At 45.6% G+C, this 137813-nt stretch overlaps 12 protein-coding genes and 3 long non-coding RNA genes across 23 annotated transcripts in view; 4 read left to right on the plus strand and 11 right to left on the minus strand.

The window, feature by feature from the left end:
- The first annotated feature begins 3921 nt into the window (after positions 1–3921).
- Positions 3922–5047, plus strand: LOC117774935 (leucine-rich repeat-containing protein 3-like). Its single transcript, XM_034607669.1, has one exon. The coding sequence runs from the start codon at positions 3940–3942 to the stop codon at positions 4723–4725; it is 786 nt and encodes a 261-aa protein (XP_034463560.1). The 5' UTR covers positions 3922–3939; the 3' UTR covers positions 4726–5047.
- A 4588-nt stretch (positions 5048–9635) lies between these two features.
- Positions 9636–19126, minus strand: atp7b (ATPase copper transporting beta). Its single transcript, XM_034605930.1, has 21 exons — positions 18847–19126; positions 16103–16874; positions 15038–15274; positions 14788–14951; positions 14556–14717; positions 14406–14479; positions 14111–14294; positions 13589–13822; positions 13411–13502; positions 13205–13332; positions 12980–13134; positions 12757–12891; positions 12472–12666; positions 11910–12092; positions 11628–11811; positions 11396–11536; positions 11172–11314; positions 10881–11084; positions 10672–10789; positions 10420–10522; positions 9636–10338 (listed from the first exon to the last, which is right to left on the minus strand). The coding sequence occupies exons 1-21, from the start codon at positions 19009–19011 to the stop codon at positions 10071–10073; spliced, it is 4041 nt and encodes a 1346-aa protein (XP_034461821.1). The 5' UTR covers positions 19012–19126; the 3' UTR covers positions 9636–10070.
- Positions 19127–19824: 698 nt separating this feature from the next.
- Positions 19825–24764, minus strand: eed (embryonic ectoderm development). The gene is made up of 12 exons (XM_034607275.1): positions 24610–24764; positions 23604–23756; positions 23323–23415; positions 23169–23234; positions 22853–22978; positions 22654–22735; positions 22217–22308; positions 21943–22076; positions 21746–21851; positions 21442–21600; positions 21246–21319; positions 19825–20659 (listed from the first exon to the last, which is right to left on the minus strand). Exons 1-12 carry the CDS (start codon positions 24727–24729, stop codon positions 20533–20535), a joined length of 1332 nt encoding a protein of 443 aa, XP_034463166.1. The 5' UTR covers positions 24730–24764; the 3' UTR covers positions 19825–20532.
- A 549-nt stretch (positions 24765–25313) lies between these two features.
- On the minus strand, positions 25314–31024 carry pwp2h (PWP2 small subunit processome component). The gene is made up of 21 exons (XM_034606419.1): positions 30848–31024; positions 30425–30537; positions 30212–30306; positions 30023–30122; positions 29775–29918; positions 29557–29692; positions 29241–29473; positions 28995–29138; positions 28670–28740; positions 28444–28580; positions 28206–28354; positions 27959–28106; positions 27719–27869; positions 27278–27458; positions 27032–27179; positions 26792–26900; positions 26603–26668; positions 26299–26517; positions 26064–26214; positions 25823–25897; positions 25314–25561 (listed from the first exon to the last, which is right to left on the minus strand). The coding sequence occupies exons 1-21, from the start codon at positions 30863–30865 to the stop codon at positions 25396–25398; spliced, it is 2754 nt and encodes a 917-aa protein (XP_034462310.1). The 5' UTR covers positions 30866–31024; the 3' UTR covers positions 25314–25395.
- Positions 31025–31289: 265 nt separating this feature from the next.
- Positions 31290–34717, minus strand: pjvk (pejvakin). Its single transcript, XM_034607454.1, has 6 exons — positions 34095–34717; positions 33273–33468; positions 32793–32934; positions 32601–32718; positions 32121–32264; positions 31290–32048 (listed from the first exon to the last, which is right to left on the minus strand). The coding sequence occupies exons 1-6, from the start codon at positions 34303–34305 to the stop codon at positions 31747–31749; spliced, it is 1113 nt and encodes a 370-aa protein (XP_034463345.1). The 5' UTR covers positions 34306–34717; the 3' UTR covers positions 31290–31746.
- Positions 34718–36305: 1588 nt separating this feature from the next.
- LOC117773891 (collagen alpha-2(V) chain-like) lies at positions 36306–53183 on the plus strand. 2 transcript variants are annotated; one of them, XM_034605732.1, is made up of 56 exons: positions 36307–36640; positions 42463–42681; positions 42758–42976; positions 43188–43204; positions 43306–43338; positions 43431–43463; positions 43845–43898; positions 44012–44104; positions 44197–44271; positions 44377–44421; positions 44532–44585; positions 44663–44716; positions 44811–44864; positions 45009–45062; positions 45144–45197; positions 45289–45333; positions 45410–45463; positions 45552–45596; positions 45771–45824; positions 46000–46098; positions 46190–46234; positions 46320–46418; positions 46502–46555; positions 46645–46752; positions 46843–46896; positions 46997–47095; positions 47196–47249; positions 47388–47486; positions 47651–47704; positions 47804–47857; positions 47934–47987; positions 48098–48151; positions 48244–48288; positions 48390–48488; positions 48584–48691; positions 48806–48859; positions 48965–49018; positions 49139–49192; positions 49295–49348; positions 49426–49533; positions 49617–49670; positions 49781–49834; positions 49916–50077; positions 50177–50284; positions 50372–50479; positions 50586–50639; positions 50728–50835; positions 50948–51001; positions 51119–51226; positions 51315–51368; positions 51471–51578; positions 51675–51792; positions 51826–52014; positions 52096–52286; positions 52375–52617; positions 52701–53183. In XM_034605732.1, exons 1-56 carry the CDS (start codon positions 36547–36549, stop codon positions 52845–52847), a joined length of 4713 nt encoding a protein of 1570 aa, XP_034461623.1. In that variant the 5' UTR covers positions 36307–36546; the 3' UTR covers positions 52848–53183. The 2 variants fall into 2 exon arrangements, with proteins under 2 accessions (XP_034461614.1, XP_034461623.1); XM_034605723.1 differs by having other exon boundaries at positions 36306–36640; positions 51675–52014.
- zswim2 (zinc finger, SWIM-type containing 2) lies at positions 50919–70915 on the plus strand. 5 transcript variants are annotated; one of them, XM_034607158.1, is made up of 10 exons: positions 50919–50922; positions 67153–67376; positions 67469–67545; positions 67685–67725; positions 67970–68204; positions 68523–68774; positions 69374–69458; positions 69550–69626; positions 69725–69893; positions 70030–70915. In XM_034607158.1, the coding sequence occupies exons 2-10, from the start codon at positions 67227–67229 to the stop codon at positions 70456–70458; spliced, it is 1515 nt and encodes a 504-aa protein (XP_034463049.1). In that variant the 5' UTR covers positions 50919–50922; positions 67153–67226; the 3' UTR covers positions 70459–70915. The 5 variants fall into 5 exon arrangements, with proteins under 5 accessions (XP_034463049.1, XP_034463014.1, XP_034463023.1 ...); XM_034607123.1 differs by lacking the exon at positions 50919–50922 and adding an exon at positions 66061–66409; XM_034607132.1 differs by lacking the exon at positions 50919–50922 and adding an exon at positions 66061–66286 and having other exon boundaries at positions 67113–67376.
- Positions 58905–65207, minus strand: calcrlb (calcitonin receptor-like b). Of its 2 annotated transcripts, none has more exons than XM_034607213.1 (13): positions 65041–65207; positions 62603–62653; positions 61915–62035; positions 61709–61825; positions 61497–61609; positions 61318–61409; positions 61108–61234; positions 60884–61037; positions 60739–60799; positions 60596–60659; positions 60272–60490; positions 60117–60158; positions 58905–59882 (listed from the first exon to the last, which is right to left on the minus strand). In XM_034607213.1, the coding sequence occupies exons 2-13, from the start codon at positions 62651–62653 to the stop codon at positions 59676–59678; spliced, it is 1368 nt and encodes a 455-aa protein (XP_034463104.1). In that variant the 5' UTR covers positions 65041–65207; the 3' UTR covers positions 58905–59675. The 2 variants fall into 2 exon arrangements, with proteins under 2 accessions (XP_034463104.1, XP_034463096.1); XM_034607205.1 differs by having other exon boundaries at positions 61709–61819; positions 61909–62035.
- A 1151-nt stretch (positions 70916–72066) lies between the features above and the next one.
- LOC117774276 (protein FAM171B) lies at positions 72067–79010 on the minus strand. The gene is made up of 8 exons (XM_034606569.1): positions 78629–79010; positions 77602–77835; positions 76214–76306; positions 74922–75080; positions 74654–74824; positions 74455–74571; positions 74248–74362; positions 72067–74165 (listed from the first exon to the last, which is right to left on the minus strand). Exons 1-8 carry the CDS (start codon positions 78840–78842, stop codon positions 72857–72859), a joined length of 2412 nt encoding a protein of 803 aa, XP_034462460.1. The 5' UTR covers positions 78843–79010; the 3' UTR covers positions 72067–72856.
- An 8990-nt stretch (positions 79011–88000) lies between these two features.
- On the minus strand, positions 88001–89623 carry LOC117775090. The gene is made up of 3 exons (XR_004616176.1): positions 89510–89623; positions 88412–88482; positions 88001–88274 (listed from the first exon to the last, which is right to left on the minus strand). It is a non-coding gene; the product is annotated as an uncharacterized LOC117775090 (long non-coding RNA).
- A 398-nt stretch (positions 89624–90021) lies between these two features.
- Positions 90022–98308, minus strand: LOC117774449 (SLAIN motif-containing protein 1-like). 2 transcript variants are annotated; one of them, XM_034606889.1, is made up of 10 exons: positions 97743–98308; positions 96374–96510; positions 94094–94222; positions 93864–93983; positions 92924–93064; positions 92207–92578; positions 92037–92048; positions 91532–91681; positions 91119–91440; positions 90022–91029 (listed from the first exon to the last, which is right to left on the minus strand). In XM_034606889.1, exons 1-10 carry the CDS (start codon positions 98138–98140, stop codon positions 90954–90956), a joined length of 1857 nt encoding a protein of 618 aa, XP_034462780.1. In that variant the 5' UTR covers positions 98141–98308; the 3' UTR covers positions 90022–90953. The 2 variants fall into 2 exon arrangements, with proteins under 2 accessions (XP_034462780.1, XP_034462789.1); XM_034606898.1 differs by lacking the exon at positions 92037–92048.
- A 775-nt stretch (positions 98309–99083) lies between these two features.
- On the minus strand, positions 99084–107460 carry mrps9 (mitochondrial ribosomal protein S9). Its single transcript, XM_034607410.1, has 11 exons — positions 107337–107460; positions 106434–106616; positions 103766–103828; positions 103616–103646; positions 103455–103534; positions 101357–101442; positions 101160–101235; positions 100913–101081; positions 100711–100819; positions 99807–99976; positions 99084–99465 (listed from the first exon to the last, which is right to left on the minus strand). The coding sequence occupies exons 1-11, from the start codon at positions 107424–107426 to the stop codon at positions 99374–99376; spliced, it is 1149 nt and encodes a 382-aa protein (XP_034463301.1). The 5' UTR covers positions 107427–107460; the 3' UTR covers positions 99084–99373.
- Positions 107461–116263: 8803 nt separating this feature from the next.
- LOC117775112 overlaps positions 116264–137813 on the minus strand; it is a 32240-nt gene continuing 10690 nt past the window's right edge. The window contains exons 2-4 of the long non-coding RNA XR_004616184.1: positions 136853–136949; positions 117283–117372; positions 116264–116590 (exon numbers count right to left, since the gene is read on the minus strand). This is a non-coding gene — a long non-coding RNA (uncharacterized LOC117775112). The remainder of the gene's footprint in view (positions 116591–117282; positions 117373–136852; positions 136950–137813) is intronic.
- On the minus strand, positions 121152–124617 carry pou3f3b (POU class 3 homeobox 3b). 2 transcript variants are annotated; one of them, XM_034607299.1, is made up of 2 exons: positions 122708–124617; positions 121152–122389 (listed from the first exon to the last, which is right to left on the minus strand). In XM_034607299.1, exons 1-2 carry the CDS (start codon positions 123908–123910, stop codon positions 122291–122293), a joined length of 1302 nt encoding a protein of 433 aa, XP_034463190.1. In that variant the 5' UTR covers positions 123911–124617; the 3' UTR covers positions 121152–122290. The 2 variants fall into 2 exon arrangements, with proteins under 2 accessions (XP_034463190.1, XP_034463181.1); XM_034607290.1 differs by having other exon boundaries at positions 122699–124615.
- Positions 125664–137813, plus strand: part of LOC117775071 — a 16808-nt gene continuing 4658 nt past the window's right edge. Inside the window, exons 1-2 of the long non-coding RNA XR_004616172.1 lie at positions 125664–126579; positions 136732–136780. This is a non-coding gene — a long non-coding RNA (uncharacterized LOC117775071). The remainder of the gene's footprint in view (positions 126580–136731; positions 136781–137813) is intronic.

Below are 137813 nucleotides of genomic sequence, written 5' to 3' on the forward strand. Positions count from 1 at the left end.
TAACAGGAATATTGTAAGTGATGGCAATGTGATTTCAATAACATCAATATTCATGTGTTACTCAGTGTTTGAAAACCGTATTTACATTTGTGTAGGCGAAACGCCTGAGTATACAAACCAACTGCAACTAATGCAATAATAGGGTGCAATGTGCAATTATTTATTCAGTTATTTAGTTATTAGCATAGATACATGAGAGCTGTGTAGCTTGCTGGGCTTTTATTTTATTTTATTTTTGTTTTATAACTTTCCATGTGGCAGCAACAGCAGGAAAAAAAGGAACGACTAGACATGTTTTTTTTGTTTTCTCAGCTTTTTTGTGTGTATTGCAGTTTGGGGAAAAAAAGTGATAGAACTTTGTAACTATTTTCAATTGATTTATTTGCTATGTGCAGATCTATATTAGTTGTGAGTAATTACATAGGTATTAATTTCAAAGTGTTGGTAAGTATAAAAACAAATAAAGTTTCATTTTTTCTTTCTGTGACTTGTTTTGCTCTGGTTTCTCTTTGCTGCTTCTCACGGAAAACGACCACTGTCTTTATCTCTGCTAATAAGACTTGAACTGAGCAAGTGTGAGCATCAAGGAGGTGAAAAGTTCAGAGACAACACAGGATTGTTAGAGTTCTTTGGGTAGAATATGTTGTTCTACTCCCAGGTTGGTTCTAAAGCTGAAAACATCCTCAAGGACAAAAGCTGGTGTATTTGAAGGCGTCTGGCGGAGCGGAGGAAGCCTGTGCGGTGTCCAGAACACCGATTTATCTAAAACAAAACATTGACGGCACAAGATGATGCCTGTAAATCTATAGGTTCATTCTGGTGAGAAGGGGAACGTCGCACTTTCAACAAGACAAATTCTTGGTTCAGGGCAAGATTCAAGGGGGAGTTTTTCCTACAGAGACAACGAGCTGATAAATGGTTAGCTGACTAGAATTCAGCGCAGAGCTTTGCAGTGTGTGTCAGAGTTTATTGGGCTGTCACTGCGAGCCTGACGGACGAGGCAGTGAAGTTAAAGGAGTTTGTAAAGTTGTAAACAAACAGTATCGCCACAGTCAAGTTCCCTATTATATCATGAATGTTCCTCAATCTTTAACAATAAAGAAACTTCCTCTTCAACGTAATTCTAAAGTACAACCCAGACGGCTCTGAGGCTCGACCTTAACAAAGAGGACGTCTACGCTGTGCATCAGCCGGTTCTCACCTCAATCAATTTACCCTCAATAACGGCTCAATGAGGATTTGTCCGACTGGGCTCGCACATAACATGAAGGCAAGGCTCTGCCCTTGTGCTGGCGTGGACTGAAAGTTGGAGTGGGTCCATGCTCTCACTCAGCATCGCCGCGAGCTGCAAACAGACAACCTTCTGTATAATGCAAAGGGATGATGTCCACGAGGGAGACGACGTGCAAATCCCAGAAGTTGCTGCAAGTGTCTCAAAAGTAGTGAGTCACAGATATTCTGACCTTCTTCCTTTTCCACTCAGAGCTTGTGAATGAAAGCATTCGGAAGCGAAGTGAGCTCCGGCTTCAGAGAGGTCGGTTTGTACTGTGGGGCGACTTTCAGAGGAAGACTTCACAAAGTCGTCTGAGGTGAAAACCAGGAAGAGGACGCAGAGGGGACAGAATCGCTGAGTGTGATCTTTGAAAACCATCACAATAAAGCAAATGGAAATGCTTGACTAGTCAATACAATCAATTTAAACGTTTAATATGCAACTTCGGCCACTAGGGGTCTCTCAATCAAAACAATAACAAAAGACCTAGTTGATGACATCGTGAAGCAGCGTGGGATCATGGGAGTTTACTGGACACCTTACACATTCTTTAACTTAAGTGCTTTTTGATGAAAAGTTTATGCGTTTGCAAGTCATAGTTTCATTTCCTTTCGTCTGCATCAAACGAACAGAGACAGGAATAAAGAGATGATTTAAATTAAATGTGCAAAGGTGGAGGAGTCGTCCTAAAACCTTCACAAGACGCTCAGATGTCATTTATGGATGCAAGTGAGCATGAAATTTAAATTTGATACATCAGTGGGTGCAGTTATATGAGCAGATGATAAGTAAACCACACAAAAGGTCAGTCGCAGAAATTAATTCAAATATATTTTTCTGAAGAAATCAGTCAATTATTTAGTCCAGTAAATATCAGAAACGTCCCAAGTTGGCAAAGGACCAAACTTTTCTCAAAAGGTTTCTCATTTAGTTCGATTAGTTACATTTCATTATTGACCGAGTATGAAAACGACGATAAAGTTTGTGCTGAATAAGAGTTTGAGTCGGAGGTGAAGCTTCTGGCAGGACTGGCAGTGATGAGAGCGAGCAATGGGACTGTCTGCACACGCACACGCACACACACACACACACACACACACACACACACACACACAGACACACACACACAGACACACACACACTCTGCTGCAGAGCTGCACTGACAGGAGCTCGTAAGCTGACGTTAAAGTGTTGGACGCCGGCTCCTGAACCGGCTGCTTTCTCTCCGTTTCACCGGAGACGTGCGTTTATTTATTTGCAGAAGAATGAAGGTTGAATTTCTTCTTCTTCTTCTTGTCTCTGCTCATTTTATTCCTGGATGTCAGGTGGAACAGAAGAATCTCCCCTGAGACTGTGGAAGCTTATCTGAGGCGGACGGAGTGAAGCTCGGAGGTAGGTGCCGACTCTAATAACAATATACTCTCACTTCTCTTATTCTTATTGTTTCCAGGAGGGAGTTGAGCCGCATGTGCACATTGATGATATGAATATATATGACTACAAAGATACTAATTCTTTTTTTGGTTAATTTCTCAACAACTGTACGTTATAATTTACACAATTCTTGATGTTCCACTGAGAATTTATACCGTAAGATATATTAAATAATTTTCCTCAGCATCTTTAGCTTGTTTATAGTGTTTCTAGGGCTGCAAATATTAATTTTCATCATCAATTAATCTGTTGATTCTTGCTGAGAATAATTATTCACTAACATTTGGGTTTTAGTCCAAAGTGACATCTTGCCAAAACAAGTCCTAGAAAATGTCACAGAAGAATAAGAAATTGTAATATAATTTTTGGTTTAAACACCAATGATTTTATCTCCTTGATTATAAAATTAGTAGATTTATGATTAAAATATCCTGTTTTCTTTATCGTGCCCCTATAATATTCTCAATAGGACTCATATTGTCTATAGTTCTGGGTCTTTTTGCACCTCCCATACTTTTTCTATCATATTCCTGCACTGATGAAGTTTTTATCTGATGAATATAAATATAATTCTCGGACTCTGACTTAAGGGGAAATCAATAAGTGATTCAGAGCAGCTCCTCTGACATTAATTGTCTTTATCAAAAGATGCTCATCAGCTGTTCTGTGCGTTATTATCTCGCAGAAAAACGCATCGTGTCCTGTACTCGTTTAAATGTACATCCTGACCTTCACCGCTCGCACACACATCACCGCTCGTCTGACTTTTCATTCTATTTAATCACAAATCGCTGTTTTCAAAGTTCATCTGCTGCATATTGATGAGCCCGCACCTTGTTTAACGCTCCGTCATTTTCTCTCAGGGGGGGGGATCTTCAGTGAACGGAGCCAAACCATAGAAACGTGCCATTGTTATGATAATGCTGAACTTCACTACCTTCCCCTCAGAGGAGGACGGAGTCTGAGGAGGAGAAATTTGTCTCAATAGGTGTTTTGTCCACGATGGCACCGGAAAACTGACGACATAAAAACGACAAGGTGAGAGGAATTATTCTTCAAAATCAAAAACAAAGAAATTGCTGAATATGAAAAACCTTTCGTGAACACTTGACATTTTTCTTTATCTCACCTTTTCTCTTTGCATCTTATTATCCATCACAGGTTTCTTTGAATCAACCAGGACGAGCTCTACAACCATGGAGACATTATGACTTCGGTGTGACCGCCCGCTAATGGGGGCCTCTCGATGGTGCAGTTCATCCGTAAAACCTCCTTCCTGTGCTTCTCTAGTGGGAACACTGTGCCTCCTGTCGTCCGTCATGCCTGCGTCTGCCTGCCCTAAGACCTGTCACTGCACGGAGAGAAACGGCGTGGTGGTGCAGTGCACCTCGCGCAACCTGGAGAGCATCCCGCCGAACTTGCCCCATGACACTGTTGTCCTCTTGCTTTCGTCCAACCGCATCAAACACGTCACAAAGGAGGCGTTCATAGACCTCCGCCGCCTCAGGGAGCTGGACTTATCTCACAACGCCATCGAGAGCGTGGAGGCCGGCGCCTTCCAGGGGATTTCAGAAGGCCTGCGGAGCTTGGATCTTTCAAACAACCACCTCAGCAGCCTCCCGAAGGACACGTTCGCCAAGCTCCACGCTCGTATCCGCCTCTCCCACAACCCCTGGCACTGCGAGTGCTCTTTGCAGGAGGTGCTGAGGGAGCTGAGGCTGGACCCCGAGACCATCAACGAGGTCAGCTGCTACACGTCGGTGCAGGAGGAGTACGTGGGACAACCGGTGATCCAGGTCCTGGACTCGGGGATCAACTTTTGCAACTTCCACCACAAGACGACAGACGTGGCCATGTTTGTGGCCATGTTCTGCTGGTTCTCTATGGTGACGGCGTACATCATTTACTACATCAAACACAACCAGGAGGACGCCAGGAGGCACATGGAGTATTTAAAGTCGCTGCCCAGCACCTCGCACGTCAGCAAGGACTACGACACGGCCAGCAGTGTGCTCTAGAGTGGGTTTGAAAGGACCAGCTGAACCGATGAATACAGATGAACGTGCACCGATGAATATGTTTACAGCATATAAGGAACAGTGATAACAGCTTTGCAGCAAGTGATAAAACCGCTGTGATATATGCAGCACAAGGCACAGAGACGCATCATCATCAAGCTGTGGATTAAAAGTAGCAGCAGAATCTTTAAAAGCTGCTAAATGAAACTTTTAAACTTGTTAAAAAGTTACTGAACAGGTGACGAGCAGGAAAAACAGCCTCAGCATCTCAATTAGTTTCACAGTTTTTATGTATAATGCAAAGACGCTCTGAGGTGAACGTTATCTCTAAGCTGAATCTTTAAGGTGTGAATTTATGCACAGAGTGAACAGAGTCTCTTCAGTGTCTGGTAGAGATCAGATAAGATTCAGTTTATCAGTCCCACAGGAAGAAGTTAGCAGCAGGAGAAAGACAAGGTTAGGTGTATTAATCATAGACTGTAAATAAAGAACCTCAGTATTTCTGATAAGTTTGGTTTCATTAGTTATTTGATGGTATAAAATGCAGTGAAACGTCAAGATTGACAGATGAGACCGACTCCCGATTGGTCGAGCACGTTATGTCATCGACTTCCTCCCTCCCTCCAGAAACCATCTACAGGAAACTTACAGAATCGCAGCTGGAGCAGAAGCAGCTGGCCGGCTGCTGTCAGGGCGCCAAGCAGGAGGGCGTGAGGCGTTCCCCCGTAAGGATAAAAGCTTGGCCGGCGTCCAGGCATCATCTCAGGACAGGGTCTGCCCTCTCGACCGGTTTATTTAGTCTCTTACTGCTGCCTCGACAGACAGAGGGACCTGGGGAATAAGCAGCACAGCGTAGTAGATTTATTAGCGTAAAGCTTTACGATGTAAGGAAAAGTAAATTTTAGATAAGTTATCTGTTAAATTCCCTGTGTCCTTCTTAATGTAAAGACTTTGTATGTTTTATAACCGATAAAGGATTTGATGTTCTGCTTCTCCTACATCTCACATTTAAGGTGGAATTGCCGCCAGGAATCAAATTCTTGACACTTTTAGTTTATTTACCAAGGATGGTAAATAAACTAAAAGTCTTATTCTGGTAATGTTAAATCTAAAACACGATGGAATATATGTTTGTTTCATGTATTTAATTGAGTAATATTAAAGCTTCCTCATCAGTCCAACAGGTCTGATGTCATTGCTGCTCTTTTCTGTCTCTTCATTGTTTCTTGAGCGATGTTTATGTCACACGCTTTTTCACCTCCACAATAATTAACTTTTATTTTAACCAAAAAACATCTGCATCAAGTCATCTGCTCCAGTTCTTCCTATTATTATAAATAACACCCACAGCTCCAGATATCGAAGTCATATATCTTCAGCTGCATAGATCTGGATGAGGCAGAATATTAATACGTGTCCTGCAGCCCAGAAATAGTTCCATCCTGCTTATACATAAATCTAAAGAGGCTCGTTCGATTTAGCGTCTCACACCGAGTCCATTTATAAAATCACGTGAATGACTCGATTCATGTCTTTTCTCTCTCAATGCTACAAAATCGCGTGTGACAAACCTGTGCTCGTCATATTTTTGTGTGTGATATCTGAAACTGACCTTGACGTCTCAAAAAAAAATCCACCTGCAGTTTCACTCCCGTCAAACGGTCACAACATCAATAACACTTTGTCTTACGAGTCCCGAGGCTCTGTAGCGTTCATCATAACGAGCCGAGTGTCATTAATTAGTCGGATACAGTTGAGGTCAGTGTGTCTCCCTGCGTCCGAGTCCAGAGCGCCACTTTCAGCTACATCTCGCCACCCGGGCGGCGCTCCAGCACGTCACTGTCATCATCACCTCTCAGCTTCTTCAGCTAAACGCTCAGCTGACTGATTCACGGTGCCACTGATCTCCTCCTCCGTCCAAGTCTGTACATTCTGCTCAAATGTGTTGGTTTATTAATGTTGTATTATTCAGTCTTCGTACTCCGATCCATCACCGTGTCAGTGATTTATGATCTGAATTTTCCTGCTACGAAAAGGTGGAATAAAACCTTGTTTGAGGAGATTTAGCATTTCTCTACCGATCAGCCCGAAGGCCGACGTCACTCAGTAACGACCTTCAGTGGAATAGAAAAGAGGAGAATGTGTTTGCATTGTGGTTTTATTTCCTCTCTAATCATTGTCGGGCAGGTTTAGGGCTCTTTCACAGCTAATGAATTAAATTTAAAAGTGTTGTGACCTGATACGGAGCCTGAACTTCTCCTGCAGCTGGATCTGAAAGGTGCGATCCACTGCTCATTGTGTGACCGTGTGGGCTGATGGACAAGAATCAGAAGATCGAGGGTTTCAGTCCCTTCATGGTTGGAAAATGAGATTATAAATCAAACTTCCTGTAACTGTAACATTAATACCTTGGAAATGACACTGGACCTTTCACCAAGAAACTACAACATAAAACCACTGATTAAATAACACACTTGGTCTAACAATACACACACACACACACACACACACACACACACACACACACAGACACACAAACACACTCACCTTTATCAGTCAGAGCTTCTTCCCGGTTCACTGATCAAGGTTCAGGCCTCGGCTGCAGAGACAGAGAATGAGAAGATGTTTGTTCCCTTCAGCCGTGACACAAACTCTTTCTTTCTTTAATCACAACTTCATTTAGCTCTTACTTATTTGTTTTACTACACAAAGTTACTGTGGTGATGATGTTTAATACTCTGCAATACAAGATGACAAACAATACATGGTTCGGGTTTTGTTTTACTGCACAGAAACAAATATAGTGCAGAATGCCACATGCACAGAAAACTCTCACCACAACATGCAAAATGAATAAAAACATCCAAAATGAAAAAGGTAAAAGTGTCGGTGGCCACTTTGTGACCATGAGGCCAAAAGGACAAGACGTCTGGCTGGTTTGTTGCATCCTGCACCTTCCCCTCAGTTTATAAAACATCGAATGTGACACACACACACACACACAGAGACAGACAGACACACACACAGACAGACACACACACCTCTTAGCGTTGTGTCAGAGCTGATGCATCACACTGCATCTTCACGGACGACTGCTCAAGGTTCAAGCTTCTGCAAAAGAGACTAAGAGGGATGTTCAAGGTCATGACCCGTCAGTCTAGTCCTCAAACTCCGTCAATTTAGGACAATAGCTTTACTTTGTGAAATGTGCAATAAAGTTACGGTTGTAATGTTTAATAATCTGCAGGAAAATGCACAGTGTGTTGTTTTATAATGTTAGCTAAACCATAGCAACAATATAATGTTAGCTAAACCAAACCATATTGGGTAGGCTAGAGGTTAGCTAAATAATTAGCCAAACAAAAATGTTAGCTAAAGAAAAGTCATTAGTTAAACACAAGAAAACAACAGAGATATTTAAATTATAAGCAAAGAACGAACTTTGAAAAGAGAATAAAACTGAAAAGGTGAAAGAAAAGATGCTAACTCACCTGTTGTGTGATTAGCTTAACAAAGGCAGGTTAGCAGGTTAGCTAATTAGCTAACCTGCTGGTTTGTGTTGAAGCCAGTGGCCCATACAGATGTTTTCATCTGTGGCTTTTATGAAACAACTCATAATGTGAACAATGTAAAGAGTTGAATGACCTTCATGTAGTTTTCTGCTCCAACACAGCTGATCAATCACGTCACACACACCTGTCACTGGGATAATCAGGATTCCCATGATGCTTCAGGGTCCAGATCTACGGTGGCTGAGAGAGCTCAACTCACTGCAAATGAAGAAAACACATGCAAATAGAAATAAACACGTGGAAATGAAGAAAACCACTTCTTCTACTTGCATGTGTTTTCTTCATTTGCAGTGAGTTGAGCTCTCGGCCTCCGTGCAGATCTTTGCAGGAAGCTTTCTCTGTGCACGTTTCAGCGTTTGAGGGAAAACGTCGAGGTTAAAGAAAAACGAGATACAAAGAAAAGTTGCAATAAAACGTGCAGAGATTCCTGCTGAGGGGTCTTTTCAATTTAAGATGCAGCGCCTGGTTTAGGAGATGAGGAGAATAATACACAGAGAGAGGGTCGCTGAGTTCAGGACGAATTCTTGGAAGATACGACGCGTCTGAAATGTGTTTTTGTGAGAGAGAGAGAGAGAAAGAGATGAGGCAGAGTCAGATAAAAAAACACTGAATAAATGAATACCACAGCTCTTGTGATGCAGGAGGCGTCCTGTGAGATGCAGGTTTTAAATCTGCGTGTGACAGGGAAATGCACGATTGCCAAAAGTGATGTTTTACTATGAAAGTGTTATTAACTCAAGAGTCGTCCCCCTGCTCTGATGCTTGAGGCTCCTCAGCCACACGTTGTGGGTTTGAGGCTCATCCAAGGTCATTTCCTGCAGGAGCGGACTGCGACCGTAACCCAGAAGTCCAGGGATCAAAACCATCCTCTGACTTCGTATGTTGGAATGTGTCCTAAGGAGATGGAAACTCGACTTCTCCTCCTCTTCTCTGGTTTCCTCAGGATTTGCCGGCTGCAGTGTTTCGGCCTCAAACATCCACGATACGATTAAAGGAAAGAGTTGATGCGGCACTTGTGTGTTTTAATGAAATCCCATTCAACAGGAGCTGGATATCACCTGTGTTTTAATCCCAGTGACGTCTGAGCTAAAAGCTAATTTCCTAACTCTGTTGGCACATCTGAGAAAGTTTCTCTTTTGTGACCGAGACTCATTTCTCCAATTTCTGACGCCGATATATCTCTTCACTTGTGATTAAGCTCAACACAATGTGAAATTGATTCTTTCTGGGTAACTATAGAATCCACGGATGAGATCATGTGATTAATCTGCTCCATTAATTTTCTCTGACACGGCTCGAAATACACGTGAGAGAGAATCGGATCTGCACTTCGTCTTCTTCGTCTCTATATTTAACACGAGAACTTCAAACATGACTTTCCTCTGTTTAACCTTTGTGTTTTTCACAACCTGAGACAAACACTCACCGACAAAGTTTTATCCAGAGAGACAAGGTGTCGCTTTACTTTGACAAATATCGTATAAGTGCATTCTTTAAGCAGTAACTTAGGATCTGTGTGACAACATTTGTTTACATGTGAAGTCTAATATGTGTCATACCTGTCATCAGATATGAAAACTGCTTCAGAGGTCAGAGTCATAAGTCTGTGAGATTCTCCAATTCTAAATGTGAATAAGCGCCAAAATAAAAGAGCACTTTTAAAGTATCCTTGTCTCTTTTTACATAAATACATAGAAATACAAAATCCACTGTTTTTTATAAACATGAGAACGAGACGGACACGGCCTCAGTCCTTCTTCCCTTTTCTCCTGACTACAGATTCAGGTCCTCTGCAGTGTTATGGTCCAGGAGCGAGTAGCGGTCCTGCTGCTCCAGGACGGGTTTAATGCTCAGTCCCTGGCTGGAGAAGTTGGGGGTCAACGCGCCGCTTTGATTCAGATGTTCCCGAGCTGCCGTGGGGAGATTGGGGCTCCGCCGGCGGCCGTCCCGTCCCAGGTGTGTGCTGATCTGAGACGAGCGGAGACTCTTCATTTGACCTCTCGCACGCGTCTCGTACAGCTCCACAGGGGTTTTCTTATACCTGGAGGAAACAGACTCTCATTATTCACTTCTGAATACAAAGCTGCATTCAGACTTGCACTGTGAATTTATCAGGACTCACATTCTCAGTAGCAAAGACGACAGAACCACGGAAACGGACGAGGCCGCCATCGCAGCCGAGCCCATCCAGGGTTGAAGCACGAGGCCAAGAGGCATAAAGACACCTACGACCAATGGAGGAGGAGAGTTTATCTGCAACCGCCCCTCAATGAACACTCATCCTGAGACGTTCTGTTGTGATGCTGATCCAGTATCTTGTCGCTCATGTATTTTCTATTCTCTCACAGTTTAGCAGTGTATAATCTGTCCTTACCCGCGGCGATTGGAATTCCCACGAGGTTGTAGATGAGAGCGAAGACAAAGTTGATCCTTATCCTCCGCACCGTCTTCCTCGACAGCTCGATGCTCGCCACCACGTCCATCAGATCGTTCTGAACACAGTGGAAAAACCCTGAGGTTCAGTGCGATAAGAACGTGGCGTGTACTTTAGATTTTTGGTTTCTGCAGACATGTCAGACGCACTCTGATCAGGACGATATCCGCCGCCTCGATGGCCACGTCTGTCCCGGTGCCGATGGCGATGCCGACATCAGCGCGGGCGAGGGCGGGTGAGTCATTAACGCCGTCTCCCACCATGGCCACTCGCAGGCCTTGTTCCTGCAGCTCTTGTACTTTGGCCACTTTATGTGACGGCAGCACCTCCGCAAACACCTTCCTGATGCCAACCTGAGGAAAAACCAACACCAGCGCTTTTAATTCAAGGTCATTCTCCATCCAGTATGTTTATGAATCCTTCGTCAACATGCGTTTCACCTGTGCAGCGATGGCTTTGGCCGTGCGTCTGTTGTCTCCTGTTATCATAACCACCTCAATGCCCTTGCTGTTGAGTGTGTGCACCGCTAACGCCGACTCAGCTTTCACTGTGTCTGCAATCGCCAACATGGCACACAGCACACCTGCAGAGAACACACACAACATGAGACCAGGTACCACTCAGGCTCTGCAGCAGCAAAGTCTGATAGTCTACAGGTCCTCACCGTCTATGGCCACCAGGATGGCGGTCTGTCCTTTCGTCTCATGGCTGCACATGGCGGCATCAACGTCTGCTCCGATGTGGTGACCGTTCCTCCTCATCCACTCCCTGTTCCCGATCAGGACGGAGAAGAACAATCCTTGACCTGCGAGAAAGGAAATTAAGAAACTACACTTTAACAATATCCTGTTACCTACTGGACACCTTGGATGGATGAGGTATGAAAAGCATCGGACCTGCCGACGGGGCCTCGGGCTCCGGCAGCAGGCTGCTCTCGTCTGTGGTGGCTCCTGGAAGCAGGAAACACTCCTCACTCTGCTGCAGGAGCAGATGCTCCACGTTGGACACTCGGCAGCTGATCCCACAGCCGGGCACCGCCTGGAAGTCCTGGCAGTAACCGAGCCCGTCACAGCCCAGCTCCTGTGGAGCGCACATAGAGAGAGAGCAGGTACATTTACCTGGATACACTTTAAAACACACAACTCTACGTCTCTGATCTAAGGGGCCTCCTCTCTCACCTCTTTGCAGTGTTTAGCGACCGCCATGCCCAGCGGGTGCTCGCTGCTGGCCTCCGCTGTGCCGACCACTGCCAGGATCTTTCTCAGGGGCATACGCGCCATATCCCACAGCACCAGCACCCGGGTCACCCGGGGAACGCCGTTTGTGATCGTACCGGTCTTATCGAACATCACCACTTGGATCTGAGGGAGCAGAGAAACACACAGAGTCACAGCTCCACCTCCATCCTTTGCTTTATTCCTTGTGTCATAAGTGGATTTAGTCCACAGGTATTTATTCAGACTGGTAGTAAGAGAAGGTTTAATGTTTGTGACCTCAACAGCTGATACAGGAGAGTTTCAGTGAGGACGCAGTAACATCTGCCGCCACAAGGTGGCACCAGTTCATAAGGATACACAGATCAGATATTAAAATACATTGAAAGCATTTATGTTCTTTACCAACATGTGATTATTATGTAAAGCTACAAACTGTTGCATCTCGTTCTCTTTGTAGTAAACTAACACAAAGTCAAACATCACAGTTATCAGACGTCAGGATCAGGGTGTGGGGGTGCATTGCCTTGTGGGCCATCTCCAGCGGCTCGCCTCCTTTGATGAGGATCCCGTTCTGAGCTCCAACACCCGTGCCCACCATGACAGCAGTCGGGGTTGCCAGGCCCAGAGAGCAGGGGCAGGCGATGGACAGAACCGTGATGGAGGCCTGGAAGGCGAAGCGCACGATGACCTCCGCATTGGAGATGTTCTGGTTGTAACCCTGGGAGGACGAGATACAAACGTGGGTTTATAAAAGTTATCAAAGCATCGTCTCAGCATGAAAACACGTGTGTGTGCAGTGTGCACCCACCGGGAAGTTTTCTTTCACTATTTCAAAATTGACAAACCCGATCGCCATCCAGGCCACGAGGGTCAGAAGAGACACGAGAACGATGAAGGGCACAAAGTATCCGCTGAGTCTGTCTGCGAACTGCTGGATGGGAGCCTGAGGAAACACCAGAGACACAACTGTTCAGGGGCCGTGCTTCTTTGTTGCATTTCAAGCAGAGGTTCAAGTTGAACGTGTGTCTCACCTTGGACGTTTGTGCTTCTTCCACCAGTTTGACTATTTGAGACAGAGTTGTGTCGTTGCCCACATGAGTCGCCTCCACCAGCAGAGCACCGTGAGCGTTGATGGAGCCGGCGATCACCGAACTACCGACCTTCTTACTAACAGGCATCGGCTCACCTGACAGAGCAGAAAGAAAAGGTTTGGAAAAGAAGTCTTTTTATTCCCTGCAGCAGTTTCACCCTCTCACCTGTGATCAAGGACTCGTCTGCCATGGAGCTTCCCTCAATCACTTTCCCATCCACGGGGAACTTCCCTCCCGGAGTGACCTTCACGACATCGCCACGCTGGACCAGCTCCACCAACACCTGCTCCTCACTGAGGTCACACAGCTTGTTAGTTCTCAAAGTAAGACACTCTAAGTCTTATCTTTACTTTCTGTATCGTGTGTCTGACCTGATGATGGAGAGGTTGGGTCCTAGAGTGACGACAGTGGCGTCGGTGGCTTGAAGTGACATCAGCTTGGCCAAAGCCTCCGAGGTCTTACTCTGCAGAAATGGCCACAGATCAAGTATTATAAAACTGCGTTGCTTTACGACTTCATTAAATTGAAATGTATCCGTCTATTTTCTACCTTTGCAACGTGCTCCAACCACCGACCCAGAGCGATGAACACGAACAGCATGGGCGGCGTGTCGAAGAAGGTGACGGGGCTCTGGCTGGCTCGCTCGCCCATGGCTACGACCAGCACCACGCAGGAGTAGATGTAGGCGATGGAGGTGGCCAACACGATCAGCACGTCCATGTTGGCTGTGCGGTGCTTCAACGAGCGATATGCCTGGATGTAGAAGTACCGGCCTCCGAAGATCTGCAGGGAAGGGAGGACAGAGAAAGTCTCACTGCAACATTTCTTCTAAACCAAATATGTCTGGACTAAATGTCCCTGATGGTAAAAGCTGAGCTAGATGAACCTGGTTTGTGTGGCAGGTGCCAGGAACTATCCAGTGTCGACTCACTCAGTTTTACAGTCACAGGAAACAAAAGGCCCCTTCATGTAAAAGCTACCAACCACCGTTACACTCTTACAGAAAGGAAACCGAACCATTTCTGAGCAAGTGATCTGGATTTAAAAGAGAAAGGTCAGCGGTTCTCTTACCTGCACAGGTGTACAGAGCAGGAAGAAGGCCAGGTTGAGGAGGGACAGGCCCGGCAGCAGGTTCTGCTCCTGGGGCATGGAGCCTCCGTGTTGGCTGTGCTGACTGTCCATCACCATCATGTAGATCATGAGGCCCATGACGGGGAGGCCGAAGACCAGGCTGAGCAGGAAGGAGCCTCTCCACCTGCGGACGTTCCACAAATAAGACCCCACAGAAACACGTCTTTCCAGCAACATGCAGCCTGAAAAGGATATTCACATCATTTATAACGTTTAAGTAGTTACAGATACTTGCTGTCTAATTTCTTCTGAGTGGTCGAGGTTGTCTTTGTATCCCGGCTTCTCCAGACTGGCCTCAAACCCGAGACTCTACAGGGAGAAACAACGACGCTGTCACAGAGTTACACAAAGATCAGGTGTGTGTGAAACAACAGGTGAGATTTACCTGGATGATCTTGATGATATCTCGAGCTCCGAGCACTTCAGGGTCAAACTGGATCTTTGCCTTTTTGGTGGCGAGAGCGACGGAGGCCCCGAGGATCCCTTTGGTCGTCTTGAGCTTGGACTCGATGTTGTGGACACACGATGCACAGGTCATACCTGTTATCTACACGTGAACCATGGTCAATAAACTTCAGGCTGTCTTTTACTGAATCACGTTGTGTTTGAAGACTTACTGAGAGGTCGAGCTTCCCGTGGGAAACTGCGTTGTCTTCTATCAATTTGGCCCCGAAGCCCAAGTCATCGATGAGCTGAGTTACAGTGATGGCATCGGTGACGTATGAGTCGTATTTCACCTCAGCCTTCCCCGCCATCAGAGACACCAACACTGAGATGATTCCTGGAAGACGGATTTCTATTAAATCTGCTTCTTTTCTGGATAGTGGGAGGAGGAGGAGTCAGTCGAGGCTGTGTGATCCAACCTACCCTTGTTTTTGAGCAGGTTCTTCTCTATGTTGGACACACAGGAGGCGCAGGTCATTCCCGTCACACAGATGAAGCACTTCTGCACTTTAACGTCGGGGGAGTGCGGCGGATTGTTCCTCTGGGATCCGCTGCCGTTGCTGACTCTGGCCTTGTGGTGCGTTTGTGAGTCAGGAAGGTGAGACGGTCCCGAGGTGACGGGTCTGGACTTTTCAAAACTCTGGATCCTCTTTACAGGCTCTGACGAGAAGAGAGGAGAGATGATTAAAGGTGGACGCACAGCGATGAACAACATGACAACATGCTAAATATAGTTTCTTCCTCAGTAAGATGCAATAAAGTGACCGTGCACACTGCAGAAATGAAAGAAATGAAAGATCGTTATCATTGTGGGATGTGAACCTGTGAGTAAAGAAACCACAGATTGAGCAGCAGCAGATATTTAGTTTGCCTGAATCCTTCACAACACATTGACAGAAATATAATAACTTCTGAGGTGAAACTTAAATATAAGCGTGTGAAACAAAAAGCTGCGGCTTCCTCCTTTAAAATCCAAAACCTTCCACTCGACCTTTAAAGCTGGAGATTAAATCATGAAAGTTAAGTTAATTCCACGTCTTGGCGAGAGCAGTTTTAGTCATTAGCCCCGGCCGCTGTTTGAGAGCCCTCCGACTCCGAGTGGAGAGCATACTTGTCTGGTTACCATGGGAACCAGTGGAAACCGTGGTGGCCTGTTGCCTTAGTGACCGGCAGCATTCTGCAGACTGTACATGAAAGAGCTTCAGCTGCTGCCTCTGGATTTTCTTGGTACACGGATTGATTCTTTGTTCATACGAATAAGTTTATAAATAACAAAGCTCTCCTGAATGTAAATGAATCATATAATTAGTGGAATTCACGAGTGGGTGGACAACAGTGGAATTGGTTTGAGGGCATCTAACAAGGAGTGAGCGCCGCGAGCTGAAAAACCAGTTCAACGCCTCTTCTGTTCCACGCGGCACAAAAAACTAATACAGTCAGACACTTTAGAAATGTTATTGTACGTAAACCTTTCTGATTGGTCGATACCTTGAAGCGATGCGTCAAACCCCATGTCCTCGACAGCGGCCCTGAGCTGCTCCGGCGCCGTCAGACAGGGGTCAAAGGTTATCGTTCCCTTTTCATCCTCCAGCGACACAGATATGGACAGTGTCCCGCTCATCTGAGAGATCCTCCCTTCTATGGACTGCACACAGGAGCTGCAGGTCATCCCTCCGATCCACACGCTCACGTGCTCAGTGGACGGCGTTGAGATGTCCGTCTGCCAGCAGCTGATGTCCTCTGCGGACAAGTCCCCGGTTAATAAAGTGGCATCGAACCCCATGTCCTCGATCTCGTCTCTCAGCTCCTCTTGTGTGACTAGAAGAGGCTGAAAGACGACCAGAGCCGCTTTGTCCTGAAGAGACACCTGAATGTATGAAACTCCTGGCAGCTCAGCGACGTGTCCCTCGATGGACTGAACACAGGAGCGGCAGTGCATCCCGTCCACCCTGATCTGCACCGCCGCCTCCACGCTGTGTCCCAGGCTCCCGAGCTCCAGGGCCAGCTCTTTGGCTGTGATGGCCGAGGTATCATAGTCCACTTTGGCTAATTTCCTGGGTAAAGACAAGCTGATACCGAGCACCCCCTTCAGCGCGGAGGTTCTGGATTCGATGGCCCAGGCCTGGTGCTCGGAGCTGAGTCCTCGGAGGTGCAGCGTCACCCTGGAGGCAGATGTGGGAGGAAGGTGGAGCTCAGTCTGGCTCCCATACTCGTAGGCCAAGTTGTCAAGGCCTTGTTTCTCAACATCAGTGCAATTCCCCTAAAAAAAAATCAAAGAAAAGTGGTGCAATCAGAAGTCAGGTCCATGATTTATGCATTCGCAGCTTATCTGTGTTGTAAACAGACTCTTGATCTTTGGCCCTGAAGAATCGTCACAAAACCAAACACAGTTGTTTTAAAGGTCGTCAACTTTCCCACAGTAAAACCACGTTGTTATGTACCTATTTTCCAGGTAATGGCTCAGGAACAAAGACAATAAAGACTTTTAATTTCCTGTTCACTAAGTTTGCTCTGCTTACACTTGCTCGGTTCATCCCGGGGACAAGAAATGCATCTGGAACTGATGTAAAAAGAAACGTTCATCAACTATTGTTTCAGCTCTGCAGCCTCGAATCTCTGTTGTGGATACGAAACCAGGAGCTCAATCAAATCACAAACATGTAAATCATTTTAGTTTTATGGTAAAAACCAGTGAGGAGTATAGTCTCCGTGGTCATATCACTGACAACAACTTCTATGTTGAAATTCAGGCACCAGATCCCATTGTGTGGTTTATATGGCCTCAAATAAAAAAGACACTGGTCTATATTTTAACTTATATTATCCGTCAGTCGATACACTTGCTTTCTTCTCGTCTACACTTGAATCTTACATGAAAAATAATGTTTCTGGACACTTCCCACACACACACTCACACACTCACACTCACACCACATGACTGAGCCTCCACATAAGCTCGACAACGTGACTCTGCTTAAGGTCAAGATCACTGGCACCTCACGGAGCGAAGGAGACAAGATGGCCACAACCCCAATCAGCTTCATATTCATAACGAGACCGACAGAACCAGAGCTGTGCACCTGGATCTCCGTGTCTCCATGTGAGCCTTCGCGCTACGGTACAGCAAACACTGCAATGTTGAAAGCTGAGTTCACGATCGCTGTTCAACTGTTCAAAGTGCAACACTTCTCCAAACAAAATGATTTCAGAGATAAGATTAAATTTAAAAAACCCTGGAAAACCTGAGTTTTGAAACTCGATAATTAAAGTTTATATAATGAACCTGAAGCAACACTTTTCTCCTTGTGCTGTTTGACCCTGACTCTTGCACTAACCTCACCTGTGTGATTACATGACCCTTATGAGGCTTTGGTCCAGACGAGCTCAAACAATAAGTTCATTCAGCCTCCGAGTCACTGGAGGACAGATGTTACACGAGTCAGTTTCTGACTCTTTAAAGCTTCAAACTCACCTTCATCTACCTGCTGCGTCGAATATTTTCATTTAGAATCAGATGTATTTTAGAGAAACGACCCAATGATTCATAAGAAGAGACAAGGTATTATAAATAAGAGTTATTTTGAATTCAGGATCATTTTAAACTAATCAGAACTTAACAAAGAGATAATTTGCTACGTGCATGTTTACATTTGTGTCGTCTGACCTTGAGCATGATGTCACAGAAAACTTTTATCATTATACATGTAATAAATATGGTTTACAACATACCATAATGTAGCTGGCAGCAGTTGGATGGTTTATGGGCAGTAAGGCTCAACAATAATAAACCACTTCTTTGCTTTGAGGTAATGTCGTCTCCTTCCTTTTGTTTTTATATTTACAGATTTTACACGACTTATTGTTTTTATCAGATTAAATCCATTATTTGCAATTGCCAGAGTTTTATATTTGTCTGTCAACCCCCGTTTGTAAAGGTGCTATAAGATTAAAGTTATCATTTTAACAGTTTCCACAGCAGCTTCCCTGTATGAGCGACTTAAATAAACTCTCGTATCTGCTTATAACTACATTAAAACTTATTATGGAGCATTAATTAATAACTTGGGGACTTAAGGTGTTCAAAGAAACAAGTGGCTCAACAGGTTCCCTTCAAAGTAGCTGCTGTGCCAAACTAAAGCAGATAAAGTACAAGAGACTTCAGAATAAGACTTTGGAGGACTCGGTCCGCTGGGACACGAGGTGCGGACTGTCCCCTGGAGGCCCCTCTGTACCTGAAGGTCCGGAGCGCATCGTCCCCTCGCGCAGGCCGTGTGGAGTCCCCGGGTGCAGTCCGGCCCGCAGCCACATTCAACCATACGGATCTGCTCCCGTGCGCCATGCGTCGACGCGGACTCAAACCGGGACCCGCTGTTTTTGGGCGACTTCGGCGAAAACATGTTGGAGCCGCAGCTGCTCTGACGCTCGGTTTGTCTTCACCTGTCAGACGTCGCAGGGGCCAAAGTCCGCAGCGCGCGGGACACATGTACGAGGGGAGCGCGGAGCCGTGCGCAATGGCACAATGCGCAATGGCGCGGCGCAGAGCGAGTGCGCACTCCGGCGTGTCAAGTGCGGGGTGTGAGGTGCTGGATGAGGAGGGGGTCACCGTGACAGCGAGGGAACAGCTTTTAATCACATGATTCAAGTTTCACTGTATTGTTGTTCAGACCATAAACAGGTCAAGTGCACAGGAGAAGGAAGTGAAACTGGATCCAGCTCAGAAATCCAGAATGTTGTGGCTTCCTTCATTAGTAGTCTTTAAAAACTTTAGACATGAGGATAGTCCACAGGGAAACATCACAAAAATCCTATTTAACTTCACAAATTATTGTCGTTAAAATAGTCAAATCTATTGTAGTTTAAAAGGAAACTTCACACCAGTTACAATAGATTAATAAACTTGTATTATTAAACTCGTATGATGGAGAACTCCTGTGTCTCCGTCCAAGAAAATGAAATTAGACTCACACTCGTGGGGGAAAAGAATTAAAACGTAGTATGTGTAGAAAAATAAGTTTTATTTTAGGTAAGTTCAAATACAAGATCTCCACAAAGATAAAAACAACTCACTCTCCGTCCTTCAGTAGGCTTTTCTTTTTGTGGTACTTTCCAAACTAAAAGCCTGATTGCTACTGTAATAAAAAGCTAAGACCCCCCCCCCGTCTTAGCCGAGCTAAAGTGGAATTTTTCCACACAAAGTGACTCTGGAGTGAATATTTACAAAAATCACTTTTATTGACTGAACCTAATAAAGCTTCAAATGTCACTATAATACAAACACTGTAAACGATGCAACAACAGTCAGAGAGAGTGTGTGTGTTATTGTGTGTGTGTGTGTGTGCGCGCGTTCAAAAAAGACAAAGAAACACAGGAAATATCAGAATAAGTCAAATAAAACCAGAAAAAATATCTTCATTTTGTTTTGTGTACTAATTGATGTTAAATGAGGAACACTGCAAAACATAAAACGCAGCTTTTCAGCCAAACAGGTGAGAAACTGTTTGATACCCAGTGAAAGTGTTATTGATTAATTATTGATAATAGAAATAAGAAGGCACACAGAGGAGGTGGAGCTCTGCTGTTATAATCACTGTTCCTCTAAATTCAATATATGAAATTATAACATTTATTCATTGCAGGGAACAGAATTCACTTGTCACTGATGTTTTGTTCCTCGTTCTGACGTCAAACCTGGTCCTGAAAACTTCGTAGAAATCTGGAAACGTAACCGATCTCTTTTCGGGTAAAGCAGGTTCTTTTTTTATAACAGGAAGAAGAAAAAAAAAAACGCAGAAAACACCCGAGACCAAACGTTCATTTTCCTTTTTTTTGCGGCGTCGACCTGTACAACATGTCGGGGGGAAAGTTAAAAGCAACAGGAACAAAGATTTCTCTTTTTCTCTCGTTCTGATCCACGAGTCTCAGCGCTGTCGATCCCAGCGCCAGATCGAAGCGTCGTCGCACACCGCGATCAAAATGCTGCTGTCGCGGCTGAAGCTGGTTTGCCGGATGGCCGACATGCATTTGGGGAGGGTCAGCGTGATGCACCTGGAGACCAGAAAGAAGACGCCGTCACGCTTGTGTTTTATTATAACTAGTGTGAATCTTGAGCTCTGAGCGGAATCATCGTGGTTGGATTATTGTAACGCTCTGTTCTGCTCCCTGTCAAGTACAGGATTCAATATAAGATGTTTTAATTAGTTTTTAAAGCTCACTCTCAGTCGAGGCCGAGGGGTTAAAGCGTTCGTCTGTTTGCTGTCGCAGCTTCAAAGCTTTGGAACTGTTTATATCGAGTTTCCTTAAGTGGTTTTTATTCACGTCTAAGACTTAAACTACATCCGCCAAAGGGACATGGGCCAAAGAGAACTCGTTAAATGTTGAGGGGAGATCAAGACATTTCTTTAATCACTTTCTTTAACATTGTGAGTTTGTGTCTTTAACATTTTCACAGATGTCTCGGGGAATAATGATTTTGTGTGTGTGATTTGCTCCACACTGTTTTAAATGTTCTAAGTAAAGTGGATGTTTGTTTTGCACCATTGATCACACTCAGCTGAATCAATGAAGTGTTGTGTAGCGTTTCACAACACATGTACGAGTGTCCTTGATTAAAACAGAGAAGTTGTGAACTTACTTTGCTTTGTGCGGATCTTCCACCTCAAGGTCCCACACATAAAGTTTCCCCACCTGGTTTCCCAAAGCCAGCATCTGTCAATCAGCATCACAGCAACATCAGTAAACAACAAGTGAAACATTCAAGGTTCCTCACAGGTCAAAAAGAAAGTGACGTGATCATAAATGCAAAGACAAATAAGACTGAGCTGTGTGACCTTCTGCCAGAAGTCCATGGAGAAGCGCATGTACCAGATGTCACACTGGCTGTAATCAAAGCGTCCCAGAATCGTCACATTGGACTCGTTGGGTTTGATGTGATCGATGTCGTCCTCCATCTTCCCTGGTTTCCAGCACACGATGGCGTTTTCACAGGACTGGAGAGAGGAAATAAGAACGATAAGGACTTGATAGACTTTAGTTTCTTTAAGAATCATAACTAAATACACAGCTGGATTTTGTTTCGTGTCATTGCGCTGAAATAAATCCAGAAATCTGTCTTTATTTATTAAACCCGCTTGCCTTTGAAAGAATAAGGTCGCCCAGCCACCGCACACAGTCCACGTAGTTTCTGTGGATGTCTCGTGTTGAGAAGTCGGGGAAGTGGATTTTCTGAGACACAAACGGCCTGAAGAAAACACAAATTAAATTTCAAATGATTAAAACATGACAAACGATGTAAAACAGGACAAGAAACCACCAAAAGAATGAATCTTTACCTGTTGGTCTTCGACGGGTTGTACTCATAAGATCCTCTGATGGCTTTCTGCATCCTCTCTGAATTGATCCGCCACAGTTTGAGGGAGTGGTCCATCCCACACGACATGATCTTCTCACCAAGGAGATCAAAATCCTAAAGTGGAGCGAATGCAGAGGTTAAAAACACTTTAATAAAAACTGTAACTCATCTTTGAGTTACGTTTGTTCTGTAAAATAAAGAATTACATATCAGCAAACACATGTTGATGCGAGTTGTGATCCAACGCCACTCACGGCGCTCAGGACTTCGTCTCGATGACCTTCCACGCCACCGAATATTGCCACTAAGGTGTCGGTCTGTATGTTCCATAGACGGAGGGCGTGATCTGAGGAAACAGGCAGGAAATCTAGTTGAACTACAGTCAAAAATCAATGAGTGAATTTTTTAATCAGCTGAGGAAATTAAAATGTGACCTGTCTACATTCACATCACGAATAAAAGATGAAACTTTGTGACCTTATCACAGAAGTGACCCACGATTAAAGAACCACCTGAGAATCACATGGTGATAAAACACTATCCTCCCCCTCACATGACAGAGAGTGACTCTCCTGCATCATAATGAAGAAGACAGAGGATTTATAGTTTTCAGAAGAGGTCACTAAAGCCACTAAAAATGTCATTTCACTTGAAATCATGTTGATTATGATTATTACTGTTACGTTTTTACCTTTGCTGACGGACAGGAGGAGATTTGGATCCCTCGGGTGAAACTTGAGCTCGTTGATGGCGTTTCCGTGACCTACATAATGCTGGATATGACAGAGAGAGAGACTGTTATTAAAGATATGCTCTTGATTGATATATTCTGTTGATGGTTTATAAATCACAAAACAATAAATCTGAGAGTTAGTTACAGGTGCAATTACCTTGATGCACTGCATAGTGATGTGGTTGATCACCCGGATGATACCACGGGACCCGGCTACAGCCAGCAGGGGATGACTCGTGCTGGTGTCGTAGGTCCAGGCACACGTATAGAAGTTCTCCTCTGCCTTGACGCGCATGAAGTCAAGGAAATCCACCAGAGACTTTGGAACTAGCATGCAAAACTTTCAAGTGTGTTTCCTATCTATGTTTATAGATGACAGCTGTTGAAAATGAAAACCAGGACTCGTGTGTACTGAAAACTGTGATGAAGGACAACGAGGAAGGAGTCGGTTAAAAGACGAGTAAAAAGGATACGTCTGCATCCACGTAAGACTGCAAGAGTCTTATTTCTCCCTGAGAGTGACATTCATACAAAGTTACCTGGAGAAGAAAAAGAAAACACTGGTTAGTTATGAACAACGAACAAAATGTATTGAAGAAACTCAACAGGAACAACGTCGTCACTTACCCGGTTACTCCCGACGGTGGCGAACACCAGGGGGTCTCCCTCCTTGCTGTGCCAGTTGAACTGGACTCCGAACAGCGGCTGGCCGTGGTCCTCCTGTGAAAACCAGTAAGTGATGATCAGCAACGTCTGAATGTTGAAGTGAGCCCAAGACACAAGTCTACGCTGCCAACTTTGCACTTTAATGAACACATGGTGAGTTTGTCCAGAAGTGAAGATGCATTTTGTGATGATCCAACATTTAAGTAAAGGTCTGAGTGGCTCGGCGTGGTGCGTGTACGTACCCTCAGGCTGTTGACACATTTAAACGAGTATCTGCACTTCTTGGACTTCCACTTGCCCTTGCCCCAGCTCTTCCTGCCCGGGGCGTTGGCGGTGTTGGTGGGCGTGTCCGGGCGCTCGGCGTTGGTGCCGCTCTCCACGCTGGCGGCATCATCCTGCAAAGATCGAGACAAGATGAGACTCCACCACCGTGATCCACATCGGCACCAGCTGGAAAGACTTAGAGGCAGGTTGTCTGTGTCACAGCTTTAAGAACAGTTTCACTTTGAAACAGCTGATTCTCACACATGTGTAATAACTACACACACACACAGTTATAGTTGTTACTTCATATGCAACGATTGTCACTCTGCTTCTTTGATTGTGTAGTTTTATATTTGACTTTCCTAGTGACCTCTTCACACCTTGTTGTTACTTTAGTTGTTTCTTCCTGTTTAACTTCCTTCCTTGTGCCCTTGACCCTGTGTTTACTTGCATGTGACACATTCACTACACATGTTAAACTGTGTGAACACAAACACTGAGTCACTTGTGTGTTTATCGCTGCTCGTGAACCTTCAGCAGCTCGTCTGAGCTCAGCAGCTGAGCAGTTCGAACTCAAACCGCAACAACACTTTCATTAACACAAAGTAAACTCGTGCTTCTGCATCTTCTTCCCTGAATGCAGCTGCTAACGGTGTCACAGCTGCACCAGGAAACACACTTCAGCTAGCCGCTAGCTGCTAGCACCAACTTCACTCTGCACGTGAACAGTTGCGGACTGAGTCCACGCAAAGTTTCTGTGTGTCTGTTCAAACGACGAGAACACGTCGACGTGTGCGCGTGAGGATGTTCAACCGGATTTAAAAGTCGTGACACTTGTGAGCAGCTGTGTGGAACCAGGGAAGACAAACAAAGCTGCTAGCTAGCTGCCTTAGCACCCCGGCTACTTCAGCCCAATGCTAACCGGCTAACGGCTAACAGCGGCTCGTCAGTCGTGTGAGAAACACCACAGGTTCGATTCCTCACGTTCTCGTCTCCGGACACATCGGGGTTACTGTTCTCGTCGCTGCTCAGCTTCTGTTTTTTCGCCGGTGTTTCTTTTCCCGCTTGAGAAGGAGACTCGGACATGTTCCTATTTTCCCTCATTTTGCCCCAAAGCTCCGCCTCTTCCGCTCCGGCGCCGCAAGTGCTGCTGGGTAACGTAGTTTGACTCGCTCTGGGGGGAATTCAGCTAAAGTTCATTCAAATTCTGATGGAAAACTACTAAATGTAAATGTTTACAACTGCTTTTCCCCCTTAAATATCATTACTTTCATTTTAAATTTATATTTAACGACATGTAAACACCAAATACTGCAATTATCATGAGATAAGCACCATTTGCAAAAGCATGAGATGCATTAAAAGTGCTAAACATTGAGGGAAATAGTTTATTAGGATTAAAACTCCCTCTGATAAATGACATTATAAGAAGAGGCATCAACCCGGTGCTTCTTTACGACTGGAGGACGCAGCAGAGGTTGTTTAGATGCACAAGGATGCTGGGTGCCGTCTTTTCAGCTGCATGTGCCACAAAGCAGTCCGGCAACATCTAATATTAATGTTGTCTGCTTTATTAAATGAAACAATCGATAACGATAATGATGAATGTGCAAGAAACTCCACACAGGCAGGTGTCACTAAAGAGGGTTTAATTACCTGTGTAAGTCAAATAAAACGTAAGAAAAATGTACATTTACATATGAATTTATTAAAAAACTGTTTACAATTACAATGTTTTCTCACAGTCCAACAATATTCTTCTCTCGCTGCCTAAAGAATCATCTCTGCCTCCTCAAACGAAGCTTCGCTCATCCCCTCTGACAGCCCTTCATCCTCCTCCTCCTCCTCCTCTTCCTCCTTCGCTGCTGCTCTCTTCACACCCCTCTGCTTCGACAGGGCCTCAGCGTAGCGGATGTTGTACATGTTGAAGTCACACCTGTACAGAGACAACACACAATGACAGTTACTGAGGGTTAAGTGTGTGAATAACATGTGTTAGTGTTGTGTGTTTCTGTTCACTGTCGTAACTCATCAAAGACAGTGTGTGAGGGAAGAAGTGCCACTCTGTGATGAAACTGTGCGACCACAAGTGTGTGTTTTTGTGTCTCATCTCTGTGTATATTCATTCTTCTGCTTGTGTTCGTTCGGTTCAAAGTGAGACAGTAGAGGTTAAAGTTGCTGGAATGTTGGGACTTACAGTTTCGACAGGTTGTCAAAGTGTATCTGGATGCTCTTCTGCAGCGCCTGGAGTGTGGGCAGTAATGCTCCTGACCTGCAAACCCAAGAAAACCAGTCAGAATCGTGTCAAAACAGAACAAAAGCAACCACTTCATCGCTCGTACAGCAGAATGGATCCCTGTGTGTGGCTGCAGAGGGCGCTGTTGCTCAGTAAATCTTACAGAGTGTTGCATTAAAATCATTCACAACATTCTTCAGACCTGTTTTTGAGTTTCTGTCCGTGCAGCATGAGCAGGTTCTGGGCCCAGGCCATGTAGAACTGCAGGTGACCCGACTTCTCCAAACACGTCGCCACGAACCCGAGAAGCTTCTCCACGTAAATGTCAGGAAGTGAACTGCAAACCACCGCGACTGAAGGACACAGACAAACACGAGCGATCAGGCATTTTTCAGCTTTAAAAATGAAGTGAACTGTCTGGAGAAGGGTTCACTCACTCTGCTCGTGTGGCACCGTTTCCAACACCTCCAGCTTGAGGGCCTTTTCATTGAGTCTGAACGCCAGGACGATGGCCGACGTCCACTCCTGGAGCCGCAGCTGCTTGCGTATGCTGGCCGGCGTCACATCCAGGTCGAGGTCGTAGGGGTCAAACACTATAGAACCATCAAGGGAGTAGACGAGCAGGCCCTCGGTGGTGGTGGCCGCCCAGCTGCGACCTGAGAGAAGACGGAGCCACTTTAGTAAAACACGTGAGAGCGGCGCTGGATCTTCTGCAGAGGAAGTTGTAATTCTGCCACCTACCAGTAGGAGAGAAGCGCAGCGAGCTGACTCTGATCTCTGGCTTGAAGTTGCGAGAACTCATGTCGCCTTAAAAAACACAGAGAGAAAAGATATACAAGTTTAACAGAGATTCCTCCACATCGGGTTGGAGTAATCAGTGAATCCTTTTCTTTATAAAACTGGTCTGAGTTGCTGAAGGAGGCGTCGTACCTTTCCTGACTCCCGGGAGGCTGATGTTGACGCCGTCTCCGTCCCCTGCTCCCTCGTCCACCAGAGCCAGGCTGCCGAACTCCGTCATCTTCCGCCTGTCCAGGAACTCCTGAAGGTAAAACAGGAAAGGTTTTAGTTTGAGCATCAACATCATAGACTCTTTTAAAATTACCAAACCATATTTTATTTATCCGACAGCATTGTGTGTGGTTACATTATCACTGAATGTTTGATTTTTACCTCCATGGCATCGAAGGACAAGTTGCAGGAGATTTCAAACTTCTTCATGAGCATCGTCTCCTTCACGTTGTAGATGCAGACAAACTTGGACTGACCTCCCGCTAAGACCGACTCCCCGTCCGCAGAGTAGCACACACACGTAAAGGACCTTCGTGCAAAATGAGAATAACACACAAACTGAATCAAAGACTAATCCAACAAAACAACCAAACCGGAACACAGCTGGAGACAGATGTTGTGACTCACTTGCCCTTGGCGGACTGTTTGGCTGTGATTTTATCCGTCTCTTTGCGGCCCATCTCCAGGTCGTGGCGTCCAGCGACGGAGCCGGTTTGCGTGGCGTTTTGGGAGTTCCAGAAAGAGATCTCCCCGTTCAGAGTGGTCACGGCCAACTCCTGACCGTCTGGGCGGTACGTCACCGACAAGCCTGAGGGGCAACATCCAAAACATACTTACTTTTAACATGTTAAAGAACTTAAAATGAATAAAATAGAATAAGTCATAGATGTTTGGTCCCTTAAAGCAGAGACATCACAGCACTTTGTTAAATTAACTCTCCCAGGAGCCAAAGGTGCAGGAGTAAAACATTTGCAGACTTTGGTGCCCTCTTGTGGCCAAATGATAGAAGTACAGCTCAGTCCAGTGAAAACTCTAAACATCAGGTTACTGAACCAGAGGGTTGTTTACCGTCAGAGGTGAGGTGAAGTGTCTCCTTGACCTGCCAGCTGTCCAACATGTCCCACAGCCGCACGGTGCGGTCCCACGAGGCACTGGCCAGGATCGACTGCACGGGACTGAAGCACAAGCAGCTGACTGGACCCTCGTGACCCCCGAGCACCTGACCCACCACAGGGAGGAAGGCGATGAGGCAGATGATACACACACATTATCTAAAGGTTATGAATACGTTTGTGAGTGTGTGAATACCTCCAGCAGTCGGCCGGTCTGCATGGACCACAGGAAGATCTCGAACGAGTCCTGGGCTCCTGCGCACACCAGCTCTCCGCTGCTGTCGACCGCGAGGGTGGAGAACTGCGCAGGCCGAGGCGAGGTGAACGTCCGGAAGTTTCTGTACCTGTAAATCACAAACGAGCAAAGTGCAGACGTCACACAAACACATTCTCCTTCCCCCGGTGTCCCTCTCTGTTAAACCCTGGAAGCAGCTTTAGTTCACCTGTGCAGGTCGAACGCTCGCACCGTCCCGTCCAGAGAAGCGCTGACGATGACGAAGCCGCTGGAGGTGAAGGTGACGTTGGTGACGCTGCTGCTGTGCTCGGTGAAGGTGACGAAGCAGAGGCCGCTGTTGGTGTTCCACACTTTGACCTGAGGAAAGGAAACCGCAGGCTGACGTCAGATACAAAAGACTTTTGACGAGAAACAAATGGTCAAACTGGAGGACGTGATGCACTCACTTTTCCATCGTCGCCTCCCGTCGCGACGTACTGTCCGTCCGGAGAGTAAGCCAGCGACGCCATGTTGTTGAAGTGTCCCTGCTGCTTGAAGACGTACGACTCGCTCTGCCACTCCCACACCAGCAGCTGACCCATCCCTGAAACAATCAGACGATCAGTCAGTTGCTGCAGCAGGAAACCAGGAGTCCCTGCAGCACAGACCCCGAGACACAGACCGACTTCTTACCTGAGCATCCAAAGCCGATCCAGTCCCCAGAGCTGTTTATGGCCACTGAAGCAATTCTCTGATCTGAAATACTGAAGAGAAAAAACATTCAAACAGTCAAAAGGCTGCGAGTCCAGTGACGTCTTTTTAAAACTCTGATGACTGACGACTAACTCGCTGCAGGAGATTGGTGTTCACATGATCCTGTTTGAATCGAGCTTAAATAAAAACTATAAGAGTCAAAATATTCATTCTTTTTGCAGCAGAAAGCCAAGATCTCTGTTTACAGCCGAGCTCAGAGGGTTATTTATTTTAACTCTGCAGCTAAACATAACGTTTCTCTCACCTGAGGGAGTGAATCAGGTTGAATTCTGGGAGTTCGTGCAGGTGGAAGATACCGGAGGCGAAACCAGTGACCAGGATGTGAGTGGGCTTGTGGTACGCGGCCGTGGTCAAGTTGTTAAAATCTCCCTCCTTGTTGAAGAAGTGTCTGCAGATGGAGAATAAAAGAAATAAGAGGAAAGAAGAACTGCAGCTGCTTTTTAATTCTTCCTCTAAACTCTACAGCCCAAATAAATCTGTGGCTTCTTACTTGCTCCTCTGCTTGTATCGGACGTTCTTCGTCTTCTCTTTGGGGGGTTCAGCTTTCCCTCTGATGACCTCTCCCTCTTCTCCTTCCAGCCTCTCCTCCTCCTCTTCCTCCTCTTCTTCCTCTCGTTGTTTCAGGGGCTCGGGTTTGTCCCGGCTCTTCGTCAGGACGAGGCCATCCAGCTCGGTGTCGCTCTCCCACACACACAGCGTCCCATCCTGGCTCACCGTGTACAACTGGAAACACAGATTAAAGTTTCTCTCTGTTTTCTTATCTACTATTTTATGTAAAGTAGTGGAGGGAAGAAAAAAAAACTCACATCCAGACTGTCCTTCTCGAAGAAACATCCCACGATCATGTCCTTGTGTCCTCCCAGCGAGTAGTAGATGAGGTTGGCCCAGCGCTCGGCACCGAACACCCACGTGGACATGTCTTTGCTGCCCACCACGAAACACCTGAGGGGAAAACCAACCATTTCCACATTTTAACTCAGCTCTTTGTTTGAATATCCGTCAACCCGCTTGTCCTCGTACTCACTTGGAGTCGTCCGTCCAGTCGATGCAGGTGGTTTCATCGTACGGGCCGTAGTAGGTCTTGTCCAACACGAAGGCGTTGAACTTGCGCTGCTTCCCGGGAGCGTGGTACATCATAGCTACATTGTCCTTCGTCACAACGAACTTCCTGAGACAGAAAAAGACAAAGTTCAGCATCATTTTGTTGACGAATGTCTCAGAAAACTGTCTTAAGCTAATTAGGAGCAGCCAAATGGAAAAGTTCCTCCTTACCTGCCGTCGGGTGAGAATCGGATGCTGTTCACGGGCTTGTGAAAGTGGAAATGATGGAGGACGGCGCGGGTGACGAGGCTGACCAACAGGGCTGCTCCATCTGGACACAAACACGTTTACATTCATGTAGGAATCAAACTCCTTCTTTTCATTAGACATCACATAACAAGTGTAACTCAGCTCTCTCACCTTCATCCACTACTATCGCCACGCTTCCATCCGGAGAGACCCCCACACACGTTATGTTCTTAGAGGTGGAGACGGGTAATGTCTCAGACGTGTTGCTAGGAGACAAAAAAGGAAATATGTCAGTGTTACTTTGGTTTTGTGAGTTCTTAAAGCACATATTCAAACATGACAGTGTTTCCCTTCCTCCATGTTTTATGTTATTCGGTGACTTACTTCTTCAGGTCGAAGACTGAGACTCTGTTTCCCACCGGACTGATCACAGCGTTGCCATCTTTGGAGAAACTCAAGTTTCCCTGACGATAAACTGCACCGAGCAGATTAGAAAACTACACAAACACACAGAGGATCATTCATTAAATCGCGCAGAACTTCCTGTTTGTGTAGGAAAATAAACCAGGAACACATTGAAACATTAAGGAAATCATGTAAACAAGTAGCCGAACTTTAGCGTGAAAGCTAACACCTCAGAGTTTAACTTTAAAATGTGATGAGGGGTTTAGTTTCAGTAGCGAGAAACAAGAACATCTGGAATTTGGCTAATTTTGAATGAGCTTTGGTTTAACGTTGCTTCCCATACATTCAATGCTGTGGAGTTAGCTCCCAGTGGCTAACAGCAGCTAGCAGTCAGGTACTCACCCTGTACGCGAACTTCATTTTGATAAATGTTCCTTAAACTCGCAGCGTTTCTCTTCTGTTTATCATTTAATCATTGAATCTTTGAATCATTGAATCATCAGAATAAAACTCCTGCTGTGACACATGCTTCTTCTTCTTCTGCCTCCACACGTGTTTGAGCTGTGTTGACACTTTACACTTCCGGCTTGAGCGGGGCGGAAATACATGAGACAGCGCCCTCAGGCGGCGGGGAGGAGAAACGAGTCAAATATGAAGCACCAGTCTTTTCTCATAAGAAAAATACTTTCTTAAATATATATATATACACTAAATGACAATGAAATTAAAGTATCATATAAACACAAAATAAAACGTTTTGTTTTATTATTAATACCCTTTAAAAATTGTAAAATACCATTAAGAACACACAGAATATCATAATAACACTTTGTTGTGAGAAAAGTAATGTTTTTATTTTCAATCACATGGAAAAAGAGGAATAATACCCATCTTAAATAAATGCACATTCATAATAGTAATAAACTGTGACGTCTATTCAGACACTGATTATCTATAACAAGGTTCATAAACCAGCCTCTTGAACCAGGTCGTTCTTTCTTCACACGATCCCTCGGGTCCATTTTTTAAAACCCTTACTGAATAATTAATCGTCCGGCAGCGACAGGAACTGGGCCGCTGCCAGAGGTCAAATGGAAAAGCGACACTGGATAAAAGTGAGAGACAAAATGGAGTTCAGATCTTTTACTGGGGAAGTTGGCTCGTGTTGAGGTGACGGTTCACGGATGTTTCAATGTCCAGTTTTCATGGCTTTTATTCAAACATCTGAAAAACAGCACGGTAAACAGTTACACTTGTAGAATCTTAACCAAGCTGCTCCCACGTGTCAGAAATCCTCTTCTTCACCGGAGCGTTTTGTGCCAAAGGTCAAAACAGGGCACCACGTGCAGGCGGACGTATTTTTGGCCTCCGGTCGAGCACTCCAAGCAGCCGTAGACCGTTTCCCGCCGCTGGTTCCCCATGCCGCACAGCGCGCAGGGGCCCTTTGGGATGTTGTGCTTGAGGAGGTTGACCCGTGTGTGGGTGCTTTCCCTCAGGTAGGTGGTGGACACGTCCGTCATGCTGGCGGCTTTCTCGTAGTAGTCCGTCACCATGTCGTCCATGTAGGTGTCGGAGTGGGTGAGCTCCTCAAACGTCCGGTCGTCTGCGCAGGAGATGGATCAGGAGAGAGCCATGCAAAAATAATTCATTGTGCAGTGGAGGTTTTTAATCGTACCTGCTCTGAAGGGGTTTCCGTAGATGATCCCGGACAGGAAGCGGCGCAGTCGACCCATAGAGAAGTGACCGATGTATCCTCCGAGCTGCTCCCGGATCTGCTCCCGCTCAAATCCGCCCTGAGACTCCGGAGCGACGCAAATATCTGACACAAGAAGAAAACCTCAGAAAACAGCTTTTCGTGCTGACTCTAACTTTAGAAAGTGTCTTTGTCTCTTAAAACCACGGCCGGTGTTCTCAGATGGTCAGAGCGTGGTGCTAATAACGCCAAGGTCATGGGTTCTACCCCCATACAGGCCAGATGTGTGTAGGTGGTGAGGAAATATCCACATCTGCATTTATAAAGTACAAAGAAGTGTAAAAATACAGACAAGACAAGTTCCTCCCCATCAGGCATCATTAGTTTTAATCATTAGCTCTGTTTCATGTGAGACACAGTTGTAACCATTGTGTATTTGTGTGTGTGTGTGTGTTGTTGTACCGAGCCGCCCGTCCAGTCGAACAAACAGCTGACAGATGCTGAAGGCGATGGTCGTGTGAGCCGGGATGACGATGGCCTTGTCTCGACCTCTGGGGTTCCTCCCGTCGTCGATCTGAAACTGTGGCGACACAAAATTAAACCCATCGACCTGAACACGAGCAGAGTTAGTCTCCTTGGATCTGAGGACTTTACCCTCATGGTGGTCCCTCTCATCCCGGCGTGGACGGTGAGGGAGCACTGCCGCGTGGTGCGGATGCTTTCCACGACCACGCAGAGGACACAGCGCCGGCTCTCCTTCGACTGCCGGACCAGGCAGTGATCCAGGTCCACTTTCCTGAGAGAAAACCCACCGTCAAACTCTGATCTCTGCTCTTTGGACGCATCTGACACCAATCATGTAAAACACCTTCAGTCTATTGTGTGTGTCAGTGTCGGGTAACACAATCATTTATTCATCCACACAGAGAAACCCCCCCCCCCCTCCTCTCATGTTCCCTCTGTCACGCAGAGGTCAGAGGTCACACGTCAACGTCACAGGAGTAAACATCAAAATCTGAAAAAGTCTAATCTACATGGAGGAAAATACGTTTTGTAAGATTGTTAAGATGCAGATGAATCCATATCTGAGGTGATGCCCTGATGATTTGACAGCCGCAGTGCATGCTGGGATACCTGGAGTTGAGCTCCCGCAGCAGCGTGGGCACCTCCAGCTCGTGTTTGGTCACGATGCCGAACGAGGCCTTGACGGCCACAGAGTCCGAGCCGCTGATGTTGAAGCCCACGTCGTTGATGATGTGGTTTCCCAGGCGACCGTTGAGGGCCACGTCCGATTTGTCCTCGTAGTTGAGGAGCTGATAAGACGAGACGCCTGAAAAATGATAATAAAATAAAAGTTAGGAATGTAGTGGAAGTATTTTACTAAAATTATTATTTACTCTACAAACTATGGTGCCTGGAAAGATGCTTTTTAAATCCAACTCATCAAAATCTAAATAAAATAAATATTATCAATATTATTATTGATGTAATTGCAAGTATTTCCATTTGTAGCTTCTTTATACTTTTATAAAAATATTATATTTTAATTCCACTTACTGAAACATTTATTTTAAATACTAAACAACAATGAATCAATAAATATAAAGGAGCAGTTACACGTTTAGTAAAAGATAAAGAAACTAATTTTGTTTAATCTTTGTCTTTTTATACAGATTTAATGTGAATATATTCCTCCCAACATTATTTATGAAAACACGAGGGATAAAATGAGCCTGAATTCCATCCTGACATTGTTCAACCTTCACATTATTTCACATCTAATTGAGTTTCTCCCACAAATAAAAGTCCAAACTATGAAATATTGTTGGAATATTTGAATTTGAAGGAGTCGTTCTTCAATTAAAAACATTTAAAAAAGCCTAAATTAATATGTGAAGCTGAACTTTGATCCAGATCCTCTAACAGACCCTGTTAACTGAGTCTTCATCACTGTACCTGCTGTGATCTCCTTCTCTCCCACCAGGATGTCCTTCAGGGAGAAGGCCGTGGAGGCGAACTTGTTCTTCTTCCACAGGTGCCTCTTCCTCTTCCTCGTGACCAGGCTGAGCGGCTGGTACCGGTCGGCCTCGCTCAGGCTCGGGACGGGGATCAACCTCCCGGTGTCTCCCACCTGCTTCACGAAGTTCTTAGTGGCTGCGGCAAACATTTCAGCGTTTAAAGCAGGAAAACACAGAAACAAACACTGGAGCTGGTGTTTGTCGAGCTCGTCTCAGTGAGGAGCTTCAGGAGTTTGCTTTCACACTCGTGTTGAATAATGCAGGTGGTGGGTAAGAGAATATGGCATGAGGTGTGTGTCTGTGTGTGTGTGTGTGTGTGTGTGTGTGTTTTCACCTGGTCATTGTGGGCCTGCTGCTTCCTGTCACGTGATAAATCAGCTAGAAAAACAAATGACACGTTTCAGCAGCTTTCTTCGTTGTGCGTTTAATTTGTGCTGCTTTAGAAAACACACACAAGTGACACAGGAGCACGATCACATTGAATTTCATGACTTTATAAACGAGGACCTGGATGCACAGCGTGTTCCCCTCGAGATACATGAAACATCTGGTTTCTGGTGAAAAAAAACGCCTGGATTGTGAGTTTTTTAGAGATGTCTCTGTGGTTTTTCTAACATCTCGTGTTTCTGTTCTGCAGCTTTTTAAAGTTTGGATAACGTCCACCTCTCTCAGTGTGTGTGTGTGTGTGTGTGTGTGTGTGTGTGTGTGTGTGTGTGTGTGTCTGTGTGTCTGTGTGTGTGTGTGTCTGTGTGTCTGTGTGTGTCCTGTGGTCACGCTGCTGTCTCGTCCACATGTCCACAAATAGCCTGTATGTTTTAAATCCCACATGTGAGACAGGTCAGTATTAGTTTCTGTACAACACACTCTCCCTGTAATTTCACTTCATGGACAGAAAAAGTTCACGTTCACTTAAAAGTTTGACTCGAGGATGAAAAAAGAAAGAATTTTCTGTAATTTACACTTGAGTCACGAAGTCGGATGTTTAAATTTATCTTTTTTGTGCTGAACCTTATTTTTAATTCCTGTCATTGTTGAGTAAAGTGGATTAAACATCTATATGTTGTATTATCATTATTATAATTTAAAGCAGCTATATGTCATGTTATGTCTTCTTATTACTTTCTATTGATGAAAGTATTTGCTGCCTGGATTATTTTATTATTTTATTATTATTTATGAGAGGAAAATACAGCTTTTGTATCGCGTTTGGTTGGATTAGCGTTGAGTTTATTAAAAATGTGAGATACTTCTTGTTTAACAGCAGCATCCTTGATGAATTCCTTGAAACTAAACATGTTTCTGTTTGCGTCTCTACCTGAAACTCTCCTCGCTGACCTACATCCTTCATCCTCATCTGTTTTCAATGTGCAGACTCATCTGATGTGTTTTCCAGGGCAGAGCTCGTCCCTGAGGCGACGTCCCGGAAGTGGACAACAAAACACAACACGAGTTCTGTGCCGATCCCTTCACAGAATACCATCATTTCACGTGATGTCCGCTCATCAGAGCCTCGTTACTGTGGCGACTCTGCAGAGTGAAGTGGTTCTCAGGTGTCTCCTCTGCAGAACAGGCCAGGAAGTGTCGAAGGTGCTGCAGGAACAGACTGATTTGTCATTAAGGAGTGGAGGAGCGGAGCCGAGCCTCTGGGGACGGAGGCTGAAGCACATGAAGAAGACGCTTCCTCTGTCAGCTTCTGCACATTCAAGCCTCTTTATGAACTGGATGTTTGAGAACATGGGTTTTTGCCAAAGGTCACGAGTGTCTGAAGAAGTCGTGTTGATCTGAGGGATTTTCTCTCGTTACTTCAGATTTAATCAAACTGGTTTAAAAAATCTAATGTTTCATGTTCTGTGTTTAATGTTTTCGTATTATTGTAGCTGGTGAATCTTAATAAACATAAAGCAGTTTGCTTTGAGTCGTCAAGACACATGAAAACATTTAAGGAGTCGAGATGAAAGTTTCCTGAATCCTACATTTAAATCTTGGACTCGAGGAAGCAGCAAAATCCTGAGACGAAAGAAAAGCTCAACTTCATCTTTCAAAGAAAAATGAAATATAGCATCATCCAGCCCTCCTTCTTTAACGCACCCTTTAATTTGCTTCATCTTCTTCAGCATCTGAGAGAGGAGGAGGAGGAGGAGGAGGAGGCTGGCCTTGAGCTGCAGCACGAAAGAAGTGATGAAGGAGGAGAGTGCGAGTGGGAGGGAGAGATGTGGGGGGCCCCTGCTGGTCTCAGTTGGCAGTAATCTCTCGTCCAGGAGCCTCTTCCTCTCAGGGATTTTTGGATTTCTCACTCTGGATGCTGTAGACCGGACTCGGGCTCGCTCTAACTTCCTCGTGTGTGTTTGCGGAGGCTGTGTGTGAGGACGCTGTACGTCTGGCATCCAGACATGGGCCCCTCGTTACGCTCTGGGATTACTGTGTGCCTGGCCCTCGCCTTGGCTCAGGTGCTCACTGTGACCTGCCAGGAAGATACCAAGAAAGGTGAGTGACGGCCGTCCCTCTGGGCTCTGATTGGCTTTCTGTGCTGACACCTGATACAGGTTCATACAAAACCGAACAGAAACAGGAATAAATAATGTTCTTTTTGTGTGTGTGTTGAAATAAAGACGCTCCACGATCATTTATAGAGTTTACGTTCATGAAATCAACCTGTCTGCTTTATATCCAAAGGTTTTTCCTTCTTTTCCATGTTGTGTGTGGATGATTCATGTTGGAGCGGACACGTCTTGTAAACACATTTACTTTGACACATGGTTTTTATGCCTCTGTTTGTTTTTCCCTTTATGATTTGTTTTCTTCCTCCTAAAAAAATATAGGACGTGGTTTCTCTTCCAGATTTTCCAGCAGCTGCAGGTTTTAGTTTGTAAGCTGCAGCTCGGTGTGGTTCAGGAAGGTTAAACTCACGACCTCCACCACGACCTCTGATTACACCTTAATGAGGAACCAGGTTCAAAAGATGATTAGCACCGTGGACACAAAACATCTGGCAAAACATCTGTAAACTCTTCAGGAAGTCTTACAGGTGCAAAGAGGTTTTGACGCTGCTCCTAAAAAAAGAAAAGTGACGTTCGTGCTAAAGTTGAGGCAAAATCTCTCAAAGATGAAGATGTGGTTGTTTCCTTTTCGAGCATCGTCTTCTAAAATAAAACATCCCAGTGTTTGTATGACTGGATCAGAAATACCTCCCCCCCCCCCCCCCCCCCCTGCATGCTGCAGTGCACGCTAAACGCCGTGCACGGGCTATTTCAGTGCGAGGCCGGGGCTGAATGACGGGGTGCTGAGCGCCACGGCTATAATGATGTGGCCTTGTGGAGGGGACGGACAAAAGCAGGCCACTAATTTTGGTCAGACTTTGGGCCAAAAGGCAGACGAGACACACCCATGCAGTGAGAGGAGAGGAGAGCGTCACTCAAGAGAAACTTCATCCAAGGTTGTTTACGACTCTGCAAGGTCGTGACACGAGCAGTCGTCTTCATGAGCAGCGTTAAACAGTCCAGCTGTGGTTCATGCAAAAACAAAATACAAATCCTACATTAATGAGGATTCACCCTAATGTCCAGTATTAGATTTTTAATGTCTGGAACAACAGAATCCAATTAGCTTAGCTTAGCATAAAGAGTGGAATCGAAGGGGGAAAGCTAGCCTGGTTTTGACAGGTTTATCAAAATAAATACTCTTTCCTTGCAGATTTGTTAGCTGCCAACATGTGAGTTAAAGAATGAAGTGAATTCTGAAATACGAGCACAAATCAGACGTGATCATTTGCAAACTGCTGCAGTGTAGTTGTTGGTGTAGTTGTTAGTGGTCACTGTTTAGTTAAACTTCTGTGGCCCTGATTGTTGTAATCACTTTAACCAGAGAGGAGACTTTCCTTCCTCGGACTGTTTCCTTTCGTTTGCAGCAAAAACAATCCAGCAGTTCACACAGAGAAGGAGAAAAACTATGTCTAACTGGAAGTTTTCAGTTCAACAAAAGTTAGAAAAATAAAGTCTTTATTCTTTTTAAGAGACCAAGCTGCAGAGTAAAGTAAAACAAGGATTATAAAAGTGGGAATATAGAAGAAATAAGATCAAAATTAACCTCTAACCAACAGATTTATTATAATAAAAAGCAGTTATTCAAGGAAATAAAGGGAGTGAAGGTTGGATATTGAGAGAGGAGGCCGCTGCACGGACGTTAAACCTCGGAGCGGGAGGCTTCCTCCGGGTGTGGCACCTCTGAGCTCTCCCAAATAAAATCAAACCACAAACTTCTGCCTGAGCCCAACGTATAATAGAGGCTCTGCGGTTTCCCCCTGAAATAACTTGCGTCTCTGAACTGCAGCTTCTCTCTCGGGGAGAGGCTCCACCACATAATTAGTACGTAGGGACGTCACGGAGCTAAAATACAGGGCCTGCAGCAGGTGGCCATTTTTACTTTTACTTTCTTTTCTTTTTTAGTTTTTTTAGTCTTTTTAAAACCAAATTGAATTATTGTCATTCTACTGGATGGGTTTTCTCTTGTGTTATCAAAAATATAAACTTAATTTGCTCCTTTTACAGTTTATTAACAACTAATTTAATCTAAACCTTCCCGATGGATGAGACATTTTCATTTTCTTACTTATTTAATTCCTGGATTTGCTACAAGAATAAAAAAGAACAAACCTTTGATTTATTCATGTGGTGGAAACTACAGGTCTGATCTCCTCTCACGTTCACAGTCAGAGACAGTGATGATGCATGAAGACACATTTATTGGTTAGTTCACAGCCAGAGGCTCCAGAGTTCAACCACAGTCTAGTCGCTGCCTTGCTCGAGTGCAGGTCAGAGATAATTTACCTGAAAGCGTCTGAACATCTAATTCTTAAAGTGTCTCAGTTTGAAACCACATCTGTGCCTTTACGTATAAATCACTTATGTCCTGAGGGGAAGTCACCTCATATATTTTAATTTTATTCTAAACTAAAAACTGAAATGCTGCATCTATAATCTTCTATATTTACATTTATGTGTGCACTTAAAATAAATATCACGTATGATAAATATAGTTCTTTTTAGTTGGAGGATGACGGAACAGACTTTAAATCCCTGTAGCTGGATACTACACTTCCCATGATGCAGCTCTGTCTGTACAGACTCAGCTTGTGTGGTCGATTCTCTTCCGTCTTCAAAGCTCCACACCCACAGTTTAACAGTTTCTCTTTTATAAATATGAGTAATTTCCATTCTCCAGAGGCTGAGGGACAAATCCACTGAATTCCCTTTTTAAATCAAACTGAAATTACACTGTTTTCAATTAGTCGATGAAAGAATTTAGTCATTTAACGATCAAACTGTGACAGACAGACTTTAACAGCTTTTAGGAGGCTTTTCTTCATACTTTTAAATTCTCCACAAGTCAAGAGGATAAGAAATGTACAATTAAAAGTTTGCTGCAGTGTCAAGGTGGATGTGTACAAGTTGTTTTATCATATAAAAGGCAGAAGGGGACATGTTGAGACTCCTCGAGGCCGGAGTTAAATCAGGTGCTGGTGTTTACATGGCTCATGGGTCAGGAAGGATCTGTGCTTCACCCATGAGGACATGAGCTCCACACAGAACCATGTTTACTGGTTCTCAGGCTTCTACCTGCTGATGTTTATTGTATTTATTCGTGATAAATGCTGCAGCCCACTGGTAAAAGGTGGAAATACACTGGGATGGATCGCATTAGTCTTTATTTTATCCTTACGTATGATCTTAATATAATAAATGATGATTTCCTCTGTGCAAATGAGCTCTGAAACAATAACTGAGGGTTTCAAAGTGAAGCGTACGTGCACAGAATCCTCCACATGTTCACCACTGCTCTGCTCGACTCAGACGATCAAATGGTTTCACACTGATTCATCTGTTTAATTCAGATTCCGAGGCCGAGCAGCTTCACTCAGCTTTGTCCTGATGTTTTCAGTGAATCCCGTTAGTTCACTGGTTAGTTTAGTTCCTCCAGAAGCAGAAAGTCTGACTGATTCCTGCTGTTTTGGTCTTGAAGTTGCACAAAGTACATGTTTATGTTCATAGTTTAATTTCTCTGAAGCTAAAAACCTGGTTTTAGTCTTTTTCTGAGCCACAAAGATCCTGTCTGCTCTCGACCTGCACATTTACTCTGTGAACAGGAAGCTGCAGGTGGAAACTGTTGATCTCTCTCGTGGGCTTCAGGCTTCTGTTGTTGTCACTGCAGCTGTTTGCCGTCACCGCTGCCTCCACAATTAAAGCTGAGGAAACCAGCTCACAGATTTATGAACAGTGCAGGGCCACAGGAATCGTAATTGTTTTAAACTTGTGGAGACGAGTGAGGATCAGATCCAGCAGACGTGAGGTTCAGACTTCTGAGCTGAAACAGATGATACAAGTCCAGACTTTGAATATACTTCAGAAATTTTTAAGAAGTCTTTTTTAGGGTATAGACACACATTTAAAAAACCTGCGTATATTTGCTTATTTTGGTGTAGAGGAAGTTGCAATCACAAGATGAAAAACATGAATGTGACCTTGACCTTTGACCTCTGACCACCAACCATCTAATCAGTGCATCTGTGAACCTGAAACAAAATGGCCACAGATAGAAGAAGCTGTTTTTTGTGAAACTTTCCTGCATCTCTCATGAAACAGAAAAGTCTGGAGCTCACGTTAGTGTTAATATAAACGTGGAAGTTGTTTGTCAGGTTTGATGGAAGCAGTAGATAGTGAAATGCAGCTGAGACACTTCAGACTGAAAACCCCATAATGATGCTCAGACTTCACCGGAGGGAACCAGCCTCGGGCGCTGACTGCTGCTCTGTCTCGTGAAGATACCTGCACAGAAAATGGCAGCACCTACTCCAACTATCAGATCTGGAGCCCAGAGCCGTGTCGGGTGTGCGTGTGCGACTCGGGGACGGTGGTGTGTGAGGACGTGGTGTGCGAGGAGCTCGGGGACTGTCCCACAACCGAGGCCCCCGAGGGCGAGTGTTGCCCCGTGTGCTCGACCGCTGCACCACCTCCTCCCAGCACGGCCCGTAAAACTGGTAATAAATATTTAAGAACCCATTTTAAACCTGATGTTTGAAGAAGGAGTTTTTAAACGTCTTCTTGTGGGAGCGTTTGTTTGCGCTGGAATGAAAATGACGTGCGGATCTTTTTCATTTGGGATTATTTAGTCACCGTCTTCTCTCGTTTGGTGAAAAGCAAAAAATCTACAGGTCATAACCCCCCCTCCTCCATGTCAGCATGAAACACTGACAGACTGATATCACCAGGCTACCGTAGCTTTTGACACCGACTGTATCAGATGTTCTCTTTCACAAAGATTCCTGCTCGGAGGACGGGAACCTCTACTCCAACAATCAGATATGGTCCCCAGAGCCGTGTCGGGTCTGTGTGTGCGACACGGGGACGGTGGTCTGTGAGGACGTGGTGTGCGAGGACGTAGGTGACTGCCACACCACAGGGATCCCGCAGGGCGAGTGCTGCCCCGTGTGCCTGGCTGCAGGCTCTGGTAAACTCAACGTCCTGGGGTGGTTTTGTCACCTGCAGATTTCCTGTGGCTGCATCTTGGTTTTTGTCGAGACCGAAATCAGCAGTCGGTCAACGTTCCCATCTGCTGCTGATGCTCTTCATCATCTGTGCCAGCCTGAAACCCTCGTCTTCAGGCTCCATCCTGTGCACACCTCCTCACAATGTTGTTTTTGAATCTGTGTCACTGTGCTCTGAGCTTCCCGTCACTTTGCAAAAGGAATACATCGAGTTTTTCTTCACTTCTCAATGAACTTTTGTGCAGCAGAAACTTTGGTAGCAGCTTCATCGGCAGTTTAAGTACGAATTGAAGCTGCTCCCGGTTTTACCGCCGCACAAAGGAAGTTGAGCAAGTAACCGGTTGACCTGATGAGGTGTATTCCTCCGGGAACTTGTTCCACCTTCGCCATGTTCTGTGTCGTACTGTTCATTCACTTTATTTGGTCTTAAATGACCAGTTCCTCTGTTTTTTAAGTTCACTGTTTTAAAACCCTTATGTGTAGGATTTTCAAAACGTGTGACTTTGGCGACCTCCTGTGGCCATGCTGAAAACTTCTACACATAGGGAGTTTGTAAAAACAGGACTACTTCTCTTGTTGTGTATAAATGTGACGCATGTCGGACTTTGCTATAAAGTTTAAGATTTTGTATTTGAAGGAAAAGTTTTACATTTTGTGAAAACGGGCTTTAACACCAGGCTCTTGCGAGTTATTTGCAAAATGTTGAACTTTTCCTTTAAATCCTGAAATGTTTCGTGACAGTTACTAATATATTTTCTGTTTCCTGCAGACACCTGCACAGAAAATGGAAAAGTCTACGCCAACAACGACATGTGGAACCCGGAGCCGTGTCGGATCTGCGTGTGCGACATGGGGAACGCCGTGTGCGAGGACGTGGTGTGCGAGGACCTCGGGCCCTGTGAGAAAACGGTGACCCCGGACGGCGAGTGCTGCCCCGTGTGTTTGTCTGCGGCCTCGACGTCGACTCCCAGCGCCGAACCCTCAGCAGGTAAACGTTAAGTCAATGTAAAGGTCCAGGCCTTTTGTTGTTTGGCTTCTAAAACGCTCCACGTGTTCGTGTCCAGTTGAGTCTCAAGGAGAAAGCTGCACCGTCGAGGGAGAAGTCCACCAACACAACGACATCTGGAAACCGGAGCCGTGTCGCGTGTGCGTCTGTGACGCCGGCGTCGCCGTGTGCGATGAGGTGAAGTGCGAAACTGTGTCCAACTGTCAGAAGGTCGTGACCCCCGAGGGACAGTGCTGCCCCGTGTGCGAGAACTTCGCCAGCGCGAGCAGGATGATCGGTGAGACCCATCATCCAATCATGTTCCTCCACATGTTCACAGTCACTTCCTGTGTCTGTAACCACACCCAACTGTGATGTCACAATGTACTGACACACCTTGAGTCGTTGATTGGTATTAATTGATAATTGGTATAATATTGTGAAGTTTAATTCATGTGAAAATGATGAGTGCAGTATTTTTAACTCCACTTTTTCTTCCTTCTCTTTAGAAATCATGGGCTTCAAGGTAAATCACAACTAACTCTATTAATTTAATTTAAAACAAATGTAAAAAACTATTATTTTTGTTGTCATTTAATAATAAATGTGATTTTATTTCCGTTCCAGGGACAGAAAGGTGAACCTGGTGATATTCCATATGTAAGTTATCAATCTCTGTACCTGGCTTGTTTTTATTACTTTTACTTCACAGCTTCCTTCTGTAATATGTATCTGTATCATATTTCCTATAGGTGGTCGGTCTGCCTGGACACGTGGGACCCTCGGTGGGTTTTTACTGCTTTTACTCTCACTACTTTATTCTGACATGTACAGTGTGTATAACTGGATAATATAATATACATAAAGTACACCAGTTTGGCCACTAGGGGGCACTAAAATCTCCAAACTAACTGTTTTTGCCTTTATTAGAGTCACAGTTTTTTTTATTGATTATAATTATTAGAAAACATCTGTCTGCACATGTTGATGAATATTAATGGAGGATGTCCACTTGCTACAGGATATTAATTATACACTTTGGTTGATGAACTCATTTTGCTTGTCAACATGTCTTCATGATTTTTATCTAAGAGCCATTTGAAATATCGTATAATATATAAAATATAATATATAACTATCATGTACTCTTTGTGTTTGGGTCTCAGGGTCCTCCTGGAGGTCAGGGCAACACTGGACCAAGAGGCTTTAAAGGCAGACGGGTGAGTTTCACTCGATTCCTGTGACGTCCTCAGTGGGCGACCATCACAACCACCAACAGACATGAACTGTGTGTTCCTCTCTCATCGCTGATACGTTTCCATTCAACCTGCAGGGCTTCGCGGGGCCTCCAGGTATTGACGGAGAGCCCGGCATTCCAGGAAATCCAGGACAATCAGGACCCCCGGGCCAAATCGCTCCCCCTGGGGTGAGTCTTTCCCTGAGTCAGGGCCACTTGACTTGTTTCACTGATGTGTAATATCTCTGAGCGTTTATTTATGAATAACTTCTTCTCAACAGGGAGCCCTGGCGTCTCAGATGGCCTTAGGGTTCGGTGAGAAGTCTAGTGTGGCTGGGATGGTGACAGGAACAAGGGTGAGTGCTGCTTAGCTGTACAGGACAAATATTAAATTACCTATATTAACATTTATATGATGCAAAGATCTTTTCTATCATCTAAAGAGTGAGTTGTGATTTCAGGGTGAAGCAGGACCACGAGGACCTCCAGGATCCAACGGAGCACAAGTAAGTTCTGATGATTCAACGGCGTAATTTATTTAGTCATTTTCTTTGACTGATTAACTCAGGTCTTTGAATAATATTTATGACATAATGTTATTATCTGCTGCTCTCAGGGGCCGAGTGGCGGTCAGGGAATCCCAGGAGACGCTGGAGATCCAGGACAGATGGTGAGGAAAACTTCTCCATCTTTATTAAACTCTAAACCTGAGATGTTGAGAGTTGATTTAAACGTGTTTGTCCGCAGGGTGAGTCGGGTCGTCGAGGACCAGACGGGCCTTCAGGAAAAGCCGGACCTGACGTGAGTCAAGCATTATTATTAATGCACTTAGTCTAATAATAATCATATTCTTCTGGCTGGTATCATCCTAACTATCTTTCAATGTTCTGCTCAGGGACAACCCGGAGCAGCCGGTGCTCCAGGAGAACCAGGATATCTAGGATCTGGGGTAACGTTGTCTCCCACAGTTCAAGTCGATAAATGAATTCTACTAATATTATTATTAAGTTGAAAAACTCAGTCTGTTATAATTGAGGCTGAACATAGACTGTGACTTGTAATTCAAGTTAATTAGATTGGTGGTTTTCTTCAGGGTGCACGAGGATTCCCAGGACTCCCAGGGCTCCCAGGACTGAAAGGTCCCCTGGTCAGTCACACGTCTTTAACATCATACGTTACACTTTTATCACTTCAGGCAGTTTTTCATGAATTTAAATCTCTTCTTCAGGGAAACTCGGGTCTTCTCGGGTCGAGAGGTGAGACCGGAACAGTTGGAACGAAGGTACGAACACGTCACAGGACATTTTTATGATATAAACCCAAAGAGTCTGATGGTTTGACGTCTCATTGTTTGTGTGTCTTTGTGTTTTTAGGGTTCGTCTGGTACTTCTGGTACGATGGGAGCTTCTGGTCCACTGGTAGGAACCACACAGTAAGAACCTCCGCTCAGTGTTTGTGATTCACAGCCTCATGTGCGACACTCGTCTGTTTCAGGGGCCAGCAGGTCTGCAGGGAGAGCGAGGCCGAGCCGGCCCAACTGGACCTGTGGTAAACAAACTCATCTGTTCTACGTGTGTTTGAAAAGATAAAAACCATGTTGCAGGGCTGAGAACTTTTCTTTCTCTTCTTCTTTAAGGGGAAACGTGGGACGTCCGGACATGTCGGCAAACCAGGTCCTCTGGTAAGAACCAATAAGCACAGTGGAAATGTGGTTTAGTGGTTCCTCGGTAAACCAGCAGTTATTAAACTATATATACAAGTTTGTTTTGCTCTACAGGTATTTGGGCCTTTGACACAAAATCATCACACAATCACTCTAATATTCGTTATATTATGTTATTAATGTTTCTTACAGGGTCCACTGGGAATCACCGGTGTACCAGGATTCCCCGGGAGCCCAGGAATGAAGGTGAGATCTTTTATAATCTATAATCTGTGACAGTTTTCATCCATATTTAGTTTATAAAACCTTTTGTTTTGGCCCCTGGAGACTCCAGTGTTCATTTCATGCATCAACATTGTGTATCTACGGCTGTTGGACGGTTTCTTGTGACATAAAACTTAAAATGTGTTGTGTGCTCCAGGGGGAAGCGGGACCGACCGGAGTGAGAGGGAGTCCAGGACAGCAGGGATCCAGAGGGGACGCCGGACATGTCGGACCCCAGGGACAAACAGGACTACAGGTGTGTTAGAATTCAATCAAATATCTCCGCTGTTTGCAGGTGTTTCTTTTAAAGTTTGGCAGTTATCAGTTAATATCTTGTTTTATCACAGGGAGCAGAAGGAGCTGATGGAGCTCCAGGTGCTCGAGGTCAAGCTGTAAGTGAAACTACGTGAATTATGAAGATTTAAAGAATCCTTCCCTGTTTAAGATTTTCTCAAATATCCTCCTCCTCTTCCTCAGGGTCTGGGAGGCGTTCAGGGTCCGGCGGGTTTGGCGGGGCCACCCGGTGCCCCTGGCTCCCAGGGGACGACAGGAGGAGACGGACCCAAGGGCCAATTGGTACGAGCACGAATATGATTTCCCCAGTTTTTAAATATGTGTTTGTAACTTTGCTCTGGGAGATTGACTTGTTTTATTTACAGGGTGACGTCGGAGTGGCTGGATTTAAAGGAGAAGCTGGATTCAAGGGAGAAAGAGTGAGTCAAATATAAATTAGACTGTTTGACGTCTTTGTTGGGAAACAACCCCGGTGATTCTCTGGTTTCTGTTTCCTACGTGATGTCAGGGCGACCACGGTGTTCAGGGACCGTTTGGCCCGATGGGAGAGGACGGCAAGCGCGGCCCCCGAGGAGACGGAGGATCCCTCGGACTTCCAGGACCTCAAGGAGAGATGGTGAGTCGACCGTTTTCAGGATCCTTTGAGCAGAGAGCAAAATGTATTGTAAACTCAAATCTCATCAGAACTTTCCTTCATTTGTTTTAGGGACTTCCAGGAAACAGAGGTTTCCCCGGCGGTGATGGTTTACCAGGCCCAAAGGCGAGTTGACATTAAAACACATTCAATTTAACTACTGTTCTCAGCCATGATTCTTCTTGTGCACTTTGAGTTTTAAATTTAAATATATTTGTGTCCACAGGGAGGTCCGGGTGAGAGAGGGCTGCCTGGATCAGGTGGTCCCAAAGGGTTAGAAGGAGACTTGGGACGCGGTGGAGAGCCGGGTCTAACAGGAGCTCGGGTAAACATGGAATATCGTCTTTTATCATTGAGAAGTGATTCAAACCCGACTGCAGTATTCAAATGTTGACATCTGTTTGATGACGTGTCTTGTTCCACAGGGTCTGACCGGACTCATCGGCGCTCAGGGGGCTGAGGGAAAACAAGGACCCATGGTGCGCACACAACTCGTCAACATCTCACTTCTCACCCTATCAGATAAAGAGGAATCCGGTCCTCCTCCGGGCCTCGAGCACAATGTGTGGTATCTGCTGCACCACGGCATGAATTTAATTTTCTCTCTGTGTTCACAGGGCTCAGCAGGAGACGACGGCAAACAAGGCCCAGCTGGTTCCACTGGAAACAGAGGAGCTGCAGGAGCGATGGGGCTGCCGGGCCCAAAGGGCTTCGCTGTCAGTATGAATGTTGCTCGGCAAATAGAACGATGTTACACAATGTTGTTGTGATGCACACATGAGGAGGAGAAGGCGATTGTCTGTTTTGCAGAAAATTTAAACAACTTAAGACGCTTCATAACAACTGATGACGACTTCTGTGTTTCCTGTTGTTTCTTTAGGGTGATGCTGGAAAGATCGGAGAGGCAGGAAGTGCAGGACCTCCGGGTCAAAGGGTAAACACCATCTTTATTCATATAACACAATGTGAACTTCTTACGACTCCACTCTCCTCATCAACGTACAGATGCTGATTCACTTTCACTGTCTTCTAGGGACTGAATGGAAAAGAGGGAGAAGAGGGCGCTGCTGGACCAGCAGGACCAGCTGTAAGCATCCCACCATGTTGACAAAACCACAGAGGATCAACAACGTGGAGATTAAATGTAATTTGTTGTTTTCCAGGGTTCTGCAGGAAAACGAGGAGAGCAGGGACCTCAGGGACTCCACGGTTTCCAGGTACACTTCTTCCTGTCATTATGAAATCAGACATTTATTTACACACTATCAGTTGATATTCTCTGTTATTCCCTTTAGCATTAATACAAAGTGGTTTGGTGTTTTTTCAGGGTTTGCCCGGACTGCCAGGCGCACCCGGAGAGTCAGGAAAACCCGGTGCTGAGGTACGATGAGAAAACTGTCATTCTTTTTTTGCACGAGCAGTAAAAGTCAGTTTAATTTAGACTTTAAATCACGTGTCATCATGTTTTCCCAGGGCCTTGCTGGAGAGGCTGGGACTGCCGGAGGTACTGGTTCACGGGTGAGTTCACCTGTAGCTCAGATTCAGTTCCTACAGTGAAATTCAATCCCAGGAGCAGTAAGACATCGGTGCATGTCTGTAACTGCTGTTTGTCCTTGTAGGGAGAAAGAGGCGCCCCCGGAGAAAGAGGTGAAATCGGCCCCAATGGGGTGTTGGGACCCAAAGGTAGTCCAGGTGGACCAGGACCAGACGGGCCAAAGGTATCGTAACCATACAACTGAAAAGGGAAGGTTAAAATCCTGCATAATTTTGATTTGCTGCATTAAAATCTGTGATATGTTCCTGGATGTTTTAGGGAAGCTCTGGTCCAGCGGGTGGTGTTGGGGAACCAGGGGGTCCAGGACTTCAGGGGATGCCAGGAGAGAGAGGCATACCCGGACCTTCAGGCCCTAAAGGAGATGGTGTAAGTTAAAGAATAGGATTAGATCGTCTGCAAAGAAACAGAGGAGATCCTCAGGGGAGCAAGATATCTGCTACTGGAGGAAAATGAACCTGAACCAATGATTTCTTCTCAAAGGGTTCTGTTGGAGACAAAGGTCTGGAGGGTAAAGCCGGATCTGATGGTGCACGGGTGAGTCGGGTCATCAAGATGTTCAGGACATGACAAAAATGTACTGAAGCCACAAACATTTCCACTTTCAAACCATCATCATATATTTATTCATTTGATTTCAAGGGACTTCCTGGTTCTGTTGGACCTGTCGGCTCCGGTGGACCCAACGGAGACAAGGTGAGTTTAAAAACACAACAAACACAGTTGTAGATCAGATCTAAATGAAGGGAAAGTCAAATATTCCAGTTTTAAATACACACATGAAGGAACATCTTTGCTTTGTTTCCTTTATTTCAGGGTGAACCCGGCTCCGCAGGACCTACAGGACGCCGAGGAACCAGGGGAATCGCCGTCAGTGCAACATCTTCCTTTTACATCTGACGTTTAATTGACTGGAAGTTTAATGTTTTTCTTATTGAAGACTGTATTTGTGTGTGGTGATGATATTAACAGGGTTCTACTGGTGACTCTGGTCCCACTGGTGCTGTTGGATTTCCTGGAACTTCTGTAAGTGGCCACGAACGACAGACACAGTTTCAGGCTTCAGGAATAAATACTGGACTAATGTCTGGCTTCTCTCCCAGGGCGTTGATGGTCAGCCCGGGGTCAAAGGTGAAACAGGTGAGCAAGGCCTGAAGGGAGAAGTGGGACCATTCGGACCTCAGGGGACGGCCGGGAAACCAGGAGCACAGGTACACACCCGAGAACATGGAGAAAACTGTACACTAAGAAACATTAAGTTGATCTCAGGTGATTATTGGTGTTTTTATTTTAGGGACCTGTTGGTGTAACTGGACTGAAAGGAGGCAGAGGAACACAGGGTCAAACAGTAAGACTTTTACTTTATAACTTTAATTTGGTTTCTCAACAGTTTGTATAAATGTTATAACTCAGCAAACATTAATATTATTATGATAATAAAGTGTTTTATTCCCACAGGGCTCTCCTGGTTTTCCCGGTTTGCCCGGAGGAGTTGGACCAGCTGGTTCTCTTGTGAGTTCATTCATTCCCTTAAATGAAAATATCACATAAAGAAAAATTCACACTGACCCAGAACCTGTTTGCATGTTTCAGGGAGCTGTGGGGGCAGATGGGCCCTTAGGTGCTCCAGGAAAGCAAGGCCCTGGTGGTCTTCAGGGAGAGAACGGAGCCGGAGGACGTCAAGGGGAGTCGGGACCCTCGGGCCCCTCGGGCGGCCCTGGAGAGAAGGGAGACTCTGGAGAGGACGGTCCTTCGGTGAGAAAGAGTTCAGACTGTGCTTGTCTTGAAGCAGCCGTTGATAAATAAGTCCAGAGATGATTCAACTGGATGTCTGCTCTTGTGTTTGTCTGTCAGGGGCCTGACGGACCTCCAGGACCTGCAGGAGCCACAGGACAGCGAGGCATCGTGGGTCAGCCTGGACTCAGAGGAGAGGCAGGCATGCTGGGACTTCCGGGTCCTGCTGTGAGTAATCCTGCTCACAAAGCCAGACTGCATCTCTCTAACAGGGATGAAATGATGATGTGAACAAGTTGCTTCTTCATTTCTCAGGGTCCACCAGGAAAATCTGGAACCCCTGGAACACAGGGCGGCAAAGGGCCCGCTGGTGGAGTTGGTTTACCAGGAGCCACCGGACCAAGAGGAGACGCCGGCCCAGAGGTTCGTCCTTGTACCGACATAATATTTGTTTTATTCTTTGTGGACGATTCAAAAATGTACATGTTTATTCTCCCATGTCTTCTAATGTTGTCATGTGTTTTTTCAGGGTATCGCCGGAGTAGAGGGGTCCCCTGGTAAAGACGGTCTTCTAGGAGACAGGGTGAGTTTGAATACATGGTGTTGGTGTGTTTTTATACAAGTAGTGGATTGTGGACTGTGTCATCACTGATGTGAATGTGTGTTTCCAGGGAGACAGAGGAAATCCTGGTCCAGAGGGTCTGGCTGGTGTCACCGGGTCTCCTGGAACCGAGGGCCCGGTGGGATTTACCGGCAGCCCGGGACAAGTTGGTGAAACTGTGAGTAAATAGAAATACAACAAACTGCATCCGTCAGCCACATATTCTCTGTCGATACTGTCACAAATACAAGCTCAGCTCCATCAAGTCTTTCTGCTTGTTTTGAGTTTAGGGCGCCAGAGGCTCCGCTGGACCCCAAGGACAACCTGGAGTACGGGGGAAAGTGGTAAACAAGCCAATACCAATTTCTCCACCTTATTTCAACTGTTTAAAATGTACAATAAAACTAATTGTTACTTATTTCCCACGACGTGCTGAAGTGTAATCCTTTGTCTGCTCTAAGGGCCCTCAAGGACCACAAGGAGAGAAGGGGACCGTTGGAGAGCAGGGAGAGCAGGGTCAGAAAGGACACAGAGGTTTCACCGGTCTCCACGGCCTCCCGGGAATAACTGTGAGCAAAATGTTTTCCAACTTCCTGCGGAGACAGATGCTCCAAACTTCAGACTAAACAAACTAAATGAAATGATCTTCTTCGTCAGGGGGCCACAGGAGAGACAGGACTTACAGGTATTGTTGGACCAGCTGGACATAGGGTGAGTGTGTGAATGCAGCATGCTGGGAAAATTAAAGTCAGACCAGTTAAAAATCTGCATTATTTCTCATTGTACACGTGTCACTGTTTAACAACCGTACAGGGCCCGCCAGGAGTGTTGGGTCCCGCAGGAAACGAAGGAAACATCGGTCAGCCTGGACCAATGGGAGCTCCCGGGAGCAGAGGATCCAGTGGAGACATCGGAGCTCAGGTGACACAAGATTACATTTTTTATCCCAGAGAGAAGATTTAAATGAATTAAATCCTCGTTCATGATGGAGAGCCTCATGTATCATTTCTTTGACAGGGTCCACCTGGTGATGAAGGACCTTCCGGCCCTCCTGGCCCCCCAGGACCTCCCTCTGCGCTGATGGAAGACTTCATGGTCGCCCCGATGGATTACTACGGGAACGACGACACTCCACATGCTATGGAATTCTTCGAGGCGGATGATCCACCCCCGGAGTTGAAAGATGAAGCCCTTCCCAATAAGAACGCAGCCGCCCTACGCGCAGACACCGGCGTCCACGCCACCCTGAAGACCCTCAGCGGACATCTGCAGAACCTACGCATTCCTGACGGCAGCAAGATGAACCCAGCGAAAACCTGCCAGGACATTAAGCTGTGCTACCCCCAGAAGAAGAGCGGTGAGGAACCTGTTTCTCTTATTTAGACGGCACATATGTACAGATATGACCAGGTGATCTAACTCCTTCCCTCTGATTCAGGTGAGTACTGGATTGATCCAAACCAGGGCAGCACCAAAGACGCCATCAGGGTCTTCTGTAATATGGAGAACGGTGAAACCTGCATCTCCGCCAATCCGGAAAACATTCCCCGCAAAGCCTGGTGGACGAAATCCAGTCCCAGCGCCAACAAACCCGTGTGGTTCGAAGCTACCATGAATGGTGGAATCAGAGTAAGATCCCAAAAGATTTGTTTGGACACGTGCATGTTGCAACAGCTTTAAAATCTTGAGTCTGACATGTTCTGACATCTATTTTCAGTTCGCCTACGGAAACAAGGAGGAGCTGCCCAATGCAGTGGCTGTTCAAATGAAGCTGCTGCAGCTGCTGTCCTCGGCGTCGCACCAGAACGTCACCTACCACTGCAGGAACAGCGTGGCTTATAAAGACGCCCAGAGCAGCAACCTGAAGAAAGCTCTGGTCCTCAAAGGCTCCAACGGCCAGGAGCTGAGAGCGCAGGGCAACAACCGCCTCCGCTACACCGTCATCGAGGACGGCTGCTCGGTACGGCTTCTACTGAACACTCAGATTTGACTTAAAGTGAATAGGACAGAAATGAAATGCTTTAACTTTCTGTTTCCCCTCAGGAATCAAATGGAAACTGGGGCAAGACAGTGATCGAGTACAGGACTCAAACCTCGGCCAGGCTGCCCATCATGGACTTGGCCCCCATGGACGTCGGAAAGCCGGATCAGGAGTTCGGCCTGGACATTGGCCCCGTGTGCTTCTCATAAATCCCCAGCACAACGTGCCACTATACATGGACTCCTCTCCCTGTGAGCGCAACGCTTCTTCACACATGGCGGCATTTCCCTCAGGTCCAGTGTGTTTTACTGTGTGTGCAGACGAGAGCTGTGCAACTGACTCTGACATAATTTATTCACCTCGTCGGTAAATGTACAATCTGGTGCTCTGCAGGGAAATGCATGAGGGCGGAGAGAAAGAAATGTCTGAGGTGTGAAATGAAAGGAGGAAGAAAGGAGGTGGGGTTAAGATTGACTGTAAACTTGTATAAACTGAAAAAACAGGCAATATTAAATCTTTAATGTCTCTATCAGGAGGACGAGAATGGAAAAATGTTCTTATTTTTTACTTGTGATGTTTCCTTCCAGTAAATACACGTCCAGATGTGTGGAGAGAAGAGTTTAAAAGCCAACAACTGTAATTTTAATGGAATAAAAAGTGAAAATCAAGCTTGAACCTAAATTATTCAGTTCTCTGCAGGAACTCATTTACTCTTTCAATAGAAAAACCTTTTTTATTTTATTTCCTTTTCAAACTACGTGTAAATGCAACATATGACTGTAAATTGCTAATGATTTGTTCATTGTTGATGTGGATGTGGAATAAACGTCTTTCTCTGGAATGGCTGAAGTGAGAAGAAAATGAATAAACACTCGGTTTCCCCTCGTGAGCAGCAACATTTTGACATTACTCGAAGTGAACCACTGGAGGGAGACAACTCTTTTGTTAAAACAGTAAATCCGAGTTGAGAGCTTTCACCTGAACTTCAGCAGACGACTGGAACCTGCAGGTTAGTCTGTGATCCACCATAAAATGTATTTCTTGGAACATAACCACACGCTGGTTTTCTGATTTACCAAAACCAAGTGAAACGTCGACTTCAACCTTGAACTCTCGTCCCCGTTGCTCGCTGTTGGCTCCACTTTCATGTGTCTGCGTGCTCATGGGCGTGTGAGCACAGCCGATGAGAAAGAGGAGAAAGAAAATAAAGAGGCAGAGAGAGGGAGCGAGAAGGCGCCCTGACAGGAAGAAAGAGAGCCAGAGTTCAGGCCGCACATGTTTCTGGGTCGACCCCTCCGCTCGCCGCTCGGTGAAAGACGTGACACTCTCGCCGTTTCCTGCCGCCCGGGCCTCGCTCCACATCTGTCGAGGTGGTCATTTTTAGCCGGGGCTGCTATTTTCATTACAGCACATGGAAAAAAAATGATCAGAGGTAAAAAGGAAACCGAGCCGATCCAAGTTTTTTTTTATTATAACGTACAAGCTGGTCAGTTTGTAGCAACAAGGAAAAGACAAAATTACTTAAGATGGAAAAACAGTCTCTTGGTTTCTTTCTTCATTAAGATTCTTGAATTATTCTCTGGAAAAACTGATGAAAATGTCAAATTAAACGTCCGATCTTACAATGTTAAGGATAGTGACAAGAAAAAGGGGCTGATGGAGTTTGAAATCAAAGTTATGACAGTGAATCCTGAAGGGAACATGAATATTTATACATTTCACATGATTCAACCTCTGGGAACCATGAAGACCTGAAATATCATCCATCTGATAATTATTCAGATATTTTAGTTTGGAGCAAAGTGTTCAACCGACACTAGAAGATTAAAACGTGCTTTAATCATATTGTTATTATTACAAAATTACATGTGGGGGCGCTGGTTCACAGAATCAGTGTGATCCAGCTGCTCAGGCTTTAATTGGCCTCGTGTCACGTCACAGAACCAGAAGTCCTCGCTCATTTCCTGAGGAAATAAACCAAATCCTCTTCGTTCTCTATCTTTCATCTCTTCTTTCTCTTTCTCCCTCTCTCTGCAAACCTGACGTACGTTCAGTCCACTTCTCAGAACAGTTCTGTTCCACTTTACGTGTTTGAGGCCGCTTCACCCAAACGGGGAGCGCTGCAGTCCACGACCCTGAGATGACTTGGCAGCGACGCCCAGATCCTGACTGGGGTGTCTCTTGTTCGCCGAGGAGCCTCGATGAGATTTCCCAGCTACTCCTTTTCCTTCCTGTGCCCCCTCCAACCCCACCTCACCGACGCCCTCCACAACACTTAAAGAACACAGGGAAAGATCATGAGAAAGGATCCGACTATATGAACCTGAGTTATTCTCACTGGCATGTAAACAATCGAGGGAAAGTCATAAAGTTGTTTAAAGTGGGAACGTGTTGGTTCAAAAGGAACATTTGCTCGTTTGTAGCATTGGAGCCGTTGATGGAGTCATTTAAACTTTCAGGCGAGGGTTAAATAAAAGTTAACGGTGCAACGTAGCTGGCTTCTTATCCACGTGGGGTGGAAATCTGTGGATCTCCATTTTCCAGACAGTTAACTCCTGGTGCAGACCATGAAATCCAGGGTCAAAGGTCACCGAACTTGACTTGAACAACTTGCACGGACTTACTTCCCCACAGGAAAGTTAACAGGCTACTAACTGTGTTAGTCTACAGAAGATCTTTGCAGAAAATGGAAATTTAGCTATTTTTATAGTGAAATATTCAATGTAGGGAAAGTGTCTCTAATGTCTAATTAGAAATCACTTCCCTTCAATCACACAAAAAAAGAACATGACAGTGGAGCTCTTCACAAGGGTGCTGCCTCTCTCTCCACGCACACACACACACACACACACACACACACACACACACACACACACACACACACACACACACACACACACACACACACACACACACACACACACACACACACACACACACACACAGTGGAGGTCGTAGCTGATCGAAGAGGAAATGGGCCGATTTAACATCCCACCTTTTCCCAGATCCTGGGCGGAGCCTGTGCCTGGTGGCAGCGATGGAGAACAATGGCAGGAAACTGGGAGAGGAGCGAGGGAGTTCCTGTTGGCAGGATGATGCCGAAGACAAGAGCAGCGACGCGCCTCTCACAAGTGGACACTGGCCCGCCGCCCCGGGCCGTAGGAACTGGGCTCTTTAAAACCGCAATAAGCTCATTGTTTGAGATGTTTTTGAAGAGCCTGACATCACAGGGGCGGCACAGGGGGTGCAGCGGGTCGTCTCCGGGTTTGAATGTTCTCCTCAAGTAGCTGTGAGGGTTTTGTCCAGGTTCTCCGGCCTCCTCCCACAGTCCGAAGACACGTAGCTCAGTTGAACTGATAAGTAATGAGGAGACCGGCTCCTGCGACACACTCAATGTTTCACGCTTGTTAGTTTGGTCCATGTCCCATCTGCTGACATGGAGGAGGGGGGGGGGGGGGGGGTCTGACCAGGGGGCTTCACTTTATAAGAGCCGTCATGGTGTCCATCTTTATTTACAGGCTATAGATGCACCGGCCCTTTAAAGGATGATTCTGGTTTATTAAAGTTTCTGCATCGTTTCTATCAGTGAAAATATCCATCACATCTGGAAACGTGGCTTTAACGTCAAAAATAAGTTTTCTAGATACATATGCATAGATAATATTCGATTAAAATAGTTTAACCGGTTGTTTTTTCTTTATATTTGTGTTAAAATAGCTTTTTATCAAATTACACCAAACAAGAAAGAAGATGCTTTGACTCTGCTTTTATGAGAAACTGCCACCTGAAATATAAATTAAACTCTATATAGAAACTTCATAGGGAATCAATATACACCATAAGACACCATCTAACAATTCATGCTGTGAGTTTTGTGTAATTTGATGTAAAGTAGTGTTTGTTATGACTTATTAGCACAGTTTGAAATAAAGTGCGACCATTTTTCTCTCCGATTAGACGATGTGTTGAAAGGTGATAGAGATTCATATCTGCAGACGACAAAAGAGGATTCATTTTTTAATTTGAAACGACCGGGTCCCAGATCCAGTTTCTTCCAGGGGTCTCCCTCGTCACGCCCCTGCCGAGCTCTCTAGAGATGACCTCTCCTCCTGATGCAGTTGCACGATGATCCGTGACGTCCGTCCATGAGACACCAAAGTGAGACGACCACGCGTTGACATCACCGCTGCTCAGATAATTCATGACCCTGCGGCGGGCTGACAGGGCCGTGCAGCGAGCGGCAGACTTCCTGCGGTCCCGCCCAGCCCGGGTCACGTCCATACACCCGGGCCACATCGCTCACCCCCAACCCCTCTTCTGTGCGCCCTCCACACCCTCGAGCGCGGCCAAGAACTCATTCCATTGTTCTCCAGAGTGAGACATCCCCACGCACAAGTGGCCAGATCACGCTATTGGCCAGATGTGCGCCTGGTATGTGCATCAAAGCATTGTTTGGAGAGCCCGTTGTAACCAGAGAGTTCTGTGAACAGCCAGTGGAGTTACTGGAAGTGGATGCAGCGTTTATTTTACATTTTCTTTTCAGCTTTTGTCTGCTTCTAATCAAATGAACCACAAAGATGCCCTTTGTTTTCTGGTGTGTTGTCGCTCGGAGCAGCGATTCAACGTAGAATCACCCGTCGGTCGAACAACGCCACAGGTCACATGACGCCATCTTCCTGCGAATTTCTGTTGTGTTAGTTTCTGGCTCGCCACGACTAAATTTGACCCCTGCTGCATTCCTTACATACCGGCCGTGCTGCTGCTGGGAAGCTGACGTGAATCATATCATGTGTAAAGGAGGGTTTTCCAGATTGTGGCTCAGGACAAATGGGAATCGTCCTTTTTCCAGGGAAGGAAAATCCATGTGAGCGGCGGAGAAACTCAGAGAGCGTCTCAACTCCATTGAATCAATTCACACTTCATTCTAGTGTATTTATCTTTAATTATAGTATCAAACTACTTTTAAATACTTAAGCAAAGCATCCAAAACAGTGACCCACCGATATGTGCGCTTCTGAGTCGAAGATCCAAACCAATGTCCACATGAGACAAGATGGCTTCTGCAGGAGAACAAGCTGCTAAGGTCCAGAAAAGCTGGATTAAAATGAAATGTGACGTCGGCGTGGAGCAGATTCTTCTTCTGCAGGGTCGTGCCAACCTGCAGCAGAGCACACGTGGCAGCAGGCCGTCTCTATTCTCAAAGCGCGTCCTGTGGAAACGTCCTTGAGCGGCTCTACCGCCGCGTCTGGACACATCGGCTGAAATGCTTTAAGTTTCGGTGCAAGCATGCGGAAGCGGAGGCCATAAACAAGTGTTAGTCACGATGCTGAGGAAGTGTTTGCTACCAGCACACAAGAGCCGACGGATCAAGAGTTCAATGGTAATGTATTCTTAGAAACAGGAAGCCTGCAATGCATCCACAGCTCTGATTTCCACTGAGGTAAATAAAGGGAGGCGTGCTGTTGTGAGAGGTAAACAACACAAACATCTTGGGCGAGGGCCCTGCTGCACGCCGCGCTTTCAGGATTTGAAGGAAGCGTGTGGCATCCCGACGCACACAGGATGCCCCGCCATCTCTCGTGTGCACGGAACAGGATGCGTGATGTTGGAAGTTGTGGCTTCTTTTCGGTGCCGTAACGATGTCAAAATGTTGGGAGGGGATCGCAGCGGATTGAGGTCACGACTACAACATGAGTGCAAGTAGTAAAGTTAGCGATGATAAACGGCCACGCACACATGCTTCTCATCATCGTCTGCTCGCTCCCGGAGCAGCTTCTCCGTCCTGAACTGAACGGGGGAGAGATTCAGCACTTTTCCTCTGGGACTTCCTCGCTGAACCTGTTCACATATATGTTTTGGACGAGGAACAGACACCAGCACGCCCTTCTTTGTCTGGAAACAATATTCATTTCAGTGGGAAACGTTTTCAAAGGTCAGACGAGGAAATCCCACCCTTAATTAAATGTGGTGGAGGGAAAAAAAGATATTGTCTTCCTTTTGTCTTCGTGGGGAAAGAAACAAAAGCATTTGTAATTTATAAAAACAGACTCCTTGTGCTGAATCTCATTTAAAAACACTACTTTTATTTACAGCATTATTTTTACTTCAGTATAAACCAGCATCATCACAAACTATAATACAAAGTGAAACACACCTTTGTGTTTTATATACACACTGATCATTCGTAACAAATCTGTGATAAAATATTGTAGCTTCAGGAGCCGATGGCAGCAGAAGAATAAGGTGGAAAGCTTGGGGGGGAGAAATCCTTTAATATTTAATACACCTGTGATTATGAGAAGAAGCGGCTCCTTTAAGTGATTTTGATTGACGTAACAATAAGTTACCGGTTCTGCAGAAGAGGCGGCTCTGGGACTCCTGCAGCTGAAGACTGAAACCAGCAGCTCTTCACTGGTCAGGGTCCAGAGGGGACGGCCGATCCACGTCGATCAATAAGTCAGTTCCTGCTGATTTAACTCTTCATACGATTCAATCAAACCACACCGATGCACGTCTAAATATAAAGCAGTGATTCATATTTAACTTCTTCTGCCTGCTCCCATTATTGGTTAAAGAGGAAGTTGCACATAAATAGAAACTTAATTCAAAAGTGGCCGAAAACAGAAATGGCCTCTGATGTGTAACTGTCGGACAAGCTTCATCTTCGCTGTCGGAGCTCGACGACTCCGACTCTTCAGTGTCTGCATGAACCAAAAGAATCGTCTTCTGCAGAAAAAAGTTCTGCTGCAAAAAACGTCCGGACCATCTTCTTCAAGTTTACTCCACACGGTGCAGAAAAGCGTTAGATCCTTGTATTAAAGTCGTATTTTCAGGCTGTTTGATTCGTTGATAACTTTAAATATTCACCGGATCTTTGGTCCCACACGTCTTCTGTCTGTGTGATATTCATGAGGAAAAAAAAAAAAAAGTGGATTTGTTTTTTCTGCTGAGAGATGGAATAATGTCCGAAGTAATCATTTGTCGTGAACAGTAGCACAACTCCCCAAAAAGAAAACTCGGTGGTTTGTGCCGCGGCTTCACACGAAGGGGCTGTCCGATCTGAAGATGTCCGAGTAGCTCTTGCTGTTCATGTGCTCGGTGTGGCTCTCGATGCTGTAGCAGCGGTGCACCTCCGTCAGGGACGACGCCACGTAGGAGGCCGAGCGGAAGAAGTCGGCGTTGGCGAACGTGCCGGCGAACTGCATCCGCTGCTGGTTCCAGTGTCTCCGCAGGACGCTCTGGACCTGGAAACCAGAGACAACACAAAGGATGTGAGGAGGACAGAAACTCGGCCTAAAGGTCGGAAAGGTCACATTCTCCATATCTTGTTTTAACTTTAGGGAAAAACTCGGGTGAGAAGTTCTTCATCTTGTTTGACTTGTGAGGAAGTTTAAATAACTGACGTTTGAGATTGAAAACACACATTTCTCTCTAAATATATTTTAATAAGACGTCACAGAATACAGCTGATTACTCACCTCCCCGTTGAAGAAGCAGAATATTGTAGAAACCAGGAGACCCTGCATGTGAAGGGGGGGGGGGAATTAAATCATTAAGAAAACACAAAAGAAGGAAAAATCTCCTGCAGAATAACGTCTCTGTGGATTATCTCTGAACTCTCCCTCCTCCTGACCTGGTAGTGCATGAGGATCTCCATGATGTACATGTAGATCTCGGTGGTCCAGTGCTCCTGGGGCTTGTAGGGGAACAGGACGAACTGGATGCCGAGCAGAGGGATGAGGATGAGCGTGGCCCTCACCGCCCTCATGTACAGGCTGGACTCGGCCTGGTGCGTCACCCTCAGCTTGGTGATGAGAACCCGCACGATGTTCAGGAGGAAGAAAAGGTTCACCTGGGAAAACAAGACCCATAAGATAAGATAAGTACTTCAAGAAATTCTTATATATTGAAGTTTGAAATGTGTATGATGGTGCAGGGGTCAGAGGTCAGATCTTACCACCAGTGCAGCACACATGGGGCCGTGGATAATATACAGCAGGGACGTCGGACTGACCCAACATCTGTGAATGCACAAAATCACATCAGCTCAGTAATATGTGGAAATATACAAGTTTTCTACAAGTATCTAAGGAGACTCACTTGTCGTTGTAGTAGAAGTGACGCGCTACGGAGTAAATCACTGCCGGCACCAGTGGAAATCCTGCAAAACCAAACCAGAGCATTGAGGATATTTGAGTTTTAAGACACATGCATGTGCACAGTGCAAGTAAAGGTGCTTACTCACCCCAGCCCAGCATGTAATACCATATGAGGTGTTGTTTCTCTGCAAACACGGCCACGACGATGAGAGTGTGCAGGTAGATGCCCTCACACAGCATCCAGAAGTAGTTACAGCTCAGCAGGTACATGTGGACGAAGATGACCAGCTTGCAGCTCGTCTGCAGGGAAACAGCCGAGTCAGCGTCTTGAGGACGTGAAGGTGAGGAGGTAAAGAATCGGATCACTCACTGAGTCGTTGCTGTTGTGTCCCTGTTTCTCCGTCACTGTGTTCAGCAGGACCACGGTGGTGACGGAGTTCAGCACGAACGAGAGGAAGAGGTTTTTATGGAGCGTGATCCTCTGGCAGCTCAGACTCCTGAAGGCCACGGAACAGAGGCTTCGTTAGAAAGTGGCACCAAACACAAACATCAATTCACGGTAAAACAAAGTCCCACTTACTTAAAATAGAAGAATATTCCCAACGATATGAGCAAAGACACCAGAGACAGTCCTTGACCGATCATGACCAAGTAGAAGTGGGACATCGCCGCCTGAAACAAAACCAACACGGCTTCAAACGTCTTCTGCAAACACACACAGAACGTAAAGCTGCTCTGGTTTGATTCCCTCGCTCTCACCGCCGTGTGGTGCGTCGTGTTGCCGTGGCAGTTTGTGAAGTTCGTCCACGTGCGGTTGCTCTCCGGGTGACGCCCCCACTCGCCCGTCTCCATGCACACTTTGGACGCCACCGCTGTAAACACACCTTGGATTAGCCAAAAGTAAAACGTGCTGCAAAGATCTGAACTTGCGATTTCACACGTTAAGCCTCAAACGCAGCAGAGAAACTCACAACTAGAGTCAAAGTCGTTGAAGAAGTCCGGACAGCTCTGCTCCGTCGTGAGTCCGGCTTCGGTCTCGTCCCAACACAACCACCCGTCCCACGTTATGTTGCACACGGGCCCTGCAGACACCAGAGGAACACGCGGTTACATGACGGACACCGGGCATGAAGGAAACCACTCCACGACCTTTGACCCTCCCGCTCCTCACCTGTGGCTTTAGGCAAGCGGTGCGACTCTCTAATGATCCTCTGGAAACATCTGTACTGGGCCACGATGATATGGTGAGCACTTCGATGGTTCACGTGCTCAGGCTCAGAGCTCGACACCACCAGCAGCTGTTGTCATGCAGAGACAACACAAACACACAATGTCACACAGTATTTAAAACATTTTAACGCTGTTTATTTGCAACTGTGGCCAATTCCTGCCACATTACATTAGCAGGCTTCTCCTGGTGCATTATGGGAAGTGTAGGAACAATGTTTGCTCAAATAACTAATCTAATACAAGCTGTAATAAACCTGATGCCCCGGTGCCTTTAACTAAACTATTTTACAAGGTCAAACATCATTGTATTAACATTTATTTGTATTATTTTACTTTTCCTTCAACTTACTTTTACATTTCTGACCAGATTTGTCTTTTTTATTTCCTTTTCTTCTCTTATTAGTCTTTTATTTTGCTTAAAAACTATTTTAAACTTTACTGTCCTTGTACAACACCTGGAATCTACATATCTCTGTATGAAATGAGCTTTATAAATAAAACGACCTTGTTTTGCCAGATAAATAAACAGATTAGTGAATCTAAATAGAAATCTGGTGCCTTCAAATTATGGCCGAGCTACAGAAACATCCAACTTTTCTGATATTTGTGAATTTGACAGCACATGCAGCGGTTACCTGATCGAAGCAGAACAACAGCAGCAGAAACATGATCCAGTTCACGTCCATCTGTGCGAAACAAAAAGTGGAATCACTGGTCTGCATCAGCCCAAACGTTATTTTCTTCTCTAAATGTTATTTTTATACAATTCGGAGGAACAGGTTAAAAAAAAACTCCAGCTCCGTCCCAAATAGTTTCCCCCCCAGAGCTCGATAAGAATAATGTTTCCTGACTCGCAGCAGCTGCTAACATGATCCAACGCTCGCGTGTTGACAGCAGCTGGATTCAACCTCCGCTAGTTCACGTGCAGTGTCACACCCCCACACTCCCAAATGGGAAATTCATCCAGTATTCAGAGAAGCTTTTTAAATTTCAAGTGTAAATATGTATTTTCTTATTTAAAATGACTCAAACTGAAACTTTGGAGATGCTGGTTTGTTGCATGAATAAGAGGCTGGAAGTGATTTGTAAATTATCGATTGATTGATTGATTGATTGATTGATTGATTGATTGATTAGTGTGATGCACACAGAAGTACAAAACCCTAATGAGTTTATAAAACACTTTCCAAAACCTTGCAAAATAAAACCTGCTGCAACAAATCTTCCCTGATTTCTTGAAGCACGACTCAGATCTTTCCTAATCATCCAACCAACAGAAATCATCACAAACTGAGGACATTTTACTAGAAAGAAACATTCCTCATATCAGAAACAGGACAGTCAAACAGAAAATGAACCATCACACATTAAACTTATCACGTTAATTCACACAGTAAATCAGAGTGAATCTCTTTTTACTGGCTCTCTGTGCTGCAGATCCATGTTTTTAATTTGCAGTGGCCGCTCTCTCCTCTTTGTACACGGAGGTTAAACATGTGGCCTCTTGCTTCCTCTGTTCTCCACCGCTTCCTTCCTGCATGCTTATTATGCATGTTGAGCAAGTTTAAGGTGTAGCCACAAGACGCCAATAAAACAAATGCAGCTGCGAACCCACTTTCAGACGGTATCTATCTATATTGATAATAACGATGCGGATGAGATGAGAATCACTTGGTGTGTGAAAGTGTGAGTTTCCAGTCCTGCTGTGAGCTCATCTTTCCACAGATGTGTCTCCAGATGTGTGGCTGCTGTGGCTCAAGAGGTGTGGGAGCCACAGCACGACAGATGTGGTGATGAAGGTGATAAATATATATATGTATCAGTGGTATTGGCTGAATATGATTATATTGAATGTTTTTAGCAAGAGAAAGAAGTTTCTGTCAATAGTTCTTGTGCTTTGTAAACCTGCGACTTTCAGACATATTGAACTGTGGAGTAAAAACACAGAAGTCTTAAAACATGCAAAGTGAAATAAAAACAACATTTAAATGAAACATACACATGAGTGGCATTTCTGACCCTGTCCCATTCAGGGTGTAAGTATTTATCGTGCACGTGTTTCATATATGACGACATTTATAACCTTTAAATCCAGTCTGCAACACCAGCACCACTTATATGGGCTTTTATACAAATAGGAAACAAATAATTAAATACCCTAAACCCTCACATGACTCACATCCATTATTGAATTGGAATTTAAAAACTAAATAATCAAAACTTGCATGGTTGATTTCTTAAGAACGAGGCGGTGGGTAAATCTGCAAATTTACAAAACTGCACATCATCAGTTCTTCAGTCTTCTGTGGAAGTGAATCTAAGAATTTGCTTGTTCCCTTAAGTCTTACTAACTCTTTGCTCTGAGTCATTTCTCAGCTTGACGTCAAACTCTGCTCTTCTCGATTCAAATAAAAAACATTTTTATAATCCAGTGACACGCAACAACAAAACTTTCATTAATTTCCTGCTGCGCTGGCTGTTAATACAGGAAATCTTTGTCAGCTTATAAGATTAACATCTTCTCGAACACACCCAGAGACGCACATTACGGCTCCTCGCAGACTCTCATAACTCATGGAGAAGTTACTCCCTTGTTGTGTGGGCCATCTGTGGCAGAACTCTGAGATTCACACACTTTTCCCTGAGACGAGTTCTTTATTGGAAACACATTGGTGGAGGAAATCCCTCTTCACCTCTTTTTGTCGTCCAGATTTTTGTTGTTAGGTTTGACGAATGTGAGAGAGGGATGAGAATATTCAACAAACTGGAAACTCTCTTTTGATTTTTAATAGTTTAAAGATTAACTCGATATAATAACTGTAAGTTCTCAGCAGCTACAGAGCTAAATAAGTTCATTCATTAAAATCTGATCACTATAAAATATACATTTAGCAAGGTAAGTACACGTCAGGTATTAAGTGTCTCTTTTTGTTTTTTAGCTGTAATATGTAATATTTCATTACATTTAGCTTCAAGTATAAAATGTTTGATTCAACAAAACCACATTTGACCTGTTTTCAGCGTCATAACCATGAATCAAACAGCCTGGAGAGTAAATATTAAAGAGACTCACCTTCTCAGACGCAGAACAATAAAGTAAAAGACGGTGTTTTCCAGTTCTTGAAGAGTATAATCCTGTCAGTGTGTGAGTTAGTCCTTCAGTGTGTGTGTGTGTGTGTGTGTGTGTGTGTGTGTGTGTTCACAACAGAGTCAGAAGCAACAATGAGCCTGATAAAAACCGACTGGAGCTGAGGATGACATCACGTGTTGTCTTTTGTGGAGCCACACAGGGACATTCCCACAATGCAGTGCACATCATGAAGAGTCGATTAGATTTGATCATTTTTAAGATAAGAGAAGATGAGATAAGATGAAAGATGAAAGATGAAAGATATAAGATATAAGATATAAGATATAAGATATCTGTGTATTTGAATCAAAGAAAATACTCTATGCCTGTATATGATCATATACTATGAATAATACATACAATATAACATCTTTTAAAATATTGTGCTTAACTGACATTGGTCCTTTATTCCCTTAAATGAGTGTGTGAATTCAATTTTAATCTTAAGAGTCTGAGATCAGCATCTTAAGATCTACTTCATGTCACTCAGTGTGTTTTGCTTGGTTAGAAATAAATGAGAAAAGTTTATTCCATCTTTTAAACTAATATTTCAATCAGAGAACTTTTCAATATTAAGCTTTAGATCTTTAATTAAGGGAAGAAACTTTTCTTCGCATCCAGGTATTTCATATCTGCTCTTTTAATTGTTTCAAATTTATCCAAATTATTATTTATCTTTTCCTCCTTTTGATTTTGTATTTTTATCATAAAAAATGTAACAAGTGACAAATATTTATTTTCCTTATGAAAGAGAAACTAATTATGCAATGTCAAACGTTACAATTAAAACGTTTTATCCAAGAATATTGTATTAATATTGTCAAAAATACTCAACACATAATTTGTAATATATAAATAAAGGTTTATTCTGTAGCAACAGCACCCTCTGCTGGTTGAGAGTATCCATGGCAGGGGCCCGGTTACCATGGCTACGGCGTGTCTCTGTCTCCCCAGAGACCGGAAGTGGCTGCAGCAGCTAAAGTTTCCTGAAGGAAAACATGTGAGTTCTCGTGCGTTTTGTAGTTTTTAAAGCTCGGGACGTTGTTTTCACGAGACCGAAGAAGTCACCGCGTGTTTTACGTTCGACTCAGATCAGGTTGTTACTGTTTGTACACGTTTGGATCAACCGGAAGCAGCAGAGGAAGAAGGAGAGAGGAAGCGGTGCCCAGGTGAAGCGGAAGTTCACCTGATGAATGCTAAGCTAGCGACGCGACGTCACAGTCGAGCTCGCGTCGCTCTCTGCTCTGAACGTGAGATTCTCTGTGGATAAACAACACGAGACCCACACACGGGAACTCGCGGATGTGTCCAGGTACAGAAATGTCAAGAAATATCTATATATTTAAAATGATTAGCAGAAAAAACCAAGCTAGCTTCACGTAGCCAAACATTCCACCTGTTAGCTTCCGGTCAAACACAGGTGCTGACGTATGTCTTCATATTAATAGTGATTTAGTGACGTATTAAGCGATTTCTCCTCATAAAGAAACAAACATATCAATGTAAAAATACTGAGAAACAATAGTTGAGCTTTATTTTATACTTGCAAGGTTCATATCAGTAATAAAATAAAAATAAGTTGATTATAAAATACACATTTAGCTTCACTGGTTTCTCTCTCTTGTTATGAACCCACTTTATTATTTGTGATCTTCATATTTTTTCCCTTTCACTGGTCCAACTTGGGCTGGATGATAAAACCATAACAGTAATTATTGCAATATAATTTTCAGCAATAAGTCCAATACATATAAAGATGTCAAATGTTTGTCATTCTCTGCTCATAATGAAGAGTTAAAAACTTATTTCAGGAGCAAAAATGTGTCTTTAAACTTCAAAGAATTAATAATGGGACATCTTTGTCATCATCATCATCATCAACTCAGCCTTCGGTCCAAGTGTTATGAGACATTTTACCCGTCCGACTGTTTTATTCTGACAGGTTCAATCAGGGGTTCACAAACCTTTTTAATGGCTAAAACTTTCTTTTCTGTTGTTTTTCTTTGCCGTGTCAGATTTGAATGAATGTAACCTGAAGCCTGCCGCCAAAATAAGGGCATCAGACACCTGAGACCCCCCATTATCCCTGGAGGAGGTTGAAGCTCACGTCTTTATTCTGCAGTGACAGGATGTTCAAGAAAACCTCCTGGAGGAACACGGTCAGTGATGCAGTGAGTTCCCATCAGGACCAAGCGCTCAACACAACCATTTTCCTCCTGAAGTCCTTCGGCCCCACAGGGTTTCTGCTCCGAGAGGAGGGAGACGCCCGACCCTACAAGGTAAAGAACTCTGTGCTTCAGGATACGTGTTGTTCCAACTCCTGTAGATGATTCATATCCAGACTCCGGCGTGTTCTCCTGTTCGTGTTCAGGTCTGCTTGGGAGACCCACACACGTGCACGTGCGCTGTGTTCACCAAGGAGCAGGAGCCGTGCAAACACATCTGCTGGTAAACACTTTCACTTCTTTTAACATGAAAACAAATGTAATTGAGGTTTGATATTTTACAGTTTAACCATAAACTTTATTTTAAAAGTTTTCATATCGGCAATAACTCTGGAATAAACCTCTAATCTTTTTCATTAAAGGGTTTTGTTGCGGAAATTCAGAATACCCAGAGAACATGAATGTAAGTTGTGCTCTATTCTATAAACATTTAGATTCACCTACAATGTTAAAAATGTAGAGACCTGAAAGGTTTTTGATCGCAGCCCTGATTTGATTATTTCGACTCTTTAAAAATGACTCTTTCATGCATTCAGGTTCAACTCTGGAACATTTTGAACAAGTTCATTGGAAGTTTGAGAACGATTGACCCGTTCTTGCCTCCTGTCCTCCTCCTGACCTCATATTAAAACATATCTCTCCTCTAGACTCATTTCAACACGGACTTGTTGAGAGACAGATCTCGGAGGTGCTCCACGGTTTACACCAACCCAAAGCCCACCGGATGGAAAACGATCCCCCCGCCGCTCCCGGGACCTCGAGCCGAGCCGTCCCGGGCCCGGAGCCTGGAAGTGTCTGCCGGAAGCCGATGGAAGCCCAGGATGTGTGTCCCATCTGTCAGGAGGAGCTGCTGGAGAGAAAACTGCCGGTGTCTTACTGCAGGTGTGTGTTGGCGGCCGGGGGTCGGGCCGGGGTCAGTGTTTCAGTACAGTCATGTTTCAGTGTGATGTAAGATGCTCTGGTCAGCTTTTTATTCCACTTCTGACCAGAACATGACCCCGGTACAGAACTGTCACTTCCACCGCAGCACGTTCAGCTGTTGACACGTTCGGCGGAAATCAACAGCACAGATTTTAGGATGTAATAAAACCAGGCTCAAATCTCCTGATATTCACAGAACAGGACGCATCTTGCAATCACAACACAATGATGTGGAAAATCTTTATTTCAGCTGGATTTTCTCCTCCTCGTCTCTCTCAGGTTCGGTTGTGGCAACAACGTCCACATCTCGTGCATGAAGGTGTGGGCAGATCACCAGAGGCTGAGAGGCCACGAGGAGACGGTGAAGTGTCCTCTGTGCAGGGAGGACTTCAGCTCCGTGAAGTTTCTCCAGGAGCAGGTGAAAAACGCAGCGAAGCTCTTCACGGCTGCAGAGAGAGAGAAGCCGCACAGACACCTGGGAGTTTTCTGTCACGTCTGCCAGATCTGCCCGATCACTGGCAAATGTTTCAAGTAAGGTTATGGAAGTCATACCTGTGAGGTCAAATATAGACGTCTGTGTACCGAGAATCCGGGTATTTGAAGTATACTGATACTCAGTTTATTGTGGTACATTTAAATAACTAAAGCTAAAGTTTGTACGTTAAAACCGACATTTTTATTCGGTGGTCGGAGGCACTTTGTTTTCATGTTATCAGTGGAACCAGCACCGCCCAGTAGCGCTCACCTCCCCCATCATGAAGCTTTGAGCCGTTAGTCAAATCCTCCATCACCTCCCCCCTCCCTGACTCACTGGTCCCACCTCAGTTTGCCTAGAGGCCAAATAGGTCAACTGAAGATGTCCTCTCCCTAAAGCTACACACTGCAGTCTTTTCTTCAGATTTGGTCCAAGCGTTCAGTTGGATTAACTGATTTAGATGTGGATGGTCAGAGGTCACCTCATATTCATGTGAATGCATATATCTGAAACAGCAGTGGTTTGCATGGACATGCAGCCAAAGGGCGGGAATTCTGCTGGATTTTGTGATTGACTGAATAATTCATTATAACTATGCATTTCCTTGTGATGCTGTTTTCACACGTCTTCTAAAATGCATGTTTATGTTTCCCAGATGCACAGTCTGCAGTTTCCTGTACCTGTGTGAGGACTGTTCCAAGAGAGGCTGCCACCCACAGCATCCGCTAGCTTCACGAACAGTAAGCTGCTCTGTGTGTGTTCAGTATCAGCCAGTCCCTGACTTCAAGGCTTTGAAGAAACGTTCAAACTAAGTGAATATACTTGAAACAGAAAAGAAGAGATGAGTGGCATCTTGTGGACCAGAGAGATGAACCGAAGGGAGACGCCTCTCAGTCAACAAATGACAGGTGAGTTGTTCAATTCAGCCAGAAATCAATTTCATCTCTGTTTAGTTGCTATTAATAGAATATTTCACTATGTGTTTTTTGTGTGTCTCTATCTCCAGCATCCTGCATGTGGCTTCAGACCATGTTCCAGAAAATGTGTTGGGATGTCTTCCGACTGTCCAGGTGAGATCCGGGTCTCGGCTCTTGGACGAGGGGCAGCAGTGTCGGATCTGTCTGCAGAGTTTTACCCTGGGCCAGCGCGTCCGAACTCTGCCCTGTCATCACAAGGTAAAACTGGGCCAAGCTTCATTATAGTCCTTATTCTAAGATTTATTCGAACTCAGTCTGTTATAATTTAATTTTGTTATATAGCGCCCCCCCTCCATCTCTTCCTTTCCCCCTCACATGTTTACTCACTCCTCAGTTCCACGCGGACTGTGTGGACGAGATCCTGCGGAAGTCGAACTCCTGTCCTTTGGATGGATTTGTCATTTATAACCCTTTGACCTGGAGAGCCAGTGAAAAGAAGAGCTCCCAGAAGTCCTCCTGCTCTTCCAGTGGCTTTACCAAACCAGAAGATGATTTAAAGGACCTGTTTGTCCCCGGAGTGGCGCTGCTGCACAGGAACGTTTCATCTGCTCCTTCACGTGATCCCTCAGAAACTCTCGACCTCCCACACAAGCTAAGTGACCAGTTTGTTGACTCGTCCGTTCAGAAAGGAAAAGGAGTTTTTGCTTCTCAAGACAAGACAGACAAACTTAAGACAGAGAAACTTAAGTCAGAGAAACTTAAGTCAGAGCTAAAGATGACCGGGGTCTTAATGAGCTCATATCACAGGAAGACAGACATTTAAATTTAGCTTCATAGATTGTTACTTAAAACAAAAGCTCCTGAACAACAGTTGGTATCAAGTAGTTTTATTAATTATAGTGCACAAAAAGTCTAATAACACTACCATTACTAAACACAAGAGGGGGGAAGAAAGAAACTACTGTTGAAAGGCTCGACACACGAGGAGCTCACTGGAGAACAGATCAACACAAACACGTTCAGCGAGGTCACTGTGAAATGGGAGTGGCAGTCGGGTGGTCGAAACAAAGTGTTCACAAACTGCTCGTGTCCTCGCTGGAGACAAACTGGGAGGAGTCACTGGTGATGTGTTCGTGTACTGAAATGATTTAAGTGCTCGACTTGTTGCTACAGTTAAAAAATACAAAGCTCAGGGTTGTTTTGTTTTTTTTACACTCCCATAAAAAGACACTCGGCCTTCAGGCTAAGATTCAAATAAATAATCCACGTTGATAACAGAAGAAAAGAGAAACACACCTCAGACCGTCGCTGTTTGATGGAGGAAAAAACACACAAATCAAGTCACAGTCACATGATACATAAGATGTTTGTTTTACTATTTACATAGAAAAAAAACACATGAAACGTGGCTACAGAATCGAGGCGTATACAAATGAACTCAGCATTGAAAAAGTTTTACAGTCGCACCATGAAGGAAGACTAAATATGGCAAAATTGTTGCTGCGCTTTATTTTTAATTCATGATAAATATTGCTAGTGGAACCTTTTTTTCTCGTATTCATATTTTTATCCTAAACTTTATTACAAATGGGCGATGACATCACTTTTATTTGTTGTAATTGTAATATTTACACTGTGAAGATTTGTTTTCTTTTAAGTTTCTGGGATTGTTGTGTGTTACAAGTGGGTTCAGGTTAAAAAAAGTTATTAAAAATGTATTAAAACCAAGCAAGTAGTGAATAAGTAATAGTGAACAACAATGAAATATTGACCTGATGGTGGCGCTACATGGAAAGTAAAGGATCATCAAAAAAAAGTAAGTTTAATAATCTGAATTTTTAGGCCTTAAAAAGTCCAGATACGTCTCAATATGTCTTAATTATGTTAACGTTCATTTAACGTTCTTTTTTAACGATACATTTTACATATTCAAATCTGTAGAAACCCTAAGAAAGATTAATTTATAGGACAAGTATATGTGAACTAACTTTCGTGGTGATTTTGCAGAGACGAGCAGCTAAAATCTGATGACAATCCGTTTAATAGTTGTAATTACATGTTCAGTGTCACTATTTTTAAACCTTCATTTTAAAAAATACATTAAAAACCACCATTCTCTCTTCAATCACATCTCTCCGAGCAACAAAAGTCAAGCTGGTCAGCGGGTAAATATTTTTCTGTTTCATTGAAACGGGCGATAAAAGTGAATCTACAAGGCACCGACTGCAAAGTGTTGCTAGGGAAGTAGTTGCGCGGGAAAAGACACAATCCAGTCACACTAATTAATCCCATCATTTTGTGCCGGTTCTTGTCAGTGCCCATGGATGTAAAATATTATTTAGATATTTAAAAGTAGTCCTGGGTTGTTGACTGAGTTATAATCGGCAGCAGAAGACTCATTTCAGCGAGATGAATCGTTCAGTCTCTGAGTAATCCAACAGTAATAACGATATTACGTTCGCTCTAAAGTAAAATGTTCAAAAATGATTTCACACACAGAAGAGAAACATTCATTTTCATGCATTCTTACACAACTGTAGGCGTAAAACCTTGAGTTTCAGGTGTGATTTTAAAAACGGCAGCTTAGCTTTTACAATGTACATCAGTGCTCAGAGGGAGTCGGTCACAGGCGGAGAGTTAAAGCTGAATCATTTCACTCACAAACAGAGAAAAGCTGTCGGGGAAAAACCTGACGAGACAAAGCGTTTAATGTGACGAGATAAGATGTGAAAACAAGATGTCAGCGCTACAAAACCGGGAAAGCTTCTGTGTGGTGTTGAGTTGACAGCAGGCAGTTATGGTGAGGATAAGTGCACTACACATCGACCTGTACCTGTGTCCAACCGGCCGGACACACTGTGCCTCTATGTCACCACGTGTCGGGACCACAGGCAGTAAGAAGGCACCCTCTTTACTTGTGGGTAACGTGTTCGCACGGACACGTTGCTGTGAAGAATCTCGCTGGTGATCTTCAGATTCGGGAGGACGAGGGAAACACGGTGCACAAACTTCCATGTGTCGACATGACGTGGAACCTGCTTTATTTCTTCAGCTAGCTTATGCGTTTCTTTGGCAAAGTTGCACAACGATAACGAAACAACAACGATGCCTGTGTAAAGTGGCAGAAACTCATTTGTAGCTCACGGGGGTTAAATAGCTAACGGGACATTTAAAAGAAAGTTACAATGCTTGTCTGGATGTACGAGATCGTGAGCCATGCTCTAACTTCGCTTGGTGACAGGTCTCCCCTCGCGGACGTGCTTGGCACTCCTCTTTTCCGCCTTCACCCTCTCCCTCACCTTCCTCAGGCGCCGTGGAGGAGGCGTCCCTCTGGACTCGCTGTCCTCCTGCGCGCTGGACGTGTCCATCCCGTCCCTCTCCTCGGGAATGTTGGGAATAGCCCCACTGCTCCCGTCTAAAATGTTCCTCAGGTAGGGGTCCTCGGGGGTGCAGGTAGCAGTGGTGCCACTCTCACTGCTGCTCAGGTCCTGTTCTTCGCCGTAACGCCCGGCTCGGCTGTGGTGCGGCAGGGACGAGGCCCTGAACGAAGGCCGCTCGCGCTCCGTCTCGCGGATGTTGTGCAGAGGCTCGTTCATGTCCACCCCTGAGTCCAGGCTGGTGTCGTTGCTGCTCGGTGGGCGGTGGCGGCTGTGCAGCTCGATGATGGAGTGGCGAACCTGTGCGGCCGGCTTCCCGTCCAACGAGACGAACCAGGCTCTGGAGTGAGACGAGGACGACTTGCCCCGTGTCAGCTCCAGCAATGTGCGCTCGGAGATCCCCTGCAGCTCACTGGGCACACCGTGCCCCCCGCTGAACGCCTCCATACCAGCTGCCTCGTTCAGCGTCCCAGGCACGGACACGGAGGATTCCAGGAGGTTACTGTAGCGCCCCCACAGACCAGCGTTCGGGCCCTGGCCTTGAGGAGGGGTCTCCAGAGGCTGCGGCTCATCTTGGCTGCTCTGTTGTGGGCTGCCTCCACCCTGGGAGTGGTGGTGAGGGACTTTGGGTAGAGTCTGGGTGTAGCTGTCTCTACTTGCAGGCTCCGAGTGAGCATCGTACTCGACTCCGTTTCGGGGGAAAGTGGCCGACTTCTGCTCCTGACCACTGAACAGCTCTGGGGCCTGAATGATGGCCACCGACTGGTTATAGATGTGAAGCAGCTTATCTGGAAAGAAGTTGTCAGAGTTCATGTTGGCCCGGTTCTGCTCCGACTTCTCCCGAAGCCGAGCCACCTCCTCACTGTTGATGTAGTGCGGCGATGGCTGCAGACCTTTCATCCGATCTGAAGCGATGTTGTTGTAAAGAGAAGCCGCCGCGTGACTCCCTGGATCCTCCACGTAGATGTTGAAGTTGGCCTTGTGCCGCGGCGTGGACGAAGGTTCACACTGGACGCTGCAGGACGCGAGGCTGTTGTCGCCGGAGCGGAACAACAAACCCTCCTCCATGTGGGTGGAGGTGGTCTGGTCTTTCTTCACAACCGTGAGTTTGGAGAAGCGAGCCCTCCTCCTCCTGGGTTCCCGCTGCGAACCTCTGAAACAGAATCAAGATGGTGAAGTTTTACACCTCTGCCTTTAGGTGAGACTTTACATTTCACATTTCTGAGATTTCTTACCCGCAGTGACACAGCAGCAAGGACAGACACCCGATTACGACAGCCAGCGTTCCTCCCAGTATTCCAATCAGCAGGTAGGTGTGGTGTGAAAGGAACTCCAACGTGCTTCCAAAATCTGAATGGTCGAATTCATACATATTTATGAATAGACAAATTAAACTGTATTTATGTGTTTTTATGTGTAATGTTTGAAGTTTGTAATCGTACCGTTTGAGGAGGGCAGGGGGGCAGCGATCCAGAATCCCAAATGGGAAGCGGTGTACGTCCAAACCAGTTCCAAACCAACTTTTCTCACTATTCCAAGACCCTGATTCTCCCAAGCACCTTCAAACAGACAGTTTATTAGTTGTGCATAGTGGTAACAACAAATAAATCAAAGCTGCTCCTCTCTGATCTGTATTCATACCCGTCTTCAGGTTGAAGGCCCAGGCCGGCACAGTGTCCGACGCCCGCAGGTGGGTGCTGTGCCCCAGGGGGAGGCTGATTTGAATGGGACCTCGAACCTGGAGCTCCTCGTCCCCCGAGTACAGCAGAACACTGACGGCCGCCACCGCCTTCAGCTCAATGCTCCTGAACACTGCAGATGAGATCACAAGTAAAGCATTTACATTTAAAGCTGTGTTCAAATAGTCCAGACTGGGAGTAAACTGGTTTGAACGTTTAAGAGGCCTCACCTGATTTGTTGCTGATGATGCCAGGAGTGCAGTTGCCACAGCCTTTCGCTAGATGGTGCTGTGGCACAGTCAGGTAGGCCTTCACTGTGGAGATGTTGCTCTTATTGGAGACGGTGAGAAGGTTCTTGGAGAATTTAACCTTCGGCTGGGATGAACTGTCTGTGAGAACAAGGCGGGCAATTAGAAAAATTCATGTGGACTCACATGAGGTGTGTTTAAATAATGTAGCTTTGAGTTAGTGTGATGTTTATCAGGCAGAAGACGATTTAACAACAGATTTGATTTTGCTCTAAAACAGTTTTAGTGTCTTTGTTTTATTCACATTTTAAATCTCTGCCGTTACTTTGCTCTTGTATCTGGTCAATAAATCCGTTATCTTTTTAATTTAATATGTGCAACTCAAACTTTAACCCACCAAAGTTAAATTAAATCAGGGAGAAACTTAACATGTTCAACTCAACTCTTAAAATGTAAAACCAAACTATAAAAGGAATGATGGATAGTGAAGGTTGTGTTCTTTATGACGGGGAATAAAGTCACAATATTATGGGAATAAAGTCGTATTTTAAGCCACGTGTCATTTTATACAACATCAAACAGCCTTGTGATGAGCACTGGTTCCCTGCAATGACGTGTTCTCAGCCCCGTGAGGTGATTAGTCTGGTGACATGATGTGAGGAGACTTTCTCAACCTCAAAGACCAGGGGAATGATCGTGGATACGAGAAGGAGAGCTCATCAGCCGCTGATCATCAACTTCCTGGACGTCTACATCAGCGATGACATCACCTGGACACTAAACACCACCCAGCTGGTCAAGAAAGCAGCAACTGTACTTCCTGGGGAGGCTGAGGAAACTCGGCGTGTCACCAAAGATCCTCAGCGACTTCAGCATCTTGACCAGCGGCATCTCCGTGTGGTGTGGGAGCACCACTGCTGCAGGACGTCACTAACACCTCTGCAGGACATCTACCACCACAGAGTCCACAGAGGAGCCTGCTCCATCGATAAAGACTCCACCAACACAGAAGTTTCCCTTCCTGTTTGTTTCTTTTTTAATGACTTAATTTCTACTGGTAGAAGAACCTCTAACCCAGACTATACATCTACTAGACAGCCCTGATTGTATCTGAGTTGTTTGCTTATAAGTGATAGAAGTAACTCAATACTTCCCTCTATCAGAAACCCTGTTTTCATTGTATTTATGTCCTTTCAACGTGATTTGTTGTCTTGCTTATTGTGAAGCACTTTGTGTCTGTGTTGTGAAAACAATGAGAAGTATTCTGCACGTACCAGGTAACTTCCTGGTGATGAGCACCGAGTCGTCAAACAGCCACACGTTGCCCTGACTGTGCGGCAGCAGCAGCAGCGTCACCGCAGAGAAAACTGAGGGAGACAAAAACCTCCAGGTCAGAAATCACACACAGAGAATACAGCTGTTTTCATGACAACGTCTACATGTCAAAGATGCTCTGGTGCAAATGTCTTCAGGCATTTTGGAAAATAAACATACAATTTGTAATATAAACTATTGGTTGTGTTAAGTTGGAGATATTTTATTATTATTTAAGCTGTAAACAAGCACAAACTAGAATGACATTCACACGTCCACCCTCCACCAAGGCTCTACAGTCGACTTAAATTAAAACAAGCAAATTTTCCTGCTGACGAATAACCAGACAAACGGGCGGAGAGCTCGAGCGTTTGTGTCATTAATTGTTTTATTATGATGTAGAAGCTGTTTAGTTCCTTGCAGGTCTGCACTCGAACCAGCAGATGGCATCACCTCATGCAGCCTGTTTTTAGGGTTCAGCAGCACAAAAGGGAGGCGCCTCTGATGATGCAGAGCAAAGCACAGATGACACATTTATTTTATTTGTCCCTCACAACACCTGCTCCCTCTCTGCTGTAAAACACCACCTCTCTGCTCGTTCCCGGTTTAATTCCGAGCAGCAGGAGGACGTGGGATCATGAACAATGGAGTCAGACCCAGGCCCCCTTTCCTTTTCTGTGGGGTTTTTTTTTTTAACACCAGGCACGAGAGCGGTGTGGCTCAGCACCCCACCCCCCCTTCTGCCTCTGATTCTGTGCAGGACAAAGACAGTGTGCTGAGGCAGGGATACGTTGAACCTCCGCTCCACACAATCAATAAAACGACTGTAGGACACGGTGTTCAGTTACACGAGAGCGTTCAGTGAGAGCAGAGACTGCCTCATCGTGAACAAGCCTCAGTGACAAGTTGTATGTTTGCAGACAGTTTCATTAATATCTAATGACTCTGAATAATGCAGGGGGCCTGTGTGAATTATGGCTGTGTGGCTAATTGTACAGAAAACGTTTGTGTGTGTGTGTGTGGCGTTTTTAAACCTTTAACTTCCTCTTCATTATTCTATTCATGCTAAAATTACATGTGTCTCTATGGAGCAATGTGCCCTTGAGCAAAGCACTACTACTTAAGGCCTTGATTGTGTTTGTTCTGCAGACGGATCGATCCTCGTTGGAAAATCCTCTTTACCCTTCAGGATGAGGTCAGAGGGAGCTGTGACCCTGGACCTGGTCCTTTTTAAAAGTGAGTATCAACCAGTCATCCCAGTTCTATCTCTATATCACTATACTGGTTTTGTGTCTTTCAGAGCCTAATGGTTTGTTCTGTGCTCTTCCCAGAAGCCGTGATAACTCACTGGGTCTCTTTGTGGTGCTCCATGGCAGCGAGCTGGGTACGTAGCCTTCCTTGTTGCCCAGCAGGGTCAGACTGAGGCCCGGGCTGTAGGACACCCAGAGCAGAACCTCGCCTCTCGGCCCCGTCGCCACGGAGCTCCTCAGCGTGTGGTTCAGGTAAACGTCCACCGAGGCCCCCGGCAGCGGCTGACGGGTCACCACATCCCTCACCAGCACTCTGAGGGCAAACCGGGGCTCTGGAGAGAAGGACGCACAGAGAGAGTCCTGTTAAATCTTCAAACATCATGCGTCTCTGCATGCGCTCCATCAGCATGCAGACCTTTCCCTCGCCATGAAAAAGTGATGAGGCCAGCACGGCTGAGAAAATGAACCCAGTGGCATCAGAGAGGAAGAGCCACGCTCGCCATGTAAGACGTTTCACCTCCCAGCACGATTCTCATTCTTAACGTCACAGTAAAACATGTAAATTCATCTTTATCCTGGAGTTGACGCTGACGTGGCTGCAGGAGTTCACTCGGGGAAGAATCGGTGTGTGTTTTTATTGTGTAGTTCACATTTCACTGCTCACAAACCAGATGTAAACACAGACTTTGCAGCAGTGAGGTCATCGGTGTATCAGCAGAGGATTATCCCCTGCTGTAGATAAAACCCTTCACACCTTCACGTTATACTTAATCCTGCAAATTATATTCAATAACCTATAGACCAGATTAAATAGTCAGTTTAGGCTTTAGAAATCCAGGGTTAATTAATCTGATGAGGCTTTTCACTTTGCATCTTTTACTTTGATTGGTCATTACCTTTAAAAACACGTATTATAGTCTCTCAGCTGCAGGGAAATAAGGTTTTAAACACAAAAGTCTTTTCAGAAAAGTATTAAGCAAATTGTTTATTTTGGTATTTTATATCTGCGAATTTGCTGTGATGAGATAAAACACAACGTCAACACAAAAACATGATTCCGTCGTGAGTCACAGGTAATTAACATCCTCTCTAACAATGAGCTGGAGGCCTTTGTGTACAAATCACCTTCTGTCCGGGCCGAGGGGGCCGAGGGGCCGCGGGTGGCTCCCGGGGAGGTCGGGTCTATGACCGCGGCGTGGTCTCCATTGTCCCCGGGCGAAGAGGAGGGCAGGCCGCCGCCCTCCTCCGCCGCCCTCGCCGCCTCATCCAGGCAGCAGATGAGGAGCAGCGACGGCAGGAGGAGCAGCAGCGGCGGCAGGGAGCGGTCATGAGCGGGCATGGCGAGAGGGGGAGCAGGCTCACAGACATTACGGACCACGGAGAAGAACCGGGTCCGGTGATCGTTACGGCCTCATCCCCCCTCAGCGTCGGTGTCGGTGCGGACTCCCGCGGTCAGAAGATGCGCTGGTGCTGATGCTGGGCGTGTGTCAGATCGTTTACCAACACAGATGAGTCACTCGGTGGAGAAAAACAATGCTCATCAACATGGCCCTAAATAGAATATTGAATAATTGAATTCTGTTATTTCTTATTTAGTTTGTGTTTTGATTTAAATTTATTCTTGTGTTTTGTTTTTTTTTCTAATATTTTTATCACATTTTATTGACTGAAGCATTTTTGCTATTTATAGATTGAAAGTCGGTGGAAGTCGATTGAAAGAACGACAGAGTGATACATCCTGACGTGTTGAATATCTTTGTGAAGACGGAAGATGCTGTTACATCATTGGGCTCCACATGGCGCCCCCTGGTGGTAAGTCTAGTTACTCAGGTTTTTGATAAAGACAAAGTTTCACTTCTTCCAAGTGACAACACACACACAATAAATCTCTAACAAAAAAAATACTATATATCTTTATTTCCACTTCACTTGAGAAAAACCTTATGGAAATGAGAGTGAATTCAGTCAATTATTCATATTTATTAATCATTTACTGTAGTAAAATTAAACTATACAGGATAATAAAATACTTCATATTTAAATACTTTATATAATATAATAATAAGCAGAAAAACTAAGTAAACATACCTTAGTTAAGTAGATACATAGTCTGTTTATTCAAAGTTTATTAAAAAAGAAATCACAACAGTCACAAAAACTGCTCTTCAATCGGCCTTTGAATAAACATGTGTGTAGCTGATAAGAAGAACAGTTCTTGAGATATACAAGTCACATACTGACAGAGCTTTCTGGAATCACTAGACAGGAAAGGTCACTGTTATTGATAGATCGTTCTTTTTCATTTTCTAACACATACAGGTAGATGGAGGGTGAGGAAGGAAGAGGGTAAGGAGGGTAGGGGGTTAAGGTGTAAGGTAGTGGGGGGAGCTGGGATGAGGGGATGATTGACAGGGCAGAGGGAGAGAAAGGATGGGAGAGGAGATTAGGAGGGTACCTCCTCCTCGTCATCCCCTCATTCTCCTCCTCCTCTCTCTTCTTCCTTTCTTTCTTCTCCATCTTCTCCTCCTTCTCGCTCTTCTTCCTTTCTTTCTTCTCCTCTTTCTCCTTCTCCTTCTTGACCCTCTCCTTGTAGCTGTCAGTCTTCAAGGCGTACCTGAAGTCATACTTTAATCACAGATGAGGGCTGCAATATGCAACTTCACCACTAGATGTCACTAAAGTCTACACATTGCATTGATAGTGTTTTATCACCCTACCAAACCCATAATATATATAATTTACCATCATAAATACCAATATATCTATAGATATAGACAATAATGATCATAATAAACATCACAGTTGACAAACTGAAGCAACAATTGTCTCCCTGACTTTCTGGTTTATTGTTTCTTCTGTTTCCATCAACAGAGCAAATCATTGAGACAGTTTTATATTAGTTCTTCTTTATGAGCAGAGAACGACAAACACAAATCTGATGCAGATCAATGATGTGATATTCGTCCTCACTGTGTTTGAACAATGCATAAACATGTTGATTTGTGTTTGCTTGTAAAAGTAAAATTCAACTGTAACATTTGGATTTGAATTATATTCTAATTGTATGATTCTAATTGTATGTGAGATTGTTAGATTATCTGAAGCATGAAAAGTCAGTTAATAATAATCTCAAATCAATGGTTTGTTATTTTAGGCAGCAGTTACAGAGAGGAGACCCCCACGGAGCCACCAGGAGCCGGAGCTGCTGCCGGGGGCCACCATGAGGTGACTATTGCATAAAATAGCATAACATTTATTAGATATTCTGTGTGTTCATGTGTTTCTGCAGCTTTTTCATTGTTAACATGTGTTGTTGAGGAAAACTCGTCTCATTAGTTTGTTTTGTTTGCTACTGTCATTAGCCAGAGATGGAGGTAGAGGGAGCCAGAGCCGCTGGAGCCGCCAGGAGCCGGAGCCCATGGACCCATCATTTGGTGACTACTGCTTAAAATATCAACACATTTATTGGATCTTCTGCGTGTTTGACGTGTCGCCGCAGCTTTTTCATTGTTAACATGTTAATAGTGGAAACTGCTGTGACTCATCAAACAATCAGAAGATCTAATCAATGGGTTGCTATTTCAGGTGGTAGTTACCGAGAGGAGACCCCACAAACCTTTTTTCTGTGTATGCGGTTTACAGATAATAATATTAAATAAATGTTTCAGTAAAATTCAGCCGGTTTCTGTGTTTCCTTCGATAACCACTTGTTCCTGATTCTCTGGAGGGCCGGGGGAGACACGGCCTCCCCCTGGTACTCACCCCCACCACCAGTGTCACCGTTACCAACACCCACATACAGACAGACACACACACCCGTTACCAACACCCACATACAGACACACAAACACACAGACACACACACCCGTTACCAACACCCACATACAGACAGACACACAGACAAACACACACGCTCCGGTTATCAGCCACGGTGAGGATTCAAACCAGCTCCTCACAGGTACATCCTTGCAGATGTGAACCAATCCACCACAACACCGAGTCCCCTTCGCGTTCACCAACCTTCTCGTGGCGCCTTTATCTTTTCACTTCAATCTCCCAGAGCATAAGAATCAAACCTCAGTCTTGTTCTGTTTCCATGAACAAGACTTGAACTCACAGCTACAGAATCACCAGACTACTGTCATCTGACTGAGCTACTTGACCCAACACAAACAAAGATCCTCTCATGAAGCTTTCAACTGTCTCATCAGACTGTTTGACTTCATAAATTCACTGGGTCCCATAAGAATTGAACCCACGACTCCAGGTCTGCAAGTCCTTCCTCTAACAGACTGAGATACTTGACCAGACACACTTCAGCCTCTGTCTCTGGGTTCTTGGCTCTTTAATGTGAGTGGAGGACTTCACCAGCTCTGAGTGTTTGCATTGGGGGCTGGACATAGAAGAAGAAGCTTCTTAAAAAGAAATGACAGGTGTCTGACCAAGTAGCTCAGTCTTTTAAAGGATGCACTGCTACACCTGAGGTCGCTGGTTCGATTCTTATTACAATCTGTTCTCTAAGAGGCTGAGCTACTTGACCAGAGACACACAAGCCTCTTTCTTTGAGTTCTCAAGTCCAACTCACTGACACTCAGTGAAATTATGAAGTTATACACATGAAAGACTTGAGAAGCCAAAGAAAGAGACTTGTGTGTTTCTGGTCAAGTAGCTCAGCTTCTTAGAAGATGGACTCATAAGAATCGAACCAGCAACCTCAGAGGTCTAAGTCCTGCTCCAACAGACTGAGCTACTTGGTCAGACACCTGCTGTTTCCTTCTTAGAAGGTTTTCTTTAAAGTCCAGCCCCCAATGCAAACACCCAATGATCTGTTTAAGTCCAACGCTCTATACATATAGAACGTCCGTTAAAACTTTGTCATCATCCTGTAGCGTAGAGGAAAGGCTACAGGTCTTGATGGCAGAAGGTTCTTGGTTCAAATCCCACTGAGTTTAGCTTTAAGTTCTCTTGTGTAGATGCACTCTTCATATAGTACGTCCGTTCATTTAAAGCCATCATCCTCCTGCAGTGTAGTGGAAAGGCTACAGGTCTTGATGGCAGAAGGTTCTTGGTTCAAAACCTGCTATGGTGAGCTTTAAGATCTCTTGTGAAAATTGTACTCTACATATAGAACGTCTGTTAAAGTAATGTCATTGTGCTTCTGTAGTGTGGAGGTAATGCTACAGGTCTTTGGACCAGAAGGTTCTTGGTTCAAATCTGACAAAAGACACTTTACCATTCTCCCATGATCCATGCAATTTAAAAGAATTAATTAAAATAAAATATATAAAAAAAGACTTAATTATACTCTGTCTTTATTGCACTCTCCACAATACTTATAATACTTATATTACTAAAAGTATATATTGCATTCTCCCATGCTTCGCATGGGAGAATGCTTTTAAGCTAGTTGAATAGTTGCATTCTCCCATGCTTCGCATGCTGCGCATGCGAAGCATGTGGAGAATGCAACTATTCAACTAGTCATGGGAGCCTTGTTCCTTGTTGCCTTGTTCTGGCAGGAGACACATTGTTGGACTCACCCAGACTCTGTGCTTTGCACGGAGACTGGTGAGGACTGGGTTCTTTCACACAGCTATTCATCATCCACCTGCTCACCTGGATCATCCACCTGCTCCCCTACACTCAACACTCGACACCCTGCTCCAAAGCCAAAGCCAAAGCCAAGGCCAGTTTGGCTCTGGTCAGATTTGAACCAAGAACCTTCAGGAGCCAAGTCCTGCAGCATCTCCTCTAGGCTAGCGGAGGTCTCCTTTAGTCCTTTGAACAGATGTTCTATTTGTCTTGTTCATTTGTATCATGTTAACAATACAAAATTGCCCCCGAATGGATTTGAATGGGAGAATGGAAAACTGTCTGTGGCCAGATTTGAACCAAGAACCTTCTGGTTGTAAGACCTGTAGCGTTTCCTCAACACTGCAGAAGGACAATGGAATAATTTTACCGGACGTTCTATATGTATAGTGCATTTTCACAAGAGAACTTAAAGCTAACAACAGCGGGTTTTGAACCAAGAACATCCTGCTATTAAGACCTGTAACCTCTCCTCTACGCTACAGAAGGACAACGGAATACTTTTAACGGACGTTCTATATGTATAGTGCATTTTCACAAGAGAACTTAAAACTAACCTAAGCGGGTTTTGAACCAAGAACATTCTGCTAGCGAGACCTGCAGCCTTTCCTCTACGCTACAGGAGGATGATGGAATGTTTTTAACGGATGTTCTATATGTACAGTGCGTTTTCACTTGAGAGAACGAGTTTAATGAGCGTTGGACCCAGAACATTCTTTATCCTCACCAAGTTGCTCAGTCTGATAGAGGATGGACTAAGCAGTCTGAAGTGGTGGGTTCGATTCTTATGAGAGTCCATCTTCTAAGAAGCTGAGTTATTGACCAGAGACAAACAAGTCTCCTTCTTTGGGTTCTAAAGTCTTTCATGTGTATAACTTCATAATTTCACTGAGTGTCAGTGAGTTGGACTTGAGAACTCAAAGAAGGAGGCTTGTGTGTCTCTGGTCAAGTAGCTCTGTTTTTTAAAGGATGGACTTTCATAAGAATCGAACTCATGACTTTCAGTTGCAAGTCCATCCTCTATAGGACTGAGCTACATGACCAGACAGACAACCCTTTCTCTTTGGGTCCTCAAGTCTTTAATCTGAGCGTTGGACTTCAACAGATCATTGGGTGTTTGCATTGGGAGCTGGACTTTAGAGAAGAAGCTTCTAAGAAGGAAACAGCAGGTGTCTGGTCAAGTAGCTCAGTCTGTTGGAGCAGGACTTTTTTACCAGTTTTCAGACGACATACTAACCTACCCCTAAGTCTAACCCTTTTTAAAATCATGTCTTATGCATGGAGTAACTGTCTCCTGGGCACCTTCATCACCCAGGACCTGAAGTGGGAACTGAACACTGGATCCTTCACCACAAAAGCCCAGCAGAGGGAGCACTTTGCAGCTGAAGACGTTCAACCTGCCAAAGACGATGATGGTGAACTTCGATTCTGAGTCTGATAGAAAACGATATGGTCTAATATTTGTTAAAAATGTCATAGTACAGTGTCATCACCAGTCCAGTGATAAGGTCTCAGGTCTTGTTGATGAGCCCCACCATCATCGTCTTTGGCAGGTTGAACGTCTTCAGCTGCAAAGTGCTCCCTCTGCTGGGCTTTTGTGGTGAAGGATCCAGTGTTCAGTTCCCACTTCAGGTCCTGGGTGATGAAGGTGCCCAGGAGACAGTTACTCCATGCATAAGACATGATTTTAAAAAGGGTTAGACTTAGGGGTAGGTTAGTATGTTGTCTGAAAACTGGTAAAAAAGTCCTGCTCCAACAGACTGAGCTACTTGACCAGACACCTGCTGTTTCCTTCTTAGAAGCTTCTTCTCTAAAGTCCAGCTCCCAATGCAAACACCCAATGATCTGTTGAAGTCCAACGCTCAGATTAAAGACTTGAGGACCCAAAGAGAAAGAGTTGTCTGTCTGGTCATGTAGCTCAGTCCTATAGAGGATGGACTTGCAACTGAAAGTCATGAGTTCGATTCTTATGAAAGTCCATCCTTTAAAAAACAGAGCTACTTGACCAGAGACACACAAGCCTCCTTCTTTGAGTTCTCAAGTCCAACTCACTGACACTCAGTGAAATTATGAAGTTATACACATGAAAGACTTTAGAACCCAAAGAAGGAGACTTGTTTGTCTCTGGTCAATAACTCAGCTTCTTAGAAGATGGACTCTCATAAGAATCGAACCCACCACTTCAGACTGCTTAGTCCATCCTCTATCAGACTGAGCAACTTGGTGAGGATAAAGAATGTTCTGGGTCCAACGCTCATTAAACTCGTTCTCTCAAGTGAAAACGCACTGTACATATAGAACATCCGTTAAAAACATTCCATCATCCTCCTGTAGCGTAGAGGAAAGGCTGCAGGTCTCGCTAGCAGAATGTTCTTGGTTCAAAACCCGCTTAGGTTAGTTTTAAGTTCTCTTGTGAAAATGCACTATACATATAGAACGTCCGTTAAAAGTATTCCGTTGTCCTTCTGTAGCGTAGAGGAGAGGTTACAGGTCTTAATAGCAGGATGTTCTTGGTTCAAAACCCGCTGTTGTTAGCTTTAAGTTCTCTTGTGAAAATGCACTATACATATAGAACGTCCGGTAAAATTATTCCATTGTCCTTCTGCAGTGTTGAGGAAATGCTACAGGTCTTACAACCAGAAGGTTCTTGGTTCAAATCTGGCCACAGACAGTTTTCCATTCTCCCATTCAAATCCATTCGGGGGCAATTTTGTATTGTTAACATGATACAAATGAACAAGACAAATAGAACATCTGTTCAAAGGACTAAAGGAGACCTCCGCTAGCCTAGAGGAGATGCTGCAGGACTTGGCTCCTGAAGGTTCTTGGTTCAAATCTGACCAGAGCCAAACTGGCCTTGGCTTTGGCTTTGGCTTTGGAGCAGGGTGTCGAGTGTTGAGTGTAGGGGAGCAGGTGGATGATCCAGGTGAGCAGGTGGATGATGAATAGCTGTGTGAAAGAACCCAGTCCTCACCAGTCTCCGTGCGAAGCACGGAGTCTGGGTGAGTCCAACAATGTGTCTCCTGCCAGAACAAGGCAACAAGGAACAAGGCTCCCATGACTAGTTGAATAGTTGCATTCTCCACATGCTTCGCATGCTGCGCATGCGAAGCATGGGAGAATGCAACTATTCAACTAGCTTAAAAGCATTCTCCCATGCGAAGCATGGGAGAATGCAATATATACTTTTAGTAATATAAGTATTATAAGTATTGTGGAGAGTGCAATAAAGACAGAGTATAATTAAGTCTTTTTTTATATATTTTATTTTAATTAATTCTTTTAAATTGCATGGATCATGGGAGAATGGTAAAGTGTCTTTTGTCAGATTTGAACCAAGAACCTTCTGGTCCAAAGACCTGTAGCATTACCTCCACACTACAGAAGCACAATGACATTACTTTAACAGACGTTCTATATGTAGAGTACAATTTTCACAAGAGATCTTAAAGCTCACCATAGCAGGTTTTGAACCAAGAACCTTCTGCCATCAAGACCTGTAGCCTTTCCACTACACTGCAGGAGGATGATGGCTTTAAATGAACGGACGTACTATATGAAGAGTGCATCTACACAAGAGAACTTAAAGCTAAACTCAGTGGGATTTGAACCAAGAACCTTCTGCCATCAAGACCTGTAGCCTTTCCTCTACGCTACAGGATGATGACAAAGTTTTAACGGACGTTCTATATGTATAGAGCGTTGGACTTAAACAGATCATTGGGTGTTTGCATTGGGGGCTGGACTTTAAAGAAAACCTTCTAAGAAGGAAACAGCAGGTGTCTGACCAAGTAGCTCAGTCTGTTGGAGCAGGACTTAGACCTCTGAGGTTGCTGGTTCGATTCTTATGAGTCCATCTTCTAAGAAGCTGAGCTACTTGACCAGAAACACACAAGTCTCTTTCTTTGGCTTCTCAAGTCTTTCATGTGTATAACTTCATAATTTCACTGAGTGTCAGTGAGTTGGACTTGAGAACTCAAAGAAAGAGGCTTGTGTGTCTCTGGTCAAGTAGCTCAGCCTCTTAGAGAACAGATTGTAATAAGAATCGAACCAGCGACCTCAGGTGTAGCAGTGCATCCTTTAAAAGACTGAGCTACTTGGTCAGACACCTGTCATTTCTTTTTAAGAAGCTTCTTCTTCTATGTCCAGCCCCCAATGCAAACACTCAGAGCTGGTGAAGTCCTCCACTCACATTAAAGAGCCAAGAACCCAGAGACAGAGGCTGAAGTGTGTCTGGTCAAGTATCTCAGTCTGTTAGAGGAAGGACTTGCAGACCTGGAGTCGTGGGTTCAATTCTTATGGGACCCAGTGAATTTATGAAGTCAAACAGTCTGATGAGACAGTTGAAAGCTTCATGAGAGGATCTTTGTTTGTGTTGGGTCAAGTAGCTCAGTCAGATGACAGTAGTCTGGTGATTCTGTAGCTGTGAGTTCAAGTCTTGTTCATGGAAACAGAACAAGACTGAGGTTTGATTCTTATGCTCTGGGAGATTGAAGTGAAAAGATAAAGGCGCCACGAGAAGGTTGGTGAACGCGAAGGGGACTCGGTGCGTGGTGGATTGGTTCACATCTGCAAGGATGTACCTGTGAGGAGCTAGTTCGAATCCTCACCGTGGCTGATAACCGGAGCGTGTGTGTTTGTCTGTGTGTCTGTCTGTATGTGGGTGTTGGTAACGGGTGTGTGTGTCTGTGTGTTTGTGTGTCTGTATGTGGGTGTTGGTAACGGGTGTGTGTGTCTGTCTGTATGTGGGTGTTGGTAACGGTGACACTGGTGGTGGGGGTGAGTACCAGGGGGAGGCCGTGTCTCCCCCGGCCCTCCAGAGAATCAGGAACAAGTGGTTATCGAAGGAAACACAGAAACCGGCTGAATTTTACTGAAACATTTATTTAATATTATTATCTGTAAACCGCATACACAGAAAAAAGGTTTGTGGGGTCTCCTCTCGGTAACTACCACCTGAAATAGCAACCCATTGATTAGATCTTCTGATTGTTTGATGAGTCACAGCAGTTTCCACTATTAACATGTTAACAATGAAAAAGCTGCGGCGACACGTCAAACACGCAGAAGATCCAATAAATGTGTTGATATTTTAAGCAGTAGTCACCAAATGATGGGTCCATGGGCTCCGGCTCCTGGCGGCTCCAGCAGCTCTGGCTCCCTCTACCTCCATCTCTGGCTAATGACAGTAGCAAACAAAACAAACTAATGAGACGAGTTTTCCTCAACAACACATGTTAACAATGAAAAAGCTGCAGAAACACATGAACACACAGAATATCTAATAAATGTTATGCTATTTTATGCAATAGTCACCTCATGGTGGCCCCCGGCAGCAGCTCCGGCTCCTGGTGGCTCCGTGGGGGTCTCCTCTCTGTAACTGCTGCCTAAAATAACAAACCATTGATTTGAGATTATTATTAACTGACTTTTCATGCTTCAGATAATCTAACAATCTCACATACAATTAGAATATAATTCAAATCCAAATGTTACAGTTGAATTTTACTTTTACAAGCAAACACAAATCAACATAATGTTTCTGCATTGTTCAAACACAGTGAGGACGTATATCACATCATTGATCTGCATCAGATTTGTGTTTGTCCTTCTCTGCTCATAAAGAAGAACTAATATAAAACTGTCTCAATGATTTGCTCTGTTGATGGAAACAGAAGAAACAATAAACCAGAAAGTCAGGGAGACAATTGTTGCTTCAGTTTGTCAACTGTGATGTTTATTATGATCATTATTGTCTATATCTATAGATATATTGGTATTTATGATGGTAAATTATATATATTATGGGTTTGGTAGGGTGATAAAACACTATCAATGCAATGTGTAGACTTTAGTGACATCTAGTGGTGAAGTTGCATATTGCAGCCTCCCCTTCCAAACATGACAGAACGTGTGGTAGCTTCAGTTGTCATAGAAACTCAAAAGATGTTTAGTTTGTCCAGTCTGGGCTACTGTAAAAAAACATGGCGGCCTCTTATAAAGTATTTAAATATAAAGTAAGTAAATATAAAGTGTTTAGATATAAAGTATTTAAATATAAAGTATGTAAATATAAAGTATTTAAATATAAAGTATTTAAATATAAAGGCCCATTCTATGGTAAAGAAAACAATTCATACAATTTTGATGAAAAACACTAGTGAATACATTTTATTAAAAAAATATTGGCACAGGATTTTATTTGGAATTTATTAAAGTAACATGTTCATACTTTTCTTAGAGAAAAGTGCCAGGTGAGGTTAGCTTGTGATGCTAGCTTAGCTTAGCATTCCCATTAGAAACTAACGAGACGAGTTTTCCTTTCAAACACAAGTTAACAATGAAGAATGTGCAGCGACACGTCCAACACACAGAAGATGTAATAAATGTGTTGATGTTTTAAACAGTATTCACCTCATGATGGATCTATGGCTCCGGATCCTGCAGCTCCGGCTCCATGCGGAAGTACCGACTGGCAAACCGGAAGTAGAGGAGTCCAATGGTGTATATGGAGAAGGAGAGGGGGGCTTGGACTATACCAAGTCAGGTGGATCCACAGGGAGAAGTTTGTTTATCTCAAACTATAAACCAGATGTTTAATATCCACATGATGTGATGGTTTAACATGTGTTGCCCTGCAGATGTTCCTGCATCATGAGCTCATTCATTGATTCTGATGATTTGTTAGTTTGCTGAATGAACCAAATTGAAACGAGTCTTTCTAACAGTCGTCTGCTGCTCAACCTTAAATCTCAGGTGTTGAAGAGAAGGACACAGAGGGGAGCATGTGTGAGAAAAGCTGGTACAGGTTGTAAAGTAGTTCATTGCTGGTATTTATTCCTGGGAGCTGTTTCTGCTTTCACAGGAAAATACTTTTATTATGATTCAGAAGTAGTAGAAAAAAAGTGATGAGGAAAAGACATCTGTAGTCTATAGTGTGTTTTATTAAAAAGTTTCACTCATTCAGTCCATTACAGTAACAAAAGTATCACAGGGTTTTAAAATGTACCACGATAATTTAAAATAATTAAAAAATCACAAGTGAAAGATTATAAACAAAAGGTGCTACATTACGCAGAGTGTAACTGAAATCTCACAAAAGTGCAAATATTAGTGATACAGAACAAAAACACGTCAGTAAATTTATCAATTTATACAAAGTGCAACCAGAACCGTTTCCCAATAGAAGGTGGTTAGACAAAACATCTTCCGACACCGTGGTGAGACAATCAGACGTTATCATTTGGTCAAAATCCACATTTAAAATTAAATTATATTGCAACCATATATAGGTGATTGTGTGTTTAAGCACAATTAAGAATTAGCTTTGTACACGAATACATACTTTAATGTCTTCCTTGTAAAAATGACACCAAGTGTGCCCAAAGTAAGTGGGACTGATTCAACTTTAGCAGCATCATTGGCTCTCGTTGCCAGAGGGAAAGCACCTGATTAGTCCAAACACTCCATAGTTAAAATAAGTGTATAAATAAATACAGCGAGGCTCTTCTCATATAAACTGGCAGCCCTCTTTAGCAGGTTAGTATTACTGGTCCCTTACAGTCAGAGGTTTATTGCACAAGAGCAACTGGGAACATCTCCCACTTGGCACGGACCAGTCGACGGGTCCAGATTAAAACAACCCGTCTTCACCGAAGAACTTCTGCATAGAATCGAATGGATGGGAAAACAGATCGGGTCACGTGACCCTCGACATCTTTTCTATGCAGGAGCTCAGATTTAAGGTCATTTTTTAACTTTTTGGTCAAACCCAGTCGGTGTGGAAATGGAAAACGATGTTGAGGTGTGGCGAGTCACCCCAACCAGCGGGGGGGGCGCCACTGCACCGGCTCATCCATCAGTAGCAGCCGTCTCTCCAGGTGCCGTCACGAAGGGCACTGAGGGTGGACAAGCTCTTTGGAGGCGTCAGTAAACTGAGGGGAAACGACAAGGGTCACATTCACAAACTGTTTATACTCAAATCACTCACTTCAAATCAAAACGTACAGAACGAACTGTTTACCTTCGTGCTGGTTGCGCCACCTTGCTGCGGGGGTTGGAACTCGTGGCGCCCACAAAGGAGGCGGGGCGGGGCAGGCTGCTGCGGGGAGTGCCCGGCGTGGAGGTGGGCGTGCCCCCTCCGGCGGCCGATTTGCTGAACAGAGGGATCCCGCTGTTACTCCAGCTGTTACTCCCACTGCTGCCGCTCGGAGGCTGGAGGCTGGTGGAGGCCGAGCCCTTGATGGTGGGGCTGACGTACGCCGTGGCCTTCAGCGGCTGCCGGGACAAGGAGGAGAAATTCCCCACGCTCTGGACCCTGTTTTGAAGTTGGCCAGGGGAGGGGACTGCAGGGGGGGGCGGGGTTAACACGTTAGAGAACTTCTCAATAAAGTTTAATTGAAATTTCTAAAAAGCAAAAGAGAAATGGCGTCTTACTGGAGGACTGCAGGCGAGCCAGACCGCTGGACGAATCAAAACTCAGGCTGTTACGAAGCAAACAAGGGGAAGCGCTGGGATTGGTCGGAATGGGCACACTCGGCATGCTGGGAGCTCTGACAAGGTTAGGCATGCTCCTCCGCAGTTTATCTTCACAGACACAGAAACACGGAGGTTAAAGATGGATAACAAAGACGAGTTCATGTTTTGTTGTGCGTTCACGTCCGTTTTAAAGAAGCCGCGCTGATCTTCACCGTCACTTCCTCTAATCCCATCAAACCCTCCCTCGTCCTGGTCTCAGAACGGAAACCAGTCTGAGCGCCTTAAGTCCAGTTGTACAACAGGCTTAGAGTTATTATTAAGAGGTTAGAGTATCAGTGTGGGTCAGTCCAGGGCGGAGACGCACCATTAAAGAGCACAACGTAAATTTAAAACAATTAATCTATTGTTATTTATTGGTTAATATTCAATAATAATATTGGGCAGAAAAACTGTGTTGACTTACTCTCAAATTCTCCTGGACACCACGATGAAGTGTCCCCACAACAACGCACACAAATGAACAAATACACACGGGAACGTAAACATAGAAACAGAGATGAGTCATTAGTGCTAATCACAGGAACGACCTGATTGGTCGACCGCTTCTGGAACAGCTGGTGAGACGGACTCTACCTGATCCTGGTCGGAAGCCGTGAGGCTCGGCTGTGCAGAAGCTGCCCGCTCCCAGTCCCTGGAGCTGGGACGGGGCCAGAGGCTGAAAGGCGAACCCGGCGGAAGGGAGCGGCGGCGTGGAGGGCGTGGAAGGAGGGGTGGACAGGGACGTGGTGCTTCTTCGCCAGTCTCGCATGCTGGAGAAGGTGTGGGAGTGCGGCAGGCGGGTGAGGCGCGGCTGCGGCGGGGGCAGGAGGCCGTAGTCTTCGTCGTCCTCCTCGTCTTCCTCCTCCAGGTCTTGGCCGGCGCTGAGCTGGCTGAGCTGGAAGGTGAAGCTCTGGCTGCGGCGGTTGGCGAGGGTGGACGACGTGCTGGCGTAGTCCTGCCTTAGACCTGCAGGAGTGAGATGTGAGGGCCGGCGTGCAACACAAACACACACACAGACACACACACAGACACACACACACTTTATCACCTCCTGGGGTTAATGAAGCTGAAGTAGCGATGAGCTCTGAGATCTGGAGCCAAATGTTAAAACATTAGAAAGAAGCAGGGAACAATAGAGACACATGGTGAGAAGAAGTAAAGTGACAGAAGCACACCAACAGTAACAACACAACATTAAATACTTCTTTATGTGTGTTTGTATCACAGGTAAGTGTCTGCGTTTGTTAAAACTCATTCTACAGAATAGAAAGATGTGTATTTGTGTTTAGACTTGAATCTGAGGAGACTCACTCTCCTCCTGCAGCCGGGCCATGACCTGCACGTCGGTGAGGTCGTGCAGTTTGTATCCGTGCAGAGTGATGGAGTCGTCCTCCGAGGCACCGAGGTCACTGTCCATGGACGACTGGGGACTGAGCGCCGCGCATCTCAGGACTTCAGTGTAAAAGAGACAAAGAAAAACTGTTTGACTCATGTTCCAGGAAAGAGAAAATCACCTGGAGGCTTCAGGGTGTCGTCTACGTCACGATGGAGGATTCAGACTAACGGAGGGTGAGAATTATTAAGCTCATTAAGCAGCAGAGATATTAACGGAGAGGTTTCTCCAGCTTCTTCTCACTTACTGATCCCTCCTCAGATCTAAAATAATCCTTCCATCAGTCGTATGATTCTAATGACGTCTGCCTCAGGTCTAAAGCTTCTCTTCTGTCTCAGGTCTTTTCTTTTGACCTCAACTAAAAGTGACAAACGTATTTCTTCACTTCAAGTCTCGCATATAAACTTCCACAGAAAAGAACAGTCCCTGGGTCTTAAACCTATAAACACTGACGTCTGAAGTTATCTATTTAAATATCTAAAAACTAGAAACAGTTATAGAGTCTGTTTGAGTTATGGTAACAACAGTGTTTCTAAATAATATCCTACAGGTGATATACAAGTGATTCATTTATACACATGAAAGTTTGTACAAAGAATCAAACAGAGAGAATTGTGGGAATTGTGTTATGGAAATAAACCTGAGGCTAAAATCCACCAATGACCCCTGAGGCGCTCTCTCCCCCCCCCCCCCTGCAGCTTCGCCCTCTGATGAGTCTGGATCTGTGTCGTTGTTTCCATCACTAATAATTCACATGAATCCGTCACATGTTCAACCTCGAACACGACACAACAACGACTCCTCAAAATGAAGTTGAAGGTTCATATTTAAATGTGAGAAACCAGCGCTGCGTCTTACTTGAATTGGCCAGATGAGGGACGAAGGTGGGGGTGCGCTCAGCGAGGGGAGAGAACTCCTTCCCCACGGGACTCAGCGTCCGATGGAGAACATGGTGGAGCGGGGAGGAGAGGGAAGGAGCTGAGGAGGAGAGGGAGGAGGGAGGAAGCACTTTGGAACATAAATAACAAAGATTCTTACATGTTATTATTATAAACTTTTATCCTCTGGTGTTAGAGATGCGTGGTTACCGTGGCGATTAGACGACAGGGGCGTGGAGCAGGGGGGGGCTCTGATGGGAGACACGCCGGCCACTCGACTGAGGGGAGGGCCTGGGGAGGAGTGGGAGGGGCTGGACAAGCTGCTACGCCACCTAGAGACTGACGAGGGAACAAGAGGAGTTCATATTAAAATACTAAAATCATGGTCACACTATAATATACAATATTATAGAGGTTCAGTTAAAAAAGGGAAAATATTAAACATGGCGACGAAGCTGAAGATGACACTCGCAAAAACAACAAAGACGCCACAGATGTAACACACACATCCACACAACGTGTACACACACACACACACACACACACTCTCTCACACACACAGAAGCATCTTGTTGAGCAGTTACCTCACCACCTCTCTGTGTCTGTCACTAACTGCTCTATTCATCGTGTTTCAGCACGGAGGACAAAGACGTTTTCAACACAACAGAGCCGCTCACACACGGCAGCCACACACACACACACACACACACACACACACACACACACACACACACACACACACACACACACACACACACACACACACACACACACACACACACACACACACACACACACACACACACACACACACACACACACACACACACACACACACACACACACCTCGGTTTCTATTCATAGAAGCAGAGCGGAAACTTTGACTGGTTTGATGTGATGAAAACCAGGATGAATACAGATGTGCAGCGTTGTGCTTTTCATATTAAACTGTGTGTGTGTGTGTGTGTGTGTGTGTAGGAGGAGGAGGGTTTCTCTCGATACCTGTCGATGTGAATAAAAGACACTAAGCTATGAAAGGGGGGATGCATTCCTTTCATGTAAACCGTTTCCGTGGCAACAGCTCTCCATCCTCACTGTACTGAACCTCGGGAGGCGGGAGGCAGCGGGGAGGCGGTGGGAGACGGAGGGCCGAGCTGGTGGGAGGAGCCCTCCTCAGCTTTACGTGACGATGCGCTGGCCGAGCGACGAGCCGCACAGCTGGAGTCACTTCAGACGACTGAGAGGTCGAAGGTCGACGGCTGTGACCCAGATACCAGCAGAGACTGACCCAGTCTGCAGCTTCTTCACTCTACTGGAGCAGCTTCGGACCAGACGATCTGGAATCTCACGATCAATCAAATTTAAGATCTTTGTCAAGTACGACGGAGACGAAGGAACTTCAGAGTCACAAGTGAAGATCAGGGGAAGAAGTCGAGTGGAGAAGAAACTCGAAAACTACCAACAGTGGGTTTCACACTTATTCAGCCTTCACCTCATGAGACAACAATCAGTTACACAACTCACACAGAAACTCATTCCCTCTGAAAATAACCTGACACACACACACACACACAGGAGAGTCCAGCTCATTAAAGGCTTCAGGGTGTTAAGCTGAGGCCGTGGGAGCCAACGCCTCCATTCACGTGAAGGCCTCCACACACACACACACACACACACACACACACACACACACACACACACACACACACACACACACACACACACACACACACACACACACACACACACACACACACACACACACACACACACACACACACACACACACACACACACACACACACACACACACACAGTCTACAGAGGTGTGTTGACATCTGGATCAATAACCCTGATCGCCTTTTTTCCACGTTTGTTGTCAATAATCTTGCGACATCCCAAGAATCCTATTTTTAAACCGTCGATTCAGGCTCATGATGTAACCATGACAACGCTGAACTCAAGCGAAGAGACACGGCCTCGACACCGACATCGATTTCCTCTCGTCTGGGTTCTTCAGCGACTCCGAGTCAGCTGATGAGAACATTTGTCTGGTTTCTTCTGCTTCCGGCTGCTCGGAGATGTTTTGTGTAATTAATGGGAGCAGCCGCAGGTCAGCTGACCTCCACCTGATCTGCTTAGAGCTCCGAGGTCAGATTATCGTCCTGCTCATCCTCATTAGTCACATTGTTGTGAGGAAGTCGATCCAACGAGGGAAACAAATCTCTGGAGACGTTTTCAGACATGAACTCGAGTCTGGATATGTTCCTGGAATGATCCAGAGGAGCTGAATGTGAGAACACAAATGTCAGATACTCCAGATGTTCCCAGAACTTTTCCTGCAGCCCCCTGGAAACATGTCGGAATTCTAAGTTAGAACATTTTCCAGAATCATGCAGCTCCGATCTGACACCAGGGAAACCGGTCCCAGGAACCATCTGAACCTGAAGAATCTGAGGTGACTGTACTTCTCTCACACTGAACTCGTACCTTGCTCCAGTCGCAGCGACAGCGACCGTCGGGCGGCCTCCACCTCGGACTTGGGTCGGTCCAGAACGTGCCGGCACCACTGCAGAGGAGTGAGGGAGTCGTCTCCGAGCTCCACGGCCTTCGACGACGCGTACAACCTGCAGGGAGGAACTCAGACAGTTAGAACGTCTGATTCTGATTCTGCAGCCGCTTCGTGACCAGATGAACGAGAGAGGAGGAATGTTTGTACAAAACTTCCCAGTGAAGCTGCAGAGTTTCATATGAACTGTGGACGACACCAGCAAACAGAGCATTAGAATAATCTAACCCAGAGGAAGACGACATGAATCTCTCTCAGGCTGGAGGGGATGAGGAAGAGGAGCGGCTCTGCTCAGATGAAGTGCATCAGATTATTCTGACAGAACTCCTCCTCCTCCTCTTCATCCTCCTCCTGGTTTTTACTCTGCAGCAACATGGAGCAGCTGAATTATAGATGAAAACCTTCCCTGACATCAGGTGAGCCGACAAACACACAACTCACACTCCTGCACTCGGGGAGGAGACGTGTGACGACTGGACACGTCCCTGCAAATAAAAGATGAAGACGCAGAATCTGTTCATGAGTTTAAAGATGAAATCAGTGGTTTATTAAACGTTAGACTGACGGTTGATGGATCTGGAAAAGTTGAATAGCTCCAGTTGAAGGACTTCTCTTTCTCAACAAGATAAACAAGCTGACATCAGTTTAATTCGGTATAAACACAAACTCAGACGTTAGTTTTCTGACGTCTGGCAGGAAACTTTCAAGACAAAAACATTCAAGACCACAACAATAAATCTGAGGTTTTGAATGTGTTGTTTTCCTCAGAGCTGGAGAGCCGACAGTAAACAAAGGAAAGACTGTTGCACGTATAATTGGCCCCTCTGTGTAAACTGTGGCCCCTTGATGGCCCCTGACTCTGAACAATCATACATTCCCCCCCCCCACCGGGTAAGAGAATAGTAAGTTTATGTTGTGAATCAGTTAATTGGTTTCCACCTTCACTGCTACATTTGATTTATGATAATAAACTGAATCTACTCATACAAACTGATTTTAACAGTAAAGTCTGACAAAATCAGCCAGATGTGTTGTAACATCTGCACAGAGAATAAAAGGCTGAGAGTATATAGAAGAAACTGAGGCCTGTATCAGCCTGACACACACACACACACACACACACACACACAGAAACACACACAGGCAGACACACAGACACACACTTTGGTTCAGGCCTGAAAACATCTTCCTCATTGTCCTCCAGATGTGTGTGTGCGGTGCAGATGTGCAGCAGGAGCGTGCAGCACCACCCTCCTGCAGGAACAACAGGTTGGGGGTTCGAACACTCACCACGTCTCCTCCTCCTCCGGGCAGCACAGAACCTCCAGGTCCAGCAGCTCCAGCTCGTCCAGCACCGACGGCTCCGCTTCGTCCTCCCCCGGTTCTGAGGCTCCGTCCCCGGCTCCGTGCGGCTGGAAGTATTCGAAAGGCTCCTCCGGGGGCGAGAGCGACCCGGCGGACGGGAGGCACCGCAGGGCGAGCAGCGGGCCGTGCAGGCGGAACGCCCCGGAGCTCCCGAGCCCGAAGCCCGGGGACGGGCCGCCGGAGCAGCCGCTCGCCCGCAGCTGCTCGTTCTGCAGCTCCAGCCTCCGGACCAGCTGCTGCAGCTTCCTCACCTCCAGCTCCGCCGGCAGACAGTTGCTGTTACAGTCCAGCTCCGGCAGCCCCGCGGCCGGCAGCACCTCCATGAGCGGTGTGTCCGGGCTGCAGCCGCTTCTCCTCGGTGCGTAGCAGGTGATCAGCGGCGGAGGAGTCAGGAATGATCCGCCGAGTCTGCACCGTCAGCCGGTGTAAACCCGCAGACTCCGCCCCCCTGCACCGCACATCACGCACACGTGTCCCAGCCCCGCACACTGATCCCAGCTGCAGCTGATGGATGAAGCGATCAACGATCACATCGATGATTCAGGATCAATCACAACAATCAATCACTGGTGTTGATGAGCGAAGCAGCAGGTGACACTCACCTGGGCTGTTTGTGCTGCTTTGGCGACACCTCGTGGCTAAAACTGGTCATTGCAACTAATAGTAAATCTGTATTTTTGCAGGTTTTTGAAAGTTCATCACAAATAAATCACTTTTCAGACCTGGACTCATGTTCTATAGACAAGTAGTATTCAAGTCTCAATAACCAGCAGGAAAAACATCATTCAAGTTTCCTTCCCAGGATTTAAACAATATTTGTATCAAAAACTTCTCTGAAATAAAGTTTAAACTGCGACGCTCCTCCATCTGAGGCTCATTGGTGTTTCCAGTGTTGTTTTGATTCCTCAGTGAATAAATGATTAAAAGATAAATTGATTAAGTCAATTATTAAAAATGATGCCAAGGGACCAAGATCAAATATGGCCTGTGATGCATTGTGGGTAATGTAGGCAGAAGAGAGGAATACATGGAATAAAAGAAACTGTATTTCTGACCCTTTGTTAGAAAACTGAACATTAAAAGAACTGATGTTAAATCTCTTGATTCCTCGAGATTAAAAAAACATTCATGCATTAAAATACATTTTTAATTGAGCCTAAAATTCTTTAATCAAGAAAGTTGATCTAGATTACAACAGGAAGTGTTAATGAAACATGTCACATACTGAATATATTATAATTACAAACAACACAGAGAGAAAACACGTTTTTATATGAAAAACTTAATTTATTCATTTATTCCTTCAGCTTCTTCATTCCTTGACAAAGGCTGCCATCTGGTGGCCGAAGGAGCACACTGCAGCCAGTTGAGCGTTGGCTGCATCTTAAACATGGCGGCAGAGTGAGGACGTGTGAGGACGTTCTGCTCGTGGTCGTTTCAGGAGGTTAAATAAAAACTGAGGAGTTCACACAAGGTCACGTTAACACCGGACGTCAGAGTGAATGTTTCTTATTAGAGTTCAGGTTCAATCTTCCTCCTCCTCCTCCTCCTCTTCCTCAGCGTTTCTTCCAGGTGAATTTCTTTCTCGCTCCCTCCTGTCCCGGCTTCTTCCTCTCCCTCACCCTGGGGTCAGGGGTCAGCAGGCCGGCTGGAAACAGGATGAGGGAGGAAGGAAGAGGAGATTATTATTATTATTTTATTTATTAGATTTATTTCAGCCTCTTGAGATCATGTCAGGAGGAAGAGGAGGAAGGAGGAGGAGGAGAAGAAGTAAAACAAATGAGGGAAAGGGAAGAAGAATAAAGGAGGAAGAAAGAAGAGGGAGGAAGGAGACGAAAGGAGGAGTGGGAATGAAAGAGGAAACATTCTCTCTATTCACTAAAGAACAAACTCATTTTAAATCATTTTAAAATAAAAAGTTACATTGTGTTGATTTAAATTAACTTAAATGATCTGAAATGTGTAAAACAGTAAAACGCGATGCTCCACCTTGTCTCATGGTCTCCACGTCGCCCTCGGACAGGAAGCTGAGCAGAGCCCTGGAGACGGCGAGCCGCAGCGCCCCCGCCTGGCCGGACCGGCCGCCGCCGCTCACGGTGCACTCCAGGTCGAAGCGTCCCAGCATGCCCGTGAACTGGAGCGGGAACATCAGCTGCTCCCTGAAGGCGGCGAGGTGAGGGAAGGAGAAAATGACCAGGAGATAAAGCGCCAGGAGAAAGAGCGTGGTTGAATGGGCAGAGCAGGAGTGTGTGTTATTGAACAGATATCAACAGCGGCGGCGTCGCTCTCTTCACGTCTGATTGGCTGAGTTTGCAGACGAGGATCCTGCAAAGCTCCTCTAACAATCTCACCTCCGCACATTACTGAGCAACGTCTGACTCAGCAGGAAAAGGATAAGGCCGTGCACGTGTGTGTGTGTGTGTGTGTGTGTGTGTGTGTGTGTGTGTGTGTGTGTGTGTGTGTGTGTGTGTGTGTGAGAGAGAGAGAAGTGTCTGTGTTCTGGATGGCGTCTCAGGCTGAATGGCCGTTGGCTGCTGACAAAGTCAATTGTCACCTCTCTGCTCCAATTACAGCCCGTCCTCACACTGCGTGACAACACCAGCTCCGGACACTCACACACACACTCTCACACTAACACACTCACACACTCTCACACTAACACACTCACACACACACACGATCACTCAACTGTGTAATTAACTTACTACAAAGAGATAAATAAGAAAACCAGGCGATGCTGTGAAGAGTGAAAAAGCTGCTTTTTAATTTTTCGGGGCAGAGGGGGAGTGGAACACATCGCGTTGTGCATTTTTAAGGGAAACGGCGTCTGTGCAGGAGGCGGCGGACGAGCGCGCCCGCGTGGAAACGGTTTGTGTGTCTGACACTCTCCTACCTGTCCTGTAGCACGGAGAAGAAGTGGAGGTAATCCCGCCCGTTGACGGTGACGCGTCCGGAGCCGCAGTCTCGGAGGACGACTGAGGAGGTCGACGTCTTCCTGCGACCTGAGGACACACACACACACACTCAAAGTTACTCAGACGTTTATGGAAAACTTCATATGCACCATTCAAACAACCCTAAAAACGTGCGTCTACCCTCTGACGTGCTGAACGCCACGCCTCGGTCATCCTTCTCCAGCGGTGGCACGATTTGCTTCCTGGACTGGGCCTCCAGTAGCCGGCGGTACCGCAGGACAAACTCCTCCTCCACGGCGCAGTAAGGGACGGACAGCAGCCGCTCCATCAGCTGGATGAAGCGATTGTACTGAAGAGGAGGACGCGGTTAGATAAAGAGGAGAAGAAGAAGAGTGGGGGACGGAGGGAGGGAAACGTTGTCTCTTACATCGTGAGCGGAGATGGTTTCCACCAGCAGAACGTCCACCTCCTCCTTCGTGAGCCAGCGGCTGGTTCCTAAAGAGCTGAGCCCGACAAACACAGAGGTTCAGAACGGACGACTTTCTAAACTAAATATTGAATAAAAGATAATTTCTACTTCACATAAAACACAGATCAAATAAAAGCTGATGATCAGAATCTTACATCCTCTTGGCGTCCTGGGAGAAAAGGCCTTTGGCTCTCAGACGATCTTGGTATTTCTCTAAGTTCTGGATCTTTTCGTACGTTTCCTAAAAGCCAAGATAAACAACAATAACTTTAACGATGACAGAGAAATGGTTTGATGACTTTAAGCTTTCGAGAGTCGGAGCTTCGGTGCAGCGGCGTCACCTGAACTCCACACGAATACGTTTCTAATTCCAAACGTCTCCGGCTTCTCCCACTGAGACGTTTCTTTGTCTCGTATCATTTCAGGCTGAATCTCTTCTCTCTTCACATTTCATTAGATCCAAACTCACTGAAAACAATCGGACTCTGAACATTTTCTGCTTTTTCCTAACTGAATCAATCAGAGGGCGTCTCAGATCTGAGCTCAGTGAACGAGCCGAGCATGCCGCTCACGTCCCCGAGGCGCACCCCCCCCACCCCCCACCCCCACCCCCACCACAGCCGCCCCGCGCCTGGGTGAGAACTCATTTCCCTGTCAATTATTCACCAGATGTTTGTTTAATTCCCTCTTGATAGAGTGTGGCTAATCCGCTGCCACTCCGACCAGCGACACAGGGGTACGGCAGCAGCAGGGGGGGGGGGGGGGGGGGGGGGGGGGGGAGGAGGAGGAGGGCACAGAATAAAGCAAACATCAAGCAAAAACCAATTTTCTCTGCAAAATATGTAATAGAAAATCAGAAAAAAAACCCAGAAGGGAGGAGTTGGAGGAGTCGGACGCGGCCTCGGATAAGAAGCTTGCGTTACACGTTTGCAAACACTGGGTCCGACAATGGCGAGGAATAATTCGCATGGATTGGCTGCGTGAAAAGGCGAGGGCCGGTATCTGGGTACGTTTAAGTCGAGGCTGTTACGGAGACAGAAAGCTAGAGCGCCGCTGCTTCTGTTCCCGACGCGCTCTCTACACGCACGGCCGGGTTCAGAGCGGCGGGGAAATTTTAATTTGAAGGATGAAGGATTGAAAATGCAACGACGACGAGGAGTGAGTGTTTACTTCCTGTGCACAGGAAGTGAGAGCGAAGGGGGTGTCGTGTGCAGGTTCCCCCGCGGCCGTGTCCATAAAGGGCTCGGTGGAGCAGCGAGCGGGTTAATGTACCGACGCCGGCTGAACCCGAGAGCAGCCGACCGGCGAGCCTGGTTTACACGCCACTGCCCCCTCCTGGCAACGCTCCCGACGTGAGAGAGAGAGAGTTACAGTTACAAAAAGAGATCGACACAAGACGGGGAGGATCGAGCAGACATGGCTGACATCCCCATTTAAACCAACAGCAGGGGGTGCAGAGTGTGGCTGCAGGGCACAGAGTGTGTGTCTGTGTGTGTCTGTGTGTGTGTGTGTAAGAAGTGTGAGCTCGATCTAATTTTCAGGTCTTTGTGCTTCAGCTCTTATCGTTGACACGTCTGTAAACCAGGAAGCAAAGAGCTGAGTGTGAAGAGGGAGGAAGAGGGAGGAAGAGGGTCGCTCGGAGGTGGCGAGCAGTGTGAAGGGCGTGGCGGCCTCCTCCTCCTCCTCCTCCTCAGCCCCCCCACCCCTCTCCCTCCAAATCCCCGTGGAGGAGCTGCTCCCGGTGGTGGGACAAAGACGTGTCACTCCTCAAACATGTTTTTGAAACGTTTCCCTTTGTCCCCAAGTTTTTTTTGTTACTCATTTATATTTATGAACTGATTTCTCACCTTTGTAAAGTTGATCACTTTTTAACGATTTCAAGTCACAGAGAAGAAAGTGTCGGAGGAAATAAACTCTGAACTAAAAGTTTGATTCACACACACAAAGTAATAAAGAAAAATGTAAACAAGTTCTTCTGAAGTGACTTGAAAAAGAGCTCTGACCCCTTCATCACCTGACTCCTCCTCCTCCTCCTCCTCTAATCTCCCACCTCTCTTTCACCCCGGCTTCATTCAGCCGTGTGTAAGAAGAGGGTCGGACGTCCCCCCCCCCACCCCCCCCGGGGGCCTTGCTACCTTCTCTCAACTCTCTCCCTCTGAATCACACATGACCCTCGGGTGCAGGAGGCAGGAGAGAAGAGGAGGTGAGGAGCTGGATGAAGATTCACCTCCACCTCACACCTGAAGTACTCACATGCATCAGGGAGTAGTACGACTGTTTCCCGGTGTAGAAGAGGAAGTGGAAAGGCCGACCGTCTGTCCCCCACTGCACGGCTGTGAACACAGGATCAGCTGAGAGTACTTCTACACAACATGTACTCACTTACTACTACGACTGATACACACGTTACTTACCTCTCTGCCGCGGAAAGATTTCATCTGGATGCTGGAAAATAAAAGAGTGAAGAATCAAACCTGAAGTTATTTAAATATGTGGTTTCATATCAGCAGGTAAATATGAGCGTAGACAACAAGCTGTGATTATTTAATAAAGAACCATCGTACCTTCATGAGGGGCTGAGCTTTCTTCTCAAACAGGCCCGAGGGGAAGAGGTAGGCGATGCTCCTCTGTGGGCGAGAGAGGAAACACATTCAGAAACAGCAGAAGAAGAAGAAAAGGCCGTTTGAGAGATGACGCATCGAGACAACGTCCGAACAACAGAGGTCACAACTACGGGCGAGAGCGAGAGTGACAGAAGACGACGCAACGAGCTGCTGCTCGCGGGTTCAAGGAAAGGCGAGTGTGATGTGTGTGTCCGTGAGAGTGTGTGATAGTGAGAGTGTGTGTGTGTGTGTGTTGCTGTGGAGTTGGAGGAGAAAACAAGCAGAAAAAAGGCACAAGTTTCTGGCTTTGTTGACAGTGAGCAGAGGACGAAGTGGACGTCCAACAGTTCAGAGCGAGTTCATCTCTGCTCCGTGTGTGTGTGTGTGTGTGTGTGTGTGTGTGTGTGTGTGTGTGTGTTATTAGCAGGGCTACAGATGGCACTGCAGTGTGTGTGTGAGAGAGGAGAGGGAGACAGGAAGTGTGCTGGCCCCGCCACACTCATCAAGACAGTCTGTTCATCTCTCTCCTTCCTCCATCCCACCATCGCTCCTCTCCTCCTCCTCCTCTTCCTCTTTCATTTCTTCCTTCTCTCTGTCGGTTCAATTAGTGAGGCAGCAGGTGCTGCACAGAGCGAGCAGGTTGCTGCCTTAAGGTTGTCAAAACGACGGAGAGCAGGAAGAGAAGGACTGAATAAACCTGTGTGTGTGTGTGTGTGTGTGTGTCTGTGTGTGTGTGAGAGAGAGGCAGGAAGAGGAAGACAATTGAGGAGAAGTTAAAGGGTGAAAAGAAAAGAGAGAAAGGGAAAGACAGGCCGAGAGGAACAGATGAAGACACACCTGTGCTTCACCGAGCCTCGGGAAAAGATGGAAGTGATTCCCCGAGGGGCAAAGAGAGAGTGACGGAGGAGAGGAAGAGGGAGAGCGACACTCGTACAACCGAGCAGGAGGAAGTCCGATTTTACAAATTTCATCGACACAGAGAATCATACTAAATTCAGAACGTGCTCTTTTACTGTGTCGGCTCTCTAGGCTCAGTTTGGAGGTTTTCAAATTTCTCACCAAACCCAAAAATGTTCAGTTTGAAATGAAAATCCTCTTGTTGTTTTTAGGGGAAAATAAAAAACACTGGATATATTTCATCAGTAAAATGATCAGATTCAGAACTGATTCAAAGAGAAGCTGAATATAACTCGTATGAAAAGATATTTGTTATTATTTGTGGGTCTTTTGTGCGACTGTGGCAAACATCCAGAGTTCAATTCCCTCATCGCTCGAAAGCCTCTCTTTGATTTTCCCCGGTCGTTCGTCAGCGTCACACCTGAGGAGTCTGGACTCCAAACCACGGCGGAGGGATTCATCAGCTGCCCCGTTACGCATCTCGCCAGTCCTCCCACATTTTCCTCTTTCCCTGCACACGTCCAGGTTCGGGCTGTTCGCCGTCGCTTTGGCTTTCACAGCCGGGCGCTAACAGCTCTCTTCATTACACGTGAGGGACACCGGGGAACGAGCGAGGGAAATCAAGCTAAGTGGTCGGAGCAGGGACGAGTCAGTTATTGCCAAAAACCTGAAATAACGCGGGTGATGCTAATATCCCCGACGTGGCGGATTAGCCAGAGGTGCCACCGGCTCCCTGCTGCTGGGGGGGTGGGGGGTGGGGAGATGATGTGAAGAGCAGAGCTTGAACGATTTGAACTCAGCAGAAATGGTCATTTCTTTAAATGCTTCATATCTTTTTAATCTGTTCAACCTAAACTAAAAGGTTATTGAAGTCAATAAATCATAATAAATGATAAAAGTGCTGAAATTCTGTTTCTTTTAATTAAATTTAGCTTAATATACCAACATTTTGTTTATTTTATTGTCGATTGATGTAAACAGGATCATGCAAAAACAACCTCCTGCAGGAAGTCAGTTTCCAGAGGGTTAAAACAAAACACTTTCAAAGCTGATCAATATTTAAGATGCAGATTTTCTTGTGGATTTGAGTCCTTGTCTTGTTTAAGTGGACGTGGACACACACACACAATCAAAGTGTGTAACTGTACCAGCTCCCTGTGTGTAGCTGTGTTTATCACTGTGAAATGTTTGTAGACACGTTGAGAGGATAAACACTGAACTGCTGCGAAAACTAACTTTGACACATTCTCCCGTCTGTCAACAAAAACCGCTGAGGAGCTCGAATTACGTGGAATCAGTCAGTAGAATTATGTAAATCACAAAATGCTGTTTAGACGCTGCGTCAGCATAAACACTTCTTATTGTCAAAGCACCAACGAAGTCTCGAACCTGAATGTTGAAGTCAAGTGTAAGAAGATATCAAGCTGCTGTTTGATTTACAGGAATCTGGTAAAAACATGAAGCTGCAGACGGAGCTGATGTGGATATTGATCGACAGTCGCAGCAGTAACCAGCGGCTCAAAGTGGATCGTCATGACAACAGCCTCCTCTCGGTTTGAGGACGTCTCGCCACTGCCTACGTCTGAGGGTGTAACTGATGAATGGGACAGTGCAGCTCCCAGTGTTGAGATAAATTAACAGTTAACACGAATAAACTTTGACATTAAATAACTCTCCCAGCCAATCAGAGCAGCAGAAACCAGCGGAAGCATCACTAACACGTGACTCTTACGTCCACGTCCTCCTGGCAGAAGTTCTCCGGGTCTTCTCCCATCATGTTCGCCAGGTGACGTTTCCCGATGTTGAACTCCTCCACCTGCTTCTCGATGAACTCGGCGGTGAACTTCTGAGGCCCCGCGGCCGCCAGGTTCTTCCTGAGGAGAGGGGAGCTGCAGCTGAGGTGTCTGATCGGGACCTGCAGAGGAGGAGGAAGGGTTGTTAGCACGAAGCACAGAGAGTTAACTTCAGTGCTGTTAGCATGAAGCACAGAGAGCTAGCTCCAGTGCAGTTAGCTTCAGTGTTGTTAGCATGAAGCAGACAACTTCAGTGTTGTTAGCATGAAGCACAGACAGTTTCAGTGTTGTTAGCATGAAGCACAGACAGTTTCAGTGTTGTTAGCATGAAGCACAGACAGTTTCAGTGTTGTTAGCATGAAGCACAGACAGCTTCAGTGTTGTTAGCATGAAGGACACACAGCACAGACAGCTTCAGTGTTGTTAGCATGAAGCACACACACACAGTGTTGTTAGCATGAAGGACACACAGCACAGACAGCTTCAGTGTTGTTAGCATGAAGCACACACACACAGTGTTGTTAGCATGAAGCACACACAGTTAGCTTCAGCGTTGTTAGCATGAAGCACACACATTTAGCTTCGTGTCCGGAGCAACCACAACAATAACACTAAAGCCGAACTGTTGTTGAGGGTTTAATAGTTTATATTAAAACATATTTAACTCTTTAACATTATAATAACACTGATTGCGACGTTGCTAGATGCTAATTCTTAATATTAGTCAAGCTAGTTTCGGCTAACAGCCGGATGCTAGCTCAAGGACGCGGGGGTTTTGGCTCCGTCGTCGTTTTAAATCTATTATTTTATTTTTGCTTTTCATCGATAAAACCAAGTTTCACCTTCCGACTCAGCTGCGACGACACCGTGGAGCCGCAGTTTCCACATTTCCCCAGAAACGCTCCCACGGTTCGCGCACAGGACAGCGCCATCTTGGATCCGAGCTCTGACGTCGCAGGCGGAAGTCGTCACAGACACGTGACATGGTGTAATTTTGTGTTTATGTTAAAAATAAAACATTTGAATTTGATCGTAAATACATTAAAAAGCCATAGAAAGTAAATTATTCATGATTTATTTAAAATACCTTTTGGCATTCGTGTCCAAAATGTAAAATAAATAAGCTTAAGAAGAAGTTTCTTACTTTAACAATATTTTTTAGGAGTTTACAATACTATTAAACATCTGTATTTTATCATAAGTTCATGATAGAGCCATACAATTAAAATTATTCATAAAGTATTTACATTTTCTAATTATTTGATTAAACTTACTATTTGCATTCATGCACAAAATGTAAATAAATGTGCTTTAGTGGACGTTACTTGCTTTAACAATGTTTATTGGCTTGATTTTTAAAACCTATAATGACAACTTTGTGTGTAATTGGTTTTATGGAACATTTGACAGTTTTTATTCTGAAATAAATTGCTTGGCAGCTCAGCAGAAATGTCTCGTTCGAGTGCTCCTCGAGTCCTGAGCCATCGCGAAGAAACAACTTTATTTACTTTAAGTTAATTACAAACCGTCCACAGCCACTTCCTGTTTGTGACTATACTGTAAAAACAGACACAGCAGAAAAGTTTGGTTTTCAATTATAGAGCCTTTAGATATAAACTGTCAAATATTAAGATGAAAATCAGCTAGAATTACGCCATCGGCACAAGATGGCAGCGTTCGTATATATTTGGCTTCATTTCTGAAATAAGATTATTTCATTATACTGAACGAAGCTGGATATTAAAACCTTTATATATGAAACTTGACATGTCACATATGAAACACACGTTTAAGAATAAACACACGTGACATTTTCCACTCTTAAAAAGGTGTTTGCTGATTTTAAACTCATGCAAGAAACTGTGGTCTCTCTTCCTGTGTGTGTGTGTGTGTGTGTGTGTGTGTGTGTGTGTGTGTGTGTGTGCAGGCCTGTGCTGTGTTTACAGATCAATGCTGTGTGTCTTCACTTAGATTACTTTGATAGAGTTGGAACAGGAACACGGGCAGATTAATCAAAGTGAAGGGGCACTGACTCCCGGCCCGTGCCAGTCGATACGGCCGCGTGGTTAATTCGCCCCGAGGAGGGCTGTCGTCAGGCAGATGATAAACAGTGTTTGCCCCGTTTTTTAGCCACAAGCGTGCTCCTGCTCACCAAGAAAAATAGTTTCGACCCACGGTCTCTAATTCACAGTGGGGGGTGAGAGGTGGGACATTAATCATGGCTCTGCTGTGGTCCGTCCCTGACAGGCGAGGAGGCCCGGGTGGAGACGTTCACCGTGGTCGGAGGTAAACCCTGCAACACGCCACGGTGACGACTGGAGGATTCACAGAAGCTGCAGCTTGTTGTTGGGAGCTGTGAAGATGGTGAGTCTGCACTGACACCGGAGCTGTGACGTGCACGTAAAAAAGGGATTTAACTCAGGGAACCTCGTGGCATCAGAGCCCGGTGTCGCTCAGGCGTTAGAGAGCTGGCCCTCGTCCAACTGCTCCAGCAGATCTCCTCCAGGATCCCCTGAAAGGAAAACGCCACAATAGGCGACATCGACCTCCTCTCAATTTGCCCTGTCCCCAGATTGAGCGACATCCTTCTAATTGTGCGGCTAAAGCGGCGATGGAGCGGGAAATAATGGAGGGTATCACAGTGTGGAGCTGGGCCAAGTCTGCTCCATCCCCCTCTTCCCCAGCCATGGAGTGCTGCTGGAGGATCCAGGGCTTATAATGCCAGCGAGCGGAGGCTTTGCTCCAGTCATCATTTCCATGCTGCTTTACGCTGATTCCCTAATATCCTTAGCGCCGTGCGTAGGGATAAGCCCATCGTGCTGAAACATGGCTGTCATGCCTATAAACCGTTCACGGCTCTAAAGAATCCATTATGGTGGCTCCACAAACATGGGGACTCAAAGGGCCACTTCGCTCAAGCTCATTTACTCTTTTAAAGCACATTTATTTACCCTTAATGCTGCGGAGGAAGGATCTCCGGTTCACCACAATGCAGCACAAAGGCACATTTAAGTGTAACTGGTCATTTACACCATCAGTCACATCTTTAACGCACTCGGGAATAAAACAAGCTCTGACGGGAAGTTGTAAGTTTAAGTTCAATTCCCTGTTTTCACAATGAAACGCCTCAAATGAGTCTTATTATTATTTATTCATCTATTTTTGTTACATACATATCTCTTTCTTATTCTTTCTCCATTGCATTTCAGTCTTCCCCTTGTTTTTAAAACCATTCATTTCCATTTCTTTAAATATTAAACTCATAAATCTCATTCTTTACGTCCTCTCATGTATTTAATGTAGTAATAACGACACAGGAAATAGTTTTTACTTCTCTGATATTTGTAGTAATGTTTCTGTTCTCACTTTAATTACCAGTGTGTATGTAAACTAACACCCAGTGACTTTGTGTGAGGTAAACTCAGTTCAATGCTGCGTCTCGGACTGTCAACGATTCCCTATCTCACACACACACACACACACACACACACACACACACACACACACACACACAGTTCACGGATTATCAACAAGTGTGGTCATTGAGTGGAAATTAATTTGCCACTGGTAATGGATAGAGACATTTTGCTGAGATGTAGGAAAACAGCTGAACTGCCAGCGATTACCTGCTGGAATCAGCCTTCATCAATATCAGGATAATTACAAAGCACTTCTGGCAGCGCGTGAAATGAGCGGAGCGTGCAGCAGATCGGGCGCTGGCCATAGATGTCTGCAGATATCAGACCCCCCCCCCCCCCTCCTCCTCTGCAGAGCGGCTCTGAGGGGGGGGGGGGGACCTCAGCAGCTCCGGAGGGTTTCATATTAAAACAGAGAGGAGTCAGGTGGAGCAGAACAAACACTGTGACTGAAGCTAATACAGATCTACAGCACTGAGGGGAATAGAAACCCAGAACAACAGAGAACAACAGCTGAGGAGAGAACGACGACGCAAACAAAACAGAACCAGACGCAGAACAGAACCGACACCGACGACTCAGACATTAACAAAGTAAAACAGATGGAACTAAATGACACATCTCACTTTAACCTCCTTAACTGTGGAGGTTCACATCCCCAGTTGTTGGTTGAAAGTTTAAAACGTGCGGAGCTGCATGTCTGGTTCAGATCGGAGCTGACTGACGACTCTCTTATGATCCGAGGGGCCTCGTGGGTTCCAGCTCCTCCAGAACATAAATCAAACGGAGGGAAATGTTTCCAGCGTCGTTCTGAGCTAATCCGAGCGACAGAGAGCCGACTGGTATCTCTGCGGCGATAAGGCCCACTTCCCTGTTTCCAGACCTGAGGATGGGATTCTGTGAGGTGGTTGGAGTCGGGGGCCGGAGGAGGGAGGGTGTTCAGGGTGTCGATCCCAGACTTCACTTCCATCCCTCACATGGAACCACTTTGCTCACCCCCCCCTTCTTCCCCGTTTCTGTCTCAGACAGTGAGCTGCAGGCGGGATCGGGTTTCCTCTCCAGCTGAAGGGTTACTTCAGTCCATCGCCGGGATGAAACGAGGACTATTTTCCTCCCCGTCGTCCATCCGACTCTTTTTTCAGGTGAGAGGCTCGGGGGAGGAAGGAAACTATTACACGGGGGTGAACTGGGGCCTGGAGACGCTTGTCGGGGGAGGAAGAGGACGCGGATCCGAGGGGAAACCCGAGATCTCTGGAAACTGGAATGACCCAAGAAAAACTTCCGTGGCCCCTCCGCCATCCTCGTCCCGTCCTGTCTGAACAGTGATGGTCCCAAAAGGCCTCGGTGGTTCCCTGAAGGCCGACCGACTCAAACAGGCGAATGTGAACACGTTAAACCTTCATGGAAACAAACACATATACACAGATATACACTTTGGGTTGTAAGATAATACATCAGGTGCTTTTAAACAGGGGCCGAGGTTTATTTGGTGTTTTCGTCCAGTCGTGTCTTTGACCTTCTGGCTGCTGCGACTCCAGAGGTTTGCAGAAAACCAGACGCAGCTGTTTGGTCTGCGGCTCGGGGAGATTTACATATCTGGGTGAATTTTTTAAATGCCTGACGAGATCTGAAAATTCTGCAGGAAATTCCAGAACGTTTTCATATTGTTTCCATTTCGTCTGGACGCACGCTCGCGGCGAGAACTCGCATGCGGCCGCACATCAATCTCTGCCTTCGTACCAAGAGGGATTCTGCAGAGAACAGAGCTTCTTATTCAGAGGGACCAGGTTTGAGGGACCAGGTTTGAGGGACCAGGTTTGAGGGACCAGGTTTGAGGGACAGAGGAATCTTTGCTTTGTGCTGCGCTGGACGAACGAAGGAAAACAGATTCCGTCTCTTGCAGAAAGTGCAGTGAGTAAATAAGCAGCAGTTTCCCTCCTGTTGCATCGAGGGTAACCCTGCTCCGATGGATGTGTTGCACCTCATCAGCTGACAAATTGCTGGAGTGATTGAGCTGAAGGAACTGATTGCTGGGTTAATATCTGCCATTGATCTCTTCATTGATCACTTGTCCCCTGCTAATGACTGTGACTGGGCTGATTTGAAATGATACGTCTCGCCTGTAACCTGACATCAGACGAGGGGATAAGAATCGGAGGATGACGACGTCTCGGGGAAGCAAACCGCTGAGAGAAATCAGCCCGGGAGGAAATTGAGACGATATTAGAAAGAGAAAGGTTCAATCTGTGGGCTTTCTTCTTCCTGCTGATCAGTCGGGCTGCGGACCACCGCTGGGCTCCTGAACATCTGGTCGGGCAATTTACCCGCTCTGACGACTGGAAAGGTTAAACCACTAAAATCTAATATTTGCCTGGAGGGGGTCAAGGCACTGCAATTACAAGGTACAATCGGCAGGGCTAATCAGCTGGTGGCGCGTACCAGGGGCTCGGCCGGGCAAACAGGGCCCTGATCACAAGCACTGTTCTCTGCCTGTTTACTTATTAAACCCTGTTCTCATGTTCAAGGGCCCCACTGCAGCCTCTGGCCCCGCACACCCCCGAGGCACAGGGGAGTAAATTTAGCTCCTGACGCTTTTTAAATGGCTGGAAAAGTAGCCCCCCCCCCCCCACCCCGTGTTAATCAGTATCTGTGGCCTTTGTTGCTGAAATGATCTCAAATGACTCTCGTCCAACCTGGCAGGCATCGACACCTGGGGAAGGAGCGGCGGAGGAAAACAAAGTGCCGAGCGGGGAGACGGAGACGGGAGCGAGCGAGGACACCGGCGAAGGCCCAGGAAGACGCCACGTCTCCGAAGGACGTGTGTGTTCCACCAGGCTGTTTACATGCTTGGTCTTTGACACACATTTCCTAATTGACTGAGTATCAAGTGCAGGATTAGTGTGTAATATATCAGAACTGTCTGGCGCACAACACTTTTGAACAAGGCTCGGGGAACAATTACTGGTAATTAAATATGTGCCAGTTACTAGAAAAGATAATTATGTCCTTGGTGTATAACACCAATTAATTACTTTTATTTCAGTGAGCAAAGCTTTTAAACGGCGGCGGAAGCCATTCGAACGGCGCCCGTGTTTGAGAGCAAGCAACCTCTGTGTTTGCTAATGTGTAAATTGTGCTCCGCTGCTGCAGAGACGAGTATTAAGGCGCCGCAGATTGTTTCAATCAGACTCAGGCTCTTCTGCTGCTGAAGTCCGGACATGTTCCTGAAACCGTCTGGAGGGGCTGGAGAACACAGACGAGTCCGAGTGGTCAAAGGTCAGAGCGAGAAAACAGCAGGAGAACGCACAGCGAGCGAGTGGACGTGTTGATGAGGTTTCTAACACGTGACGGACGTGAGACTAGAAGAAAACAAATATCTCAGGATGAAGAAGAGGAGCCAGACAGAACAACAACAGGGTCCGGACATTTTCTGGAGTTTCTGTCTTCAGGTGTGAAGCAGGACATTGTCCGGGTCAGACTCGTCCATTCAGGAGAGGGGTGGAGCCGGGGCAGGACCTGACCTGGACAATGTCCTGCACAGAGGTCACGTGTGAAGCTGTAACCGTGAGAAATGGACAGTAGGTGTTGGACACAGGTATGAGCTGCTCCCTCAAAGCTCATAAGACGTTTCCCCTCGCTCCTCTTCCTCCTCTTCCTCCTCTTCCTCCTCAGGCTTTAAACACCGACATCGAAGGAGAAGGAGCCTTTTTCCAGAGAGGGCGCAGCTCAACTCTGACTCGCTAAGAGGATTGGTCAGATTGGATATGGAGGAGCGAGGAATCAGAAGCGCTCCGTGTATCCTCACACCTTCCCCTGCCCTCCTGTGCTTATTACACCCCCCCCATTCAGCCACAACACGAATCCAACACACTCTCATTCACATATCAGAGCGAGGTGAGAATGTTCGGATTAGCAAATGATCTCGTTCTGGGCACCGGCCTCTAATGTGTAACTTGGAAATACCTTGTGGCCGATCATTAGTAATCTATTAAATCCACGGCCTAGGAATGGTTACACCGCCAGAGCCTTTGAGCCAAGCGGCGGCTGTTCCAGTCCCCGTCTCTCTCTCTCTCTCTCTCTGGTTAATGAGACTCAGAGTCAGGCGGCCCGAGCGTGCTTCCTGCGTCTGCTACTTTTATCCCCGTATGTGTAAATGAGATTAATTATTCATCTTCATGCAGATATTTGTGTGCGTTTCAAAGCAGTAACACACGTGTCAGTGTTTACTTTTTATTATTCACCTCTGGAAACAAACATGGTGCATGTTGTCCTCCTAGAAAACAGGGAGTCACACCCTGTACCTCAGGTTCACTAGAACTTTGACTCTTTTCTGGAGCTGACTCAGTAAAAGTTAGATTTTCCCTTCAGGCCGCGAACACATGGCGTCGGCTCGGAGCATCCTGCGTCCATTTAGTGCTTCGGTTCTACGGGACTGATCCCCACGTGTCTGCAAGGTGCAATACTACACATGAACTGTAGGAAATCGCAAATCTGTGAGTTCGATATGGCCTGAGTTCTGTGCGGTGCCCTCTAGTGGAAGACCAGGTAACGTGCACGGTGAACGGTGAACGCGTGGCTACACAGGAAGTACGTCATCATCCTCGTGCCACGGAGGTTGTGACTTTATGACTCAACGTGAATATGTTGGTGCAGATTCAAATCCACATCTGGATCTTTCAGATTTAAATGTGGTTTCATTCGGGGACTGCCGGCGGAGGTGTCACTCTCGTTATTATCTGTTCTTCTAATCGGCCTTAGGGATAAAAGGTCCCCACAAGGTGAACTATTCCCTTTGGGTGCTCAGACTTGTTTTTGTTGGTGACAGTTGTGGTGAGTTGTGGTTAAAAGCTGGTTAAGTTTCCAGGAAATCTGTTTTTTAACGCGACAAAAACAAGTTAGTGTTGTGTGTGAGTTCTTTGTGTCTCTCTTGTATGTCTGAGTCTCAGTGTGAAGCCGTGGAACAGAACTGGTGGGCGTTAACCTAGAATACATGTGTCGCACATATTGTATTCATGTGTGTGTTTGCATGTATGTGTGTGTTTGCAGGTATGTGTGTGTTTGCAGGTAACAGTGTGTGTGTGTTGATCCTGGCTCTCTGGAGGGGCCCAGTGTGTGTGTGTGTGTCACGGCGGGGCCGGCTCCCTCTGGATCTAAGCAGTATTGACAAACCCATCAGAGCTGGTGATGCATTGGGCTCCCTGCTCGCCCCCCCCCCCCCCCCCCCCTCAGCGGCGCTGTGGGGCTGTGCTGACATGCTGTCACCTTGGTAACTGCTGCCAGAGAGAGCGGCCTGCTGGGAAGGATGACCCGAGCAGGAGGCCGGCCGGCGAGCTGCAGCAGGAGATGTCACCGGCGGACCCCTGAGGACCGTCCGACCCCTGTCCCTGTCCCTGTCCCTGACCATCGATCCGTCTGCTGCGGAGAGCCGCCACCGCCTGGGACTGGACAGGACACACACACATACACACACACAAATCAAGTGTGCAGGCATTCAATCAGCCAGAGAGACACATCAATGCACATTCATATTCACACTTATTCCCTCTAATGAAGGAAGCGTCTCTGAAAGTCACAACAGATTCAGATCTGCTGTGGAAACTAAACTCAACAAGCAAAGTACTAAGTGCATGAAAACCTCACCTTGGTCCGAACTGCACCAACATCTGCCTGCGTCTCTCTGTGAGCCGCTCACGAGCAGAAAGTCCTGGCTCGTCTGTGGAGGATCTCTTCTTCTTCTTCTTCTTCTTCTTCTACTTTTTGAGGTTAGTAAGTCATTACTTGGCAGCGTCTGAATCCCGTTCCCCGCTCGACGGTTCTCCGAGCCAGCATAAACAGCGATTGTTGGCACCGGCTGGTTGGCGGCCGTGGGCGTCAGCCTCCACGAACGTTGGGAGTCCTTTGAAATGCTGACCAGCTTTTTGACACGAGGCTTTGGAAGCAGCCGAGCTCTCGCTGCGAGACGCGGGCCCGGCTGGATGCGGGGTGGAGCTGGGTTCAATTTCTGGGTGCACAGGGATTATGGGTAGGGACCAGGAAGTTTTTACATCACAGGCTGCGCTCACTATCGCTGGGCAACCTCTTCAAAGACAACTTTATGTACAGACGCCGCTCATGCCACTAGGTCCTGAGAAGGTTCCTGTGGGGGGGAGACTTCCTTTAAACGCATGTTTTTCACTGCATTTCAAAAGGAAATGTTACATCTGGAGGAGGCAGGAGGTTTTTAATCGTAAAAACACAAGTGTACAGTATTGTTAGGTTCAAGTTGTTCGTCCTGAGTAAAGTGGAACAAACCACGAGTGAACCAACAAGTCAGAATAATGCACAGACACTTTGATGCTTTCACTTTTCATATATTTCTCTCGTTTCATTCCTATTTATTTCTACTTTTACTCGACTACACGATATCGTTCCTGTGAGTCGTCACCTGACCCACGGGGACGAGGCCGGATACCGACAGTGGCCCCGCTCCCAGAATCCTCAGCTCCTGCACAAAGCTCTTCCAAACACACGTGCAGCGGCTGAATGAGCCGCCTCTCATCGCGTCACGCGAACAAACAACGTGGAGAAGATGTGAAAGATCACTAACTAGCTTCCTGGTTCCCATGGCAACCGACAAAGCAGGGCCTGGCCGTCTTTTATGCTGGAGGCGGGGGGGGGGGTCACTGAGCATGTGTTTGACCCTAAAAATGAGACGGAATGAAAACGTAGAAATGGGAAAGTTGCACAACAGAGTTCTGCAGGAAACCGATGAATGTGGTGACGCACGGGAAAAAAATGTAGTTTAAAGTAGAACAGCCACAATCCAACGCATTTTAAATGGTTTATTTAGTGTAAGACGGACGATAGATGGATAAAAAAGCTAGAAAATCTGTATTTATCTTTCTTATTTAACAGAATATTATCAGAGGAGTTGTATTAGTGCGACTCTTCAGCTGCTGCAGCCGAACTTTAACCGTTTATACCTGAAGAGATGGATTAAGTTTTAATTTGACTGTTTATCAGATGGAGAAACGTTTTAAAAAGCAGTTTTTTATCATCAGAAATCAGCTCAGAGGTTTTATTTCTGAAGATCCGGATTAAAAAGGACAGAAATAAAGAATAAAAATACAATAATGTATAAGATATAGAGTTAATCCTCCTATAGCTGTGAGTATAAATCAATATCTGCATTATTTAACACAACAGTCATATTTTAATTATGGTCACATTGGCTGTTTCAGTGCAGAAACTAAAACTTTTATTTGAATTTAAAAGAAAAACAATTTCTTCATCCCGGATTTTTCAGAATAAAATTCATAAACCATAAACATATCCTAAAGAACATGTGCAAACTTTTACTGAATCTAAATCTTCATCATCTTTAATAATTTACCTTGATTGAAGCGTTTGATTCTCCTGCAGATAATAAGTGTGGAGTGAGCGCGTGTGTCCACTGGGTGGCGCTGTAAGGTCAGGGAAGCGCCTGTGAGAGAGAGTGAACGTTTCTGTGGATTTGATCTGTTAAACAGCTTCTTATTATTATTAATAATCATGAAAATACACGATTTAATTAACGGGTTTAATAGAAGAAAATAAGATGAAGAAACTTCATTAATTAATTCTGGTTTGAAGAAGAAGTTTCATTATTTAAAATCTGTCTCTGAAACAAACAAATAAAAACTGGTGAGTTTTCCACGTGAATCATTTATGAATAAAACGAGTTAAATGCAAATAAAACCACGTGGAAATGACACGCACACGCACACGCACACACACACACACACACACAGACACACACACACACACACAGACACACACACACACTGTTAAAATGCCCAAAACAATCTAATATGTACTTGATTTTTGTATCCTTGCTGTGTGTGTGTGTGTGTGTGTGTTATGACTTATTACAACACATCAGTGTGTGTATGTGCAATAAAATAAATAAATACACACACAAATTATCATCGTGATTGTACGTTAATGTAAATAAATATAATAAGAATAATAATTATAATTATAATAAAGAGAAACTTCACTTATTATTCATAGTTTAAAAGTGTTAAGCTTTAAAAAAGATCACTTATGTTACACTTATTATTATTATACTGTACAGATATTATAGAGAAATTACCATTATCAATTATTATTATTATTATAAACATTATAATTATTATAATCATTATTTTTGGGGGGGGAACAATTTTCTGAAATGTTTTTGCAGAAGTTTTAAATTTCACTTGATTTAAAACCCATAAAGAAAAAGATCAGTAATAATAATAAAGATTGTTTCAGGTATAAAAGTGTGAATCAGAGTTAACGAACATCACTGGTGTTTTAAGAGACTTTAAAATAAAGTTAAAATAAAAGAAAGAATAAAAAGAGATTGTAGTTTATTTAGAAACGAAGAAGCTGCAGCTCTTCACCTCTCTATCACCCCCCCCCCCTCTACCTCTCCATCCATCCATCCATCACAAAACCATGACCGTCACATTTTATAGAGGAAACCCCAGAGTCACGTCATCTTTTAAAAACCTCCTCCTCCTCTTCCTCATCCTCCTCTTCCTCATCCTCTGCTGCTGCCACAACAGAAACCGGATCTGCTCTATTTAGATCTTTATTCTATTTTCTATGTAAAAATCTATTTTTATTTCAACTCACACGTGTGTGTATTGAAGCTTTGTGACAATAACAATAATGTCAATGACGTTTTCATTTGCTGAAGTGAATTATCTAAATATTATAAAGTATAACACATTTAAAAAGAATAAATAATTGAACACATCAGCTGCTTCTCACTTTAAATAAGAGAAACGAAGGAAAAGTCAGCACACACACGCACACACACACGCACACGCACACACACACACGCGCACACACACACACACACAGGGGGATATATTTTTTCCTGTGCGTCTTTTTCTGCAGCAGATAAATCCGCGTGGACGTGGAACCAGGGGAAGGATCCCTGCGGAGAACATGCACAGGATGATCCATATTCATGCGCCCGACACGTGGAGCAAACACACACCAACACACACACACAGACACACACACACACACACTGAGAACTATTTAAAACGAGTCTATTATACTTTATAATCAAATCTAAGCATTTACTCAGATAATAAATATAATTTAATTCGTATGTTTACAGATTTAAAACAGTTTCATAGAAAGAAAACATTGAGGATGAGTTTAAACTCCACGAATCTATTTAAAATGAAACATACATGTGATTGTATTGTGTGTGTGTTAGTTCTCCACGGTTGCAGGTGAAGTCTGTGACTGAGTGAAAAAGCTCCTGGTGAAATATTAATAATAATTAAGACGTTAAAAGTTTTACAGCAGCTCAGCTCGGTGCTGCGTTTACAGGCCTCAGAGACACCGAGCTGCTTTAATTAGCCACTGACGTCCTCAATCAATACAGGAGGAGAGCTGCAGATCTCCTACAGGCCCTGAACGTACCAGTGCACACACACACACACACATGCACACACACATGCACGCTGCTGCCAACATGGTTTGTGAGGAGCCATGGAAAAAGGCAAAGCTGCTGGAGAATAGGCGGATCAAAACCCATTATGAGATTTGAAACTCTTCTTTTTGTGTCGCCCTCGGTTAAAAGAAAGAAAGAGAAATTTCCGTGTGTGGATTTAAGACGCGAGGAACGTGCACGGCGTGAACGCACATGTCGCTGGGTTTAGTGCAAGAAGCAACGTGCGTGAGATCAACACATTATACATCTGCGTCTTGTTCCATCAGCTGCAGCGTTTTTACCGAATTCAAATAAATGCACACGTTATTTTTAAATTCCCTCAGAATTACACTGTTTCCTTTATTGTGTATTTGATCAAGTTATTGGTGAATAAATGTGCAGCAGGAATCTGACGTTTGTGGATTTAATTCAGATTCAAACATTTTAAATCTGCCTCTTGTTTGTCAGCGAGAACACAAATAAATATAAATTACATTTCAGACCCCCTCAGAATCTCAATATTTCCTGTTTGCTAATATCTGAATCTCGATGTTGGTGGATACACGAGCCGGATGTGAAGTTTGCTGCTGCCCGGCGCGTCCCCGCTGCCACTTTTACTAATGGAGACAAAGAAAAATGATTCCCACTTTCTCTATATCATTGAATTCAGTTGCTAAGCAACTAGTGCGGGAAATCATCCGCGAAATTCAAATCCTGCAGCGCGCGGACACGTTCTGTGAGTTCTGCTGAATAAGCGAGTCAAGAAAAGTTGGAATCACATTTGGCCTCTTGCAGCCGTGACGAGGAAATAGTCCAGTTGTAAAATAAAAAACTACACGTAGAAATATATATATATATAAATAAATAAATAAATATATATATATATATGCACAGAGCTGTATCATGTAGAATTATTATATAGAGTCAGATAAAACAGCACAGCAGCGCTTTACGAGCCCAGTTAAAATGAGTGTTTATCTGGGGCCTGTCACTGCAGCTCTGCAGGCCGAGCACACACACACACACACACGCACACCACACACACACACGCACACCACACACACACACACACACACGCACACCACACACACACCACACACACACACACACACTCTGACCCAGTGCCCCGGATACTGAAACAGCATCAGAGTGATAGACCTGCGCGCACCTGAGTGTCACACGCACAGTTAACATCATCTCGATCCAGAGTTCAGCTCTTTGGTTCACGGTCGTCACGCGCGTGCCTGTGACGCAGAACCTGGACCAGGAGCTAAATTACATAACGCGAGGACGCTCTGTACCTTCAACCCCCCCCCACCACCCCACCCCAACAACAACACGCACGCGTCCCAGCGTTTCTTTCCCTCGTGCAACTTGAATTGCTCCTCCTCACGCACACGCTCAGATGATAATCCAGCCCGTGCACGTGTCCAGGCTGCAGGTGAGAGCCGAGGCCTGAGGATGTAAACAAGCAGCAGGAGACGAGCCTGAGCCCAGACGGGACATTTACACAGTTAGAGCAACATTTATCTGCATTAATATTAGTTTTTAACGCTGTTTTGTTGGATGAATAAAAAATAATCACACGTTTTTTCTTGTATTTTTCGATAGAGACCATTTGCTTTGCTTTTATATTTTTCTAATGAGCAGATAATATAAAACTCGCAGCTTTTAAAAACAGCACAAAGATTTAAAAAAAAAACAACACATTATAAATAAAATAAAAACCCAGCCCAATGAAAACGAGAAAAGAAAAATATATAAACTCCAGAACACAAGATGACTGCATTTCATTCTAACAAATTTATTGTGTCTCAATCAGCTCGTACGGAACCACTACTGAAATTAAATTACAATCAAATGATCACATCAAAATAAACCCTTATTACCTAACAACGGTCAATGTCAGCTCAGGATGATTTGTGCTCCTTTAGAAACGAGAATACAAAATTAAACAAATAAGGGCAACAACAAAAAAATATATTTATATATAAGAAAAGAACAAATGGAAATAAAACAAGAACAAAAACGAAGAAGGGGGGGGGGGGGGAAAGCATCTTACACAAGTTCCTGGGGGGGAGGGGGTGGGGGGGAAATAAATTACCGTTTGGAATAATTCATATGTATTCCGAATAAAATATTAAAACAAGTCATTCTGATGAAAAATATAAAGTAAATAAGTGAGATCAGCATCTGATCTCGTGATCTATATTGCCGGCTTTACAGAGTTTTGTTTATTAAAACCTACCAAAGAACACTGCTTAGAAAGGGCAGGTCCACGTCCACAGCACCCACTCAGTCACACTTGGCAACACGTTTTTCTTTTTCTCAAATAAGTGCAGCTGAAGTCTCTTTTTTTCAAATGTCTTATTCTCTATTCGTTGGAAGGAAAAAATTAAAATAGGGAAAAAGCCAAAAAAAAAAAAAAAAAAAAAATCCACTCACGGCGTCAAAAGTCCTTTAAATAATAGTAGTATATTTTCAAGAGGAGATCTTTGAGATCAGTCCTGGTCCTGGAGTCTTTTCTGTCGTGAGGAAGAAATACCAAATGGAAAAAAAGAAAAATCCCCAATTCCTCCGCGTGTGTGTGTGTGTGTGTGTGAATGAAGCCATGCAATCCACCTCGGAATAAAAAACAAGAATAAAAAGAGCTGATGGAAGCCTCGTGGATCTTCTTCACGTCGGTGCAGTTTTTTCCCTCCTCTGTTATTGTTGAAGAAGAGGAGGAAGAGGAGGAGGAGGAGGAGGAGGAGGGCGGTTTATAGTCCCATTTCTAAATATACAAAATGCCTGCTCCTTTGTTTCTCCAATCAAACACAGGGTCATGAGGAGGGAATAGTGTTATTTTTGCAGGGGAGGAGAGAAAAAGGCATAAAAAAAAAAAAAAGAAGAAAAACAATACTTGGTTTCCTCTTGGTGTGTTTTAATGCGCCAAAATTACCTGGTGGAATGAACTTGTGGTTGTCACCCTCTGGTCGCTCGCTTCACTTGCATCTTTTAAGTAATCTACTAAAAAATGCCCCTGAAAGAAAAAAGCAGAAGGAACCTGTTAGGGCCTGGAAGAAGGTACACGGTGCTTGTTGTGGGGGGGAGGTGGGAGCAAAAAGGGGGGGAGAGGGTTTGTTTTGTTTCTGTCTTTTCTGGAGAAAAATAGATAAACACAATTTGCAGTCTTATTCATATTCCCTCACAATCACAGTATCAAAAAGTGTGTCTATCCTGGAGATAGTCTGTGTGTTCTAATCAGTTTAATTTCATATAAAATTTTTGTCTATGTTTCACTGAACATTCTTTTGCAGTCCATGGAGGGGGGCGGTGTTTCTGCACTCACATTGCCGACCTGAGAGTACACATCCTCCGGCGTCTGTGCCACTCCTGGGGGCGTCATCCGTTTTTCCTTCTGTCTCCTATTGCAAAACCAAACTCTCACCACCTCCTTCTCCAGCTGCAAGTTGTCCGCCAGGGAGGTGATCTCCTGGGCCGAGGGCTTGGGGCATTTGAGGAAGTGGCTCTCCAGAGCCCCCTTGACGCTCACCTCGATGGAGGTGCGCTTCTTTCGCTTCCTCCCCTGCGCCGCGATCTTGTCGATGCTGGTGGGGCTGCCGGTGGTGGAGTCGGCCTCCTCCAGCCACTTGTTTAACAAAGGCTTCAGCTTGCACATGTTCTTGAAGCTGAGCTGCAGAGCCTCGAACCTGCAGATGGTGGTCTGAGAGAAAACGTTCCCGTACAGGGTGCCTAAAGCCAAGCCGACGTCCGCCTGCGTGAAGCCCAGTTTGATCCTCCGCTGCTTGAACTGCTTGGCGAACTGCTCCAGGTCGTCCGAGGTCGGCGTGTCGTCGTCCGAGTGCTGGTCGTGGCTGTTGACGCCGCCGTGGTGCTGGTGGTGCGGATGCTGGTGGTGATGGTGGTGGTGGTGGCTGCCGTGGTCCAGGTCCGGGGTGTCCCCCCTCACCAAGCCCGGGTGCACCAGGCTCTGGCTCCCAGGACTCAGCATCCCGTTCACAGTGAAGCCCCCCGGCTGGGAGTAGAGCAGCGACTGCTGCTGCTGCTGGCCCCCGGATATGGAGTTAATGTGCGCCGCAGTCGTGCTCCCCCAAGCCCCGGCGTGCGTCTGGTGTGGAGCTAAGTGGGGGGGCCTGTGGTGCAGCGCGGTGCCCGTGTGCAGATCGTCTCTGCCGGAGTTCTTCACGTCCTGCTGCTGCGGGCTGCCCGTCATCCCGACGGGGCTCGACGACCAGGGCGACCCGGCTTCAGCTGCAGCCACCGCGGCCGCTGCTGCCGCCGCGGCGGCGTGCGGGAGGGATGTCACCCACTGGTGGGCATGGCTCAGCATGTGTCCCCCGTTGCTCGCTGCCATCGCGCCTTGCATAAAGTCACTCTGTACCATCTTGACCGAGGGGTCTCCCCGGTAGCCCCCAGACCCCGAGGTAACCGCAGCACTGCCCGGCTGCATGCCACCGCCTCCCGAGTCCGAGTGCACGATGGAGCCGGACGATAAGATGCTATTGCTGGGCAGATAAGGATTGGAAGCGGCGGTGGCCATTCCGTCAACCCTTATGAATATGTTTGTGGATAACCCCCCTCCCTTTCTACAGTCACTTCTTTCGAGCGGGCAAATTGTATCTCATGAATTATTCAAACTTTAAAAGTATGAGCAGCTTTTTGCCAGATACCATGGACGTGCGTAAAAAGACGCCAAAAAGCTTCGGGAGCGGCGACAGAAAACTGAATAAAATCCGCATGAATTTACCACATTCGACTTCACACACGAGTAAAGATCCAGGTTTTTCAGAAGCCCTTTGAAACCATGTGCAGTCCGCGCAGAAAGTTTCTCACTGGGAGGAAATTCAAATTCAAATATACAGCAGAGAAAAGCAGGAGTCGTCCCAAACAAACTTTTGGAGGAGGCGAGAAAACAAAAAGCCTCGCGAATTGTCCCCAATGTACAAAGTCCTGGTTTATGTCCCGGGTGGATGTGAGAATCATTAGCAGAGCGTCCTCTCCTCTTTTGTAATTCAGTCGCAGAGATTTCTCCCTCGCTTTATTCTTTTCTCTCTCTTCTTTTATAGCACTGGAGCCTCTCTCTTTGTTCTGTTTTGATGTGTATAAACCTGCCAAACCGCAAACTCCCGTTCAAGTACAGTCCAGCAGAGGAGCGCGCGGCGCCGCTCGCGAACCTCTCCTCTCATTCGCTTGTTCTCTCTCTCCACCTCTCTCTCTCTATCTCTCTCTCTCCCCTGACAGGCCGTGTAGCCCCGCCCCCATCACTCCCCCCGCCGTCCTCACCCCCCCCACCCCACCCCCCCCCTTGCTCGACGACGCGCGGATGTTTACCCCGTGCGTCCCCGTTGATTGGTTACCCGGGGTGTGATTGGCAGCCCTCGCCAGCCTTGCTCCGGGCGCACGGTCCCTCCTTCCGGCTGTTCCGATTGGCTGCTTTTTAATTGCAGTCCAAACAAAACGGGGAAGACAAGTTGGTAGTAAACACTGGTGAGATACTGGGAGGCTGGGGGGGTAAATAAAGAGAGAGAGGTCGATACGCGCTGACCTCGACTTTCGTGCGTAAAACCTCCAACATCATGTATTTTGTGCAGAGACATGTTTTACGCACGAGTGCACATGTGTGACAGTGTGAGTTTGAACATGCAGGCGTCACACACACGTGGATAAACTTTATTTAATGTGAGTAAAATGCATTTATCCTTCTGATGACACGTATACGATGTGTTGGTAACAGTTATAACCTGATGTGTAATAGAATCAGGCTTCAGTGCCACGGTTAGAGGTTCAATTCCCCTCTGGAGCACTCGTGCAAAATGCTCAGTAAACTCTCGATGCTTCATCTTGTGTCTGAAACATGAAAACATGAAGAGAGGATCTTCACTGTGCTCCTCTCAGTCAGAGCTGCGCGTCCACAGAGGAGCAGTGACCGCAGCGCCTCGGCTGCTCACGAGTTAACGCACAAAGGTTGCGGGGATGCTTCCATGCGGAAACGCCGCGCACAGGCAACCTCACTGAGGCACGTTGAAAGAGAAAGTGGCAACCAAAACAAGGGCAAATTGAGCAGTCCTGGGGGGTGGGTGGGGGGGAACGTCTGCCAAAGTGAAACAACAAGAGAAGAGAGATCGAGCCCTTAAAATGTGCAGCATCCCTCAAGATGACCACGCAGCCCTGGAGATGAATGGGCCCTTTGTCTGTGCGTGGGACCCCTGCGCCTCTGGACGCACCCATGGGTGGTAACAAGTGCCAGAGAGAAAGCTCCCGCTGCGCTGGTGGAGTTGGGGGTTGTGGTGGGGGGGGCTGTGGACCCACCTGGACGGACCCTAACCCTGTGGCAGGTGACGGGATTAACTGTGTTTTGTTTACAGGTCAGAACTACGTGTCACGCCTTAAACCCATAAGCTCCAAAATCAGATGTTTTATTGCAGAAGGGATTTAAGGGCAAATATGAGGCAGTGGAGGAGTTGTGGACATGTGCCCCCCCCCCCCCCCCTCCTCCTCCTCCTCCTCCTCCTCCTCTTCTTCTCCTCATCCCAGTAGATTTAATTTGGACTGGGCTCAAAACCGAGGGAGCCTCGTGGATTTGTTTACATTGAATAGGCAGGCTAGGGGCCAGAGCCATGAGGCCCTCTATTCATTAATATACAGTGAGGATTCCTGTCTAAATTACTGCTGTTCAATCCTCACGTCTCAGGCGGCCGGTGGAGACGTGACAGGCTCCATGCACCAGAGAACCCCCCCCCCCCCCCCCCCAAAAATAAAGAATTAAACACAAGTGTGATATACATGAAATAAAAGCTTCCAGAAAGGCTCCAGAAACCAGCGAGCTGCGGATGAACACTCTCCTCTTCTGCTCTGTGTTTATTATTTATCTGCTTATTATTTTAAAAAAAAGGTTCCCAAGTTCCCTGCTGGGGGAGTTCATTTATTCTGCATGCAGGGAAAAAGAAAGGAGGAAAGAAAAGAAAAGGGGGGAGAGGAAAAAAAATCATCCCCAAGTATAACAAGAGACGAACAGTTAGTGCTGATTTTCATTTGCATAAATTTTCATATATTTTAGTGAAAATAATAGCGGGAGCCGAGGAGAGCTCCTGCTCAGTTGAGGCAGAGGAAAGAAAATCTTAGGGCGCACGGAGGCGCAGGAAAGGGAGATAACGGTTTCCAGACTCCACGCAGACAACGTGAAGACGGTTCTCTGCTCTCGGACTCAAGGTAAGTCAACAATCATCTGGGCGCATTTCTCTTTTTTCTCTGCGCTCGGGGGAATTGTGAGGAGTTTATCGCCTTCTCGCGCATTTCTCCACTGGGCTGCGTTTTCCCTTCAAAGGCAGATCGGGGCTTCACATGATGTTTCTGATTTCCTCCTGCTCCCGCGTGCACCGACATTATCTACGTTAGTATTTAAAACACCGGGAATGCAAATTGCGTTTCCTTTCCCTTTTCACCGAATGCGTAAAAATCAATACTCGCGGCGCTGCTTGCTTTTTACGCACCAGGATTCTTTCCCTTTTTTCTGCTTTTTTTATATAAATAGCAGGCAGATGGATAAGCTGCGCTGTTTTGTAGTGGATGTCCACCGGAGAAAAGTGCAATCAATCACATTTTAAGCAGGGAGAGGATAGGGGGAGGATAATGAAGGGAGGGGGTGAGTGTGTGTGTGAGAGAGAGAGAGACCCCTCGGTTGAATCCTCCAGAGACATCATCGCGTAGGCAAGTGCAATATGAAATGATTTCATAAGAATCGATGTAAAGTTTGTGTAAAGTTGTTGTTGAGCTCTGAGCTCCTCCACTGACGAGGCTCCTGAAGAGCCGGGATTCACTGCGCGCTGACCGGTTCCTTGGGTCTTTCTCTGGGTCTGGAGCTGCTCCAAGGAGCGGATGGAGGAGGAGGAGGAGGAGGAGGAGGGCGGTGTTAGGAAAACTTGTTTCTAAAAACGAGCAGACGCAAAAGGGATCCGGTCACAGGCAATTTAAGCGAGAAACTGCAAGAAGAGTGGATGCGTAAAAACTGAAAAACGCCACATTTCGGGGTCTTCCTGCGTGAAAAGCCAGGTCTGAGGAGGTGGGTTATTTTTTTCTCACGGGTTAACTCCTCTCCCTGCATTGATGGGGAGCGCATTGCTGAGCCCAGCACTTGGTCGCCATGGTGAGCGCCATAAAAGAGGGAAACACTGGCCGCATTAAGCTGTATGTTTGTGCACTGGAGTCGAGATGAAAAGAGGCTCCACGTCCCGGGCCAGCAGCACCGGAGCTGGGCGGTAACGCGTTACAGTAACGACAGTACTTCATGCAAAGGAACGGGAAAGTAATAAGGATCAGGATGAAGCGACAACTTGATTTGAAGTTATCGCGATGTTTTTAAAATCCAGAAACTCTCATGTTCTTGTGCGTAAAAGTGAAATAACGCGCGTGTGTCCACGTGGAGCTGATCAGCAGGTTGTTGTTATTTATCGATAAGTGGAATTAAAGGTTTGTTGGATTAGAACAGATCAGCGGGTCAAGCTGGAGGTGAAGTGTCATCAGACAGAAATTAAAAACAACATCTGTGCCGCCAGGTGTCGCGCTCACTGCGAATGCTGCAGGAACTACACTCCAGAAAAACTACAGATCAAACGTGACAAATATTAGAAATAAAAAACTATTTATCATAATTTATGTTTTTATTAAATGTGCATTAATCTGCTGCTGATTCCAGGATGTCCACATGAATTTTGTTTTCTTTCCCTCTGAAAGCTTCTCACTCTAATCTGCAGGAATCATCTCCTCACTGTGTTCACCACTGTCACCTCTCACATGACACATGCCCTGGTTATTATTTTTTACAGTGTATAGGTGCGTTCTTCTGGTCACAGTCTCGTGCGTAATGGTGAAGTGCGATGAAGATACCAGCGGGTTAGTGGAGGAACGTGACTGAATGGGGACAGACATCCAGAGGCCTGTGTCGAGCACCGAGGCTGCACTGAAGCTCTTTAATAAATAGAGCAGCGACGATGTGCGATACTAATTCACGCTCCTGCAGTAAAAACACACGTTACCAAGGGCTCAGACTACATCCTGGTTCCTCCCTCGATTTAAAAACACCTTCATTCAATCATACAAAACGTTAAAGACAGTTTTACGACACACACACACACACACACACGTGTATTCCTCTTCTTCTTATTTCCCACACATGCTGCAGAGACCCTCCTGTATTGATCAGCCAGTCGATGACAGCCCTCGTTGATATGCAAATAGCCAGTGATTTGTTTTGAAGCCAGGAGCCATCTGCAGGAGCCTATAAGCCATAAGTCTGAGCCAGCAGGTCTTTGTGGAAACATATGACTCCGAGAATTATCAGCAAGCGAGGGGCCGGGCAGGAGCCATGAATCATCGCGGGAATTAGTGCGTCGCAATTCCTCTGCATGCTTGACCGGCCGCTTAGTGTGGCACCGTGCAGCGTTGTTCTTCATCATCGTCATCATCGGAGCAGCACTGTGCGTTATTACGCATTACGCACCCGTTCTGTCACGGTGCACCACGGACGGGGATTGGTAGCAGGAGGCCATTTATTTATTCCTGCAGGAGCAGATCGTCTAATTCATCACGAGCTCGCAGAATATCCCCCACGCGCACCGTCACGTGTTTTGTGATGTGAGCTGATTTCTTTTTTAAAAGTTTTTAGAGGAAAATATAAAAAAAACATGATGGTTTTCCAGTGAGGAGACTAAAACACCGATAGGAACCAAAAAAAATAAAAAATCAATTTACGCGCCACGTGAATCCATCTGTGTCGCTCGTAAACCCCCCTCCTCCTCCTCCTCCTCCTCCTCCTCCTCCTCTCATCACTTCGACTCCACTTTCTCCAGCCTCCATAAACTCCTGACAGCTGACACTCTTATTTATGTGGCACCTCACCAGGCGCGGGACCCAACCCGCCGCAGCCCCGCGCGCAATATTCAGATTAAATTGACGCAATTCCTGCCTCTTTTAATTACAGCCGCACTTTAACTCGCCCACAGCGCTGCGTAATTTATTTCCTTGCGCCCGGGTCCGGTCACTAATCCGCGACGACATACGCTGAGTGTGTCTCACGTCACCAGCACCGCTGATTTAGAGCCGAGTCCAACTCTGGGCACTTAAATGATAATGTAGCTACTATAGCGTTAATTAAATGGGCCACACTGAATATCCAGCATTAAACGCGCCTCCAATTTCAGACATGAATGGGATTTCTTTTTCTCAGCCCGTTCAAACGAGACTGAGGCACTTTATTAATATTCTATTAATACAGTTGTACACCTCTTATTGTACCGGGTGTGTGAATGGGCTGACGTGCAGGTAGAGATGAGACGTTTAGTGTCCTCACTGCACCGTGACTCGCGGCTCAGACTCAGACGTATTGATCTGCTATTGGAAATCAATCAGGATGTCATAATTTGGCCCAAAGCTCGACTCAGAACTGGAGGAATAAATGATGCACAGTTTGTGTGAGTCATTTCCTCCGTGTGTGTGTTTTTGGCCTCAATTTAATTGACTCAAATTGATTTTATTTTTTTCACCAATTAAGTTGGAAATAGGGCAAAAAAAAAGTGATTTAATTAGAGGAAATTAATTGTGTTTTTATTTGTGGACCCAGAACGAGCAACAGATTAAAAGCTGCAGTCGAGTTATCTTCACATGCAAGTGAAACCAATAAGAGTCAGGTGGGATTTTAATTTGAAAAATAAATGTCAAAAGTTGCAGAGAGGTGAGTTTCTTTTTTTTTTGGGGGGGGGGGGGTTGTGAAAACGTAAATAAGGAGGAAAAGTGAATTCGTCTGTGAGGCCTGATGATGTAAAGGCAGGTGGTGGAGTGACTGACACACACACACACACACACACACACACACACACACACACACACACACACACAGACACAGACACACACACACACACACACACACACACACACTAGAGAGAGGTGAGTGACGGGGGACAGATCGGTAAAGATAGGATGAAGTGCAGCTTCCTGAATGAAAGGGTGGAGGAAGAGAGAGAGAGAGAGAGAGGAGAAGGTGTGTGTGTGTGTGTGTGTGTGTGTGTGTGTGTATGTGTGTGTGTGTGTGTCAGTCTTCAGCTTCATCCCACCCCCACCCTCATCCCTCCACCCACCGCTCGCTGGGTGTTGGTTCCCTCGTAGTGTTGTAGTGCCACATCCCTTCTTCTCTCTCTCTCTCTCGTAGAACACATCAGCATGGACACACATGCCTGAACACCCCCCCCCCCCCCCCACCTCCACCAGCAGCAGCATCAAAACAAACCAGTGTTATTGTGTATGCAAATCAGCAGACGGACACACTGGTATTTTTCTATTCTATTACACTGCATCACACATGCTAATCAAGAATGATAGTGTTATTAAGCAGAGTAATTAATAAATAAACTAAATCCGCAGGAAATCAAATCTATAGAAGTGAGCAGCCGCCGCCGCCGCGCTCGTCTCTCCATAGTCGCCGCTTTTTGTTTTTGTTTGTTAAACAGTGGCGTTCCCCGAGGATACGGGGGGGTGGGGGGTGTGGGGGGGGGGGGGATTGTGTGGCACCTCCCTGCCCAGGATTACATTAATCAAAGTATTTATTTCCCTCGGGGAGCCAGGCGCAAATCACTCCAAATCCCAGTAAAATTGGATAACAGAAGAACGGGCGCACCTAGGGTAACCCTCTCCTGCACCTTTTTTTTTTTATTTTGCTCATTTCACCAACTTAATGGATCTAGTTGTGTCTAACTTTGTGAAACACAGTGTGTGGAGGAGCAGAGGGGGGGGGTCCACAAAGCTTGAGGTATTGAGGCCTTTGAGAAGACAAACAACATAATTGGATGGAAGCAGGCGCTCAGGTAGAGAAACAACCCGGCGCTAACCACATCTCCGATAGCAGCGACTCTGGATTTAAAGCCGTACAAATAACAGCCCCTCTGATTCCCTGTCGGGGCTGTAGACACGTCTGGGTCCGAGGCAGCCTCTCAGATCCCCCCCCCCCCGTCTGGGATACACGAAGCCGCCTGCTTCCCCTCGGCCGAGTCTGGTCAATCCATCGCAAAGCCACGCAAAGTCGAGGAAACAACCAAAACAATGCTTCCAGATAGGTCTTTGCTGTGTTCGCTCAGTAATTACGTGCGATGTTTGGCTAATAAATCAGAGAATGTTTACAGCCAAGCCGCCGCTGATAAGGCAATAAATACAGCAGCCAATACGCTGCCTATTACAGGTAATGCAAATAAAATAATAGGGCTGTAATTTCTCCTCATGTGCTGCTGCTGTGGCGCCGCCGCCGCCGCCGTCTTTGATATTCATGAGGGAAATGGGCAGGAAATGTCGTCTCCTCGTCTTTATGGGCAAATCCCACACGGCCGCCTCCGTCCCAATCAGGGATAAATGATGACCTCGTTGCTGCCACCCGCAAACACGCCGGCTCACGCAGGCTCCGAGACGCACGCAAACACAGCTACATGTTTGCACGCACACATACTGCTGCTGCCATGTTGGAGCTGAGCGGTAGCTGGAGCTGCCGGCGGGGCCCTGACTCAGAGCCAGGCCTCTCGGGGCGAAGGCAGCCGGGCTGCGTGGCTACGACACACACACACCCCCAGTGTGTGTGTTGTACTTGTAGAGGCGGCTCATGTGACTTGTACTGCGTCTGAGTGTGTTACGTAGAAAATGTTTACACAGAGATAATATCGTACACGCGTGCGGGGGTGCAGGTGTGACGTATACGAAGAGACAGACTGTTGCCATGACGAACCGACGTCCGTCTGATGAACCATGATGCAAACGACCAGTGCAGGTTGAACAGAGCGTAAAGTGAACTGGGAGCTGTAAACTCCAACTTACAAGGATGTGACAGCAAAGTGGATGAAAGCCTGAAGTATTTTACGATTTTCCGGGTTTATTTTACTGCTACACTTAATTTTTCAAGCAACCAAGATCAGATTTACCACCTTTAACACTTTACATCATTGAAAACCATGTTTCTTTTATTCCAGAGCTCGTTCTTCTGCCCTCCATTCATTCACATAAAGCATTAAAATCATCTCTACAGATCATATAAACCTACAAACTACAATAGTAGAGTTAAGAACCTGTCAAACTCATCTTTAAAAGTCCCCCCACGGCCCCCGAGGGCCCCCAGGCCACACGCTGACACCCCTGTGTTACGTAATGCGTGTATTCTATTGAATTACGTCTGCATCACACACACATAAACAAGATGGCTGAGTGTGGCGAGCCAGCTCCGGGTTCAAGGCGTGTACGATAATGATGAGTGTCTCGACTTCAGAGCTGACGTGTGCTTTTCACACCGGAGCCTGTGTGGTCACGTCCCACGGCCCGGAAGTCTTGATTCATGCGGGCATTATGCACGCCGGACGCTTATGGCACCTCTCGCCGTTGCCGTGCAGTCAGACCCATTTGTTAGGAAATGGGTTTACATACATCTTGTAGATGACTCGCCCTCCTCCCCCTCCGTGGGCTTACAGCTCGTACACACACACAGACACACACAGACACACACACAGACACACACCGATTGGATGAAGTACAAACATGCGGCTACATAAGCAGCAGCGGGGGGTATTAAGGTGATGTAACGCTCCCTGTGCACTGGAGGTATTCCGATGGGCAGCTGTGGGGGTGAACACACGCTGAAGCATTGGTTCCTGTGTTATTTACAGTAATTATCAGATTTTTAGCTCTTTTCATTCAGCGGAGTTTTGTTTTTCAAACGCATCAGTAACTCAGCTCTGTTCAAACTGGGAGAGAAACGACCTCTAGCAGGTTTAGAAAACTGTGTACGTTCACATATTGTAATTAAAAACAACCTAAGAGGCTGATGTTAGAGCTGATATTGATTTTAAGTTTTTATTTCTTATTATTCTTAAAAGCAAACAACCTAAAAAAAACATATTGTCTCATTCAGCGTCTTATGCTCAATTGAACACGAGACATTTCTGTATTTGAGTTTTTTTCCTCTCACTGGTTTTCCAGGTCACAGTCACCAACATGTGGTCAAACCACCCCCCCACAGATCAGCCGAGTTTGTGACCGTTAACGTCTTCACACAATACTTTTATTTCAACCTTTAGTTTTATAATTTATTATTAAGTAAGTTTAGAAATCAGATTTTCTGGCGTCTTTAAGGTTTTTACATATTGTAGAACTCCATGTTTTGACTCTAAAAACAGTTGTGAGGTTTTGAGCCCACGTTTACTTGCACTCAACCAAGTCCTCTACAATAAGGTGAATTTATTATACAGGAGAAATTAGAAGCTATAACATTGTTCTGCTGAATTATCTTTGCACGCTCAGCCTTTTCTTATCGAGCAGCTGGAAGAACTGAGACTATTAACAACTATTAACTCTTTCAATTCTATAAAAACATGGACACTAAACATGTGGAGCAGCCATGTTGTTGTTTTACTACTAATCTCACTACATATTGTTTGTATATGTGTCTTTGTATTGTTTTACTAAGTATTTGTACTTTTATGGCTTTGTGCATCTTTATTTTACTTTAAAAACGAGCTTCCATGGTTAAATCTGGCACGTTTACATATTTAAATTCAATACTAAATGTGCATTGTCCCTTTAAAGAAGTTCAATGATCCTGCTGGTTTGCTATGAGCTGGTTAAAGACTCAACCACACGTCACCCAAACCTTCAATTCACCACCTCTCACGTTAAATTATAAACGATGCTTTTTTAAAAATCTGCTGCAGCTCCTCACACGAGTCGTTAAAAAATCTATTCATGACCTTTTCACTCCTCAACTTAGTCTGAAGCAGAAACACCTGACGTGATTCCTGGATGTGTGAAAGCCTCCATAGTCGTACGATTATTATATCCACACACAGACACACAGACACACACACAGACACACACTCTGCCTCAGCTGCCAGCTCCTCCCTCCCTCCCTCCCTCCCTCCTCACCCAGGCCTGGTGTGAGCGTTGAAGCCAGCAGCATCACAAAAGCGGCTTTGAGGGGGGATTGCACGCTGCCCGTCGACCCCTCTGAGCTCACACCCAGTGCACATTACTCACCAGCGAGGCCCGAGTGAGGAAGTAGTGCATGTCACGGCGAGGGAAGGAAGGAGGGAGGACGACTCGCTCTCTTATTCCACTAACCTCGTTCCTCTGCTTTGTGTTTTCTCACTTTGAAAGGGAATCGTTAGCTCGTACAAACCATGAGAATTAATGCAGCGCAGAGAAGAGCACAATAGAACTTTGTTGTTCAGCCATGTTGGAAAATTGACTCAGCATGGACTGTCAAATGAAATATCCCTCTCAGCTCTTGGCAGGTCGTCATTCCAGGAAGTGTGACTGAACATGTGTGCTGAATATATGTGTTTTCTTTAAAAAATGACTAACAGGGTTTGTTTCTCGGAGGAATCGGGTTTTTCTGTCTGGATATAAATACTTGAGAGTATTTCTCACGCTGCCTGTGAAGAAGTGTCACATCCAACACGTCACGTGTCGTCGGTTTTGGGACAGAACACATTTTTCTGACTTTGCAGTGCAACATATGGCTCCGCACACACGCTGGTATTAATATACGTTGTCTCAAACAGCCTCGGTGCTCGTGTGGACGTCTCCATTGTCGGAGCAGGAGAAAAGACTGAGAGCTTGTGTTCTGTTCCCACAACCTCCAAATCGAGGTCTTCCACAGGGACGCCTCCTTTGTACGAGTGAACTTGAGATAATGCAGGGTGTCATGTAAAATGAAATTACATGCAGCACGTCGTTCTCTCCTCCGCACACAGCGCCGCGCGTCTTGTTATTCTCAGACCGTAACCTTCATATTGTAGGTGTGAGACGAAAGCTTAGCAAAGCATGGCCAATTCTCAGCGGTTACGCCTGCGGCTGGGGGGGGGGGGGGGGTGGGTGGGGTGGGGGGGAGAGAGAGAGCGTGTTTTAAAATTCTGTGTTTGTCGTGGACCTTTTCGGATTAGTGGTCCACAAACACAAATCCCCCCCAACAATGACTCGCACACGTCTCGATGCATTGTCAGTATCTGTCACAGAAACTCCAGTTTAGCCCACATTTAGCCGACCTGTGTGTTCTCCTGCAGCGGGGACGCAGAACCTCTCCTGTTACATAACGCCGTTCTCGCAGGAACCCGGCTGCACGTCGTCAGTGCAGATAAAATGAACCCACAGGACCCGAAGCCACAGCTCAGATCCACTGGCTCGTGTTTAAAAGTCTGTTTGCAGCTGAATTATACTTCGGTGCAGATTTTTTCAAGGCTCAGATTTGAGTTTTTACACAATTTAAGTCACTAGCGGTGACGTAATCTTTATCAGACTCTGATTCCTGAATGCTGGTCTCATGTTCAGTCACTTTTTGTTGCTATAAACCAGATTCAATAAAAGTAAACTATTGACGGTGGCCATTTTGGCTCAATCTAATATTTAAACTCGTATTTATCCGTCTTTCGCGTCTCTGTTTTTGTCCTTAAACACATTTTCTCGTTGAGTTTCTTTGCCGTACTTGTTCTACGTCTCATTAACGTCACTACTTATGCCACCAGTTCTTCTTCTTCTTCTTCTTCTGCTGCTGCTTTCTCCAAACAAACTGACAACACATCATGTGAAAAGCTGCCAGACACAGAGCGAGTCTGGAACGAGCAAATGGAAAAGCTTTGCATGAACTTGCTGAGAAAAGGCCGCAAAATACAGGCAGCTGGACTCAGAGATGATGAGGTGTAGTTTGACTGGTGAACGTATTCAGAGCTTTCACTTCAGTACAAGTCACAAACAATGAAATAACCTATAAATATAAAAAGTGAATGGCTTCAATCAGAGTTATTTGATCATATATTACATGTTGTAATATCTCTCAAATGGCAAATCTAGGCAGCACATTTTTTTATTTGGTTTAAGAAGTAGGATCATTTTCTCAAACCTGAAAAACCACGCTGGGATAATCTCAAAAACTCAAAGTCAATATGTGGTTTTCACCGGACGGTGTCTGATGCACGGTTGAGGAGGTCGACGTAGAAATGATTTGAGTCCGTTTCACAGCGGACGAGAAACCAAGAGTTACTCAGAAACAAGTTCAATCTGCTGAAAATCACAGGAAATCCTGCTGAGTCACAGAAAAACCAAATGAAACTCATCCGACGCTGCCTGGAAACACAGCAGCTTGAATCCATGACGAAGCATCTTACTTTGTTTTATAGGAGTAAAATGTACAATTTTAAAATACTTTGTTAATGTTAAAATACTTAACTACCTGTTCTAGAGTAAATCTACTCTGTTACTTAGTTACTTTCCTCATGTACGCAAATTCACTATGCTTCAGTCACAAATCAAATTCTAATGGTTGTCTCTGTTTTTCCTTTGGTCCTCCAGTGACACCCCTGCTTCTCCCAATCCTCCCATTGATGCACAACCTCTGGAGGTAAGGGCCATACTGTGTGTGTGTGTGTGTGTGTGTGTGTGTGTGTGTGTGTGTGTGTGTGTGTGTGCGTACTGTCTCTCTCCCCCAGTAAAGGCGGACACGCCGTCTCCCCAGCTTCCGTTTTCCTCTGCACGCCCGCTGCTGGAGTATTCACGCTTCAGGCTGTTTTCTTTGAGAGAGAGAGAGAGAGAGAGAGAGAGAGAGAGAGAGAGAGAGGGAGAGGGAGAGAGAGAGAGAGAGTATAAAAATATGCAAATGCTATTGTTGAAGCGCACAACGAAGGGGGGAGGAGGAGGAGGAGGAGGAAGGGGGGGGGGGGTGCTCCTTTTACACCCTGACGCTGCCACCGTTTCTGCTTCCGCCTCCATCCATCCATCCACTGCAGAGAGAGAGAGAGAGAGAGAGAGAGAGAGAGAGAGAGAGAGAGAGAGAGAGAGAGAGAGAGAGAGTCTCAGGTCGGACTGAGGCGAGCGAGCGCCACACAACAGGAGCAGGATATTAGAAATAGGCTGAAAGGCCACGTTCTGCTCCTCTAACTGGACCTGATGGTAGAAACACATGTAGCTGCTGAGAGAATCAAATCCATCCCACGAGCTGCAGGGAGCAGAGGGAGAGCAAGGCCCCTCAGTCGTATCAATACAGTTGATTTGAATCAAACGAAAATCAACTTAAAACGTCCAAAAATATTAAAGAAAGTGAAGAAAAATTCTAGATCTGCACCAAAATGTAGAAATTCCATCCTGTGGTTGTAGCTCAATATCAGAAAACTACATGAAATCATAACGTGGCTGGTGGAGCTGATTAATGTAAAGATGGACAACAGCAGAGACGGAGAACAATCACACAATTACACACACGTGCAAAAGTAGAAACACACACACAGACACACACTGAGTGAGAGAGCGAGTGCAGCCGTGTGTGTGTGGAAGCCCATCTGTAAAGCCCTCACGCTCGCAGGAAGACTTTCTGAAGTGATTATGAAGACAGTTCAGATCAAAGTGTGAGTGCGAGCGCCAAAATATGAGGCCGGGTA

The sequence above is a fragment of the Hippoglossus hippoglossus genome, chromosome 2 (assembly GCF_009819705.1).
Source record: "Hippoglossus hippoglossus isolate fHipHip1 chromosome 2, fHipHip1.pri, whole genome shotgun sequence".
NCBI classification, from domain to species: Eukaryota; Metazoa; Chordata; class Actinopteri; order Pleuronectiformes; family Pleuronectidae; genus Hippoglossus; species Hippoglossus hippoglossus.

Bases quoted from the DNA above. Each gene is read 5' to 3' on its own strand.
- LOC117774935 (XM_034607669.1), top strand. From the start codon at position 3,940: ATGGGGGCCTCTCGATGGTGCAGTTCATCCGTAAAACCTCCTTCCTGT.
- atp7b (XM_034605930.1), bottom strand. From the start codon at position 19,011: ATGTTTTCGCCGAAGTCGCCCAAAAACAGCGGGTCCCGGTTTGAGTCC. The intron at 11,085-11,171 runs GTGAAACGCATG...GTTTTTCCTCAG, and splicing joins CCAAAGCCATCGCTGCACAG to GTTGGCATCAGGAAGGTGTT. The intron at 10,523-10,671 runs GTAAGGACAGAT...CATTGGTCGTAG, and splicing joins GGGAATTCCAATCGCCGCGG to GTGTCTTTATGCCTCTTGGC.
- eed (XM_034607275.1), bottom strand. From the start codon at position 24,729: ATGAGGGAAAATAGGAACATGTCCGAGTCTCCTTCTCAAGCGGGAAAA. The intron at 23,757-24,609 runs GTGAGGAATCGA...CGATCTTTGCAG, and splicing joins ATGTGTCCGGAGACGAGAAC to GATGATGCCGCCAGCGTGGA. The intron at 22,077-22,216 runs GTGAGTGGCGTT...GCTCCACTTTAG, and splicing joins GAGACGAAGTCCTGAGCGCC to GATTTTGATCTCCTTGGTGA.
- pwp2h (XM_034606419.1), bottom strand. The intron at 29,139-29,240 runs GTAAGAAGCCAC...CTCCATCTGCAG, and splicing joins CGATACAAGCAGAGGAGCAA to ACACTTCTTCAACAAGGAGG. The intron at 26,669-26,791 runs GTACGACGCCTC...GTGTTTTTTAAG, and splicing joins CCTCCCGGGAGTCAGGAAAG to GCGACATGAGTTCTCGCAAC.
- pjvk (XM_034607454.1), bottom strand. From the start codon at position 34,305: ATGTTTGCCGCAGCCACTAAGAACTTCGTGAAGCAGGTGGGAGACACC. The intron at 33,469-34,094 runs GTACAGTGATGA...ATCATTTTTCAG, and splicing joins AGAGAAGGAGATCACAGCAG to GCGTCTCGTCTTATCAGCTC. The intron at 32,719-32,792 runs GTAAAGTCCTCA...GTGTCGCCACAG, and splicing joins TGAGAGGGACCACCATGAGG to TTTCAGATCGACGACGGGAG.
- LOC117773891 (XM_034605723.1), top strand. From the start codon at position 36,547: ATGGGCCCCTCGTTACGCTCTGGGATTACTGTGTGCCTGGCCCTCGCC. The intron at 44,272-44,376 runs GTGAGTGCTGCT...TTGTGATTTCAG, and splicing joins GGATGGTGACAGGAACAAGG to GGTGAAGCAGGACCACGAGG. The intron at 46,099-46,189 runs GTGTGTTAGAAT...GTTTTATCACAG, and splicing joins AGGGACAAACAGGACTACAG to GGAGCAGAAGGAGCTGATGG.
- calcrlb (XM_034607213.1), bottom strand. From the start codon at position 62,653: ATGGACGTGAACTGGATCATGTTTCTGCTGCTGTTGTTCTGCTTCGAT. The intron at 61,235-61,317 runs GTAAGTGGGACT...CGTGGCCTTCAG, and splicing joins GGAATATTCTTCTATTTTAA to GAGTCTGAGCTGCCAGAGGA. The intron at 59,883-60,116 runs GTGAGTAATCAG...TCTGGTTTCCAG, and splicing joins TCTGCTTCTTCAACGGGGAG to GTCCAGAGCGTCCTGCGGAG.
- zswim2 (XM_034607123.1), top strand. The intron at 69,459-69,549 runs GTAAGCTGCTCT...TACTTGAAACAG, and splicing joins ATCCGCTAGCTTCACGAACA to AAAAGAAGAGATGAGTGGCA. The intron at 69,894-70,029 runs GTAAAACTGGGC...CTCACTCCTCAG, and splicing joins CTCTGCCCTGTCATCACAAG to TTCCACGCGGACTGTGTGGA.
- LOC117774276 (XM_034606569.1), bottom strand. From the start codon at position 78,842: ATGCCCGCTCATGACCGCTCCCTGCCGCCGCTGCTGCTCCTCCTGCCG. The intron at 76,307-77,601 runs GTGAGTTATCAC...TGTCTCCCTCAG, and splicing joins GAGCACCACAAAGAGACCCA to TTTTCTCTGCGGTGACGCTG. The intron at 74,825-74,921 runs GTGAGGCCTCTT...TCTCATCTGCAG, and splicing joins CATCATCAGCAACAAATCAG to TGTTCAGGAGCATTGAGCTG.
- LOC117774449 (XM_034606889.1), bottom strand. From the start codon at position 98,140: ATGGAGGTGCTGCCGGCCGCGGGGCTGCCGGAGCTGGACTGTAACAGC. The intron at 93,065-93,863 runs GTAAGACGCAGC...TTTACACTGAAG, and splicing joins CCCTCATCTGGCCAATTCAA to TCCTGAGATGCGCGGCGCTC. The intron at 91,030-91,118 runs GTAAACAGTTCG...GTTTCCCCTCAG, and splicing joins GTGGCGCAACCAGCACGAAG to TTTACTGACGCCTCCAAAGA.
- mrps9 (XM_034607410.1), bottom strand. From the start codon at position 107,426: ATGGCGCTGTCCTGTGCGCGAACCGTGGGAGCGTTTCTGGGGAAATGT. The intron at 101,443-103,454 runs GTGAGTACTTCA...CTTGGCTTTTAG, and splicing joins CGTACTACTCCCTGATGCAT to GAAACGTACGAAAAGATCCA. The intron at 100,820-100,912 runs GTAGACGCACGT...GTGTGTCCTCAG, and splicing joins GGCGTTCAGCACGTCAGAGG to GTCGCAGGAAGACGTCGACC.
- pou3f3b (XM_034607290.1), bottom strand. From the start codon at position 123,910: ATGGCCACCGCCGCTTCCAATCCTTATCTGCCCAGCAATAGCATCTTA. The intron at 122,390-122,698 runs GTGAGTGCAGAA...TTTTTCTTTCAG, and splicing joins TGTACTCTCAGGTCGGCAAT to GGGCATTTTTTAGTAGATTA.